Consider the following 141,839-nt stretch of genomic DNA (forward strand, 5'->3'; position numbering starts at 1 on the left):
CCTGGCTCCAGCTTTTTTTAAATTTTCAAACAGGGTCTCACTACTTAGTGAGGCTCTCAGCAACTTAGTAAGACACTATTTCCAATAAAGTTAAAGTAGGTCTGGGAGTATAGCTCAGAGGTAGAAAAGCCCCTGGGTCCGACCCCCAGTACCACACACAAAAAACAAAAAACCTCTCCCCAGGCTAAACCAGGCTTTGTGCAGCCATGGGAACCTTCACTCCGGCTGCTTACCTCCAGGAATCAGTGCAGCTCAGACTACGGGGCAGGTTAGTGTAAGCCTTTCTGAGCAATTCCTGACCCTCTCCTTTATTCCAGCAGCCACAAGATGTACACCAAGGACAGCTGCTGCAGGGAGCCGCCTCTGCACACCTCAGTCCTCTTCTGCCACGAAGAGGGAAGCCAAGTGGATCGAGGCCCTGAGTGAGCAGAGGTTGCCTTGCGGGTCCCAGCTGCCAGGATGTTTGCTTTGGGTGCAGGAGACCCAGCTCCCTACTCAGAGCTCCCAGGATGGGAGGTGAATGAGGAGGCTGGGCACAGCTGCTCCCAGGGAGGCCCCGGGGCCCCACCCATGACACCCCCCTCCCTGCTGCTGTGCCCCAAGGCAGGGGGAAGGAAGCAAAGGCCAGAGAGATCTCTTTGGACTCTTTATTTTACATTTCATATATTATCCAGTTTCACATTCTCACAGGATCAGCAATTACAACAGCCACCCAGTCTCCCACATCTGAAATGGCAAGACAGTCACAGCTGTGACCAACGGTACAGCACTGATATGCTCACAAAACAAAATAAAATTGCACAATTTTCCTTCATTCCACTTTTAAACCAGTGCCTGACACAAAGGCTCACTGCCGAAGAACGGAAACTCTTCTTCATGCCTCAAACTAAATTCTAAACTTATCTGACAGGGCGAACAAGGTCTCTTTAATAATTAACGGCACACACATGAAAAACCCTTTATGATGCATAAATATTTTCTTACACAGGGTACAAAAATACTTTTCACGTTTTGGTTGGTTCTGAGGTTTGGAACGAATGGGAGTGAGGGAGGTGTGCGCTGCGTGGAGGACGGTGGGCGTGAGGCCCCCTGGTCTGAGGGAGGCCGCGTGCGCACCTGGGTTGGGTGGCTGAGCCCGGCAGGCGCCAGCAGGAGAGGTGGCGGAGGGCGGGTGGGGGCAGGCTCCATGGGGATGTGATGAGTGCTGGGCCTGCTGCCGTGGGGACGGTGAGAACGAACCGCACACTCACATACACGAGTGAAGTGTCATAATCCACGCCAGAGGACATGCAAAATTAAACGCCTTGTTTCCTGGGGGTGAGGTACAGAAGCTGGCTAGGGTGGGAGTCCGGCCTCGCTGGTCCCAGTGAGGCCTCAGGCAGGCAGGGCGGGGCGGGGCAGGGAGCAGCCCGCTGAGCAGGCGGAGATTCACAGTCTGGAGGAGCAGCACTCTGCAGCTGGCGGGGCTTGGAGGCTCAGGGCCCCACTCTGGTCCCAGCAGTCACAGAACCAACTTTCTGACAACAAGACCTGGGGGGGTAGAGGCCATGAGCAGGAGTGGGGACCGAGCCGGCCAGGCCTCCCTGGGTCATGGCTGCGAGAGGAAAAGCCAGCCAGCCGCCCGCCCGCCCACAGCAGCAAGCTCTGGGCTCAGGCAGGGGGAGCCCCTAGGACACTGGCCGCTGGGCAGCGCTTACCGAGGAACTAACAGAACTGGCGATACTTCCATCCTTGCTGGGTGGTATCAGAGGAGGGGTACCAGCGCACCTGCGAGAGAAGTCAATGTCAGGAGTGCCCCACAGCCCCTTCCCTCAGCAGAGGGCCCAGAGGACTTGGCCGGCAGCCTCTGGCAGCTCCGCTCCTCTCACTGGCCGGAGGGCAGAGGCTGGGCGGATACTCACCTCTCACCTTTATTAATTTATGGTGTGTGTGTGTGTGTGTGTGTGTGTGTGTGTGTGTGTGTGTGTGTTTCCTGGGACTTGAACCCAGGGGTATTCTACCTCTGAGCTACACCCCCAGCCCTATTTTATATTTATGTATTTATTTATTTATCTATTTTTTGCGGGTCTGGGGATGGAACCCAGGGGCATTTGACCTCTGAGCTATACCCCCTGCCCTGTTTTTCTTTATTTTGAAACCAGGTCTCACTGAGTTGCAGAGGGCCTAAGTAGCTGAGGCTGTCCACGAACCATGATCCTCTGGTCTCAGCCTTCCAAATGCTGGGATTACAAGCGTGCGCCACCACGCCCGGCATATTTATTTATTTATTTATTTATTTATTTATTTATTTATTTATTTATATTTATTTTTGTGTGTGTGTGGTACTGGGTGTAGAACCCAGGGGCTTTTCTACCTCTGGGCTATACTCTCAGACCTATTTTATATTTTATTTGGAAACAGAGTCTCACTAAGTTGCTGAGAGCCTCACTAAGTAGCACAGGCTTCGAACCTGTGCGATCCTCCTGTCCCAGCCTCCCAAGTGCTAGGATTACAAGCCTGCGCCACCATGCCTGGCTACTTTTATTTTTAAACAGTCTCACTAGGTTGCTGAGTCTCAGTTGCTGAGGCTGTCCTCAATCCTGTGACTGTCTCAGCCTCCCAAATCCTAGGATTACAGGCTTTAAGCAGGGAAGCTCCGCCTGCCCAGCCTCCCCTGCAGGACAGAGCTCCGTGGGAGAAGGTCGTGCACTTGTTTAGACCCACTGGGCCCGATCCACGTGCCAGGCCGTACCTGCCAGGGGTCCCAGCCGTCGGGGCACTGGTGCCAACGATCTGCCCTCCCACCTTTACTGGGAGAGCAAGAATCCCTGACACTAGTAGGAGGTGAACCTGGTACATTTCTGTTTTCCTTTCTTTGGGCCTCAGTATCCTCATCCAGCGATAGAGCAGAGATGGTTGCGATTAAGGTGCGTCAAAACGAAGTCGTGTGTCAGCCGGGCGTGGCGCCGCACGCCTGCAACCCAGCACTTGGGAGGCTGAGACAGGAGAATGGGGTTCACGGAGAGCCTCAGGTCCTTAGTGAGGCCTTTTGGAACTTGGTGAGACCTTGTTTCTTTTTTCTTTTTCGGTACTGGGGATGGTACCCAGGGGCATTGTACCTTTGAGCTAGACCCCCAACCCTATTTTTTAGTCTTTTTTAAGTTTTGAAACAAGGTCTCACTGAGTTGCAAAGGGCCTAAGTAGCTGAGGTTGTCCTCGAACCACTATGCTCCAGTCTCAGTCTCTCGAATACTGAGATTACAAGCATGTACCACCATACCACCACTCCCTTTCCCTCGTTTCAAATTAAAGAATAAAAAATAGGTCTAGGGGTGTAGCTTGGAGATGGAATGCCCTTGGGTTCCATTCCCAGCATTGCAAATAAATAAACAAACAAAACCCAGTTGTGTGGTCTCCAAAGCAGCAGCCAAGAATAGGACACCCAGCTGACTCCACACACACACACCCGTGCCCTCATGGATCTACACTTGCACCCTCAGCTCATCCTACCAGGGCTTGGCAGCTACCTAATACTGTCAGAGCAATGGCCCCCAAACTGGATCCACAAAGTCTGGTAAAAGAAAAAATGACATGGGCTGGGTGTGGTGGTGCACGCCTGTAATCCTAATACTTGGGAGGCTGAAACAGGATTGTAGGTTCAGAGCCAGCCTCGGTGATTTAGTGAGGCGCTCAGCAACCTAATGAGAGTCTGTTCCAAATTAAGAAATCGGGCTGGGGGTGTAGCTTGGAGGTAGAATCCCACTGGGTTCAACTTCCTGTACCAAAAAAAAAAAAAAAAAAAAAAAAAAGACATGGCTGTCCCCTGTGGGCTAGATGTCTGGAAGGAGAGCTGAACTGGCCGCTAGGCCTTGGTGCGGGGCAGGCGCCTGTTCTAGTTCGCCCCAGCCTGACCCATAGCTGCTTGGGAGAGGGTGGAGCAGTGCGTCATCAATGAGGTCGGGGGTGAGTGCAGAGGACAGCCCAGGTTCCCCTTGGGAAAGGAACCCGAGGCAGAGCGGGTGGACCCTGTTACCCACTTGGCTGCGGCAGTCCCTGCCTCTCGGGCAGGCAGGGAGGGCATCCAGCACCGCCAGGCCCTCTGGGAGCCGAGAATTTGGTCCTGTGCTCCTCCCAATCCGAGGTGCTGTTTTATACAGCCTGGAATTTTTTTTTTCCCCCCCATACTGGGGATGGAACCCAGGGGCATCTACCTCTGAGCTACACCCCCTGACCTATTTTTATTCGTTAATTTGAAACAGAGTCTCACTGAGTCTGTCCTCAAACTGTGATCCTCTTGTCTCAGCCTCCCCAAATGCTGAGATTACAAGTGTGTACCACCATGCCTGGCTTAGAGCCTGGAATTCTGGCCATCGCACCCACCTAGGACCACAGCAGGGGGCCAGGGCCTGGCCACCCTAGTACCTGCATACCCGGTACACAGCAGGACAAGTCCTGAGCCTGGGCTCTGAGGATGTGGCATTGCTGTCACCAGAATAAAGCTGAGCTGCGCCTCAATAACTTTCTGAATTGAGCCCTGCACCGCACAGCTCTCATCAGAGAGCTGCCCCACCCCAGAAGCTGTGCTGACTCTGCTAAACATCTGGAAGCAGATCCTTCTCCCCATGACAGCTGTGTGGGAGGGTGCTTCTCTTGGCCCCGCTGGCCAGGGAACGCCCTCGCAGGGCACGCTCGAGGGACACTTGAGGAGTCGGCAGTGCAGCCCCAGAGAAACCTGTGGCTTGGTCCAGCTCAGGGCCTTCCGTGGAGGCTGCCCAGGGCTGTGCCCAGCAAGGAGGGCCTGCCTGGCTGGGGACCTGCAGGGCTGGACGGAGGGAGGGCACTGGGTAAGAGAAGACACTTGGGAAGCCTCTAACTTGCCTCCCCTTGATGATACTGGGGCATTTGACCTCCAAGCTATACCCCTGGCCCTATTTTATTTTGAAACAGGGTCTCACTAAGTTGTTGAGATTGGCCGTGAACCTGTGATCATCCTGTCTTGGTCTCCCAAAGAATTGGGGATTACAAGCATGTGCTACTTTGCCTGGCTCTTAATTTTTATTTTGAAAAAGAGTCTCACTAAGTTGATGGGAGTCTCACTACTTGCTAAGGTTGTCCTCAAACTTGCAATCCTGTCAGCCTCCCAAATGCTGGGATTATAAGCATGCGCCACCAAGCGCAGCTTCGGCTTCCTAGAGCTTTTCTTCCCGCCTTAGCTTAGAATTGGAGACGCTCAGGCCCAGGGGCAGGACCAGCATGTCAAGGGTCTTGACTGGAGTCAGGCATCCAGTTGCCTGTGCTGTGGTGGGGGCTCCTGAGAGCCACCCACAGGCCACAAAGACTACTTCAAAACAAGGAGGAGCCTGGCGCACGCTTGTAATCCCAGCACTTAGGAGGCTGAGACAGCAGGATTTACAGGTTCGAAGCCAGCCCTCAGCTACTTAGTGAGGCTCTCAGCAACTTAGTGAGACCTTGTTCCAAATAATATATAAAAGGCCCCTGAATTTCATCCCCAGCACCATACAAAAAATAAACAAAACCAAGGTAGAATGCGTTGAGGTTCAATCCCTAGTACCAAGTATCAAAATAATTTATAGTGATTATAGTAACTGTTTTGTGTATGTGGTACTGGGGACAGAACCCAGGGGCATTCTACTTCCAAGCTACACCCTCAGCCCAATTTTTTTTTTTTTTTTTTTTTGGTGGTACTGGGGATGGAACCCAGGGGTCTTCTACCTCTGGGCTACATTCCCAGACCTATTTTATATTTTATTTGGAAACAGGGTCTCTTAAACCAGCTGAGGCTGGCTTCGAACCTGCGGCGATCCTCCTGTCTCAGCTTCCCAAGCGCAGGGATTACAAGTGTGCGCCACCATGTCCGGCTTCCCCAGCCCTATTTTTTATTCTTTATTTTTTTGGTGGTACTGGGGTTCCTGGAAGCCCTTCTACCTCTGGGCTACACTCTCAGACCTATTTTTACATTTTTATTTGGAAACAGGGTCTCCTAAGCCAGCACGCGCGGCTGGCTTCAAACCTGCGTGATCCTCCTGTCTCTGCCTCCCAAGTGCGGGGATTACAAGTGTGCGCCACCACGCCCGGCTTTATTCTTTATTTTGAAACAGGGTCTCACTAAGTTGCGGAGGGCCTCCCTAAGTATCTGGGGCTGGCTTAGAACCCACACGACCCTCCAGTCTCAGCCTCCCAAGTACTGGGATTTTAAGTGTGGACCACCACATCTGGCTGTAATTATAGTAATTTGTATAAAAGACTCATCTATGGATTTGCTTACATACTCATTCCCAACTCCCTTTCTAATTGAAGGACTAAAAGTGGTGGTTTTCTTTTTTTTTTTTTTTTTGGTGGTACTGGGGTTCCTGGAAGCCCTTCTACCTCGGGGCTACACTCCCAGACCTATTTTTACATTTTCATTTTGGAAACAGGGTCTCCTAAGCCAGCGGCGCGGCTGGCTTCGAACCTGCGCGATCCTCCTGTCTCCGCCTCCCAAGCGCGGGGATTACAAGCGTGCGCCACCACGCCCGGCAAAAGTGGTGGTTTTCTTGGGAGCAGAATAAGCCAAGGTGGGGGCGGCTCAAGAGCCTGTTTTGCCTCAGATGCAGACCCATGGCGCTGACACTCGTAGGCGCTTGCCACGCAACACCGCGTGCTGTCTGCTGTTCTTTTTTTTTTTTGCGGGTCTGGGGACAGAACCAGGGGCATTCTACCTCCCAGCTACACTCCCTGCCCTATTTTTTATTCTTTATTTTGAAACAGGGTCACACTGAGTTGCAGAGGGCCTCACTAAGTAGCTGAGGCTGTCTGCGAACCATGATCCTCTTGTCTCAGCCTCCTGAAATCTGGGATTACAAGTGTGCGCCACCACGCCCGGCTTCTGAGTTTTGTACACACAAAAAAAATTTTTTTAAGAACTAGGGATTGAACCCAGGGTAATTTTATCTCCATGTGAACCCCCAGCTCTTTTTATTTTGAAACAGGGTCTTGCTAAGTTACTGAGGGTCTCGTTAAATTGCTGAGGCTGTCCTCAAACCTGGGATCTTCCCATCTCAGCCTCTGAAGTACTGGAATTACAGGCGTGCGCCACCACACCCGGCTACAAACTTCATTACTCCTTACAAAAACCCTGTCAGGTTATGCTGAGTCACCTGTTATACAGATGGAAACAGAGGCAAGGGGCTTTGTGTAGACCTGAGGTCACCGTCAGCTGCTGAACCAGTTAAGGGAAAGAGCTGCAGGTGCGACGCCCTCTCCTCAGAGTGAAGTGGAAAATGAAATGCCACTTAGCAAACTGGGCCACCAGAGGCGACGGGCCTCTTTTAGGCCACCATCTTTTATGCCAAACCCCACTGTGCCTCTGCCATACACACCAGCGTTCACAGCACACCTCTTAACGCAGCAGCGTGGGGGCACACGCTGTGATCCCAAGTACTCTGGAGGCTGAGATAGGAGGATTGCAGGGTTGAGGGCAGCCTCAGCAGGTAGTGAGACTCTCATTAACATGGCAAAACTTGGTTTTAAAATAAAAACAGGGCTGGAGGTGCAGCTCAGAGGTAGAATGTCCCTGGGTTCAATCTCCAGTGCCACACACACACAAAAGTGCATTCCCAGGCCGGGCATGGTGGCGCACGCTTGTGCTTGTAATCTTAGCATTCGGGAGGTGGAGATCACGGTTCGCGGACAGCCTCAGCTATTTAACAAAGCCCTTTGCAATTCAGTAAGACCCTGTTTAAAAAAATAAAAAGACTAAAAAAAATAATAATAAAGGGTTGGGGTGTTGCTCAGAGGTACAATGCCCTGGGTTCCATCCCTGGTACTGCAAAAAAAAAAAAAAAAAAAAAAAAAAAAAAGTGGATTCTCTTAGGATTAGAAGGCGTCAGGGATGGTGGCACATAGCTATGATCCCAGTACTTAGGAGACTGAGACAGGAGGATCATAAGTTTGAGGCCAGTGTGGGCAACTCAGCAAGACCCTGTTTTATTTTTGTGGTACTGGGGATGGAGCCCGGGGCATTCTACCTGTGAGCTACACCTCCAACCTATTTTCTTCTTTTTATTTTGAAACAGGCTCATGCGTTGCTGAGGCTGCCCTTGAGCAGGGCCTCCCGTCTCAGCCTCCCGCGTACTGGGGTTACAGGCTGCACCACTGCACCGGTCTGCCTGAGGTTTCCCTCTGGCACTCTTGGATCAGCACAGCCTGCTCAGGATCAGCAGTGCCCACACCTTTGTTTAATGCTGCAGTCTCCATCTCAGGGGTAGTGCTGTTAAGGGGCTCTCAGAAGGAAAAAAAGACAGTCTCACTAGGTGGAAAATGCTTCATGTAAGCCGGGCGTGGTGGCGCACGCTTGTAGTCCCAGCATTCGAGAGGCTGAGACCGGAGGGCCGCGGTTCGCGGACAGCCTCAGCGACTTAGTGAGACCCTGTTTCAAAATAAAGAATAAAAAATAGGGCAGGGGGTGTAGCTTGGAGGTAGAATTCCCCTGGGTTCCATCTCCAGACCTGCAAAAAAAAAAGCTTCATGTCTGTTATTGTATTCAGACCTTGCAGTCCTTTTTTTCTTTTCTTTTTTTTTTGCGGGTCTGGGGATGGAATGCAGGGGGGCATTCTACCTCCGAGCTACACCCCCTGTCTAATTTTTTTTTTTTTGGTGGTACTGGGGTTTCTGGAAACCCTTCTACCTCTGAGCTACACTTGCAGACCTATTTTTATATATTTTATTTGGAAACAGGGTCTCTTAAGCCAGTGAGGCTGGCTTCAAACCTGCACGATCCTCCTGTCTCCGCCTCCCAAGCACAGAGATTACAAACGTGTGCCACCACGCCCGGCTATTTTTTATTCTTTATTTTGAAACAGGGTCTCACTAAGTTGCAGAGGGCCTCGTTAAGTAGCTGAGGCTGTCCGTGAACTGCGATCCTCCAGTTTCAGCCTCCAACCCCGGCTTTGCAGACCCTTTTACTGCTGACAAGGACGGCTGGCTACTGACCCCGTGCTCTCATCTCTGGTGGTGAGCCCTTTGCAAACTGCTACTATGCTTTGGGGTGGCCCCCTTCCCCTCCCGGGGAGGCCAGCTGAAGCACAGAACTCAGGTAGGCCCAGAGAGACTCAGACAGTCACAATATACTAAGCAACACTCATAAACTCCACACCTCTGCGGCATGTCCTCTATGCTAACATGCTAGCGATATCCCACCAGGTCACCACTTCACAGAGAAACAGAGACAAGAACCTGCCCACAGTCACACAGGTGTCAGGGATGCGGGCTGGGGCTGGAGGGCAGGGTGCGGTCCTGCCTGGTGCAGGGATGGGCGGCAGCGCTGCCCTCGCAGCCCAGGCAGAGGTGCCTCCCACTTCATGTGACCGGCTTGCTCCCTGGCTCCCAGCCTGGCCTGGAGTCTCAGAATGGGCAGAACCACCCCACCTGATCTGGTCCAAACCTCCTCTTTTACAGGCCCAGCGGCTGAAGGCTGGTGCCTGCCCACACCAGACACACAGAATACTTCCCGCTCCCTTGCCACCACAGAACCTGGCTTGTGGCAAACACCCAAGCCCTTCCAAGGGGAAGCTCTGGGCTCCGTTTCCATCTGTCTGTGGTGCTCCGTTGAACAGCGCCAGGTTTAACCACACTGTGCCCTCAGTACACTCAAACGCTCCGTGGCAGGGAGAATGCCCTGCTGGCCCCCGAGTATGAACTTTCCACCTCAGAACTGGGTGAACCTCGAAGTCACTGAGCATGCCAAAGGGCCTGGAGATGCACAGATCACAGCTCTCCCCGCAGCTCCTGCCTGGGCTCGCAAGCCCTCCCCCCTTGTCTCCTCCTACTGCCCAGACCAGGTCCAAGCAGCCCCCTTTACAGCAGTGCCATGGATTGAACCCAGGGAGTTCTACCTCTGAGCTACACCCCAGCTCTATTTTACTTTTTATCTGGAAACAGGGTCTCGCTAAGTTGCTGAGTCTGGTTTCGAATCTCAGTCCTCCTGTCTCAGCCTCCCAGTACTAGGATCACAGGCACGTGACAACATCCTGGCTTCCCCAGGACTTCTAAATTTTTTATTTTTATTTATTTATTTATTTATTTTGGTGGTACTGGGGGTGGAACCCAGAGGCTTTCTACCTCTGGGCTATACTCCCAGACCTTTTTTATATTTTATTTGGAAACAGGGTCTCACTAGGTTGCTGAGAGCCTCACTAAGTAGCTGAGGCTGGCTTCGAACCTGTGTGATCCTCCTGTCTCAGCCTCCCAAGCGTGGTGATTACAAGCGTGTGCCACCACGCCCGGCTTAAATTTTTTTATTTTTAATTTATTTATTTTTGGTGGTACTGGGGGTGGAACCCAGAGGCTTTCTACCTCCAGGCATACTCCCAGACCTATTTTATACTTTATTTGGAAACAGGATCTCACTAAGTTGCTGAGAGCCTCACTAAGTAGCTGAGGCTGGCTTCAAACCTGTGCCATCCTCCTTTCTCAGCCTCCTAAGCGCTGGGATTACAAGCATGCGCCACCACACCTGGCTAATTTATTTTGAAACAAGGTTTAAATAAATTGCTGAGGCTAGCCTTGAGCCTGCAGTCCTCCTGCCTCAGCCTCTCAGGTATTGAGATTACAGGCATGTCCATCTCCCCAGCCTATGTGCTTCCTGACAGCACCACATACCCACCCTGGCCAGGAGCTCCTCCGAGGCGCCTCAAGACTGTCCCTAAGCCGGGGGTGGTGGTGCACGCTTGTAATCTCAGTACTTGGGGGGCCGAGACAGGAGGATCGCAGGTTTGAAGCCAGCCTCGGCAACTTAGCAGGACCTTGTTTCCAAATAAAATAGGTCTGGGGATACAGCCTGGAGGTAGAAGGCCCTTAAGTTCCTCCTGCCCTTCAGTGCCCCTCCTGTGGCTACCTGGCAACAATGCCATTCTGAAGCCACCCCCCATACACACAGTGGCACGGAACCTTCCCTGGAGCATTCCAGGGCCTGAACCATGGCAAAGTGAGACAAGAGCAAAGGCCTATGTGGCCAGCGGTCAGGATCTGACACATCCCTGGACACAGATCCCGCGTGGCCTCGTCACCCGCCCAGTCTCCCCCAGAGAGCCTGGCCTAAGATGGTGGACAACGTCCAGGCTTCATAAACACAGGAGCAGACACTCAAATGAGCTCTCGGAACATCCGGGCACAGTTCTAGCACTTCACTGTATTAACATCCACCTCTCAACAACCCGGGGAAAGGGCATTATTCCCTGTATTTTCTAGGTGAGTAAAAACCGAGGCACTGCCATCTTCAAAAGCTTGATGACGTTCATAGAGAATTCATACCTGCCAGGCAGAGGCAGAGGCAGAGGCAGAGGCAGGTGGCTGGCTCCAGACCACAGCTGGACTGGAGTTGTGGTCCTCTCCCCAGGAGCAGGGCAAGCCCTGAGCGGCACATGAACCCACCATTCACATTCTCCCTCCCTCAGATCCCAAACTCAAGAGTTGGAACATGTGCATCCTTGGGGCCTTGGCCTCAAGTCATCTTAGAAGACAGGTTCTACTGCAGCCGTGGGGACAGGAGTGGCCCTGTAACCGGGGAGGCACGAGGTCTGGCCAACTTAGAGCCCTCCGCGCCTCCTCCACCCAGAGGCTTACCTGGGTGTGCAGGGCAGCGGCGGCAGCGGTGGCAGCAGGGTAGGTGAAGGCGGCATGTGAGATGGCTGGGGTCAGCTCTGTGGTGTACAGAGGGTAGGGGGCCCAGGCCTCTGGGGATGCAGGGATCAGAGCAGCCCCCATCAGGTCATCTATAACAGGAGACAACAGCCTCCATCGTCAGAACACTCCCCTCCCCTCCCACCACCCCCTTTCAAACAGAGAAGGGGACCTGCACCATGGTTAAGCCATAAGACCCCCCTGGGGCCAGACCTCCTCCACCCCACCAAGGACAGGAAGGAAGTCACGTGAACTTGGCCTGGGATGGCGAGCACCCTCTTTGTCCCAAGAAACACAGACAGGCCTGAGCCCATCTCATAAGAGAAAAGAGAGGGGGCTTCAAGGAAGCCGGGCAACCCTGAAAGCTCAGAAGCTCAGTCCCACTAATGTCTAGCAAAGACCCAGTGGAGGAAGGAAGCCCAGTATTCTCAGGGGTGGTCTGTGGATGTAAGAAGCCCCTGGGAAAGGGGAGATCAGGCAGGACTGACTCCTTCAACAAGATTTTTTTTTGGTACTGGGGATTTTGGGTACAGGAGTATTCTAGCTTTGAGCTACACTCCCAGCCCTTTTTATTTTTAAACAAGGTCTAAGTTGCAGAAGCTGTCCTTGAACCCGTGATCCTCCTTGGAGGAGTGGGATTACCAGTGCACCAACATGCCCAGCTTCTCGACAAGAATCTGACTGTCTGCTCTGCATGCAAGTCCACAAGGGCCTGCCAGCTCCGGCCCAGAAGCAGAGCAACAGAAGGCAGCTGGAGCGCCACTCACAGGGGTCCCGTGCGATGAAATGTGCTCCTAGGGTAGGGTGAACGCTGGTGGGATTTGGTGTTGCCATTAGCTTGCTCTTGGCCATCTTGGTGTTGGCTTTGGCAAACTCTAGCCTCAGGGTCTGTGGGTTCTCAGGATCAAAGCGGATACCCTGCACAGAAAGCAAACAGCAGACTTACTGCACGTAGGACCCAGTGCCAGCTGCGTGGACTCAGGGCTCCCAAGGGAAGCTGGCCAGACTCGTGCACAGGGGCCACGGCAGAGTGACGCTGCTGGGACCCTGTACGTAAGGACATTTCTCACAACCAGCACCACCAGGGACTCTGCCCCAAGACGGCTAGGAAACCACGTCCACCCGTTTTCTTGGCATGGAATGAAGGAAGGTTTCAAGAGAATGGAATTGGGACACTCGTTGTCTATGAGATCTCAGGCCAGAGACAGGCCTGTCCTCTATCTACTCACGTTCAACGCGTTCTTGGCTGCTTCTGCTCCTGCCCGGCTGTCAAAGATCACAAAACCAACGGGCTGGTGGGAAAAAACCAGAGAGAACACCTTTGCATCACTCCCTGCATTCCACCTACCCCCTCCAAAATAAAAGGAGGATCACTGGGCTGGGGTAGGTAGAGCGTAGTGGTAGAACACCTGCACCAGAGCCCGGAGACTCTTCTGAGGCTGGCTGCAAAACCTGTGATCCTCCTACCTCAGGCCCCCCCCCCCCCCAGTTCTGGGATAACACACGCCACCAAGCCCAGCTCCACAGACCCTCAAATTGGTGATACCATTCCGTACCCTGAGAGGGAGGTAGTGGCTGGCTGAAGCGATTATGGGGGCAGTAGTAGCCTCAGGTGCGATTGGGCACACTGACTAAAAATAGCCCGGGCGTGGTGGCGCACACTTGCAATCCCCGCACTTGGAGACAGGAGGATCGCGCAGGTTCAAAGCCAGCCTCACTGGCTTAAGAGACCCTGTTTCCAAATTTAAAAAAAAGTATAAATAAGGTCTGGGAATGTAGCCCGGAGGTAGAAGGGCTTCCAGGAACCCCAGTACCACAAAAAAAAAAAAAAAAAAGAGGCTAGCTGGGCATTTTGGCACACACCTACAATTCCAGTACTTAGGAGTCTGAGACAGGAGGATCACAGGTTCGAGGCCAGTCTCAGCAACTTAGCGAGACAAAACAAAAAAGTGCTGGGTGTAGCTCAAAGGTTAAGACATTCCTGTGTTCAATCTCCAGTATCAGAAAAAAAAAGGAGACGGAGGAGTAGGAAGTGGCGACAGTGGCAGCTTTGAAGTGTACATGGGGTTGGGGGGGAGCTCTGTAAATTTTTTTACTAAAAATGGATTAGGTTAAGCCGGGTGTGGTGGCGCACACTTGTAATCCCCCCGTGCTTGGGAGGCTGAGACAGGAGGATCACACAGGTTCAAAGCCAGCCTCAGCTACTTAGTGAGACTCTCAGCAACCTAGTGAGACCCTGTTTCCATAAAATATAAAAAAGGTCTGGGAGTATAGCCCGGAGGTAAAAAGCCTCTGGTTTCCACCCCCAGTACCCAGTACCACCAAAAAAAAAAAAAAGAAAGAAAAGAAAAAGAAAAAGGATTAGGTTTAGGAACTTATGTCCTAGGCCTTAGGTTTGATCCTCAGCATTGAAAAAAAAAAAAAAAAACAGAAACACACACATACACAAAAACAAAAGTCAAGATTCCTCCCTATACCAAACCGTGGGAAACGATGCCAACAGAGCTTTATTCCCCAGCACTAAACACTGCCCTTTCAGTAAGTCTTGTTAAATGCATGCAGATAATGTTAATAACTTTTCCAGCTTCATTTTGCAGAGATCAGTGCAGAGCCTGGCCTCTTGCATTAGGACAGGAGCATCATTTCGACTGTCCTCTGCCATAAGCCCAGGGACCAGGCAGTGGCTTCCCAAACCCCAGAGCTCGTCAGAGAGGACAGGAGTGACCGGGCCCACTGTCAGGGGAGGGGAGGGACCTCGCAGCTGCCCTTCTGCCAGCCCAGGACGCATACGGACAGCAGAAACATTTCTCTGCTGTCAGATGCTTTAATGTCAGGGAAACGGCCCTAGTTCTGAGCTCAGCGGTCAGCATGGGCTGGGAGGAAGAAACCCAGGAGAGAAATTACCTGTCTTGAGGTGAGCTTGATCAGGGATCCTTCATACCCCTGCGGAGAGAGGTGGCCATTACTAGGAAAGGTCAGGAGCCTCTGAGGTGCTGACCCAGCACTGCCCCAGTGTTCCCTTGAAGCATGCTCGTGCCCTTCCCCCAAGAGGAGACCGGCTGGAGACCGGCTGGAGTCCCTCCGCCCGTGTGGGGGCTCGCAGGGCCGCGGGGCGGCATGCTGAGGCGACACTTATCACTTTATGCGTAAACTGCCGTGTGTGCCACTAACTTGTAATCCCAAAGCATTAAGTTTTCTCATCTGCACATGGAAAAGGTTATAATGAATCTCAAAGATTCCTTATACCCAAAGTCTTTTACGACTTTTTTTTAATGTGTGGGTTGAAGAGAGGGGCACTGTACCTCTGAGCTATACCCCCAGCCCTATTTTACTGCTTTTTTTTTTTTTTTTCAGTACTGGGGGTGAAACCCAGGAGTATGACTCCAAGCTACACCCCTACCCCTATTTTTTTAATTTATTTATTTTTTGGTGGTATTGGGAGTGGAACCCAGGGGCTTTTCTACCTCTGGGCTACACTCCCAGACCTATTTTATATTTTATTTGTAAACAGGGTTCCTTAAGCCAGTGCAGCTGGCTTCGAACCTGCATGATCCTCCTGTCTCTGCCTCCCAAGCACGGGGATTACAAGCTGCGCCACCACGCCCGGCTCGGCATTTACTTCTTATTTCAGTCTCACTAAGTTGCTGAGAGCCTCGCTAAGTAGCTGAGGCTGGCTTTGAACCCGTGTGATTCTCCTGTCTCAGCCTCCCAAGTACTAGGATTACAAGCATGCACCACCACGGCTGGCCTGATGTCTCCCCTTTACAGATGGCCAAGAGCAATGGCTGAAGCCCAGTGAGTTAGCAGGACCAGACGGGCCGGCCTGACCACCAGCTTCACTTCCCGCGTCCCATTCCACATCATCCGTTCTTTTGCTTCTCCCTGGTCCTGGGCTCCGCCTCGGGAGTGGATGGCCTGACTCGCCTTAAATGGCCGGAACAGCAGGTAGAGCTCTCTGGGCTTAATGTCCACGGGTAGGCCACTGACGAACAATGTCCGCACCTGGAGAGAGATACACCGGGGTCAAGGGCTGGACAGGGAGGACAGAACACAGCTCTTCCTTCAGGCAAGGAACTAGAATCCTTTTAGACTTAAGGAGAAATTCAGCATTTCCTGGGTCTCTCTTTGAATACTGGAACATTTTATTTTTTTGTGTGTAGTACTGAGGACTGGACCCAGGGGTGTTAAAACTTCAAGTTACACACCCCCAGACTATTTATTTATTTATTTATTTATTTATTTATTTATTTATCTATTGTGGTACTGGGGGTGGAACCCAGGGGATTTTCTAACTCTGGGCTACACTCCCAGACCTATTTTTATACTTTATTTGGAAACAGGGTCTCACTAAGTTGCTGAGAGCCTCACTAAGTAGCTGAGGCTGGCTTCAAACCTGTGCGATACTCCTGTCTTAGATTCCCCAAGTACTATAGGATTACAAGTGTGTGCCACCACACCTGACTCAAATCCTTTTATAAATTATTGTTATTAAGCCGGGCGTGGTGGCGCACGCTTGTAATCCCTACACTTGGGAGGCGGAGACAGGAGGATCACACAGGTTCGAAGCCAGCTGGCTTAAGAGACCCTGTTTCCAAATAAAAAGTATAAAATAGGTCTGGGAGTGTAGCCCAGAGGTAGAAGGGCTTCCAGGAACCCCAGTACCACCACCAAAAAAACAAAAAAAAATCTTTTATTATTATTATTATTATTATTATTATTATTATTAGCAGTACTGGGGATGGAACCCAGGGCCATTCTACTTCCGAGCTCCACCCCCAGCCCTATTTTTTATTCTTCATTTTGAAACTGGGTCTCACTGAGTTGCAAAGGGCCTAGGTAGCGAACCACAATCCTCCAGTCTCAGCCTCCCAAATGCTGGGATTACAAGCATGCGCCACCACGCCCGGCTTCAAACCCATTTTAGATGAAGGGATTCACTGCTCTGAGATTTTGCAGAAAGCTATAGTGCCCAATACCTCAAAAAGCCAGGTGTGGTGAGACCTTGTTTCAAAACAAAACATAAACTAGGTCTGATAGTATAGCCCGGAGGTGGAAGGCGTGGAGTCCCACCTCCAGCATCACCTCCCCCCAAAAAAAGCACACAGAAATCATGCATGGTGTCTCATGCCTGTAACCCTAGGAACTTAGGAGGCCTGCAAGTTCAAGCTGGGTGAAACTGCCCAGTCCTAGGCCACGCTAGCCTTACAACAGTTTTTTTTTTTTTTTTTTTTTGGTGGTACTGGGGATGGAACTCAGGTGCATTCTACCTCTGAGCTACACCCCCAGTTCCATTTATTTATTTATTTATTTATTTATTTATTTATTTATTTATTTATTTTTGTGGTACTGGGGATGGAACCCAGGGACAGTCTACCTCTGAGCTACACCCCCAGCCCAATTTTTTTCTTTTTTTTTGTGGTGGTGCTGGGGATGGAACCCTTCTACCTCCAGGCTACATTCCCAGACCTATTTTTTAATATTTTATTTGGAAACAGGGTCTCTTAAGCCAACTGAGGCTGGCTTCGAACCAGCGTGATCCTCTGGTCTCAGCCTCCTAAAATCGGGGATTAGGCATGCACCACCACGCCCAGCGCCCAGCCCGGCTTTTTTTTTTTTTGTGGTGGTACTGGGGGTGGAATCCAGAGGCTTTCTACCTCCAGGCTATACTCCCAGACCCATTTTATAATTTATTTGGAAACAGGGTCTCATTAAGTTGCTGAGAGCCTCACTAAGTAGCTGAGGCTGGCTTCGAACCTGTGCGGTCCTCCTGTCTCAGCCTCTAAAGCGTGGGGATTACAAGCATGCGCCACCACGCCCAGCTTATTTTTTATTCTTTATTTTGAAACGGGGTTTCACCAAGTTGCAGAGGGCCCAAGTAGCTGAGCTGTCCTCGAATCGCAATCCTCCGGTCTCAGCCTCCCGAGTACTGGGATCACAAGTGTGCGCCACCACACCGGGCTTTTATGTTGGGTTTTAAAGAATGAATAATATCTTGCCAGCCTCAAGTGAGGCAAATGATGCTGCAAATTGAGTCTTTTCCTCCTCAAGGTTACAAATTGGTGGCAAAGCCTGGTCTAAACAGCAGGTGTCCACCTTGTGGCTCCAACCATCCTGACCTCCCGATTGCAGGGAAGTCCTTGTGGGCTGCCAGAACCATCATCTAAATCACAGCTACAAGCTGGGTGTGGTGGTGCACGCTTGTAATCCCAGCATTCTCCTTTAATCCCAGCATTCTCCTGTAATCCCAGCATTCCGGAGGGTGAGATGGGAGGATTGCGGTTCATGGACAGCCTCAGCTACTTAGTGAGGCCCTCCACAACTTAGTGAGACCCTATTTCAAAATAAGGAATAAAAAATAGAGCAGGGGGTATAGCTCAGAGGTAGAATGCCCCTGGCTTCCATTCTCAGGCCTGCAAAACAAACAAAAAATAAATAATAGCTACAATCTAAATGTTGCCTGCACCTGATATTAAACTAGTAAACCCAGATCAGCCAGTATTGTGATCGGGAAGGAGAGACTTTACAGTTTGTTAAAAACATGTCTTGAAGCCAGCGTGGTGGCGCACGCCTGTAATCCCAGCATTTGGGAGGCTGAGACTGGAGGATCGCGGTTCGTGGACAGTCTCAGCTACTAAGTGAGGCCCTGCGCAACTCAGTAAGACCCTGTTTCAAAATAAAGAATAAAAAACAGGGCAGGGGGTGGGTGTAGCTGGGAGGTCAAATATCCCTGGTTCCATCCCCAGACCTACAATACATAAGTAAATAAATAAATAAATAAATACATGTCTTGAAGACAGGCATGGTGGTACAGTCTGTAATCCCAGTACTTGGAGGCTGAGACAGGAGGACTGCAAGTTCAAGGACAGCCTCAGCCAAGTAGCAAGACTCTGAGGTAGAATGCCCTGGGTTCAATCCCCAGCACCACAGAAAACAAAAACATCTTAAACCTGGCACAGTTGCACTCATATAATCCCAGCTACTCGCCTCTAATTCCAGTGATTTGGGAGGCTAAGGCAGAAAGAAAACAGCTTCAAGGCCAGCCTGGGCAATTTAGTGTATTCCTGTTCCAAAATAAAGCCAGGCGTGGTGGCACACACTTGTAGTCCCAGCATTTGGGAGGCTGAGACAGGGGGATCATGATTCACAGCGGGAGGCTGAGACAGGGGGATCATGATTCACAGCCAGCCTCAGCTGTGTGAGGCCTTTTGCAATGCAGTGAGACCTTATTTCAAAATAAAGACTAAAATATAGGGCTGGAGGTGTAATTTGGAGGTAAAATCCTGGGTCCAATCTCCAATACTGCAAAAAATAAAAAAATAAAAATAAAGATAAAAAGGGCCCTGGGGTACAGAGCACCACGGAGTTCAATCCCCAGCATCACAGAACAAAAACAGAAATCTTGAAATTGTGGCCTCCTGCCAGGGGTGGTGGTACTGCTGGCTACTGTGCCACCACCCTAAACACCTGAGTGAATCCCAGTCCTAGTAAGGACAAACGTCTTCCATCAAGTTAGCTGTGGGCAAGCAGGCCGGGCAGAGTGTACCGCACCTCCCACATGCACTGCGCCATTCTCTGCTCCCCACTGGGCCAAGGCTCTTCTCATTTGCAGCCTATCGCACAGGCAGCGCCTGGGGCAACAAGATAGAGAGGCTCCAGGGTAGGAACCCAGCTCCTGGATTCAAGGCACATCTGCACCCACATCTGCACCCAAGCACATCCAGGACCTCTGCCATCTAAGGTCAGGGCTTGAATGTGCAGGTAAATCCCCAGGCAAGTGACCGACTCACACAAAGTCACAGATCTTGTGTTTGTGTGGCACTGGGGATTGAATCCAGCCAGGGGCATTCTACCTCCAAGCAACACCTCTAGCCCTAGTTTATTTTTGTTTGGAAACAGGCTCTCTAGCCGGGCGTGGTGGCGCACGCTTGTAATCCCCGCGCTTGGGAGGCTGAGACAGGAGGATCACACAGGTTCGAAGCCAGCCTCAGCTACTGAGTGAGGCTCTCAGCAACTTAGTGAGACCCTGTTTCCAAATAAAGTATAAAATAGGTCTGGGAGTATAGCCTGGAAGTAGAAAGCCTCTGGGTTCCACCCCCAGTATCACAAAAAAAAAAAAAAAAAAGTGGAAACAGGCTCTCGCTAAGTTAGTGAGAGCCTCACTAACTTGCTGAGACTGTCCTCAAACCTGTGATCCTTGGTCTCAGCCTCCCAAATGCTGGGATTACAAGGGTGTGCCACCACACCCGGCTCAGATTGTTCTTTAAAGGCAACAGATCAAGGACACAAAAGGTCTATTTCCCCTGAAGTCCTACAGGGTCCCTCAGGGTCCCTCAGCACTCCTGTCTTAGATTGTTCCCACTGGCCCGAGCTTTACCCCTTCACCCCAACTACATGAAGCCCTAAGAGATAGCCTGGGAAAGATGGATGCCAGGAAAGGATGAGGGGCCCGAGCACCTGGCCGTAGGGTAGGTGGCTCTGCATGTACCTAGCGATGGACTGACGCTGCAGGTGCCTTGCAGAGTCGATCTGATTGGCCTTCCTCCTCCCTTCCTTCTTCCTCCAGGACAGTGGGTGTGGCAGCCAAGGACCCAGAGCCCAGGCAGCCCCACAGAAACCTCTGCCTCAGTTCTCCCCAGGGGCCACCATTTCACCCCAGCTAATTTTAAACCCTCCCTCAAATGGCTCCTTTCTGGCCAGGCCTCCCTAGAGGGCCCATAAATAGCAAATTCTCAGCACAAAGTTTCCTGCTTGGGGAAGGGGTGGAGGATGACCATGGAGGATCTTTTTCTCATTTCCAGCTCAGATTCTTATTTCCAGCCCTTCCTCTGGGCCCTGTGGTTCTCATGTCTTAGGTTTTAATGTACCCTAGACGGTACACTAGAGCTTCTGTTCTGTCCCTAGATACCTCTCAGCAAACAAAGCAGTTATGGATGAGGTGATGGGTGCCTGTCTGCCAGGTTGGAGAGCTTTTGCACGGAGCCGAACCTGGGAGGCTAAGTCACAGGAGGCCTCACCTGAATACTCTCCTTGGTTCTTACTTGACTCCATCTGCCCAGCCAACAACATTGTTCTGTCCAGACAGGGGAACTGAGGCCCAGAAAGGCTGCGTACCTTGTCAAGGGGATGCAGCTTAATTCTCTGAGGAGCAGTGCTAGACAAGACCGAGGTATCCTGACTGTTGTCTGCCACCAACAATCCCCCTGGGTGGCATAATGAGAACCATGGCCAGGTAAAGAATGACCACACCCCACACAGTGGCCAGCCCCTCCCACGCTTATGCTCTGACCATAGCTCTGCCAGCCCCAAACCCACCTGACAATCCACGTCACTAACAAACACCCACACCATCACTGTGCCATCTCAGCCCAGCCCTTCACTAAAGGGCATTCACAAGCTGGGCGTGGTGGCGCACCTGTGATCCTGGTACAGGATGATCATAGGTTTGAAGACAGCCTCAGCGAGGACTGAGACTAGTGACCTAGTGGGACTCTATTTAAAAATAAAAGTAAAATAGGGCTGGAGGTGTAGCTCAGAGGTGTAATTCCCCTGGGTTCAGTCCCCAGTGCTGCGCAAACCCCCAAAAAGGCACTCGCCCTTTGGGTCCTTTGATCTCACTCCAGTCTCCTTCCCCTGCAGCCCACTGATGCACTCAGCGCCCCACCTTATATGGTTCCCACTGGTCTGAGCTTACCCCTTTAACCTGACTGCATAAAAAAGCCCTGGAGATAGAAGAGTCTCCTATCTTGCATATGCTTAGGTGTTTGAGACCTGGCCTCCTTTCTCTACACACAAGTCAGTCTCAGTGTGTGTGTGTGTGTCTGTCTGTCTGTCTCTCTCCCTTCCTCCCTCCCTCCCCCTTCTCTCTCTGGATTAAACCCAGAGGCATTCCACCTTGGAACTACACTCCCAGATCTTTTTTTTTTTTTTTTTTTTGGTGGTACTGGGGTGCCTGGAAGCCCTTCTACCTCCGGGCTACACTCCCAGACCTCTATCTGGGCCTCTGGAGTACTGGGATTACAGATATGCACCACCATACCTGGTTGTATACAAACTAGTCTTTCCACAGAAGAAACTGAGCCAGAGATCAGATGGGGCCCAACATGGCGCATCAGCTCTATAAATGAGAGCATTTAGTCAGATCAGCGTTTGCATCCAGCTTACACTTGGCCTGGGGAGGCCGCTTCATCCTTCTAAACCTGTTTATGTACAACCTGGGCACCACCTCCAAGACCGAGACGCTCACCTTACTCTATGCCCCGCAGGCACACAAGGTTCAACCAAAATACTTGTTTCATTTAGAGTTCCTAATCATGTAAGTGCACGAGGCCCTCACTTATCAGTGCGTCAGCTGCTTGTTTATGAAGGCGTCTAGAGGCCGAATGGGGTGAGAACCTTAGGTGGTCACCACACTCTTCATTTCCCCTTCCCCAGGGGAGGTAAGGGCCTAGATTAAAGGCATTTTGGCGATCATCCAATCCAAACTCATCATTTTACAGATGAAGGGAAACTGAGGCTCAGAATGGGGTGACGACAGTCAGGATCACTTGGCACAAGCACTTACCTCTCCAAGGCCGGACTGTGTGTGTGTCTGGTACAAGGTACTGAACTCAGAGGAGTTCTGCCTCTGAGCTATACCCCCAGCCCTATTTTTTTATTCTTTATTTTATTTTTTTATTTTATTTATTTATTTTTTTGTGGTACTGGGGTTCCTGGAAGCCCTTCTACCTCCGGGCTACACTCCCAGACCTATTTTTACATTTTTATTTGGAAACAGGGTCTCCTAAGCCAGCGTGCGCGGCTGGCTTCGAACCTGCGCCATCCTCCTGTCTCTGCCTCCCAAGTGCGGGGATTACAAGCGTGCGCCACCACGCCCGGCTTATTCTTTATTTTGAACAGGGCCGCACTGAGTTGCAAAGGGCCTAAGTAGCTGAGGCTGTCCTTGAACCAAGATCCTCCTGTCTCAGATTCCCAAATGCTGGGATTACAAGTGTGCGTCACCACACACAGCTTTTTATTCTTTATTTTGAAACAATAAAAAGCCACCACCATGCCCAGCCTTATTCTTATTTTGAAACAGGGTCTCACTAAGTTGCGGGCCTCAGTAAGTAGCTGAGGCTGTCTGCAAACTGCAATCTTCCTTCCTGTCTCAGCCTCCCTACTCCTGGGATTACAAATGTGTACCACCACACCTGGCTTGCCTTATTTTATTTTGAAACAGGGTTTCTAACCAGGCATAGTGGCACATGCCTGCAATCCCAGTATTTGGGAGGATGAGACAGAAGGGATAGCAGATTCAAAGCCAGCCTCAGCAACATAGCAAGACTCAGCAACTTAGTGAGATCCTGTTTCATAAAAAATAAAACAGGCTGGGGTATAGCTTGGAGGTAGAATGTCCCAGGTTCAATCCCCAGTAACACACACACACACACACACACACACACACACACACAAACTCTTGCTAAATTGCCGAGGGCTTTGAAGTTGTGATCAGCCTCCCCAAACTGGTATTACACCACCATGCTGGCCTGACCCTGTATTTTAGGCCTGTATCAGGACCCAGGCCTGCCACTGAGGAGGAAGGCTGGATGCAGACAAGGATTCATGCACCAACAGCCATGACAGAAAGATCAAACGAGAACCATGTCTTGCCTATCCCATAGTTTATTACAAGAATCTTAGGCAGGGCTGGGGGTTAGCTCAGTTACAGAACACTTGCCCACTGTCCATGAGGCCCTGGATTAGATCCTCAGCTCCCCAGCACCACAAGAAGGAGGGAGGAAGAGGGAGGAGGAGGAGGAGGAGGAGGAGGAAGCATTCAACACAAAAAATATCTTAAGGTTTTTTTGTTTTGTGTGTGTGTGTGTGTGTGTGTGTGTGTGTGTGTTTGTGTGTGTGTGTGTTTTTTACTGGGATTGAACCCAGGGGCATTCTACCTCTGAGCTATACCCCCAGCCCTGTTTATTTTTAAATAGGTCTCACTAGGTTGGTAAGAGTATTCACTACTTGCTGAGGCTGTCCAGAACCTGGGATCTTCCTGTCTCAGCCTCTCAAGAACTTGGATTTCAGGCATGTGCCACCACACCCAGCTTTTCAAGTATCTGAAGATATCATAAAGGGGTGGTTCACACAGTCCCCAGGCAGAGAGAAGTTACCAAACTTGTTTTCTAAGGCCCCTCAACACTCACCCCTTCTGCAGAAGCATGGGCACAATCCAGGGACTGTGTCCTTCCCGCCCTGAAGGGCAACCCCAACCCCTTGAGAATGGTCACCTTCAAGGCCAGAAGGGCAGATGGCCCCACGTCCTGTCCTCAGCACAGCTGGGGAGCAGGTCTGTAGTCAGTGGAGCGGATCCTGGGGAAATGGATGGCGAATCCTGAGAACTCACTCCATGATCTGTGCCGAGGAGCTGCTCTGGGAGAACCTGAACCAAACTTGACACAGACAAGGGCCCGGCCCGGGTTGTGTCCCCAGAGAGAACACTGCAGGAGCAGACCAGCCGGCTCCAGGCCTGCCCAGGAAAGCTGCCCGGCTTGTGCCACAGGCAGGTGGGGGCTGCCTTCCTCCAGCCAGTCCCTGGGAGCAGGTGTGGAGAGGCCCAGCCCCACCTGCTCTCCTGGTCGCCCAGGTCTTTGTGTCCGTGGGGGAGAAGGCCTGCGTGTGCTCCTGCGCTCATTCCTCTCCCCACCTCCTCCAGGAGGCCGCTCAGTCTCACTCCAGGGCAGGTGTCCCTGAGAGCCAGGCAGAGGGCCGCACCAGTGGCGCAGGCAGTAGCAGTCTCTTATCTTCAGCCCTTTGTTTTGTTTTTTTTTTTTGTTTTTTTTTTGGTGGTACTGGGGTTCCTGGAAGCCCTTCTACCTCCGGGCTACACTCCCAGACCTATTTTTACATTTTTATTTGGAAACAGGGTCTTCTAAACCAGCGCACGTGGCTGGCTTCGAACCTGTGCAATCCTCCTGTCTGCCTCCCAAGCGCGGGGATTACAAGCCAGCGCCACCATGCCTGGCATCTTCAGCCCTTTGTTTGAAGGCCCTAGGGTGGGGAACTGCACCCTTTTGGTAAGAATAAGTTTATTTACTTGTTTATTTTTGGTGTTAGGAATCAAACCCAAAGCCTCATGCTCATACTCTACCACTAAGCTACACTCACAACCCCAAGAGCAGGTTTAAAGGAGCTTCTTCACCTCACTGTCTAATCCTGGGGTGGGGGGCTCCCCACCTTTTCCTTCAGGAAGTTGTTGGCTGCAGGCCAACACCCAGGTTTCCCCTCTTCCTCCACAGCCCCTCTAGTCCAGAGCTAAGGGCTCACTTTCTAGAGGGAGAAGTACCAAGGGGCTCTGTCAGTGAAGTTCTTCCTTCAGAAATAGTAAAACGAGCTTTCAAAAGCTAGGCATGGTCGTGCGTAGTGGTGCATGCTTCTAATCTCAGTACTTGGGAGGCTCAGACAGGAGGATCGCAGGTTCATGGCTAGCCTCAGAACACTAGGCCCTCTACAACTTAGTGAGATCTTGTTTCAAAATAAAAAATAGGGCTGAGGGAGTAGCTTAGGAGGTAGAATGCCCGAGTTCAATCTCCAGTACCCACCCCAACAAAAGTGGCGCAAACCTATCTATAACTCTAGTACTTGGAAGGCCAAGACAGGAAGAACAGTTTTGAGGCTAGCCTCAGCAACTTAACAAGACCCTCAGAGATTTAGTGAGGCCCTATTTCAAATTTAACTCAGAGACAGAATGTCCCCAGGTTCAATTCCCAGTACCAAAAATAAATACAAAGGCCAGGCAGTGTGGCACATGCTTGTAAGCATGGTACTTGGTAGGCTAAAACAGGATTTCAAGTTCAAGGACAGCCTCAGCAAATAGTGAGACTCTCATCAACCTAGTGAGACCCTGTTTCCAAATAAGAAAGTTGGGCTGGGGTATAGCTTGAAGGTAGAATGCCCCTGGGTTCAATCCCCAGTATAAAAAAAAAAAAAAAAGCCAGACATGTGGTGCACGCTTGTAATCTCAGCATTTGGAAGGCTGAGACAGGATCATGGTTCACCGACAGCCTCAGCTACTTAGTGAGGCCTTCTGCAATTTAGTAAGACCCTGTTTCAAAATAAAGAATAAAAAAAAAAAAAAATAGGGCAGAGCCGGGCGTGGTGGCGCATGCTTGTAATCCCCGTGCTTGGGAGGCTGAGGCAGGAGGATCGCACAGGTTCGAAGCCAATAAAATATAAAAAAGGTCTGGGAGTATAGCCCGGAGGTAGAAAGCCTCTGGGTTCCACCCCCAGTACCACAAAAAAAAAAAAAAAAAAAAAAAAAGGACAGGGGTTGTAGAGGTCAAATGCCCCTGGGTTCCATCCCCAATACAAGAGAGAGGGAGGGAGGGAGGGAGGGAGGGAGGGAGAGATCCCCAAGAAGGCAGCCTAATAACACAAATTCAGTATTATCTGAAACTGGATTCAACACAAGATTTAGCGTTTTTTTTAATTTTTTTTTTTTTTTTTTTTGGTGGTACTGGGGGTGGAACCCAGAGGCTTTCTACCTCCAGGCTATACTCCCAGACCTTTCTTTTTATATATATATATTTTATTTGGAAACAGGGTCTCGCTAAGTTGCTGAGAGCCTCACTAAGTAGCTGAGGCTGGCTTCGAACCCGTGCGATCCTCCTGTCTAAGCATCCCAAGTGTGAGGATTACAAGCGTGTGCCACCACACCCGGCGTTTTTTAAAATTTTTCAGGTCTGGGGATGGAACCCAGGGGCATTTGGTCTCTGAGCTACACCCTCTGCCCTATTTTTTTATTCTTTATTTTGAAACAGGGCCTCACTACGTAGCTGAAGTTGTCAGCGAACCACAATCCTCCCATCTCAGCCTCTCGAATGCTGGGATTACAAGCATGCGCCACCACGCCTGGCTAAGACTTAGTGTTTTCTATCAGCCCAGCCCAGGTAGACACCTTTCTTGGCCCTGCATGTCGCTGGGAGGAGACTTGTCTTTCAGCTGCCCCCAAGTAAGTCCAGTGTCCTGCAGGGACAGGGAGGTGAAGGGGTGGGCGTACTCCCCAGAGGATCAGGATGTGAGGTCAGCTGTGGGCCATCTCCTCTGCCCCTGTCCAGTGAAGCGGACCCAGCTGCCCACTAGGCCCATGTCCTTCCCTGCAAGAAAGGGAGAGCCCAACGCTGAGGACGCCATCGCTCCCCCATCTTCCACCCCTAGAAGACCTCCTTCATACGGAGTATTAAACACTCAGCTTTTATGTTATTGTGGCTAAGAGGATGGGCTCCATGAATGCCAGCTTTTTATTAGCGATAGAAAGTGCAACAGCACCATGCCATTAAACTTGTACCCTTTAACTCTGAAGGACAACTATCACTTTGTGTGTGTCTGTGTGTGCGTGTCCATGTGTGAGGGTGTTCCAGTGAGCTAGCTATACCTCAAGCCCTATTTTTTGTTTCGAAAGATTCACTAAGTTATAAACACTGGCCTTAGAACCTGTGTTTTCCATCTCCACCTCTCAAAGTGTGCACTGCCAGGCCTGGCTTACAAATGATTGTGTGTGTGTGTGTGTGTGTGTGTGTGTGTGTGTGTGTAACTGGGGATGGAACCAACCCAGGGGCATTCTACCTCCAAGCTACACCCCCAGCCACATATATATATATATATATATAATTTTTTTTTTTTTTTTTGCGGATGGAACCCAGGGGCATATGACCTCTGAGCTTTATCGCCTGTCCTATTTTTAATTGTTTATTGAAACAGGGTCTCACTGAGTTGCGGAAACGTGATCCCCCTGTCTCAGCCTCCCAAACACTGGGATTAAAGTATGTGAGCCACAGCCGGGCGTGGTGGCCCACGCTTGTAATCCCCACGCTTGTAATCCCCGCGCTTGGGAGGCGGAGACAGGAGGATCGCGCAGGTTCGAAGCCAGCCGCGCTGGCGTAAGAGACCCTGTTTCAAAAATATAAAATAGGTCTGGGAGCGTAGCCCGGAGGTAGAAGGGCTTCCAGGAACCCCAGTACCACCAAAAAAAAAAAAAAGTATGTGAGCCACACCCAGCTCAAATGATTTTTGAATATTGATTCTTGGTAACAATTGTTTAGCATTTCCTTTAGTGTGTATTACGGATTGAACCAAGAGGCATTCTACCTTTGAGCTACACCCCAGCGCAGTTGTATTTATTTGGAAACAGGGTCTTGTTGGGTTGATGAGTGTCACTTTTTTATTTTGTGGTACTGGAGATGGAACCCAGGGGCCTTCTACCTTGGGGCTGCATTTCCAGACCTATTTTATATTTTGTTTGGGAACAGGGTCTCACTAAGTTGCTGAGAGCCTCACTAAGCGGCTGAGGCTGGCTTCAAACCTGCGTGGTCCTGTCTCAGCCTCCCAAAACTGGGATTATAAACCTGTGCCACCATGCCCGGCTGAGTCTCACTTCTTGCTGAGGCTGCCAAGGCTGTCTCTGAAGCTTAGATCCTACCTCTCAGCCTCCCAAGCACAGGGATTACAGGGCGTGCCACCACATCCAGCTATCTTTTAGCATTTCTAAAAGCTGGAATTCAATCTGAAAAGGAAGAACTGCTTCAACAGCCCATCTATCAAAAGCTCAAGTAACATCCCGGCTCCAGTCCCCTCCTGGCGGGTGCTGGGAGAGAGCCCTGCTGCTGTCATCTGGATGGAAAACACTACTTAGGAAAGGGGGTGGGGAGGAGGGAAATCCAAACAGGGAAAAACAAGCCTCTCATAAGCCCCTCCCACATCCTTCCCCAGCTCCCAGCTCTCAGCAGCAACCCAAATACAGAACATCTGAGCTGGAAGCAGCTTTATTTTTAGATGAGGAAACCAGGGCCCTGGGGTCCAGCGAGCGGCTCGTGGTCACGGCATGTATCAGAAGCAGCCCCTGCTCCCTGCGAGCCTCCCTCTCATGCCAATCTGTGCAGCCCCCAGTGGGATAACCTCGAGGCACCCAGGAATAGGTTCCTTCACAGAACCTTGCAAAAGGACGGGGTGGCACGGGCAGGGCCCACCGGATGATGCCGTGGTTAGTCCTAAACAAAGCTGGTTATAAGGAGGTGAAAGCAAAGACTCCCAGCGAGACCAACAACTCCCAACAACTGAGCCTGAGCAGCCTGGTGCCCCAGGGACAGGGCAGTGGGCTGGGTGCTGGGGCGGGGCCCAGGCCAGCCCAGATCACAGGGCTTGACAGCTGCAGCACATCAGTGGGAAGTTTATTGCTTTCCTGATATGAAGATGCTGAACATTATCCCCCCTCCTGTTTTGTGGTACTGGGGATTGAGCCCAGGGGTATTCTATCTCCAAGCTATACCCTCCAGTCCCCTTTTATTTTTTGTGGTACTGGGGAGGGAACCCAGGGGCATTGTACATCTGAACTACACCCCCAGCCCTAGATTTTAGTCTTTTTATTTTTGAAACAGAGTCTCACTAAGTTGCAAAGGGCCTTGCTAAGTATCTGAGGCTGTCCACGAATGGCAATCCTCCAATCTCAGCCTCCCAAATGCTGGGATTAAAGCGTGCACCACCACGCATGACTATTTTTATTTTGAAACAGGGTCTCACTAGGTTGATGAGTCTCACTACTTACTGAGGCTGTCCTAGAAGCTGTGATCCTTTTCTCCCAAATACTGAGATTACAGTTGTGTGCCACCACACTCAGCTCCTTTTAATCTTTTTTTTTCCCCTCTCAGTGCTGAGAAATTAACTCAGGGCCTCGTGCATGCTGGGCAAGTGCTCTACCACTGAGCTATGTCCCAGTCCAAACATCTTTTTTGGTGTGTATGTGTGTATGAATGTATGTAACTGGGGATTGAATCTAGGGGCATTCATTCTACCTCCAACCTACACCCCAACCCTTTTTTTGTTTCGAAATAGGGTCTCACTAGGTGGCTGAAAGTCTGTGTTGCTGAGGCTCGCCTCAAATAAGCCATCATCCTATCTCAACCTCACAAGTACTGGGATTACAGGCACATGCCACCAGCCTGGCTCTGAACAAGTCACCATCACACCTCGCTCTGATCAGGCTCCAAGAAAAAGACACCCCACTGTCATTGTAAGACATTTTTTTTTTAAAGGGAGGTAGAAGAAGCTGATTTAAGTTTTGGAGTAAGATTCAGTGTCCTCTTCTGCTCAGAGGCAGTGCTTCCTTCTGCCCAAGAAAGCAAAAGTAGTGGAGAGAAGAGATAAGTAGACAGGGAGGGAACAAGAGGCAGAAGCCAGGGCCTGGGCCCGGCCTAGGGCTACTGGTGTCTGGGGGTGCCTCTGCTTTTCCGTGTGATGGGGGGTGGGATTCTGCCTTGGTCCTATGCTTAGGCTTGGCACAGAAGGTTGCTCTCAGCCCTCCAGGGGGAGGGCAGCCCTGAGTGGGGCCACTTGACGCGAGGTGGATGGAATGTGGCGACATGGCCAGCAGACCCAGGACTTATAAGGCACTGAACAAGGACACAGGGAAAAAGAGCAGGCAGAGAGAGAGAGAGAGAGAGAGAGAGAGAGAGAGAGAGAGAGGGAGAGAGAGGGGGAGGGAGGGAGGGAGGGAGGGAGGGAGGGAGGAAGAGAGAATGAAAATGAATAAAAAGCCTGGACACATGCTCCCAAGCCCATGCTTCCTACAAGGGGCTCTGGAGGCCTCCAGCTGGCTCCCAGGATGCCCCTCCCAGCGATGCCTGGCCCCAGCTCACCAGGGCATCTCTACCTGACTGGTGCGAAGCCCAGGCTCAGGGTCCATCCCAGGATTTTGCTGTTGATTCCAGCCCCTCAACACTTGCCATCAAGAGCTCTGCTTTCGAGCTCCAGTCCTATTTTATTTAATGTGGTGCTGGGGATTGAATCTGGGGGCATTTTATCTCCGAGCTACACCCCTAGCTCTAATTTACTTTTATTTTGAAACAGGGTCTCACTAAGGTGATGAGACTCTCACTACTCACCCAGGATGTTCTCAAACCTGCAATACTCCTGTCTCACCCTCCCACTACTGTGATTGCCGGCATGTGGCACTGGGGACAGAGGGAACTCTACCTCTGAGCTATACTCCCAGTCCTCTTTTATTCTAAACTTTGAAACAGGGTCTCAGTTATGGAGGGTCTCATTAAATTGCTAGGCTAGCTTCAAACCTGCCATCTTCCTGTCTCAGCCTTCCAAGTAGCTGGGATTACAGAAGTGCACCACAACACCCAGCCCTGACAGTACTTTTGATGTAATAGGTAGAGCAGGTACAGGACCCCATTTTACAGGTGAAGAAACTAGCTCAGGGATTAGACACCTGGCTGGTCAGTGAGAGAGCTGGGGTCAAGTCGAAGATGCCTGAAAAGTTCTAAGTTAGCCAGGCATGGTGGGACACGTTTGCCATCCCAGTACTTGGGAGGCTGAGACAGGAGGATCACAGGTTCACAGTCAGCCTCAGCTACTTAGTGAGACCCTGTTTCAAAATAAATATAAGTATGTATGTATGTATGTATGTACGTATGTATGTATGTATTTGTGGGTATGCGGATGGAACCCAGGAGCATTTGACCTGGTCCAAGCTACACCCCAAGTCCTATTCTTTATTTTGAAACAGGGTCTCACTGAGTTGCGGAGGGCCTCACTGAGTAGCGAGGCTGTCAGCAAACCCCGATCCTCCGGTCTCAGCCTCCCAAATGCTGGGATTACAAGCTTGCGCCACCACGCCCAGCTCCTATTTAAAAAATAGGGCTGGGCACATAGCGAGGAAGTAGGAAGTAGATGCCCCTGGGTTCAATCCCCAGTAGTACTACAAAAAAAAAAAAAGGTTGAGGTTCTTTGCCTATACTCTGGCAACACATCCTAGAGTTCTGACTTTGTTTTGGGGAAACAGACTGGAGGAGCCAAGCTGGGTGATAAGAAGTTCTGTAAGGGAAGGGTCAGGGCTGGACATATAGGACATATATAAAGTACTAAATAAGAGGCCATCATCAGCTTGCTGTGTGGCACACACTTGTAATCCCAGGACCTGGGTGACTGAGGCAGGAGGATCGCGGTTCGCAGACAGCCTCAGCTACTTAGTGAGACCCTCTGCAATTTAGTGAGACCTTGTTTCAAAATAAACAATAAAAAATAGGGCTGGGAGTAGAATGCTCCTGGGTTCCATCCTCAGTATTGGGAAAAAAAAAAAAAAGGTATCAGCAGAGACTGGTGGTGCAGGCTCAGGAACAGCCTCAGCAAGTAGTGAGACCCTGTTTAAAAATGTTTAAAACAAAAAAAACTGAACTTGGTAGCCCACACTTGTAATCCCAGGACTTGGAAGGCCAAGAGAGGAGGATCACAGGTTCATAACCAGCATCAGCTACTTAAGCCCTCAGCAACTTAGTGAGACTGTTTCAAAATTAAGAATAAAAGCCGGCAGGGCGTGGTGGCTCAGGCTTGTAATCCCCGTGCTTGGGAGGCAGAGACAGGAGGATCATGCTGGTTCAAAGCCAGCCTTGCTGGCTTAAGATATCCTGTTTCCAAATAAAAATATAAAATGGTTCTGAGAGTGTAGCCCGGAGTTAGAAAGGTTACAAGGAACCCCACTACCACAATAAAAAAAAAAAAAAAAAAGAATAAAAGCCGGGCGTGGTGGTGCACACTTGTAATCCCCATGCTTGGGAGGCTGAGACAAGAGGATTGCACAGGTTTGAAGCCAGCCTCAGCTACTTAGTGAGGCTCTCAGCAACTTACTGAGATGTTTCCAAATAAAATATAAAACAGGTCTGGGAGTACACCACAGATGTAGAAAGCCCCTGGGTTCCACTCCTAATACCACCAAAAAATAAAATAAAATAAAAATAATAATAATAAAAAATAAGAATAAAGCTGGGCTTGGAGGTGCACGCTTGTAATCCCAGAACTAGGGAGACTTAAACAGGAAGATCAAAGCCAACCCCAGCTATTTAGTGTGGCCCTCTGCAATTTAGTGAGACCCTGTTTCAAAAATAAAGAATTAAAAAAAAAAAAGGTCACTTGGAGGTAGAATGCCCCTGGGTTCAATCCCAGGACCACAAAAAAAAAAAAAAAAAAAAGCCAGGAGTGGTAGAGCAGTTTGCAATCCCAGTACCTGGAAGGCTGAGACAAAAGGATCCCAGGTTCATGGCCAGCCTCAGCTACTTAGCGAGGCCCTCTACAACTTAGACCCTGTTTCAAAATAAAGAAAAAAATAGGGCTGGGGGTATATAACTTGGATTAGAATGTCCCTGGGTTCAATCTCCAGTAACACACACACACACACACACACACACACACACACACACACACACACGCGCGCGCGCACATACACACACGCACGGAGTGTAGTTTGGAGGTAGAATGCCCCTGAGTTCAATACCACCTACCAAAAAAAGTACTTGAGACATCATTCTCTAAGCTATTCCCAGGCCCAGGACAGAAGGCTCCACATCCTGGCAGCGCTCTAGGGTGAAGCCTGTCATGTGCACTGACCTATACCTGTCAGAGAACAGGAGCAAACAGCAAGAGCCACACTGCACACTGGGTGCCACAGCAGGCTGGCTGGGCCGGCCAGGACTCAGAAGTGAGGTGCCCCAGTCCATCCATCACCCCATCCCTCTGGTGCTGTGAGGTCAGCGAACAGATTCACCACCTGCCTGTGTGCCTGGTGAGAGCTGCAGCCGCCACCACTGCCATACAGCATCCTAGAGAAGGAACAAGCGTCAAGGCCGCGGGCTGGGGGATCCTGCGTCCCCCAGACCCATGCTCCAATCAATATCGTGAACCCTTAAACCACGTGATGTCACGCCAGGATGAACACACAGCAGCCAGCCCACCACCCCTACCCCCTGCTCGACTGAGGCTGATGAAATCTGACAAGAGCTATGCTCCCTAACCACGCTTTTGTTGGGAGGTTTCTGCTCAGATACAGCTGCTTCTGGGAAGCGTGTTTTGGTTAGGAGGTCCCTGTCACAAGCAAAATAGGACCACTCTATTCCAAGCTGTGCCTGGATAAGAACACAACTGGGTAACAAAATGTCAGAGCCGGTGTGGTGGCATGCCTATAATCCCAGTATGGGGAAGTTGAGATGAAGGATACCTGGTTTAGGACGAGTCTCAGAAACTAGAAAGACCCTGTTTCAAATAGAAAGTAGACAGGAGTCGGGTTTGATGACATATACCTGTAATTCCAGTACTTGGGAGGCGGAGTCAAGATTCACCGCCAGACTCGGCAATTTAGTGAGACTCTCAGCAACCTAGCAAGACTGTTTCAAAAAACAAAAAGTAAAAAGGGCTGGGGTGAACCAAGCATGATGGCGCAAGCATGTAATCCCAGCATTTGAGAGGCTGAGAGGAGGATGGTGGTTCACGGACAGCCTCATCTACTACTACTGTTTCTGGAAGGGCCTGGAAGTAGAATGCCCTGTGTTCAATCCCCAGTACACCCTTTCCCAAAAAAGGCCAAGCATAGTGCACACCTATAATCCCAGACAGTACTTGGGTATAGCTCAGAGGCAGAATGTTCCTGGGTTCAATCCCAGTACCGACAACCACACACTCTAGGCAGAAGGTAGAGAACATGCAAAGCTTTCATTAGCAACAAAGGATGTAAAAATAGTCTCAGGTCTCCAGGTACAGTGGTCCAAACCTGTAATCTCCACTACTCAGGAGGCTCAGGCAGGAGGATCCCAAGTTTAAGGCCAGCTTCAGCAACTTAGCAAGGCTCTCAAAATAAAATTTAAAAAGGGCTGGGAGGCTTGGAGCGGATGATCCTGGTTTGCCGACAGCCTCAGCTACTTAGTAAGGGCCTCTGCAACCTAGTGAGACCTTGGTTCAAAATAAAGAATAAATATAGGCTGGGGGTGTACCTCTGAGGTAGAATGCCCATGGGTTCCATCCCTAGTACCACAAAAAATGAAAAATAAAAAAACAATAAGGGCTGGATGGGGGAGGGAGCTCAGTGATTAAAACACCCCTGGGTTTAATCCCCAGTATCACCAAAAAAAAAAAAAAAAAAAAAAAGTCTCAGGTCCTCCTCAGTGTCCTTTGTTTCTCTTCCTCCCCACACTCTCAAGGCCCATATTTGGGGGTGAAGGGGAGGTCAGCCAACCACAACAAGGGTCTAAGGACTCCTGACACTTTGACCATAACCTGGTCCAGGTCAGGCCCTGTCCCTTCTCCCTGGGGTGGGGGGGGGATGCCTTAATGGCTTGTGACAGTCAAGAACCTCTAGCTGGGCATGGTGGCAAGGCTTGTAATCCTAGTACTTGGGAGGCTCAGAGTGCAGGCTCATGGCCAGTTATAGCAACTTAGTGAGACCTTTTCAAAATAAAAAATAGGGCTGGGGGTGTAGCTTGGAGGTAGAGTGCCCCTGCATTTAATTCCCAGCTGTGAGTGGCTGTGGCTGGTGGCCTTGGCAGGTAGACCTACTAGGGCCATTCTCCCACCTCCCAGCCCCTGCCGCACTCCAGAGGCCTCTGGCATGGCTGGACACGCCAGTGGACTCCTGTCCAGCCTCAGCACATCTCAGAAGTAACCTTATGGGAAGAAGCTGAAAGCAAGGAGGCCACCCTGGAAGGCGGTGGGCAGCGTCTGGCACATGAGAGCTACCCAGGAGGTCCAGCATGGCTTCCGTGTAGGTGACAGGCCGTGCCCCACTCTCATGGCTTTGCAGGGGTATGAGGCCCCTCTGGGGGAGCTGCCACAGCACTCAATGTGGCTGCTGCCCATATCCCACAGCAGAGCGGAGGATAGGCACAACCAAGTACTCTGAGCCCTGAGTGACCAGAAGCGGGCTAGACCTTGGACTAGCTCGGCCCTCAGGGCACACGGGATAGATTCCTCTACCTCGAGTTGGCTGAGGCTCAGCAGGATAAATGGCTTGAAAGCTGAAGAGCAAAGCAAAGGCTGGCAAACATCTCACCCTCCTTACTCTGCAGAGAAAGCCCACACAAACACTGAATGGAGCAAACCAACCAGACTGCCCATGTGGGCAAGGGAGTGAGACCAGCAGAAAGACAGGAAGTCACTTGAGAGCAAGTAATACTTCAGTTAAGATGTCCAAAGTAAGCCAGGTATGGTGGCGCACGCTTGCAATCCCAGTACTACAGAGGCCGAGACAAGAGTATCACAGGTTCAAAGTGAGGCTCTCAGCAACCTTGTGAGACCCTGTTCCCAAATACGTAAAATTGGGGTAAGGGAGTTGGAGGTCAAATGCCTCTGGGTTCAATCCCCACTACCAAAAATATTAAAAAAAAAAAAAAAAAAAAAAAGATGCTCAAAGCAACCCATGACAGCAAGGTGCAAAAGTAGTCAGTCCTAGCTATAGGCAACAAGGGGGTGTGCCATCTGTAGAGAATTTAAAATAAAATGGACTCAGCCAGGCATAGCAGTGCATGCCTGTAATCCCAGTGCTTGGGAGATTGAGGGAGAAGGATCAGAAGTTTGAGGACAGCCTCAGCAACTTAGCTAGACTCTCAGCAACCTAGAGAAATCCTGTTTCAAAGTTAAAAAAATAAAAGATATCTGAGAGTAAAGCTCAGAGGTAGAATGCCCTTAAGTTCAATCTCCAGTACCAAATAAATAAATAAATAAATAAATAAATAAATAAAAAAAATGGACTTGGTCTGGTTTTTATTATCCCCATGGGATATTTTATTCTAAATATCTATGAAAAATACTCTTCCTGGCAGGAAGCCTGGGATGCTATCAGCCCAAAGGAACAGCCTGGAGTCAGTTTCTGAGCTTCTACACAGGAAGTAGGTATTATCCAGAACTCGGCCCTCAAAAACTTTAGATACAAGCCGGGCACAGTGGAGCATGCTTATAATTCCAGTACTTGGGAGGTGGAGACAAGAGGATTGCAGGTTCAAAGCCAGCCTCAGAAACTTAGTAAGACCCTGTTTCAAAATTTAAAAAACAAGAGCTGGGCGTGGTGGTGCACACTTGTAATCCCCATACTTGGGAGGCGGAGACAGGAGGATTGTGCAGGCTTGAAGCCAGCCGCGCTGGCTTAAGAGACCCTGTTTCAAAAAAAAGTATAAAATAGGTCTGGGAGTATAGCCCAGAGGTAGAAGAGCTTCCAGGAACCCCAGTACCACCAAAAAAAAAAAAAAAAAAAAGCCAGGCGTCTTGGCCAGTGCTTGTAATGCCAAGTACTTAGGAGACTGAGACAGGTGGAACACAGGTTTGTGGCAGCCTCAGCTACTCAGTAAGGCCCTCTGCAACTAGTGAGCCACTGTTTCAAAATAATAGAAAATAGGACTGAGGGTATAGCTCGGGGTAGAATGCCCCTGGGTTCGATCCTTTGTACTGCCAAAACAAACAAAACAGGGCTGAGACTTTATTAACAAAACTTATCAGTGAATCCACTGTAAAATTTTATAATACTCTATGTCAAGCCTAACTGTGAATTTTGTTCTGTATCTTAAGTTTATGATAATGTTCTCAAGCTATTAACCAAACATATGTACTTTTATGAGCTATAAATTTTCTAAGTTTACACGCTATCACTTTATTTTTACATAAATAATACGCTGTTTAAACTACCAAATATCGCTGGTCATGGTGGCTCACACTTGTAATCCCAGCATTCGGGAGGCTGAGACCAGAGGATCGTGGTTTGCCGATAGCCTCAGCTACTTAGTGAGGCCCTCTGCAACTCAGTAAGACCCAGTTTCAAAATAAAGAATAAAAAATAGGGCAGGGGGTGTAGCTCGGAGGTCAAATGCCCCTGGGTTCCATCTCCAGACCCACAATAAATAAATAAATAAACTACCAAATGTCAGTATTTTACTACAACTTTATTATAAAATGTACATTATCACTAAATGAACTTTGATTTAAAAAATCAAATTAGAGCTGGGCATGGTGGCACATACTTGTAATACCAGCATTTGGGAGGCTGAGACCGGAGGATCACAGTTCGCAGATAGCCTCAGCTACTTAGTGAGGCCCTTTGAGACTTAGTGAGACCCCATTTAAAAAAAAAAAAAAATAATAATAATAATCTCAGTTCTTGGGAGGCTGAGACAGGAGGATTGCAGGTTCTCTGCCAGCCTCAGTTACTTAGTGAGACTTTTCAAAATAAAGGGGAAAAAAAAAAAGATAGGGCTGAGGGTGGAACTCAGAGGCAGAATGTCCCTGGGTTCAATCCCTAGTAAGGCAAAAAATAAAAAATAAACTCAGGGGTAACTTCTACAACCATCCCAAGGAGAACCTGACTTCCTACCAGAATCTTCCTGGATCTACCTGCCTGGGGGGCCCTGCTTCCCAATATGAACCCAAAAGCCTCCCTTTCTTCATGCTAAAAGACTGAAAACGGGACACAGTGGCACAAGCCTATAATTCCAGTACTTGGGAGGCTGAGACAGGAGGATGTCATATTTGAGGCCAGCAAACAGTAACTTCTCAGCAAGACCTTATTTCCCTATTTCAAAATAAAAAGGATAGCAGGGCGTGGTGGTGCATGCTTGTAATCCCAGCATTTGGGAGGCTGAGACAGGAGGACTGCAGTTCACGGACAGCCCATGCAACTCAGTGAGACCCTATTTCTTTTTTTTTTTAATTTATTTTTATTGGTGCATTGTAATCATACATCACATTGGAATATAAGACTTAAGAGGATATACAAGCACACATCATCCAATTAGCCCTCATCCAGTCCCCATCCCATTCCCTCCCCCTCCCTCGATCCCATGCTTGTTTGGTGATTAACTTTGATACATATGTTTATGTACCTCCTGCTTTTAAAAGAGGCTCCATCCTCCCCTATTCCATACCCTCTGATTGGTCACCTTAATTGCTTCACTATAGGGCCCTTTCTATAGCTCGACCACTTCCTGTTGCCCCTTTCCTCCTAGTTATTGCTGACTAGGGGAAGCATCTGGTTTTAATTTTCTGCGATATTTCTCTGTGCATGCTGCGTTGAAAATACCGATCCCACTCTTGACAGCCCCAGTTGTGGCCTGGCTACCGGGTGGACTGATCCAGACCTCGCTGGCTCAAGCAGCAGCCTTGCCTCATGGGAGGCCACGGTTCTGGCCTCGCTGGCCCCGACACTGGCCTAACCCCTCAGCTGGCTCCGTTCCCGGCCTCGGAGGCCCCAGTACCGGCCTTTCTCATGGCAGGCTCCGATCCCAGCCTCGGAGGCCCCAGCACCAGCTTTGCCTCACGGCAGGCTCCAATCCCGGCCTCGCTGGCCCCAGAACCGGCCTAACCCCTCAGCAGGATCCGATCCCGGCCTCAGAGAGACCCTATTTCAAAATAAAGAATTAAAAAAATAAAATAGGGCTGGTTGTGATGGCACATGCTTGTTCCCAGCATTTGGGAGGCTGAGACAGGATTGTGATTCATGGATAGCCTCAGCTACTACTTGGGCACTGTGCCTACTGGTGAGGCCCTCTGCAACTCAGTGAGACCTTGTTTCAAAATAAAGAATAAAAAATAGGACTAGGGGGTGTAGCTCGGAGGTAGAATACCCCTGGGTTCCATCCCCAGCACCCCCCCCCACACATCACACACAAAATAGGGTTGGGAGTGTAGCTCAGAAGTAGAATGCCCCTGGGTTCCCCAGTACTGCAAAAAATAAAGATAAATAAAAATAAAAAGGGATAAGGGTCTAGCTCAGTGGTAGAGAGGCTCTTGCTTAGCATTTCTAAGTCCCAGCACCCTAGGATCAATTCCCAGCACCTCAAAACCAACACAAAACAATAAAATTCTCCCAAACCACTGTCACCAAATCTCTAACTTCAACAATCAAATACAATAGATATATACAGCTTTTTGTATTGTCAGTCATACATCAGTAGAGGTTTGATTATTTGTTTTTCATGGTACTAGGTATTGAACTCAAGGCCTTTCACATGCTAGGCAAACAAACACTCTAGCACTGAGGGGAGCTGACTGCGTTACCCAGTCCTGATAATAATTTTTGTTTTAGGTGCCAGGATAAATTCAGGGTCTATCCTTCCCCTCTCCTCTCAATAAAGAAGTGTGAGAGAGTGAGTGAGTGAGTGTGTGTAAGAGAGAGAGAGAGAGAGAGAGAGAGAGAGAGAGAGAGGAGAGGAGATGATAGACAGATATGCTGGGGAATGAACCCATGATGGTGAGGGCACAGTGCCTACAAGCTATATCCCCAACCCAATTTTACTTTTATTTGGAAACAGGTTATTGCTAAATTGCCTGCTTGGCCCAAGAAGGGTTCAAGTTCTGTGTTAGCTCCCCTGGCACTCCAGCTCCAGCAAGACCTACCTGGGGCACACTGAGCTCCTCCTCTGAGTTTCCTACAGTTCTCTTTATCTTCCAAAGGTACCAAAGCTTTTTTTTTTTTTTTTTTTGAACCACGACTCTCCTGTCTCAGCCTCCCAAATGCTGGGATTACAAGTATGTGCCACCACACCTGGTTGTTTATTTATTTATTTTTTTGGTACTGGGGATTGAACCCAGGGGCATTTTACCTCCAAGCTACACCACAAGCCCTATTTTTATTTAAACAGGGTCTTGATAGGTTGCCGATTGTCTCATTACTTGCTGAGCCTGTCCTTAAACCTGTGATCACATCTAGTCCCAGCCTCCCAAATCCTCAGATTACAAGTGCATGCCACCATGCTTGGCTATAACAACTTTTTTGTGTGTACGTGATACTGGGATTGAACCCAGGGACGTACTACCTCTGAGCTACACCCCCAGCCTGATTTTTTATTCTATATTTTTAAACAGGGTCTCACTAAGTTGCAGAGGCTCTCATAAATGGCTGAGGCTGACTGCAAACCTACAATCCTGCTTCAGCCTCCCAGGTATTGAGATGACAAGCGGGCACTAGCACATCTGGCATTATATCAAAGCTTTTTTTTTTTAGGTGCTATAACAGATCTCCTTCCCAAGTGGCCAGAAAAATGCCAATTTCCACCTAACCCTACAAGTTATTGGACTCTTCATAATATGGCCCTCATTATTGCTACAATGTAGGAAACTACAGTTACCCCCAAAAAAGTCATGAGGTTCCACAACCCGTTCCCCACCCCCAAAACTTTATAGGTGCCAAGCTCACTTCCTGGAATGCCCTTCCCATCCCCGCTGGTCTAACCACCTCCCACTCACCATATCTCGGTGAGGGCTGACCCCTCACCTCTCAGGGGAACCACGGTACCATGCACGGACATCCTTTATTTTATCTACTGTTGCAGTTAACATACTGCCGTTTCCTAGTGAGTCCTCACCTCCCGGCCTGCAATATTTCACCTGTACTCCTACCCCTGGTCAGAGAAAGATTATAATGCTTATGATACGGATGAAGCCCCATGGGTAGAATGGCAAGCAGGAAAAGCCAAAACTATATAAAGTAGCTTAAGACAGACAAGGAGCCCCAAGGATGCCTCCCAGAACCATGAAAACACACCAGTTTTCTCCAGTGACTTAGAACCTTTAGGAAGTGAGGTCTTAAGGTAAGCAGTAGAGCCAGGCGTGGTGGCACATGCTTGTAATCCCAGTACTTGGGAGGCTGAGTAGCAAGGTTTCTTGGTTTTCTACATTTACTCTAATTTCCAATAGGTGATTGGGAAGAGCCAGGCTATGTCTGCTGCTGCCACTGCTAACAAAGGTTTTCTGCATAAAGACTCTTGGGGATTGCAGACCTGACAGCTAAGGAGGCATCTAAACTAAAGGGGAGGAGATCCGTTCCAGTCCAAATAGCCAAAATAAGAAGGAGCCCCCAGCAGAGCTATTGGCTCTCAATGTTCAGAAGGCTGGTGAGAACTGATTTTTTTTGGTGGTACTGGGGGTGGAACCCATAGGCTCTCTACCTCCGGGCTATACTCCCAGACCTTTTTTTTTTTTAATATATATTTTATTTGGAAACAGGGTCTCACTAAGTTGCTGAGAGCCTCACTAAGTAGCTGAGGCTGGCTTCGAACCCGTGCGATCCTCCTGTCTCAGCCTCCCAAGTGCGGGGATTACAAGCGTGCGCCACCCCGCCCAGCAAGAACTGATTCTTGATCTTAACCAGATCAGAGCAGAAACATACTGGGCCCTCAGGAGATCCCAGAGACCTTTAGTTTTGGACTTCTGCTAAATATAAGTTCATGCCCCTCCAAAAGTACCACTCACGTGGACTCTGATCTGCCTCAGGGCTGCCACCCACCTTAGCCCCTAAGGAGCAACGTAGGGACTCTACTTTTTAAGGGTCCTGCCCTCTCTCCCTGAAAGCCAATTGGAGATAAGCGGCCAAGACCTCAAATGCTTTTTTCAAGACTTTAGCCTGGCCATACGGTTTACTCTTCCCACCAAGAGCTATGGGTCTGAGGGCTGGGTCAGCCCAGGCCCAGCCTTTGGAGCAGGGTGAAGTCCCTGCTGCAGTCAGCACTCCAGAGGTGGTGGGGTTCAGGGTCCTTGCCCAGATTCACAGGAGACACTGCCTTTCAAATTTCAGCACACTGGGTGGGAAGGCAAGCAGGGACCCCAAACAAACACTTCAGCAACCCTGCTGCTCTCCCCCAAACCTGAACAACAATGTATGCAGGATGGGGTGAAGGTGCCTAAAGCCAAGCCTGGTGGACATCAATGTCCAAGGACAACAAAGCCCACAGGAGTCAAAATATCCCACCACACCAGAGCCACTAGTGGTCAGATGTCAGGCCCTCCCTCTCCACTACTTTCTTTTTGGTGATACTGGGGATAGTATCCAGGAGCATTCTACCTCTGAGTTACCCCCAGCCCTATTATTATTATTATTATTATTATTATTATTATTATTATTGTGGTACTGGGGGTGGAACCCAGTCCCAGACCTATTTTACACTTTATTTGGAAACAGGGTCTCACTAAATTGCTGAGAGCCTCACTAAGTAGCTGAGGCTGGCTTCGAACCTGGGTAATCCTCCTGTTTCAGCCTCCCAAGCGCTGGGATTACAAGCCCAGCGTGTGCCACCACGCCCGGTTTATTATTTTGAAACAGGGTCTCATTAAGTTTCGGAGGGCCTCATTAAATTGCAGAGACCGGTCTCAAACCTGTGATCCTCCTGTCTCAGCCTCCCAAGTACTGGGATTACGAGTGCGCGCCACCGCACCGGGTTTCCTCTCCACTTTCAGAGGAGTTGTGTATTCTTCCCTTTCACCTGCCCCCAAAAGCAGAAGTCCAGACCTCGGTTCTCATGTCATGCCATGGGTGCACAGGGGCTGGCAGCAGGCCTCTGAGCTGCTAAACCTGAGAGCTGGCAGTGCTGAGCCCAGACAGCAAGGGGTCTCCAGGCCATCCGGCACCACTAGTATAACCCAGCGGGAGTGGGCCACCCCCACCCCCACCCCCCTCTCCGTGGTTTCTCCCTCGACCGAGGGGAAGGGGGCTCAGGATTGATAACCGGCCTTCGGTTTCCTGGGCAAGAGCACAGCAGGGCCAGGCAGGAAGGGTCTCAGCCCCGGAGTGACACAGCAGAGGCCCTCGGCGGGGGCCCCTCCACACCAGTTCACGCCTCCGCTGGCTCGGCTCCCTCGCGGGTAGCTTTAGGTCTGTGCCCACCACCCCCTCGCCATCCCTGTAACCGACAAGCTGCAGGCGAGAGCGCGAAGCCGTCCCACAAACACCTTCCCTGAGCCCATTCGAGTGGACAGACCCGGCGCCTCTCCTCGCAGAGCCCCCTAGGCCGGCCGGGGGCGCCGGCTGGGCTGCCAGGGGAGACCGAGGCGGCCGCGGGGCGCTTTCTCCCCAGTCCTGGTCCGCGGCCGGCTCGGGGCGGCGGGGGAGCCGCGCCCAGGCCCCCGGGCCGTGAGGAAGCCGCGCCCGGGACCCCCGCGCCCGCCCGCCGAGCCAGGTGCGGCCGGCCGCCTCCAAGGTCACGGCGAGGGTCGGGGCGGAGGGCAGGGGCCGCGGGCCGGGAGGTGTGGCTGGGCGGGGGTCTCGGGGCGCTCGGCCGGCGAGCCCCGGGGAGACCACGCGGCGGGCGCGGCGCCGTCCGGGGCGAAGGGCGGCCGGACCCCCCCGCCGCCGACCCACCTCGTCCTCCAGGGCGCCGCCGGGGCCCGCGCCGGGGCCGGGGCCGAGCTCGCCGTCCGGCTTCGGGCTGCTCATGGCGCGGAGCGGCGGGCGCGGGGCATCCAGCCGCGGGACGCTCGGCGGGGCCGGCCGCCGCCTTTTCTCCGCGGGCGGGGGCGGGGGCGGGCGCCGGAACCGGGCTCAGCTGCGCGCCCCCCCCGCGGCGCAGCCAATCCCCGCCGCCGCCGCCGCCCGCGCCCTCGGCCCGCGCCGCCCGGCCCCGCTCGCGTCGCGGCGGCGAGTTTTAAACTCCGGTGAACTGGCCCCGAGAACTTTCTTAAAGGGGCCGCGCGCCGCCCGCCGCGCCCCGAGCCGCGCCCGGCCCCTCCGCGGCCCGCCCCGAGGTCCTGGGGGGCTCGGCCGGCCCGCGCCGCGCCCGCGTCCCGAGCTGCGGGACCCGGCCTGGAGTGGGGGGCGGGGCGGAGGGCGGACACCTGGGCTCTGGTCCTGGGGGCTGTTTCGCCGAGTGACCTTGGGGAAATCGCTCCCCCTCCCGGCCCCCGGGCTCCCGGCCCCGAGGGTGGGCCTCGGGATGCCAACTCTCTTTCCGCCCCCAGTGTCTTAAAGGGCTGGGGGAGGAGACCGCCCGAGACCCCGCTGGACCCCGGGCGGCCCAGGCCTCCAGACACACAGGTGGCCGGGGCTCCCGCTGCACCCTTCCCGCCGCTTCGCCCGGGCGGCCGCGGGCGGGGCTCGGCCGCGCTCGGAAACACGTGCGGCCGGCCGCTGGGGGCGCGCGGGGCGGCGCCCACCCCGCGTGGAGAGCCCCGCCGCGGTCGGCCAGCCTGCAGCCTCTGACCTGACTTAATCCGTCGAGCTAAATTTTACCTTCTAGGTTAGGAGCGGGAGCGAGGACTTGGGAGACCTGCGTCTGCGCCTGAGCCAATTAGCACCGCAGACTTCGGACAAGACTTAGCCCCTGAGAACCTCTGCCAGCCTGGTACACAGGACTAGCACCACCATACTGGAGTGCTGTGCTGCGACTCAGTCTCCCCAATATTTACAAGCTCTATCCTAACCTGCCACCTCACAGATAAGTCAACTGAGACCCACATAGGGGCGCTATTCATTTGGTAATTGCTAAGAACCTTCCGCAGCCAGGGGACCACTCAGCTGCCCTGGCAAAAGGCCAGGAGCCCTGGAGGAATTTGGCACTGCCAACCCGCGCTGCCCTCTTCGCCTCACCCGGACTTCAAGGAATTTCAGCCTCCAGCAGCACCTCCAGATGGAACCAGTCTTGTGAGCTCTCAGGCACCCCACCATCCTTAACAGACCTCAGCCCCTCTCTAGGACAGATCTTCCCATCAGGCATGTCCCATATTTGGCCCAGGGATATTCATTACTATTGGCTTAATTGACTGACCCCCCCCCCCCAGTCAACCTAAGCCCTCCCTTTTTTCTTTCTTTCTTTCTCTCTCTCTCTCTCTCTCTCTCTCTCTTTTTTTTTTAATGGTACTGGGAGGTGGAACCCAGAGGCTTTCTACCGCCAGGCTGTACTCCCAGACCTATTTTATAGTTTTTTGTTTGGCAACAGGGTCTCACTAAGTAGCTGAGGCTGGCTTCGAACCTGTGCGATCCTCCCATCTCAGCCTCCCAAACGTGGGGATTACAAGTGTGCACCACCAAGCCCAGCTTTTTTTTTTGGGGGGGGGGGTGTTGGGGATTGAACCCCCACCCCCAGGCATTCTACCCCCAAGCTACATCTCCAGCCATTTCTTATTATTATTTTGTTTTGAAACAGGAACAGGGTGTTGCTAGGTTGCTGAGAATCTCACTTGTTGCTGAGGCTGACCTTGAACCTATGATCATCCTGTATTACAGGTATGATCCACCTCATCCTGCCCTGCTTTTTCAAGGAAGAAGATCCTGGCCAGTTTTCCAAACTCAGGTAACCCCATATGATCACCGAATCTATATATTTATTCTAATGCTGAAGATTGAACGTAGGGCCTGATGCATGCTATGCAAGTGTTTTACCACTGAGCTTACACCCCCAACCCTAATTTTTACCTGAAATTTCCAAAGATAAAGGGGTATTCATCTTGTGGTTCTTTTTTCCATTTTATATATTAGATAGCAGAGGCCCAAAGAGGTTGGGGGTGTGTAGATCGGAGGTAGAATGCCCCTGGGTTCCATCACCAGTACCACACACACACACACAAAAAAAGCAAGATTACCAGTATTTCTTGTATGCATATTTAAGAAACTCAAATTACAGCCAGGTGTAATCTCAGGACTTGGGAGGCTGAGATTGGAGGATCACAAGTTCAAGTCCAGCCTCAGCAACTTGGTGAGTCCCTGTTTCAAATAGGGCTGAGAGTGTACCTTTAGAAGTAGATGACCTGGGTTCAATCCCCAGCACATGCACAAACACACACACACACACACACACACACACACACACACACACGGGGTGGGAATTGGGTAAGGGCTAATTGGGTGATGTGTGCATGTATGTCTCTACCATTTTGTATTCCATTAAGATGTATGACTATGAGAGACTGAGACAGGAGGATCCTAGTTCGTAGATAGCCTCAGCTACTTAGTAAGGCCTTCTGCAACTTGGTGAAACCCTGCTTCAAAATAAAGAATAAAAAATCAGGCTGGAGCCGGGCACGGTGGCGCATGCGTGTAATCCCAGTATTCGGGAGGCTAAAACTGGAGGATCGTGGTTCACCGACAGCCTCAGCTACTTAGTGAGGCCCTGTTTCAAAATAAAGAATAAAACAATAGGGCAGGGGGTGTAGCTTGGAGGTCAAATGCCCCGGGTTCCATCCCCAGACCCACAAAAAATAAAATAAAATAAAAAATCAGGCTGGAGGTGTAGCTCAGAGGTAGAATGCTACTGGGTTCCATCCCAGTACCATAAAAAAAAATAAATAAATAAAAGTATGACTACAATGCACTGATAAAAAATTTTAAAAATCCTAAAACTAAATGTAGAATAGATTGTGTGTGTGTGTGTGTGTGTGTGTGTGTGCGTGCGTGTATGTGTGTGTGTATATATATATGTATGTATGGTTCTGAGGATTGAACTCAGGGGCATTCTACCGCTGAGCTATGTCTCCAGCAGTATTTTATTTTTTATTTGAAAACAGGGTCTCCCTAAGTTGCTGAGGTTGCTTCAAACCTGTGATCCTCCATTCTCAACCTCCCAAGTACTGGGATTATAGGCATGCACCACTATGCCTGGCTTTAATCTTATAGTTTAGATATGTTTTTTTCTTACTGTAAGCATTTCTTTTTTTTTTTGGTACTAGGGATTGAACTCAGGGATATTCTACTCCAGAGCTATGCTCTATACCCGCAACTTTTTTTTTTTTTCTGGTACTAAGGATTAAACCCAGGGGCAGTCTACCTCTGAGCTACATTCCCAGCCCTATGTTTTATTCTTTATTTTGAAACAGGGTCTCACTAAATTGCAAAAGGCCTCACTAAGTAGCTGAGGCTGACCACAAACCTGCATTCCTCCTGTCTCAGCTTCCCAAGTACTGGGATTACAAGCATGTGCTACCACGCCTGACTCATTATTAATTTTTGTTTGTTTATTTTTTTATTTTTTATTTTTTTGTGCTGGGGATGGAACTGAGGGGCATTCGAGCTCCGAGCTATTCCCCTGCCCTATTCTTGTTTTCTTTCTTTCTTTCTTTCTTGTGTGTGGGGGGGTACTTGGGGTGGAACCCAGAGGCTTTCTACCTCCAGGCTATACTCCCAGACCTATTTTCTATTTTATTTGGAAACAGGGTCTCACTAGGTTGCTGAGAGCCTCACTAAGTAGCTGAGGCTGGCTTCGAACCTGCGTGATCCTCCTGTCTCAGCCTCCCAAGCATGGGGATTACAAGCGTGCGCCACCACGCCCAGCTGTATTCTTTATTTTGAAACTGGGTCTTACTGAGTTGCAGAGGGCCTCACTAAGTAGCTGAGGCTGTCAGCGAACCGTGATCCTCTGGTCTCAGCCTCCCGAATGCTGGGATTACAAACTTGCAACACCACGCCCGGTTGGCTTTTTTAATTTTTAAACAGGGTCTTGCTAGATTGAGGAAACTCATTACTTTCTGAGGCTGTCCTCAAACCTACAATACTCTAATCCCAGCCTTCCAAATACTGGGATTACAGTGTACATGCCCTGTTTGTTTGTTTGTTTGGTCGTACTGGGGTTCCTGGAAGCCCTTCTACCTCCGGGCTATACTCACAGACCTATTTTTATACTTTTTAAATTTTGGAAACAGGGTCTCTTAAGCCAGCGCGGCTGGCTTTGAACCTGTAGGATCCTCCTGTCTCCACCTCCCAAGTGCAGGGATTACAAGCGTGTGCCACCATGCCCGACATTATTATTTTTTCTTTTCTTTCTTTTTTTTTATTTTGTGGTACTGGGGGTAGAACCCAGGGGCTTTCCTACGTCTGCGCTACACTCCCAGACCTATTTTTATACTTTATTTGGAAACAGGGTCTCACTAAGCTGCTGAGAGCCTTAGTATCTGAGGCTGGCTTCCAACCTGTATGATCCTCCTGTCCCAGCCTCCCAAGCGCTGGGATTGTTTTTTAATCGCCACCATTCCTGGCTTTTATTTTTTATTTTAAAACAGGGTCTCACTAAGTTGTAGAGTACCTCATAAGGTGTGGGAGGCTGACCTCAAACCTGCAATCCTCCTGTCTCAACCTTCCAAATACTCTCAGGTATGTGCCACAGTGCCCACATCTTTTTTCATCTTTGAAATGTGTGTGTGTGTGTGTACTGGGAATTGAACCCAGAGGCATTATACCTCCAAGTTACGCCCCCAGCACCTCCAGATGATTTTATTTCTTATTTGGAAACACGGTCTCATTAGGTTGCGGAGAATCTCGCTGTGTTGTTGAGGTTGTCGAGGACGGCTTTGAACGTGCAATCCTCCTGTCTCAGCCTCCCAAGTACTAGGATTACAAGTACGCACCACCATGCCCGGTTCTTTTTTTTTTTTTTTTTTTTTTGCAGTACCGGGGATGGAACCCAGGGGCATTCTACCTTTAAGCGACACCCTCAGCCCTAATTTTTTTTTTCTTTTTCTTTTTCTTCTTGGTACTGGGGGTGGAACCCAGGGGCACTGTACCTTTGAGCGACATCTCCAGCCCTATTTTTTTTTTTTTTTTTGGTGGTACTGATGTTCCTGGAAACCCTTCTACCTCCGGGCTATACTCCCAGACCTATTTTATATATTTTTTATTTGGAAACAGTCTCTTAAGCCAGCAAGGCTGGCTTCAAACCTGCGCGATCCTCCTGTCTCTGCCTCCCAAGCGCGGGGATTACAAGCGTGCGCCACCATGCCTGGCTCCAGCCTATATTTTATGCTTTATTTTGAAACAGTCTCACTGAATTGCAAAGGACCTCACTAAGTAGCTGAGGCTGGCTTCTAACCTGTGTGATCCTCCTTGTCTCAGCCTCCCAAATGCTGGGATTACAAGTGTGCGCCACCATGCCCAGCAAATTTTTTATTCTTTATTCTTTTTTTGTGTGTGTGTGGTACTGGGGATAGAACCCAGGGGCATTCTACCTCCTAGCTAAACCCCTGGTCCTATTTTTTAGTCTTTTTATTTTTGAAACAGGGTCTCACTGAGTTGCAAAGGGCTTCACTAAGTAGCCGAGGCGTCCGCACTCTGTCTCCGCCTTCCGAATGCTGGGATTACAAGTGTGCGCCACCATGCCCGGCTCCTGTTCATCTTTGAATCCATCATACCTAGCCCTGGTCCTGGCAGAGAAAGTTCAGGGATGAATATTGAGTGTTTGAAAGGCTAGAGTTCTGATGACAAAATTCTCAAAATACTTTTTTTTTTTTTTTTTTTGGTACTAGCGATTGAACCCAGGAATGTTCTACCTTTAAGCAGGGACATTCTATCTGCTTGCTAAGCTGCTGAGGCAGTCCTCGAACCTGCTGTCCTCCTAAATGTCCCAAGTACAGAGGTTATAGGTATGTGCCACCACACCTAGCTTGAGAGATATTGTTTACGCCAACATGTCCCCTCTCCCAAGACAGGAGAAAGTGGAATAACAGGAACCTGAATGGGAAAAGTACAGAGGATTAAGAAACAAAGAAGAGCAAACCCAAAAGAGGTGTCTGAGTAGGCCAAAGGTTTTTGGCCTGGACTCTGGGCTTCCTACTCACACATCCCTCTCAACAGCCAACCCCTGCCTGCTTCCCCTGCCCGGCCTTCCCTACCACTGGCCCTGGGGTTCCTAAACAGCCAGCGGGCCAGTGGCCTTTGCAGATGTGGAAACTGAGGCTTGGTGGCTGAGATCAACTCATCAGCCTACAGGGCAAGGTACTGAGTGCCTTTCACGCTTTCTGTTTCATTTGAGAAGCAGGCAGGATAGCCAGGCACACACTAGGTTGTTAAGAGTACCCGTGTTGCTGAGTCTGGCCTCAAACTTGTAATCTTTCTGCCTCAGCCTCCCAAGTACTGGGATTATAGGCATGCGCCACCATGCCCAGCTGTGCAAGACTCTTTTTTTTTTTTCTTCTTCTTCTTTTGGTGGTACTGGAAACCCTTCTACCTCCGGGCTACACTCCCAGACCTACTATGTGTGTGTGTGTGTGTGTGTGTGTGTGTGTGTGTGTGTGTGTGTGTGTGTATGTATATATATATATATATATATATATATATATATATATATATATATATATATTGTGTGTGTGTGTGTGGTACTGGGGGTGGAACCCAGAGGCTTTTTACCTTCAGGCTATACTCCCAGACCTATTTTATATTTTGTTTGGAAAAAGGGTCTCACTAAATTGCCGAGAGTCTCACTAAATAGCTGAGGCTGGCTTTGAACCTGTGTCATCCTCCTGTCTCAGCCTCCCAAGCGCAGGGATTACAAGCGTGCGCCACCATGCCCGGCTTTATATATATATATTTGGAAGCCGGGTCTCTTAAGCCAGCGAGGTTGGCTTCGAACCAGCACGATCCTCCTGTCTCTGCCTCCCAAGCGCAGGGATTACAAGCGTGTGCCACCACGCCCGGCAAGACTCTGTTTCTTTTTTTTCTTTTTTTTTTTTTTTAGGATCTGTGGGTCTGTGGATTGAACCTAAGGGCATTCTACCTCTACCTCCGAGCTACACCCCCTTCCATATATATATATATATATATATATATATATATATATATATTTTTTTTTTTTTTTTTTTTTATTCTTTATTTTGAAACAGGGTCTCACTAAGTTGCAGAGGCCCTCACTAAGGAGCTGAGGCTGTCTGAAAACCACATTCCTCTGGTCTCAGCCTCCCAAATGCTGAAATTGCAAGTGTGTGCCACCACACCTGGTTAAGACTCTGTTTCAAAATAACAAATGAAGCCAAACCACTAAGCCAAGCATGGGAGGGAATGGGTGGGAATTGAGTAGGGGCTAAATGGGCGATGTGTACATGTATGTCCACACAAGTTTTTTACCCCAATATGATGTATGAATACAGTGCACCAATAAAAAAATGAAAAATAAATAGAGCTGGCCGTGGTGGCGCACGCTTGTAATCCGAGCATTTGGGAGGCTGAGACCAGAGGATCGCAGTTCAAGGACAGCCTCAGCTACTTAGTGAGATCCTTTGCAACTCAGACCCTGTTTCAAAATGAAGAATAAAAAACTGGGCAGGGGGTGTAGCTCGGAGGTCAAATGCCTCTGGGTTCCATCCCCAGACCTGCAAAATAAATACATAAATAAATAAAGCCATGCCGGGCATGGTGGTGCGTACTTGTAATCCCAGCATTCGAGAGGCTGAGACTCAGTGAGGCTCTCCGCAACTTAGTGAGACCCTGTTTCAAAAAAAAAAAAAATTAGGGCAGGGGATATAGCTCCAAGGTTGAATGCCCCTGGGTTTCATCCTAGACCCGCAAAAAATAATAAATAAGCCAGCCCGGCATGGTGGAGCACAGTTGTAATTCCAATACATGGGAAGCTAAGAAAAGATCGCAGGTTCAGTGATAGCTTTGTTGGCAACTTAGGACCTCAGCAACCTTGTGACACCCTGTTTCCAAATGAGAGATAAAATTGGGCTGGGGTGTAGCTTGAAGGTAGAATGCCTTTGTTTTTGTTTTTGCGGTACTGGGGATGGAACCCAGGGGCATTCTACCTCTGAGCTACACCCCCAGCCCTGTATTTTATTTATTTTTGAAACAGGGTCTCACTGAGTTGCAAAGGGCCTCACTAAGAAGCTGAGGCTGGCCGCGAACCGCAGCCTCCCGAATGCTGGGATTACACACGTGCGCCACCACGCCTGGCTGGTAGAAAAAGGATCATTCAGATTCGAAGCTAGCCTCAGCTACTTAGTGAGGCTCAGCAATTTATTGTGCCCCCATTTCAAAATAAAAAATATATAAGCCAGGCGTGGTGGTACATGCTCTTGGCAACTTAGTGAGACCCCATTTCCAAATAAAAAAAAATATATATATATAACGTAGATCTGGGAGTATAGCCCGGAAGTAGAAAGCCTCTGGGTTTCACCCCCAGTACCACCAAAAAATAAATAATAAAAAATATAAAATAGGTCGGAGGTGTAGCCTGGAGGTAGAAGGCCCCTGGGTTCCATCCCCAGTACCACCAAAAAAAATAAAAATAAATAAAAAATAATGAGGACTGGAGATGTAGCTCAGACGTATAATGCCCTGGGTTCAATCTCCAATACAAAAAAAAAAAAAAAAAAAAACAGCCAGGTGTGGAGGTGTGGTGGTACATGCTTGTAATCCCAGCATTTGGGAGGCTGAGACAGGGGGATCCAGGTTCACAGACAATCTCAGCTATTTAGACAACTCAGTGAGATCCTGTTTTAAGCCGGGCATGGTGGCACATACTTTTAATCCCTGTGCTTAGGAGGCTGAGACAGGAGGATGACACAGGTTCGAAGCCAGTCTCAGCTACTTAGAGAGGCTCTCAACCACTTAGTGAGACCCTGTTGTTTCTGAATAAAATATAAAATAGGTCTGGGAGTATAGCCCAGAGGTAGCAAAGCCTCTGGGTTTCACCCCCAGTACCACCCCAAAGAATAAAAAATAGGGTTGGGAGTGTAGCTCAGAGGTAGAATGTCCCTGGGTTCCATCCATAGTACTGCACGCACACGTGCACGCGCACACACATACACACACACTCCAGAAGCAGATGGTAATTTGGTTTAAAAGTCCCCCAGGAATTCATGTGTTGGAACCTTGGAATCTTTTTTTTTTTTTTTTTTTTTTTTTTTTGGTGGTACTGGGGGTGGAAACCAGAGGCTTTCTCCCTCCGGGCTATACTCCCAGACCTATTTTTTTATATTTTATTTGGAAACAGGGTCTCACTATGTTGCTGAGAGCCTTACTAAGTAGTTGAAGCTGCCTTTGAAACTGTGCGATCCTCCTGTCTCAGCCTCCCAAGCTCGGGGATTACAAGCGTGCACCACCATGCCAGGAGAACCTTGGAATCTTAATCTCCAGATTTGTGTGTGAATGGTTTTGTAGGTGGTGCTGCTAGAAGGCCCTATCTGGACCTTACACAGGGCTGACACCAGGGTCTGGCGCTTCCCAGCCCCAGAGCCATGAGCTAAGCAAACATTCATTTTGTGAGTGTGTGTGGCTGAGGATTGAACGCAGGGCACCCTACCACTGAGCCTCACCCCAGCCCTTTTTATATTTATTTATTTATTTATTTATTTATTTATTTTTGTGGGTCTGGGGGATGGAACCTAGGGGCATTTGATATCCGAGCTACACCTCCTTTTTTTTTTTTTTTTTTTTTGGTACTGGGGATGGAACCCAGGGACTTTGTACCTTTGTACCTTTGGGCTACAGTCCCAGACCTATTTTTTAAATATTTTATTTGGAAACAGGATCTCACTAAGTTGCTGAGAGCCTCACTAAGTAGCTGAGACTGGCTTCGAACCTGCAAGATCCTCCCATCTCAGCCTACCAAGTACTGAGATTACAAGTGTGTGTCACTACCACGCCCGGCTTCCCTATTTTTCTTTCCTTTCTTCCTTGCTTTCTTTTGCAGTACTGAAGATGGAACCCAGGGGCTTTCTACCTCCGAGCTACACCTCCAGCCCTATTTTTTTTCTTTATTTTGACACAAGGTCTTACTGAGTTGCAAAGGGCCTCACTATGTAGCTGAGGCTGTCCTCAAACCATGATCCTTCTGTCTTAGCCTCCCAAATGCTAGGGTTACAAGTGTGAGCCACCACAATAGGCTTTATTTATTTATTTTTTCATATATTTTGTGGTACAGGGGATTAAACTCAGACATTTATCTCTGAGCTATACCTTCAGCCCTATTTTATTTTATTTTTTATTTTTTATTTTTATTTATTTATTTGTGCGGGTTTGGGGATGGAACCCAGGGACATTCAAACTCCGAGCTACACCCCCTGCCCTATTTTTTATTCTTTATTTTGAAACCGGGTCTCACTGAGTTCCAGAGGGCCTCACTAAGTAGCTGAGGCTGCCCACAAACTGCGATCCTCCAGTCTCAGCCTCCCGAATGCTGGGATTACAAGCTTGTGCTACCACGCCTGGCTTTTTTTTTTTTTTTTTTTTGAAACAAGGTCTCAGTCATTTGTAGAGGGCCTCACTTAGTTGCTGAGGCTGGCCTTGAACCTGCCATTCTACTGTCTCAGCCTTATGAGTACTGGTATTGCAGGTGTGGGTCACCATGCTCAGTTACCCCTAATTGTATGTATGTATGTATGTATGTATGTATGTATGTATGTATTTATTGGTGGTACTGGGGTTCCTAGAAACCCTTCTACCTCTGGGCTACACTCCCAGACTTTTTTTTTTTTTTATGGTACTGGGGTGGAACCTAGAGGCTTTCTACCTCCGGGGTATACTCCCAGACCTATTTTATACTTTATTTGGAAATAGGGTCTCACTAAGTTGCTGAGAGCCTCACTCAGTATTTGAGGCTGGCTTCGAACCCATGTGATCCTCCTATCTCAGCCTCCCAAGCGCAGGGATTACAAGTGTGCGCCACCACGCCCGGCTCCCAGACCTATTTTTATATTTTTATTTGGAAACAGGGTCTCTTAAGCTAGCGCGGCTGGCTTCGAACCTGTGCGATCCTCCTGTCTCCGCCTCCCAAGCGCAGGGATTACAAGTGTGAACCACCACGCCCGGCTCCTTTTTATTTTTTGACATAGAGGCTTGCTAAATTGCTAAGGTTGGCCTTAAACTTGGGATCCTCCTGCTTCAGCCTCCTGACTCACTAGGATTACAGGTGTGTATGTTGCTATGCCAAACAGCAACTGGCACTTTAGGGGCACTTGATAAGTATTCCTGGAAGAAAGGTTGAACACCCAGGATGGGCGGTAGTCTCCTTTATCACAGTGTGGTAAAATGACTACTGGGGATACAGTCGCTTTTGTACTGCCTCAATATCCTTCCCCCTCTCCCCAATTCTGAGTGGGTCGCCAGGCCCTTGTACTCCTGGCTCAGCCTCCCAAGTACTGGGATTACAGGTGTGCGCCACTGTGTTAAGCAAACAAACCAGCCTCAATTTTTTTTTGTGTGTGTGTGGTACTGGAGATTTAACCCAGGAGCATTCTACCTCTGAGTTACACCGCCAGCCATATTGATTGATTGATTGGTTGGTTGATTGCAGTACTGGATTTTAACCCAAGGGGATTCTCCTTCCAAACTACACCCCCAGCCCTATTTTTTTTTTTTTTTTGGTGGTACTAGGGGTGGAACCCAGAGGCTTTCTACCTCCGGGCTATACTCCCAGACCTTTTTATATTTTATTTGGAAACAGGGTCTCACTAAGTTGCTGAGAGCCTCACTAAGCTGAGGCTGGCTTCGAACCTGCGCGATCCTCCTGTCTCAGCCTCCCAAGCGCGGGGATTATAAGCGTGCGCCATCACGCCCGGCTCGCCCTATTTTTTATTCTTTATTTGAAACAGGATCTCACTGAGTTGCAGAGGGCCTCACTAAGTAGTTGAGGCTGGTTGCAAATGGCTATCCCCCCCCCCACCCCGTGTCAACCTCCAGAATGCTGGGATTACAAACGTGTGCCACCACCCCCAGCTCATTCTTTATTTTGAAACAGGGCCTCACTAAGTAGCTGAGGGTGGCCACAAACCTGTGATCCTCCTGTCTCAACCTCCCAAGTACTGGCATTGCAAGTGTGGGCAACCATGGCCAGCTCCTTTTTATTTTATTTTTTGTGTGTGGTACTGGGGGTGGAAACCAGGGGCTTTTCTACCTCTGGGATATACTCCCAGACTTTTATTTTATTTGGAAACAGGGTCTCACTAAGTTGCTGAGAGCCTCATAAGTAGCTGAGGCTGGCTTCAGACCTGCATGATCCTCCTGTCTCAGCCTCCCAAGTGCTGGGATTAAAAGTGTGCATGACCATGCCTGGCATTTATTTTTATTTTTTTGTGGTACTCAGGATTGAACCCCGGGGCATTCTACCTCCAAGCTACACCCCAGACCTATTTTTATATTTTATTTTGAAACAGGGCCTCACTAAGTCACAGAGGGCCTCACGAAGTTGCTGAGGCTGTAGGAACCTTTGATCCTCCTGTCTCAGCCTCCCCAGTACTGGGATTTCAAGTGTGTGCCATCCTACCTGGATTTTAAAAAATTTAATTTATGGTACAGGAGGTAGAACACAGGAGTCATGTACTTCAAGGCTATACCCCAGCCGAATTTTATTTTTTATTTGGAAATAGGGTCCCACTAGCTGGATATGGTGGTACACACAATTCCAGCATTTGGGAGGCTGAGACAGGAGGATGGAGGTTCTGGGCCAACCTCAGCTACTTAGTGAGGCCCTTTACAACTCAGTGAGACTCTGTTTCAAAATAAAAAATAAAAGCCAGTCGTGGTGGCGGACGCTTGTAATACCAGCGCTTGGGAGGCTGAGACAGGAGGATCACACAGGTTCAAAGCCAGCCTCAGCTACTTAGTGAGGCTCTCGGCAACTTAGTGAGACCCTGTTTCCAAATAAAGTATAAAATAGGTCTGGGAGTGTAGCCCAGAGGTACCCTGGGTTCCACCCTCAGTACCACAAAACATTTTAAAAATAATAAATATAAAAATAAAGAATAAGCCAAGCATGGTACCACACACTTGTAATCCCAGCATTTGGGAGGCTTAGACTGGAGGATCACAGTTCACAGACAGCCTCAGCTACTTATGCCCTCTGCAACTCAGTGAGACCCAGTTTCAAAATAAAGAATTTAAAAAAAACTAGGGCAGGGGGTATAGCTCAGAGGTCAAATGCCCCTGGGTTCCATCCCTAGACCCACACACAAAAATAAATAAATAAATAAATAAATAAATAAATAAATAAATAAAATAATAGGGTTGAGGGTGTAACTCGGAGGTATAATGTCCCTAAGTTCCATCCCTAGTACCACAAAAATAAATAAATATACATATAAAATATGAATAAAATTCCTGATCTTAGATATTTTGTTATAGTAACCAAAAGTGGACTGAGAAGGTGACTTGGACAGAAGGACTATGGGAACTTGGACATTTTCTTCCTTTTTTTTTGTGGAACTGGAGATTGAAACCAGGGGTATTTTACCTTTTTTTTTTTTTTTTTGTGGTACTGGGGTTCCTGGAAACCCTGATACCTCTGGGCTACACTCCCAGACCTTATTTTATACTTTTTTATTTGGAAACAGGGTCTCTTAAGCCAGAGAGGCTGGCTTCGAACCTGTGCAATCCTCCTGTCTCCAGCTCCCAAGCGCAGGGATTACAAGCGTGGGCCAGCCACCACGCAGGGCGTATTTTACCTTTTTATTTTTGCTTTTGAAACAGGGTCTGGCTAGGTTGTTGAGAGTCTTGCTACAGTTGCTAAAGTTGTAACTGCAATTCTGTGAACCTGGAATTCTGTCTCTGCCTCCCAAGTACTAGGATTACCGGCATAAACTAGCACATCTGGTTGGACTTTTTTTTTTTTTTTTTTTTTTTTTTTTTATGGGTCTGGGGATGGAACCCAGGGGCATTCGACCTCTGAGCTATATCCCCTGCCCTGTTTTTTATTCTTTATTTTGAAACCGGGTCTCACTGAGTTCCAGAGGGACTCACTAAGTAGCTGAGGCTGTCCGCGAACCGCAATCCTCCAGGTCTCAGCCTCCCAAATGCTGGGGATTACAAGCGTGCACCACCACGCCCAGCTCTGGACCTTTTCTTTTTAAGGAAAGCCCTCAGTGAGGCCAGGCATGGTTACACCTGTCATCCCAGTACTTGAGAGTTAAGAGTACAAGCAAATTGCAGACTCAAGACTGGCCTCAGGCCAGGTGTGGCCACGCATGCTTGTAATCCCAGTGCTTGGGAGGCTGAGACAGCAGGTTTGAAGCCAGCCTCAGCTACTTAGTGAGGCTCTCAACAACTTAGTGAGACCTATTTCCAAATAAAATATAAAATAGGTCTGGGAGTGTAGCCTGGAGGTAGAAAGCCCCTGGTTCCATCCAGTACCAAAAACAAAAAAGACTGGCCTCAGCAATTTAGTGGACTCTCAGCAATTTAGGAAGACCCTGTTAAAAAATAAACATTTAAACCAGCCGTGGTGTTGGTGGCTCAAGCTTGTAATCACAGCATTCGGGAGGCTGCCCCAGACCTAAAAAAAAAAAAAGAAGGAAAAGAAACATTTAAAAAGGGCTGGGATTGTAGCTCAGAGTTTGTAAAATGCCCTGGGTTCAGTCTCTAGTATCACAAAAAAGAAAAGCCCTCAATGGTCTCTTATCACCCAGAAAGTCTGTGTATTATTGTTGTTGCATTTCACATGGGTTTTAAAATCTGGCATTGATTAAATAACACTTGCTAAACTTTTACGGGTTTTGAGTCCTTCCCAGGGAACCAAAGGTCACTGGCACTGCCTCTCTGGCCTGCTTCCCTGCCTGAGTCTCTGGCCTCCCAGAGCCTGGGTAAGGGGCCTCTAGGCCAGACAAACTGCAGGATTGCCCAGAGTATCTGAGAGGCTGGCCCACCTAGACAGTTTCTAAGAAAGACCATGGGACTTTTTATATTTATTTATTTATTGAGGTACTGGGGATGGAACCCAGGGGCATTCTACTTCTGAGCTACACCTCTAGCCCTTTTTTTTTTTCTTCTGTAGTAGGGATGAAACCCATTCCACTTCTGAGTGACACCCCAGCCTTATTTTTTTATTCTTTATTTTGGAACAGGGTCTCACTGAGTTGCAAAGGGCCTTACTAGCTAGGTGAGGCTATCTTTAAATCCTGATCCTCCTGTCTCAGCCTCCCAAATGCTGGGATTACACGCATGCGCCACCACGCTGGCTTCCAGCCCTATTTTTATCCTTTATTTCGAAACAGGATTTCACTGAGCTGTAAAGGGCCTCACTAAGTAGTAGCTGAGACTGTTCGCGAACTGGGATCCTCCTGTGTCAGCATCCCAAATGCTGGGATTATAAGCGTGGCCACCACACCTGGCTCTGATTTTTTTTTTATTTTTTTTTATTTTTTGAGGGTCTAGAGATGGAACCCAGAGGCATTTGACCTCTGAGCTATACCCCCTGCCCTGTTTTTTATTCTTTATTTTGAAACAGGGCCTCACTAAGTTGTGGAAGGCCTAAGTAGTTGAGGCTGTCCGCGAACCGCGATCCTCTGGTCTCAAACCCCCAAGCGCGGGATTACAAGCATGCGCCACCATGCCCGGTTTTGATTTTATTTCTTATTTGGAAATGGTCTCACTAAATTACTGAGGCTGGTTTTGAACCTGCGATCCTCCAGTCTCAGCCTCCCAAGTACTGGGATTACAAGCATTTGCTGCCATGCCTGGCTCAGCCATGGGAGCCAGGAGCAGCTGTGCTCAGCAAGTAACTGGGGTTGAGGAGAGGAGAGAAGGGGAGGCAGCGCTACCCTCCCCACTGCGGGACAGCGCGTCTCCACCCCATGCCCTCCATCTTGGTTGCATGCTTTGCTTTCCGGAAGATCCTGTCGCCAGCGAGGGGAAGGAAGCAGGTGTACTCATTCTCTCTAAGGGCCTTTAACCAGGTAGCTGGGGGAGGGGCAGAAAGCTAACCCAAATGCTTCTGCAGCTGCGAGAGTTAGGACCTGGCAGATCACTGAATGTTTCTTCAAAGGGGCACCACCACGCCTGGATCCTACACTTTTTTTTTTTTTTTTGCGGGTCTGGGGATGGAACCCAGGGGCATTCGACCTCCAAGCTACACTCCCTGCCCTATTTTTATTCTTTATTTTGAGACAGGGTCTCACTAGGTTGCAGAGGGCCTCCCTAAGTAGCTGAGGCTGTCCGTGAACCGCAATCCTCTGGTCTCAACCTCCTGAATGCTGGGACTACAAGTGGGTACCACCACGCCCGGCTCCTATGCTTTTTTATTGTTTTTATTTTCCTGTACTGGGATTAAACCCAGTGGCATAGCCGGGCCTGGTGGCGCATGCTTGTAATCCCAGCATTTGGGAGGCTGACGTAGGAGGATCGCAGTTCGTGGTCAGCCTCAGCTACTTAGGCCCTTTGCAACTCAGTGAGACTCTGTTTCAAAATAAGGAATAAAAACAGGGGCCAGGTGTGGTGGCGCATGCTTGTAATCCCCGCACTTGGGAGGCGGAGACAGGAGGATCGGGCAGGTTCGACACCAGCCGTTCTGGTTTAAGAGACCCTGTTTCCAAATTTAAAAAAGTATAAAATAGGTCTGGGAGTATAGCCCAGAGGTAGAAGGGTTTCCAGGAACCCCAGTACCACCAAAATAAATAAATAAATAAATAAATAAATAAATAAATAAAAATAGGGTTGGGGTTGTCACTCTGAGGTAGAATGCCCCTGGGTTCAATCTCCAGTACCACAAAAACAAACAAATAAATAAATAAATAAATAAATAAATAAACCCAGTGGCATGCCGGGCATGGTGGCTCCTGCCTGTCATCCCAGTACTTGGGAGGCTGAGACAGGAGAGTCACAGGTTCCTGGCCAGCCTCAGCAACTTTGTGAGGCCCTCTGCAACTTAGTGGGACCCTGTTTCCAAATAAAGAATAAAAAAGAGGGCTGGGGCTGTAACTTGGAGGTAGAATGCCCTTGGGTTTCACCCCCAGCACCATAAAAATAAATAAGATCCCAGCATTTGGGAGGCTGAGACAGGAGGATTACAGTTCGAGGACAGCCTCAGCTAGTATTTAGTGAGGTCCTTTGCAACTCAGTAAGATCCTGTTTCAAAATAAAGAATTAAAAATAAGGCTGGGGGTGTAACTTAGAGGTAGAATGCCCCTGGGTTCCATCCCCAGTACTGCAAAAACAAATAAGAGTCGGGCATGGTGGCACAGGTTTGTAATCCCAGCATTTGGGAGGCTGAGACCAGAGAATCCCAGTTCAAGGACAGCCTCAGCTACTTAGGACCTTTGCAACTCAATGAGACCCTGTTTCAAAATAAAGAATAAAAATAGGGACTGCCGAGATCGCGTCCACCCCGCGAGCACAGTCCCCTCGCCGCTCCGCTGCCGCCGGTCCACGCCCGCCACCCAGCTCACCATGGATGACGATATCGCTGCGCTCATCGTGGACAACGGCTCTGGCATTTGCAAGGCCGGCTTCGCCGGTGACGATGCCCCCCGGGCCGTCTTCCCGTCCATCGTGGGGCGCCCACGGCACTAGGGCGTGATGGTGGGCATGGGCCAGAAGGACTCCTATGTGGGTGACGAGGCCCAGAGCAAGAGAGGCATCCTGACACTCAAGTACCCCATCGAGCATGGCATTGTCATCAACTGGGACGACATGGAGAAGATCCGGCATCACACCTTCTACAACGAGCTGCGTGTGGCCCCTGAGGAGCACCCGGTGCTGCTGACTGAGGCTCCCCTGAACCCCAAGGCCAACCGTGAAAAGATGACCCAGGTCATGTTCGAGACCCTTAACACTCCAGCCATGTATGTGGCCATCCAGGCTGTGCTGTCCCTGTACGCCTCTGGCCGTACCACTGGCATTGTGATGGACTCCGGTGACGGGGTCACCCACACCGTGCCCATCTACGAGGGGTACGCCCTTCCCCATGCCATCCCGCGTCTGGACCTGGCTGGCCGGGACCTGACAGACTACCTCATGAAGATTCTGACTGAGCGTGGCTACAGCTTCACCACCACAGCGGAGAGGGAAATTGTACGTGACATCAAGGAGAAGCTGTGCTATGTTGCCCTGGACTTCGAGCAGGAGATGGCCACCGCAGCCTCCAGCTCCTCCCTGGAGAAGAGCTGCGAGCTGCCTGACGGCCAGGTGATCACCATTGGCAATGAGCGATTCCGCTGCCCCAAAGCACTCTTCCAGCCTTCTTTCCTGGGCATGGAATCCTGTGGCATCCATGAGACTACCTTCAATTCCATCGTGAAGTGTGACGTTGACATCCGCAAGGACCTCTGTGCCAACACAGTGCTGTCTGGCGGCACCACCATGTACCCAGGTATGGCCGACCGGATGCAGAAGGAGATCACAGCCCTGGCCCCCAGCACGATGAAGATCAAGATCATCGCTCCCCCTGAGCGCAAGTACTCCGTGTGGATCGGCGGCTCCATCCTGGCCTCGCTGTCCACCTTCCAGCAGATGTGGATCAGCAAGCAAGAGTACGACAAATCCGGCCCCTCCATCGTCCACCGCAAATGCTTCTAGGCGGACTGTTACTTAGCTGCGTTACACCCTTTCTTGACAAAACCTAATGCGCAGAAAAAACGAGATCAGATTGGCATGGCTTTATTTGTTTCCTTTTTTGTTTTGTTTTTTTGTTTTGGCGCTTTTGACTCAGGATTTAAAAACTGGAACGGTGAAGGTGACAGCAGTCGGTTGGAGCGAGCATCCCCAAAGTTCAACAATGTGGCCCCCTAGGACTTTGATTGTACATTGTTCTTTTTTTTAATAGTCATTCCAAATAATAGTGAGATGCACTGTTACAGGAAGTCCCTCGCCCTCCCAAAAGCCGCCCCACTCCTCTTCAAGGAGGATGGCCCAGTCCTCGCCTGAGTCCACACAGGGGAGGTGACAGCATTGCTTTTGTGTAAATTATGTAATGCAAATTTTTTTAATCTTCGCCTTAATACTTTTTTATTTTGTTTTGTTTTGAATGGTCAGCCATCAAGGCCCCCCAACTTTTTGTCCCACAACTTGAGATGTATGAAGGCTTTTGGTCTCCCTGGGAGTGGGCTGAGGTGTGGAGGCAGCCAGGGCTTACCTGTTACACTGATTTGAGACCAGTTCAATAAAGTGCACACCTTAAAAAAAAAATAGGACTGGGGGTGTAGTTTGAAGGTAGAATGCCCCTAAGTTCCATCCCCAGTACAGAAAAAAAAATGGGGTGCCAGGTTCGGGGGCGCACATCTGTAATCCCAGTACTTGGGAGGCTGAGACAGGAGAATTGCAGGTTCACGGTCAGCCTCAGAAACCTTGCGAGGCCCTCTGGAATTTATTGAGACTGTTTAAAAACAAAAAATAGAGCCGGGCCTGGTGGCGCACGCTTGTAATCCCTGCACTTGGGAGGTGGAGACAGGAGGATCACACAGGTTCAAAGCCAGCCTCTCTGGTTTAAGAGACCCTGTTTCCAAATAAAAATATAAAATAGGTCTGGGGTGTAGCCCAGAGATATAAGGCCCCTGGGTTCCATCCCCAGTGCTACAGAATAAATAAATAAATAGAAGTAAAATAGGAAATTCAGGTGGTGGTACACACTTATAACCCCAGTACTGGGGAGGCTGAAACCCTCTGCAATTTAGACCGTTTCAAAATTAAGTAATAGGGCTGTGATATAGCTTGAAGGTAGAATGCCCCTGGGTTCAATTTTTAATACTGAAAAAAAAAAAAAAAAAAGAATAGGGCTGTGGGTATAGCTCCAAAGGTAGAATTCTCCTGAGTTCAACCTCCAGGACCAATACATAAGCTCCACCACTGAATTATATCCATGGCTGTCACCTTTTTTTAATTTTTTTTTTCAGTACTGGGGATGGAACCCAGGGGCATTCTACCTCCAAGCTACACTCCAGTCCTATTTTTTTTTGTGTGTGTGTGTGTGGTACTAGGGGTGGAACCCAGAGGCTTTCTACCTCCGGGCTATACTCCCAGACCTATTTTATACTTTATTTGGAAACAGGGTCTCACTAAGCTGCTGAGAGCCTCACTAAGCAGCTGAGGCTGGCTTCCAACCTGTATGATCCTCCTGTCTCAGCCTCCCAAGTGCAGGGATTACAAGCGTGCGCCACCACACCCGGCCCCCAGTCCTATTTTTTTTTTCTTTTTTTTTTTTTTTTGAAACAGGGTCTCTTACGCCAGCACGGCTGGCTTCGAACCTGCGCGATCCTCCTGTCTCCACCTCCCAAGCGCGGGGATTACAAGCGTGCGCCACCACGCCCGGCCAGTCCTATTTTTTAATCTTTATTTTGAAACAGGGTCTCACTGAGTTGCAGAGGGCCTCACTAAGTAGTTGAAGCTTGCCACACGAACAAGCAATCCTCCAATCTCAGCCTCCCAAATGCTGGGATTACAAGCGTGTGCCACCACACCCAGCTTTATTTTTTTTAATTTTGAAATATGTTCTATTCAACCAGGCGTGGTGGCCCACACTTGTAATCCTTGTACTTGGAAGGCTGAGAAAGGAGGATCGCACAGGTTCGAAGTAAGCCTCAGCTACTTAGTGAGGCTCTCAGCAACCTAGTGAGACCGTTTCCAAATAAAATATAAAATAGGTCTGGGAGAGTATAACCAGGAGGTAGAAAGCCCCTGAGTTCCACTCCCAGTACCACCAAAAAAAAAAAAAAGAAAAAAGAAAAAAGAAAAGAAATAGGTTCTACCTAAATTGCTGAGGGACCTTGCTAAATTTCTGAGGCTGGCCTTGAATTTGCAATCCTCCTGTTTTGACCTCCCAAGTACTGGGATTACAGGTATGCACCATGACTTGGGATGCTTTTTTTTTTTTTTTTTTTTTTTTTTTTGCGGTACTGGGGATGGAACCCAGGAGCATTCTACCTCCGAGCTACACTCTCAGCCCTATTTTTTATTCTGTTTTGAAACAGGGTCTCACTGAATTGCAAAGGGTCTTATTAAGTGGTTGAGACTGGCCTTAAACCCAGATCCTCCTGTCTCAGCCTCCCAAATGCTGGAATTGCATGGGGTGCCTTTTTTGTGTGGTCCTGGGGATTGAATTCAGGAGCATTCTGCACTCCCAGTTTTTTTGTTTTTTTGTTTTTTGTTTCTTGTTTTTTTTTTTACACCGGGGATTGAACTCAGGGGCTTTCTACCTCCAAGCTACACCTCCAGCTCTATTTTTTAATTTTTTATCTTGAAGTAGGGTCTCACTTCTTTGCAGAGGGCCTCACTAAGTAGCTGAGGCTGGCCAGGAACTTGCAAACCTTTTGTCTCAGCCTCTCAAGTACTGGGATTACAAGCGTGCACCACCTCGCCTGGCTGCCTGTTTATTTTTTACTTTGAAACAACTTGATAAGTTGCCGGGGGTCTCCCTAAATTACTGGGGCTGAGTCTGAACCTGAGGTCCTCCTGTCTCCACTTCCCAAGTATGAGATTATAGGCTCATGCCACCTCACTCGCCTTTATGCAAAAATTTGGTCAGGTTTCCTGGAGTCAGCGCAGGGCCAGGCACAGTGAACATATTTGCTATGTATTGAATGAATGAATGAATGAATGAATGAATGAATGAGGTCTTTGCATACATCCCTGCTTCCCAGTGCTCTGCTGATAGGAACACCGCTGACCCCCGGGTTCCAGCAGGGGTGGGATATCGGGCTTCTGGGCTGTGGCCAGGCTAGTTCACACTCTGCCACACCTTAATTCATGGTAAGAACAGGTCTCTGCTGCCAGCCAGGGAGGACTGACAGGCGGGACTGCCGAGCTCCAGACCCAGACCTGGGAGGGACCACACAGACCGACAGCCCGATGCTGGGCAGAAGCCAGAGCCAGGCTTCCACGGCCCCTGCCTTCGCTGTGCCCCCTTCGCGCCTCCATGGGCCTTGAGGCCCAGCCCTCTCCAAACTCTCAGGCACTGGGCTCTCACTGAAGATGGAGCCTCCTGCTTGGTTCTCAGCCCAGATTTAGTTGCGTGACCATTGACGAATGTTAGAAGACTTGAGGCCCTGGGTTGGATCCCCAGCACCACAAAACAAAACAACTCACCGAACTCAATAAAGATTGGCTTTATAAAGTGAAAAGTACGGTATAAACTTAAAACATCCTACGAACTGGCATGGTGGCACATTCCTATACTACCAGCTACTTAGAAGGCTCAGGCAGGAAGATTGCAAGTTCAAGGCCAGCCTGGGAAACTTAGGGAGACCGCTCTCAAAATAAAATTTTATTGGCCAGGCATGGTGGCTCACACTTGTAATCCCAGCATTTGGGAGGCTGAGACCGTAGGATTGCGGTTCATGGACAGCCTCAACTACTGAGTGAGGCTCTTTACAACTCAGTGAGACCCTGTTTCAAAATAAATAGCCTGGCGTGGTGGCACATGCTTGTAATCCCAGCATTCGAGAGGCTGAGACAAGAGGATCGCGGTTTGCCGACAGCCTCTGCTACTTAGTGAGACCCTGTCTCAATGAATAAAAAAGAGGGCAGGGTGTGTAGCTTGGAGGTCTAATGCCCCTGGGTTCAATCCCTAACAACACACACACACACACACACACACACACACACACACACACACACACACAAAATAGGGCTGAGGGTATAGCTCAGGTAGAATGCTCCTGGGTTCAATGCCCAGTGCCAAAAAAAAAAAAAAACATAAAAAAGGGTTGGGGTATGGCCTGGAGATAGAATCCCCTGAGTTCAACACCTAGTACCACAAAACAAAGGACTGAGGATACTGTTTGCACAGTGACTACTGGACCCTTGGGTTCAACCCCCAGTAACACACAAACACACACACACTTGAAGCTACTTTTTTTTTTTTTTGTACTGGCAATTGAACCCAGTGGCATTCTACCTCCAAGCTTTACTCCCAACCCTATTTTCTAATCTTTATTTTAAAAGAGGGTCTCACTAAGTTGCTGAGGACCTTACCAACTAGCTGGGGCTGGCTGTGAACCTGTAATCCTCCTTTCTCAGCCTCCCAAGTACTGGGGTTACAAGCTTGCACCATCATACCCAGTGTCTGTCTGTCTTTTTTTCTCTCTCTATCTCTTTGTAGTACTGGAGATTGAACTCAGAAGCATTTTACCTCTGACCTATACCCCAGCCCAATTTTTTTTTCTTATTTGTAAACAAGGTCCTGCTAGATTGCTGAGCACTTCACTAAATTGCAAAGGCTGGCTTTGAACCTGTGATCCTCCTGTCTCAGCCTCCCAAGTACTGAATTACAGGCCTGTACCACCACACCCAATAATTATTTTCTTTTTGTGGGTACTGGTGATGGAACCCAAAGGCATTCTACCTCTGAAACAGGGTCTAAGTTAATGAGGGTCTTGTTAAGTTTGCTAGGTTATTGGCTATAAACCTTTGATTCTGAGCCGGGTGGGGTGGCACACTCTTGTAAGCCCAGCATTTGGGAGGCTGAGACAGGAGGATTTCAGTTCAAAGCCAGCCTCAGCTACTTAGTGAGGCCCTTTGCAACTCAGTGAGACCCTGTTTCAAAATAAAGAATAAAAAAATTGGGCTGGGGTGTAGCTCGGTAGAATACCCCAGGGTTCCATTCCCAGTACCGCAAAAATAAATAAATAAATAAATAAATAAATAAATAAATAAATAAAATAAACCTTTGATTCTACCATCTCAGCCTCCCAAGTATTGGGATTACAGGCATGTGCCACCATGCCTGTTCCCAAAATTTTGAGATGGGGTCTTACTCTACTGCCCAGGCTAGTTTCAAGCTCCTCAGCTCAAACAACTCTCCTGCTTCGGCCTCTCAAGTTTCTAGGACTCTAAGCAGGGCAACCATGCCCCTCGTTACCATTTTTTGTGTCTACATTAATGATGTGCAGGATTTGAGGTAAGCACTTTGTATATATCATTAATTCTTACATTATAGGATGAAACAGGCATTATTATTATTATTATTATTTTGGTGGTATTGGGGGTGGAATCCAGAGGGTTTCTACCTCCGGGCTATACTCCCAGACCTTTTTTTTTTAATATATTTTATTTGGAAACAGGGTCTCACTAAGTTGCTGAGAGCCTCACTAAGTAGCTGAGGCTGGCTTCGAACCCGTGTGATCCTCCTGTCTCAGCCTCCCAAGCGCGGGGATTACAAGCGTGCGCCACCACGCCCGGCTTGAAACAGGAACTATTATCCCCACTCACTGATGAAGAAACTGAGGCTTGAAGACAGGTGATCTACAGGTCCTATAAGTGGCCGAAGAAGCAGTGTTCAGACCCCAAAGTAGAAAGTCTCTAGACTTGCTTCTTTTCTCTTAGCATTCTCTTTCTTTTCTTCGTGTGTGTGTGTGTTACTGAGGATTGAACTTTCTCTTTTGTGTGTGGTACTGGGGATGGAACCCAGGGGGATTTTACCTCGGAGCTACACCCCAAGCCCTATTTTTATTCTTTTTTTTTTTTTTTTTTTTTTTTTTTGGTGGTACTGGGGATGGAGCCCAGGGGCCTTCTACCTCTGGGTTACACTCCCAGACCTATTTTAGGTTTTACTTGGAAACAGGGTCTCTTAAGCCAGCTGAGGCTGGCTTTGAACCTGTCTGATCCGATCCTCCTGTCTCAGCCTCCCAAGCTCGGGGATTACAAACTTGGGCCACCATGCTCGGCCCTATATTTATTCTTTATTTTATTTATTTATTTATTTATTTATTTATTTATTTATTTATTTATTTTTGGTGGTACTGGGGTTCCTGGAAGCCCTTGAACCTCTGGGCTACACTCCCAGTCCTATTTTATATTTTTATTTGGAAACAGGGTCTCCTAAACCAGCGTGGCTGGCTTCGAACCTAAGCGATCCTCCTGTCTCTGCCTCCCAAGCGCGGGGATTACAAGCGTGCACCACCACGCCCGGCTTTTATTCTTTATTTTGAAACAGAGTCTCACTGCTTGCAGAGGGCCTCACTAAGTAACTGAGGCTGTCCGCGAACCACAATCCTCCTGTCTCAGCCTCCCAAGTGCTGGGATTACAAGCGCCACCACCGCCAATCTTAGCGGTCTCTTCTAATAGCTTCTATTTCTTGCCAGCTACTCCTTCCTGGGTACTTAGGCCATGCATTTTAGAGTTCATCTAGTCACTTACTGAAACAGGGCAAGATAGGGTGGAAAATTTCCAGCCACAAGTCTGTCCTGAGGTCTGACTCTTTTAGAGCCGGCAGTGAGGATGCTTCTGGAGGTAAAGATAATCCCATGTGAAGACCACAGCCCTGGGAGAAGGAAGGGAAGCAGGGAGGCATCCATACAGCCAGCCGCTCCCTCTGTCTGTCCTGCTGGCAGGTTCTCCAGAAACCCTCAATTCTTTGTTCCCACTGTGAGTGTAGCCCAGAGGTAGAATGGTTTCCAGGAACCCCAGTACCACCAAAAAAAAAAAAAAAAAAAAGAATTGGAGCCTGGCATGGTGGCACATGCTTGTAATCCCAGCATTTGGAAGGCTGAGACAGGAGGATCACAGTTTCACAGACAGCCTCAGCTACTTAGTGAGGCCCTTTGCAACTCGGGGAGACCCTGTTTCAATATAAAAAAGAAAGTTGGGCCTGTGGCACACACTTGTAATCCCAGAATTTGGGAGGCTGAGATAGGAGGATTGTGGTTCAAGGACAGCCTCAGCAGTATACTACTTAGGCCCTTTGCAGCTCAGCGAGACCCTGTTTCAAAATAAAGAATAAAAAGTAGGGCTGGGTGTGTAGCTCAGAGGTAGAATGGCCCTGGGTTCCATCTCCAGTACCACACACACACACACACAAAAAAAAAAAGGGCTTGGGGTATAGCTTGAAGGTAGAATGCCCTTGGGTTTACTCCCCAATGGGATGGGGGGAGAAGGTGAGTCACCCTCTGTAGTTCTGGGAGAGCTGACTTCCTACAGAACTGGACTTCTCTGGCCTGCTACACCCCCAGCCCAATTTTTTATTCTTTTTTTTTTTTTTTTTGGTGGTACTGGGGTTCCTGGAAGCCCTTCTACCTCTGGGCTACACTCCCAGACCTATTTTTTACATTTTCATTTTGGAAACGGTCTCCTAAGCCAGCGCGCGCGGCTGGCTTCGAACCTGCGCGATCCTCCTGTCTCTGCCTCCCAAACGCGGGGATTACAAGCGTGCGCCACCACGCCCGGCCTAATTTTTTATTCTTTATTTTGAAACAGGGTCTCACTGAGTTGCAAAGGGCCTTGTGAACCAGGATCCTCCTGTCAGCCTCCCGAATGTTGGGATTACAAATGTGCACCACCATGCCCGGCTCCTATTTTATTTTTTTATCTTGAAACAGGGTCTCACTAAGTTGTCTCTGCCTCCCACGTACTAGGTCTCAACTACATAGTGAGTCCCTTTGCAACTCAGTGAGACCCTGTTGCAGAATAAAGAATAAAAAAATAGGGCTGGGAGTATTGCTCAGAGGAAGAATGTCCCTGGTTTCCAGCCCCAGTATCACACCACATATCAATAAATAACAAATAAGTAAATGAATGAATAAAATAAATAAATAAAAATAGGCTTGGGTGTATAGCATAGAGGTAGAACGCCCTGGGTTTAATCCTCAATAACACACACACACACACACACACACACACACACACACACACACACAACCTTTCCAACCCACCCATTTTTTTGTTGTTGTTTGAGATACTGGGGATAAAACCCAGGGTCATTCTACCGCCAACCTACACCCCCTGCCCTATTTTTTATTCCTTATTTTGAAACAGGTTCCCACTGAGTTGTAGAGGGCTTCAGTAAGTAGCTAAGGCTGTCCATGAACCGGATCCTCCTGTCTCAGCCTCCCAAATGCTGGGATTACAAGCATGCGCCACCATGCCCAGCTCCATATATATATATATATATATATATATATATATATATATATATATATATATATATATATATATATATATCCCCCCCCCCCCCGGCTCTGGGAATGGAACCCAAGGGCATTCGACCTCCGAGCTATACCCCCTGTCCTATTTTTTATTCTTTATTTTGAAACAAGGTCTCACTAAGTTGCGGAGGGCCTCACTAAATAGCTGAGGGTGTCTGAGAACTGCGATCCTCCAGTTTCAGCCTTCAAAATGCTGGGATTACAAGTGTGCCACAACGCACAGTCCCAGTTATATTTTTTATTCTTTATTTTGAAACAGGGTCTCACTAGGTTGCGGAGGGCTTCACTAAATACCTGAGGCTGGCTGTGAACGTTCCATCCTCTTTTCTTAGCTTCCAAAGTACACCCATTTAAACAAGTTAAAAGACGGAAAGCGGCTTGCCCAAGGGCACACAGAGATTAATGGTAGAGCCGAGTTAGAAAGACCCTGAGTAGCCGCGCGTGGTGGCGCAGGCGTGTAATCCCAGTGCTTGGGAGGCTGAGACCGGAGGATAGTGGTTCACACACATCCTCAGCTACTAAGTGAGGCTCTCAGCAACTTAGTGAGACTCTGTTTCAAAATAAAGAATAAGCCGGGCGTGGTGGCGCACGCTTGTAATCCCTGCGCTTGGGAGGCGGAGACAGGAGGATCGCGCAGGTTCGAAGCCAGCCGTGCTGGCATAAGAGACCCTGTTTCAAAAATATAAAATAGGTCTGGGAGTGTAGCCCGGAGGAAGAAGGGCTTCCAGGAACCCCAGTACCACCAAAAAATTAAATAAATAAATAAAAAAAAAGAAAGAATAAAAAAATAGGGCAGGGGGTGTAGCTCAGAGATCGAATGCCCTTGGATTCCATCCCCAGACCCGCAAAAAACAAAACAAAACAAAAACCTGAGAAATTCAAAGAGACTCCAGTTAAACAGAGTTCATCCGGAGGCGTCCCCTGCACTGCCACCCAACAGAGGCACTGGATCCAACCCCACCTGGAAGCCGGGCGTGGTGGCTCACACTTGTAATCCCTGCGCTTGGGAGGCTGAGACAGGAGGATCACACAGGTTCAAAGCCAGCCTCAGCTACTTAGTGAGGCTCTCAGCAACTTAGTGAGACCCTGTTTCCAAATAAAATAGAAAATAGGTCTGGGAGTATAGCCCAGAGGTAGAAAAGCCCCTGGTTCCACCCCCAGTACCACCAAAAAAAAAAAAAAAAAAAACCACCTGGGATTATCCAGGGTCCTAGTGGGACCAGCTTTGCGTCTGTCTCACCATAGGACCTCCAGGCCCTGGGACACAATTTGTGTATTGGTGATATAGGCTGTTGGGTCACCATGGCTCTTAGCTGCAAGAGGGCAGGGAAGGCCAGGCGAGGGTGCGGCCTGATGCAATGCCTGAGTTTGAGAGCCCTGTTTGAGGAGGCAACCAGATCTGTAAAGAATCCCCGTGGTCTCCTTTAGAACCCTGCAGAGGGCTAGGCAGCCATGTGAGGACCATGGGATATGGCAACTCCAGCCAGTGCGGTGCAGAGCTGAAGGTGGGGTGGGAGGGGCTACCGCGAAGGGGCAGGGGGGCAGGCCTGAGCCAGGGGTAGTGGGAGGAGCAGGCAGGCTCTCATCTACAGAAGAGAGGACAGTGGCCGAAGAGAGGGGCAGACCGAGGAAGACCGGGTGAGGGGGACCTTAGTGATGTCTAGCCCCTGATCTGAGTCACTGACATGTGTCATATTCTGCCTGGCAAGCGAAGGGAGAGAGCATTGCATTTGGAGATTTCAGGATTTGGATTTCAGGCCCTTCCACTGGCTAGCTGTGTTGCCCTGGGCAGGTCTCTTGTCCTCACTGAGCCTCCAGGTTCTGGAACCCAGAGCAGCTGTTCCATCCTTCACACTGGGCTGCTGTGAGCTCGGGGATCATCCCACCCTGGGTGGACTCGCCTAGGGTCCCCTCACCCAAGCATGGTCCCTCCCATAGGACTGTCACTCCCTCTCCCCAACCCCTGTGCGTCGTTCTGGGGGTGCGCGGATGCAGGGGCTGTGCAGAAGGACCAACTGGCAGACTGAGGGTGCAGCAAGACCTTTCCCAAGGCTCCCTGGAGGGAAGTTCACATCTGCCACCTCTATGCTACTCTTCCTACACCACCAGCTGAGGGGGCACTTGGGGCTCCCCTCCCCGCTTCCTGAGCCAGGCCAGCTTGCCTTCTCCACAACAAGGAGCGGAGCTATTTACAAGGAGATCAGGAGATTCACCTTAAATAGGCATGGAGCGTGGTGGGCCCTGGGGTGGAGGCTCTGGGTGGGAGAGAGGGAGGGCTGGGTGGAGTGAGAACCGGCTCCCTGGGCGGTCTCCCTTTGCAATTTACCAAGATGCCACAGTCTTTCAGCCACTGTCCCAGGCGCCCAGAGTAGGGCCCCGTGGCACCTGCCCCGCCACCAGTTCCCATGCCTATGCTCCTGCCCCCGGGCTCCTCCGCTGTCATCCGGGCCCCAGCTGGTAACTGAAGCCCTCCTCACTCCGCACCTTCCCAGGTGAGCTGGGGCTCTGCTCACTGAACCCAACACCTACGGGGGAGGAAAGGCACGGGGCCTGGGGAGGCTGCCTCCGGGTGGAGTGGAAGAGGTAACTGGAGCCCTGGGAAAGAGGGTCACACCCGCTGGCCCAGGTCGGGTTGGCTTCCCAGCCGCCAGGACTCTGCCGGCTCTATCTGTCTCACCAGGTGAGTGTGTGTGTGTGTGTGTGTGTGTGTGTGTGTGTGTGTGTGTGTGTGTTCTGGGAATAGAACCCAGAGGCATTCTACCTCTGAGCTACACCTCCAGACCATTTATTTATTTATTTTTATTTTTTACTAATTCATTTGTTGATTATGGAGATTGAATCCAAGGGCATTCTACTTCTGAGCTACACCCTCTGACCCAATTTTAGTTTATTTATTTGTTTGTTTATTTATTTATTTTGTGGAACTGGGGGTGAAACCCAGGGGCTTTCTACCTCCGGGCTATACTCCCAGACCTATTTTATACTTTATTTGGAAACAGGGTCTCACTAAGTTGCCTAGAGCCTCACTAAGTAGCCGAGGCTGGCTTCGAACCTGTGTGGTCCTCCTGTCTCAGGCTCCCAAGCGCAGGGATTACAAGCGTGCGCCACCATGCCCGGCATATTTAATTTTTTTTTTTTTTTTTTTGCGGTACTAGGGGTGGATCCTAGGGGCATTCTACCTCTGAGCTACACCCCCAGCCCTATTTTTTTATTCTTTTTTTGTGTGTATATGTGGTACTGACAGTAGATCCTAGGGGCTTTCTACCTCTGGGCTATACTTCCAGACCTATTACAGGGTCTCACTAAGTTGCTGAGAGCATCATCAAGTAGCTGAGGCTGGCTTCGAACCTGTGCAATACTCCTGTCTCAGCCTCCCAAGGGCTTATTCTTTATTTTGAAACAGGGTCTCATTGAGTTGCAAAGAGCTTCACTGAGTAGTAGCTGAGACTGTCCTTGAACTGTGATCCTCCTGTCTCAGCCTTGCTAATGCTGGGATTATAAGTGTGCACCACCATGCTTTATTTATTTATTTATTTATTTATTGAAGATTTAAAGAAGTTTATTAAAAGATAGAAATACAGAGATAGTTACAGCCCTGTGCCGGAACGTGGCCCAGGGGGGCAATTCGAATGAAAATACCACAGAACTCCAGTTTACTAAGTGTTTTTATCCCAACCAAGTCCGCGGCAGTCTCTGCTGTCTCCAGGCGGATTTGCCCCGGAAGGGGGAGGCAGCCCCATCTCCGAACACCTTTTTTATTTATTTTTTTGCAGGTCTGGGGATAGAACCCAGGGGCATTCAACCTCTGAGCTATACCCCCTGCCTATTTTTTTTCTCTTTATTTTGAAACAGGGTTTCACTAAGTTGTGGAGGGCCTCACTAAGTAGCTGAGGCTGTCCGAGAACTGAGATCCTCTAATCTCAGCCTCTCAAATGCTGGGATTTTGTGTGCACCACCACTCCTGGTTTAGTTTTTGTCTTGAAATAAGGTCTCACTAGGTTGTTAAGAGTCTCCATACATTACTGAGGCTGGCCTTCAACCATGATTGGAGGTGGCTTATGCCTGTAATCCCAGTACTTGGGAGGCTAACAGGAGGATCACAGGCTCAAAACCAGCTTCAGCAATTTAGCGAGACCGTGTTTCAAAGTAAGAATTAAAAGCTGGTTGTGGTGGCACACACTTGTAATTCCAGCACTTGGGAGGCTGAGACAGAAAGAACGCAGGTTCATAGCCAGCCTTGGCTACTTAGTGAGGCCCTCCACAACTTAGTGAGAACCCGTTTCAAAATAAAGAGTAATGCTGGGCGTGGTGGCGCACGCTTGTAATCCCCGTGCTTGGGAGGCGGAGACAGGAGGATCGCGCAGGTTTGTAGCCAGCCACGCTGGTTTGAGACCCTGTTTCCAAATAAAAAAGTATGAAAATAGGTCTGGGAGTGTAGCCCAGAGGTAGAAGGGCTTCCAGGAACCCCAGTACCACCACCAAAAAAAAAAAAACCAAAAAAAAAACCAAAAAACAAAAACAAAATAAAGAGTAATAAAAAATAGGGCTGGGGATGTAACCCTGAGGTAGAGTGTCTCTCGGTTCAATACTCAGTACTAGAAAATAAATAAATTTTTTATTTTTATTTTTTATTTTTGGTGGTACTGGGGTTCCTGGAAGCCCTTCTACCTCCGGACTACACTCCCAGACCTATTTTTATATTTTTTATTTGGAAACAGGGTCTCCTAAGCCAGTGTGCACGGCTGGCTTCGAACCTGCACGATCCTCCTATCTCTGCCTCCCAAGCGTGCGCTACCACGCGCCTGGCTAAATTTTTTATTTTAAAGCAAAATCTCATTAAATTGCTGAGGCTGTCCTCAAACCTGCGATCCACCCTGTCTCAGCCTCCCCAGTACTGAGATTACAGGTGTGAGCCACCACACCAGTCCTGGTGGAGGCTTCACAGTGTCAGCAACACAGCAAAAGTCTCAGTAATTTCTGGAGACCCTAATTCCAAACAAAAAATAAGGCTGAGGGTGTGTCTGGGAGGCAGAATGCCTCTGGGTTCAACCTCCAGTATCACAAAACAATAAAGGAACCTCCCCAGTCAGCACTGGCTCAGCCTCCAGCTCTGGAGGTGGGGGTGAGCCCCCCTCTGGGGTAGAGACTCGGGCTGGGGCTGGGAGGAAACAGGACCTGCTGGGTTTCCAGAGGCTGGATGGCTCGTTAGCGCCACCTAGTGGTGAGGTGCTTGGGGAGCGGGAAAGCCTGGCGTGACCACTTGCGCAGTAGGGATGGAGAAAATACTAGAGGAACTCAGAACATGATAGGCCAGCCGGGGTGATGGCACTCGCTTGTAACCCCAGCATTTGGGGGGCTGACACAGGAGGATGACGGTTCTCAGACAGCCTCAGCTACTTAGTGAGGTTCTTTGCAACTCAGTGAGACCCTGTTTCAAAATAAAGAATAAAAAATAGGGCTGGGGTGTAGTTCAGGGGTAGAATGCCCCTGGGTTCCACTCCCAGTACCGAAAAACAGAAAAACAAAACAAAAAGTAAGAGAGAGAGAGAGAGAACGTGAGAGGAGGCCAGCATCATAGCTAGCTGGCCATCCCCTGAAGGAACAGGAGGAGGCACTGCCCAGCACCCCGGCCTGCCTAGTCCTTCTGGTCTTGGCTCCAATGTTCCTCTTCAGAGTCCCTTTCTCTGACCACTGTATGAGTGAGCTCTCCTTATTACATTGTTTCGTCTGATGATGAAGCATTTTTCACAGATAATTCACATTTTGTGGGATACTAGAGGTTAAACCCAGAGGCATTCTACCTATGAGCTACCTTTCCATCCCCAGCCCTATTTTTTTTTTTTTTTTGGCGGGTCTGGGAATGGAACCCAGGGACATTTAACCTCCGAGCTATACCCCTTGCTATTTTTTTTTGGTGGTACTGGGTACTGGGGATGGAACCCAGGGGCCTTCTACCTCCAGGCTACACCCCCAGACCTATTTTATATTTTATTTGGAAACAGGGTCTCTTACGTTAGCTGAGGCTGGCTTCGAACCTGTGTGATCCTCCTGTCTCAGCTTCCCAAGTGCGGGGATTACAAGCGTGCGCCACCACGCCCGGCCCTAGTTTTTATTCTTTATTTTGAAACAAGGTCTCACTTCATTGTGAAGGGCCTAAGTAGCTGAGGCTGTCGGTAAATGGTGATCCTGTCTCAGCTTCTCAAATGCTGGGATTAAAAGTGTGTGCCACCACACCCAGCCCTAGTTTTTATTTTGAAACAGGTTTTTTTTTTTCAAATTGTTGAGGTACTTTGCTAAGTTGTTGAGGTTAGCCTCAAGCCTGTGATCCTGCCTCAGCCTCCCAGTACTGGGGTTGAAGTTGTGCATCACCATGCCCAGCCTCACATTATCCTATTTGTTCACATCTGACCAACCTCCCTCCAGCTTACTGGATGGATTTCCAGTGCCAAGCCCAGTGCCTGGGATTTTGTTTTTGTTTATGATGTGAGGGATTGAGCTCAAGAACGTTATCCCATTGAGCTACAGCCCCAGCCTTTCTTAGTGTTTATTCTTATTTTATTTTGTGGTACTGGAGATGGAACCCAGGGCATTCTACCTCTGAGCTACATCCCACCCCTTTTTTATTCTTTGTTTTGAAACAGGGTCTCACTGAGTTGCAAAGGGCCTAAGTAGCCTGAGGCTGTCCGCGAATGGTGATCCTCTGTCTCAGCCTTTCAAATGCTGGGATTACAAGTGTCCGCCACCACGCCCGGCTTCCAGCGTGTCTCTTGATGAGCTGAAGTGAGTTTGCGGATGTCCCCTCTGCATCAGAACGTGACGCTGGGCCTGGGCCATGCTGACGCGGGCTCTAGTGCGGCCTTGTCTGCCGACTGGGCAGTAGTGGTTCCCTTTGCTGTTTCATTGTTACTCAGTCACCAGCCTCAAAGAACTCCGCTTTCTAAACGACCAGCGACACTAATGCTTCCTCACCTTGGCCGCTGTGATCCCAGCCCTCTGGTGTGTGGATAAACACCCGAGTGCGTGTGCACAACGAGGCAGGGGGCACAGTGCTTGCACAATCATGCATTTATTTGTCCTAAATAAATACAACATGGTAACATCCGCTTCAGTGTTCCAGAACATTATTTTTCCCCTGAGAAAAAGCAGCTTAAAATTTGGAGGTACATTTGCAACTCACGCTCAGAAGGGTATTTGCTCTAGCCTATGCTAGGCTGAGCCGAGGTGTGGCAGTTACCCAAGTTCTGTTCTCTGTTTTGGGCCTGTACTTGGCCCGAGCCCCTCTAGGTCCCTGCTATGGTTTGTCCCCTACAGGTTTCCGTGGTACTGGGGATAGAACCCAGGGGTATTCCACCTCTGCGCTACACCCCAACCCCATTTTTCTTATTGTTTTGAAAGAGAGTCTCTCCAGGTTGCTGAAAGGTTAAGTAGCGAGGCTGGTCTTGACCCTGCAATCCTCTTTGTCTTAGCCTCCCAAGTACTGGAATTAACAGGCATGTGCCACTACACCGGCTCCCCCGCCCGCCCTCCCTTCTTTCCTTCCTTTTTGCAGAACTGGGGATTGAACCCAAGGGCATTCTACCTCCAACCTACATCCCCCAGCCCTATTTTCAATTATTTTGAAACAGGGTCTCACTAAGTTGCAGAGGGCCTCACTAAGTTGCTGCGAGCCTCACTAAGTAGCTGAGGCTGGTCTTGAACCTGCATGATCCTCCTGTCTCAGCCTCCCAAGTACTGGGATTACAATTGTGCACCACCACACCTGGCTCTTTTTTATTTTTTAATTTAATTTTTGGTTTTTTTTTTGCGGTACTGGGGATGTAACCCAGGGGCATTCTACCTCCGAGCAACACCTCCAGCCCTATGAATTTACTCAATCCTCCTGTCTCAGTCTCCCAAATGCTGGGACTACAAGCATGCGCCACCATGCCTGGCTCTTTATTTTTTGAAATAGGTTCACACTAAGTTGCTGAGGCTAGCCTTGAAACTGTGGTCCTCCAGTTTCAGTCTCCCGAGGACTTTTTATTTTTTGTGGTACTGATGGATGGAACCCAGAGGCCTTCTATCTCTGGGCTACACTCGCAGACCTATTTTATATAGTTGCTGAGTGCCTCACTAAGTAGCTGAGGCTGACTTAGAACCTGTGCTATCCTCTTATCTCAGCCTGCTAAGTACTGGGATTACAGCATGAGACACCATGCCTGGCTTCTTTTTTTTTAGTACTGGAAGTTGAACCCAGAGGCATTCTACCCTCCAGCCTTATTTTACTTTTTTTTTTTGGTGGTACTGGGGTGGAAGCCAGAGGCTTTCTACCTCCGGGCTATACTCCCAGACCTATATTTTATATTTTATTTGGAAACAGGGTCTCACTAAGTTGCAGAGAGCCTAAGTAGCTGAGGCTGGTTTCGAACCTGTGCAAGCCTCCTGTCTCAGCCTCCCAAGTGCGGGGATTACAAGCATGCGCCACCATGCCTGGCTTCCTACTTTACTTTTTATTTGGATACAGGGTCTCAGTAGGTTACTGAGAGCCTCACTAAGTTGTTGAGCCTGAGCGTGATACTGCCATCCTCCTGTAATCCACATCCTGGGACTGCAGGATGCACCACTGCACCCTCACCGGTAGATTAATGCTGTCTCACAGGAGCAGAGTCGGCTCTGTATGAGCGATTCATTCCGTCCAGACCGGTCGTTAGGAAACGTTTGAGCCCGTACCCTCTCTCTTGTCTCACATGTCAAGTGATCACGCTCACGGGTACCCCTGCCATGAGGCCCCACCAGAGCTGAGCAGGTGCCAGCTTCGTGTTCTTGAACCTCAGAACTGGGAGCTAAATAAACCTCTTTTTAAACAAAGTAATCTGCCTTTAGGTATTCTGTTATAGCAACACAAAATGGACCAAGACAGTACTCTGCTAACGAGGCTTGGTGCAGCACCCTGGAGCACCTGTCTGCCGCCTCTCCCCTCTGCAGCCCAGAGGGAGGGGTGCTTAGGACTCTAGCTCTGTACCAGCCCTCATGGACAGCCCTGTCCTCTGACACCAGGTACCACTGCAGGGCCATTCCCAACTGGCACAGAAAGGGTAACTGCTGACTCTGGAAGCAGCTCACCCAGGAGAAAGGTGAGAAACAGGCACAGCTGGAAGCACTCTCTTGCCGGGAGGCGGAGGGCCTCCCTGCTTACTCCCTGGGGCCTGCCCCGTTAGGAGGAGGAAAGCTGTCGAGACCGCCCTTTGTCCTTTCTTTGCAGCTGATGCTCAGGGGCTGGGGTCCATGTTCTCCTGGTCTGAGGCTGCTTCTTCATTATCTGGGGACTCCTACATCAGAACCAGAAAGCCCAGTCACATCTTGTGCAGCTCCGCAGGGCCCCAGCCTGCCCCTGCTGCAAAGGAGCCAGCAGAGGGCTCTGCTGTCCCAGGCTTGCGGGCCTTCCCTCCGTCCCTGCCACAGGGCCTGCCACTAGGTGACTCTCTCCCTCTCTCTGCTACAACCCCAGCCCTTTTGCTTTTTATTTTTTTGTGGTACTGCAGATGGAACCCAGGGGCATTCTACCTCCGAGCTACACCCCCAGCCCTGTTTTTAATCCTTTATTTTGAAACAGGGTTTCAGTGAGTTGCAAAGAACTTCACTAAGTAGTAGCTGAGGCTGTCAGTGAACTGCGATCCTCCTGTCTCAGCCTCCCAAGTGCTGGGAATACAAGCGTGTGCCACCACACTTGGCTTTGCTTTTTATTTGAAACAGGGTCTCACTAAATTGCTAAGGGTCTCACCGTGTTTCTGAGGCTGACCTTAAACCTCCAATCCTTCAGCAGCAGACTCCCAAGCACTGGGATTACAGGCATGTGCACCATGCCTGGCTAACTCCCAACCCTTCTTAAAAAAAATTTGAGCCAGGCGTGATGACGCATGCTTGTAATCCCCATGCTTGGGAGGTGGAGGCAGGAGGATCGCGCAGGTTTGAAGCCAGCCTCGCTGGCTTAAGAGACCCTGTTTCCAAATAAAAATATAAAATAGGTCTGGGAGTGTAGCCTGGAGGTAGAGGGTTTCCAAGAACCCTAGTACCAAAAAAAAAAAAAAAAAAAAAAATTTGAGACAGAGTCTGAATGTTGCTCAGCCTGGCCTCCAGCATACGATTCCCCTGCCTCGACCTCCCTCTTACCAGACCAAGTCCCTTGCTCCGTCGCAGGGTGGCATAGTAGTGCAGCGCTCGGGGATCACAGCGAACCACCGTGGGGTCGAAGTCCAGCACGCGCAGGCCCTGTAGGCTTCGTGCCCGGGAAAGGGCCACATAGGCTTGGCCGCTGGCAAACACGCGGGCCAGAGAGATCTCCACACAATCCAGAGACATGCCCTGGGAGAGAAGGCAGGGACAGAGCCAGCTTGGCCTGCAGTCCCTCGCACCCAAGAGCTTGATCCTGTACCAGCCAGCTAGCCCCGGATCTCCTCCCCCAGCCTGGAGTCTGCGGCAGAGGGACAGTGGACAGCACATGGGGCTGAATAGAGGGGCTTGTGGGACCGTGATGAGAGCGAGTGATGGCGTGGATGGTGGGGGCACAGGTGTGGGGCTGGAGCCTGCTCTGCCACTCACTAGCTGTATGACCTTGGGCAAGTTCCTCAGCCCCACGGTTTTCTTCTCTGTAAAAACTGAATGATTATTAATTACATCTATACTTTATACAGTTGCTGTAGGGATCAATGTATCTGGTACTGGCTGGCAAAGAATATCCAGAAAGGGAGAAGAGGAGATAGAGGCTGGGAAATTCGCTGACAAAAGATTTCTTCTTCTTTCCTCCTCCTCCTCCTCTTCTTTTGTGGTACTGGCGGTGGAACCAGGGGCTTTCTATCTCTGAGCGACACTCCCAGCCTATTTTAATTTTGAAACAAGGGCTTGCTAGGGTGATAAGGGTTCACTACTTGCCGGGACTGTCCTCAAACCTAAGATCCTCCTGTCTCAGCCTCCCAAGTACTGGGATGATAGGTGTGTGCCACCATGCCTGGCTCTAAGATTTAGTCTACTCCTGATTTGGAACTTTCCATCCAGGGTAAGTTCAGCTCTCAAGAGGCCTTTAAGGCACGGAAACCCCAACATGCCCCAGGCATAAGCTGCCTACTCTGCCCTGCCCTGCGCTGGGCAGTCACCTGGCTTTTGTGGATGGATATGGCCCAGGCCAGCTGGAGGGGCAGCTGCTGGCGGCTGAGGAGCTGGCCCCCGACACCTTGCACCGTCCAGCGGTCAGCGCGGATGACCTCAGTGACTCCACACAGGAAGCGCACCAGGGGCAGCCCTGAGGGAGACACGGAGGCGGTTCATCTCTCAGCCCTGCTACAAGGCTGAGGGCAGGAGCGCCTTCAGCCCGTCTCTCCCCATTGCCCCCGGGCCCTGCTGCAAACCCTCCCCATCACTTACCTCTCCCTTCCGTCTCAAACCCCACTACCACCCCCCGGGCGCCGTTCACCAGGCCCCGAGACACTGCCAAGTTCTTCACCAGCATCACCTGCCAGGAAGGAAAACTGGAGTCAAGGGGCTGTCCCTCGCCCGGCTCATCTCCGGCGGTCGCTGTTCAGGGCCGAGGGAGGGCACCACGTCCCAGCCTGGACCCTGACTCTGAGCTCCGAGGCCCGCTGCCTCATTTTCCTGGGTCTCAGCTTCCCCGCGTGTTGAAGGGGTGACACTTGCTCATTCTGCTTCAGAAGGAGGCGTGAGAGCCAGTGAGGTCACATCTGTTATGGGGCCACAATTTTTATTTTTTATTTTTTGGTACTAGGGATTAAACCTATGGGGCAATCTACCTCTGGGCTACATTCCTAGCACTTTTTATTTTTTATGTTGAAACAGGGTCTCACTAAGTTGCTGAGGTTGGCCTTGAACCTGAGATCCTGCTGTCTCAGCCTCCCGAGTATTGGGATTACATATATGTGCCACCAAGCCCAGCTGGGGCTTCAAATCTTGAGGGGTGGTGCCTAGGTCCTGCCCCCCCCCCACCAGCCACACTGTGCTGTCTTCCCCTTGGGTACCCTCCGGGCCTGAGGCAAGTCTCTCACTCTGCCTACCCCGTTGTAAGAGGGACCAGGGCCCATCCATCTGAAAGTACACTACTGAAGATGGCCATCAGGGAGGTATTTCACTCCCTGTTTTGGAGATGAGGGACCTGAGCTTCAGACAGGACAGGGACTTGCCCAAAGCCACACTGCTTAGAGGAGCTCCAGGTGCAGGAGGGGGCAGAAAACTGAGCAGGAAGGTGGGCAGAAAGAGCAGGGAGGCTTCAGTGGGGTCACAGCTGGGCGCAGTGGCCGTGGAGTGGCCTGGACAGAGGGACGAGGGTCAGGGAGGCCCACAGACAGCCCAGGCTCCTGGGGTGTAGGCCTTCTTCCCACTCACCTGGGCCCCTAGCTTTAGCTGCAGAAGCTGGCTGACAGGACACTGGGCATCCAGGGTGTGGGCTAGCTCAGGGTTGCTGTCCATAGCCTCAAAGCTGTGCACCTTGCCTGGAAAAATAGTTGGGAAAACATATTATGAGTCACCGACTGTGGCTTAGCTTCCAAAGACTCATACTAGACCAGGGAACAGGAGAGCGGTGGGGGTGCAGGTAGAGTAGGGGTAGCGCTAACCCCATACCTTGCCTCACTTACATTTGCAAACGTCAGGGCCTTTACGGCCACAGAGGCTGAGCGCCTAGATATTTAAATGGCCCCATGGGTCCCAGCTTGCCTGGGGGCCACACCTGCCTGATGGCTTCTCGGGGCTGGCCGTGCCCAGCCCTGGCTCCCTGCTTACCTGGCAGCTCCTGCAGCCGCCTGTCGTTGGTGAGGGCCACGTCATCCTGGTGGGTGCAGAGCCTGGTGGCCACAATTCCGTCTCGCCCCACCTTGTGGGCCGCCGTGGCCCTGAGCTGGCGGGTCACCTCGTCTGAGCACCTGTGGGGGCTGGGCTGTCAGGGCAGAGCGGCAGGCCACAGGCCAGGCCTTGGCCCTGGAAACAGGTGCGGGGCCGGGTCAGCCGGCCCTCTTGTCCCTTCCCCACTCGCACCCAAGACGTGGAGAAGGGGCGTGGGTGGGGTGCTGCGCTGTGATCACAGGTGAGCACCCTTCCCGTGTCTGCCCTGGTGGGAGCTGGCCCCCTCCCACCCCACAGTGCTGCTGAGGAAGCTGGGATGAGTGAGCACTGGCGGGTCTGCAGGCCTGAGGCAAGGCGCTGACGTTGATCCCTGTAATCCCGGCCACCCTGTCATTACAGGGCCGCGGGTACCATCCTCCAGCCGCTTGCCGCTGTCTTGGATGAACCGTCTAGCCTGGCCTTCTGCTTTCCCTAAGGAGGCCTTGGGGCAAGAGCAACCGAGCGGGAAGAGGGAGCAGCCTGGGACCATCTCAGCCTTCCTCAGGCGTGTGTGCTGCGCCCTTCTCACCTGCCTCAGGGCCTGGACGGGGCTCCCCGGGCACAGCCTCCCCACCTCACTGCCATCCTCATCGAACCTGACTTTCCAGACCCAGCTCTGCCTGCCTTCCACCTTCTGCACCTCCTTTCCGCACCCAGAGTAAGGTGCCACAGGACTTCAACCTCTGTGTGTGTGTGTGTGTCTGTGTCTGTCTGTCTGTCTGTCAGTCAATGGGCATCGAACCCAGGGGCACCCTACCTCTGAGCTACACCTCCAGCCCTATTTTATTTTGAAACAGGGTCTTGGTAGGTTGCTGAGAATCTTAGTACTTGCTCAGGCTGTCCTTGAACCTGAGATCCTCCTGTCTCAGCCTCCAAAGTACTGGGATGAATTACCAGCATGCGCCACCACACCTGGTGGCTTCAACCTTTTGACTTTAGCAGGGAGAGGTCATGTTCACAACCTTCCCTTCCCCACCAAGTGCCCTATAGGCTCCAAGAGTAGAAGACTTTAAGTTTTTCTTTTTCTCTGCATTGAGAATCGAACCCTGGGGGTATTCCAACTCAGAGTTACACTCTTAGCCCTTTTTAATTTTTTTTTTAAATTATGAGACAGGGTCTCACTAAATTGCTAAAACTGGCCTCAAATCTGCTGTCCTCTTGTCTCAGCCTCCTAAGTACTGAGGTTACAAATGTCCGTCATCACACCTGGCTGTCATAAAGCTTCTTTTTTGGTACTGGGGGTAGAACCCAGGGGCCTTCTATGTAGCTTCAGCTATACCCTGAGCCCTATTTTTTTTTTTTTTTTCTAATTTGGAAACAGGGTCTTGCTGAGTTGCTGAGGCTGTCCTCGAGCCTGCGATCCTCCTGTCTCAGCCTCCCAGGTACTGGGATTGCAAGTGTGCACCACTATGCCCAGCTGCCATGAAGCTTCTACTATTTGTCCTGAGTTGCCCAGTGCCCTGTCCAAGGCTCCACTTCCTGTACAGACAGCTTGCTCCTAAGAGGAAGCACCTCTCCCCATTTCCTGCATCCCTGTGCTCTGCGCAGACCCATGCTTGGCTGCCCATCCCACGACCCCTCGCCAGCCACCAGCACCCACCTGCCCAGCCTCACGGCCTGCAACAGAGAGATGAAGGTCTGGTCGGCCTGCCTCCACACCTCCGTCAGCTCCAGAGTTACTGGCACACACCTCCTCCAACTCTTGGCCTGTTAGGGCAGAGTGGGGTAGGGCCAGGGAGCAGAGCAGCCCCCAGCAGAGGCAGGGCCCCCGGGCGAATGGTACCTGGAAGCAGAACCGAGGGGCTTGCGAACCCTTGGTCACTGGAGGCAGCTGCAGGAAGTCCCCACAGATGATGAGCTGGATCCCTCCGAATGGCTTGTTCTGCTGCCGGACAGCCCTGGGGGGAGCAGGGCATGCTTCAGAGGGTAGAGGCAGACCGGGTCCACTTGGGGGTCAACCAGTCTGGCCTCAATTACTGCCCTCGCTGTATATACTGACCTGGCCACGGCCTCCAGCTTGTCAAACAAGTCTGCCTCCACCATGGAGATCTCGTCAATGACCAGCCTCTGACAGTTCAGCCAGCCCTGCCGCACGCCGGGCCGCTGGGCCAGAGCCACACACTGCGTCAAGGGGGCCTGGCCAGAGCCGATACCTGTGAAGGATGCCACTCAGCCTGGACCGAGACCCAGTCTCCTTTCACTCCTGCCCCAGGCCTGGCTTGCCCTCGGCTCAAGCCCAGAGGCTCCCACTTACCTGCAAAGGCATGGAGGGTGGTGCCCCCGATGTGACAGGCTGCCACCCCAGTGCTAGCGGTGGCCACAGTGCCTGTCGGAGGCAGTGAGCCCAGGATACGCTTCAGCAGGTATGACTTCCCTGTGCCTGGACAGAGTCAGAGTCAGGGTCACAGCGCCTCCCTCCCACCCGCCTCCGTTCCCTAGCCCCTCCCGGCCCCTGCTACCTGCACTGCCGGTGAAGAAAACACTCTGGCCTTTCAGGACGGCCCTCAGCACAGCAGCCTGCTCCTCAGAGAGCCGGGGCTTGGTGGGGGGCAAGCTCAGCCTCTTCACGGGCAGGGGCCACCTTGGCACTTCCTGGGGGGACAGGGCTGTCTCAGCGCCCTCGTCCTTTCTGGTAGCCAGTTCTGTCTGTGTTGGCTTCAGTCTTAGAACTCTTGAGAGTCCGGCAGCAACGGTTAGGGCCAGGTCTCTCCTAGTGTACTGAAGACCCCCGTGTGTGGGTGTGGCCCCCTTCATCTTCCTCCCCTGGGCCCTGTCACCCAACTTACCTTCTCACTTTTCCTATCACAAACCTCTCACCTCAAGGCGGCGCTGCCTCACCAGGCCACCTGTTGATCCACCCCTAACCTGCCATCTCAGGCCAGATGCTGACAGCGCCGTCGCCATGGGGGGCTCCACTCTCCCCAGGCTCCCCTCTCTCCCCTTTCCTTCTGGGCTCCCCCTCCGGGCCTCCTCCCCTGCCAGGCCTCCCAGTGTGGCCTAGACCCCATTTGCCGCTCCTGCTCACGCAGCCTCAGGGCTTACACGAGGAAAAGCTCTGCTTTCCCACCGCCACGTCTGCTCAGGGGCGCGAAGGGCACCCCCGAGACCCCCAGAGGCCCCTCAGTACCGCGCGGGCTCCCCTCCCCTCCCCTCGGGCTCCCTGGGTCTCCTTCGTCTCCCATCGTGGGCGCCCACTCCCAGAGGCGAGCACGCTCCGGTTCTCACCGCGGCGGGCTCGGCGTCCGCCCGGGCTTCGCCGGGCCGCTGGGCGGGCGCGGCGTCGGGGGCCCGCGAGGGGGCGGCGCGCCGCAGCTCCTCGGGCTGCACGGGGCTGATGGCGACGAAGTCGCGGGGCCGCGGGCCGAGCAGCTGCGCGCAGGCGGAGGCGGGCGGGGGCCCGGGGGCGGCGGCCAGCTTGAGGCGCAGCGTGCGCAGGAAGCGGCGCAGGCGGTCGGGCGGGCAGTCGGAGAGCAGCAGCTGCACGGCGCCGGCCGGCGGGGCGCCGGGGCCCGGGAGCCGCAGCGCGCTGCGCCCGGCCGCCGCGAAGCGCGTGTGCAGGCGCGCCGCCCGCAGGGGGAAGCAGCGCGGCGCGCCGGGGCCCGGGCCGCGCAGCCGCAGCGTCAGCTCGCGCCGCTCGTTGCGCCCCAGCCGCAGCTCGGCGCGGCGCGGCGCCTGGCGCCTCCGCGGCTGCCCGCCCGGGCTCAGCTCCTCCACCGCCACGCGGCACCGCAGCTCCGCGTCCTCGGCGCCCGGGGGCATCGCGCGCCGCCGCTGCGGGGCCAGCCGCGGGTCACGGGGCTGCGGCCGCGCCGGGGCGCGGGGGGCGTGCCGCCAGGCGCCGGGGGTCCTGGGCTGTGGCTGGCACCCCAGGCGGCAAAGGGCCCGCTCTAGAAATGACCGCCACCGCACAATTCCCGCGGTGGAGAATGGGCAGCGTCAAGTGAACCCAGGATCCGGGAGCCTCGGGTGCCCTGCGGGGTGGGGAAGGGGTCCCAGAAAAGAAGCCTACTTCAAGAAACCCAGAGCCAGCAGGGTCGTCAGGGTCCTCTCCCCAGGAAGCAGGGGAATGGCAGGTGGGGAGATGGGGCAGGGACTGACACGTTAGAATAAGCGCTCTCTGCCTCCCAGCATCCCGGGTTTACTCGGAGCCCGACAGGTCTCAGCGTTACAGAAGTGGGCACCGGCGGGGAGAGGCAAATTCATTTGCCCTTTGTAAGCCACACGGCTAGTAGGTGTCAGGGCCGGTGTGATTCCGGTCGCCTGGCGCTTCCCACCTCCAAAGTGGGGATAGGGTGGAAACTGGTTGACTAGGGGAGTCAGCGGGGAAATCTGGGGCCAAGAAACCCTTTCTCCCTGCGTCCGACCCACTTGTCTGTACCCTCCAGGCGGAGACCCCAGAAGAATCAAGTTCTCTACCTCCCACCCCAGGGAGCGAGCAGGCACTCACTGGTACTGGAACTCGGATGAATAGGTGATCAGGGCCAGCCGGCCGGAGAAACTGCAAAACTAGGAACTTTCAAATGCTAGGGTTAGAAAATCGCCCTATCACCGGCCGGATCTTTAAATGCTGCAGCCAATCAGAGTCGGGGGCGTGCCCGTGGGCGTGCCTTTCATTGGCTTCCAACTCTAGCGGCGGCTGGGCGGAGCCTGGTGTGGAGTCCCACGCTGCGCTCAGAGGCTGTTTAAAAGCCCATTCTTCCCACACAGTCGCTCTCCCTTCTATCCGGTACTGAGCGGCTGTACTTGGCATTGGGGGAGGTCTGCAGCTAGTTCTTCACACCGCCCCCCCCCCGCCGCCTTTTTCCACGCGTCTCTGCCCTCCTAAGAGTCACCGTATGCATTTGTCTTTCTCACCCTGCTGACACCAGTGGGTGAGAAACCCTGAGACCTGTGCCAGGTGTCCCGAGGTTACAAGAGAAGCCAGTGAGTCCATCTTCAGGGAATTCTTATCCCTCTTGTTGCATTGGCTACTCAGATATTTTATTGATTGATTGATTGCAGTACTGGGGATGGAACCCAGGGACATTCTACCTTCGAGCTGCACCCCCAGCCCTGTTTTTTAGTCTTTTATTTTTATGTATTTATATTTATTTATGTATGGTGGTACTGGAGGTGGAACGCAAGGGCATTCTACTTTTGAGCTACACCTCCAGCCCTATTTTTTAATATTTATTTTGAAACATCTGCAAAGGGCCTCGCTAAGTAGCTGAGACGTGTCTGCGAACTGCGATCCTCCTCCTGTCTCAGCCTCCGGAATGCTGGGATTACAAGCGTGCGCTGCCGTGCTCGGCTAGTGCATTTCATTTCTTATATGTCATTCATAGCATAGAGTTTACGCTTACATTTTCCCCCTTGAGGTACTAATGATTCAACCTAAGGCCTTCAGCATGTTAGGCAAGTGCTCCCCCACTGAGCTACATCCCCAACTGTTTTAAATTTTATTCTTGTGAGTGTGAGTGTGAGTGTGTGTGTGTGTGTGTGTGTGTGTGTGTGTGTGTTACTGAGGATTGAACCTAGGGGCATTTTACCTCGGAGCTACACCTCCAGTCCCATTGTTTTTTTTTTTTTTTTCTTTTTCTTTTTTTTCTCTCGGTACCAGGGATGGAACCCAGGGCACAGGGTTATTCTACATCTCAGCTACACTTCCAGCCCTAATTTTTATTCTTTATTTTGAAACAGGGTCTCACTGAGTTGCAAAGGGCCTCACTAATTAGTAGCTAAGGCTGTCCACAAACTGCAATCCTCCTGTCTCAGCCTTCCAAATCCTGAGATTACAAGTGTACTCCACCATGCCCAGCTCAGTCCTATTTTATTTATATTTTATTTTTTACTTATTTGTGGAATTGGGGGTGGAACCCAGGGGTGTTCTACCTCTGAGCTACATCCCCAGCCCTAATTTTTTATTCTTTATTTTGAAACAGGGTCTCACTGAGTTGCAGAGGACCTCACTAAGTAGCTGAGGCTGTGTTCAAACCACCATCCTCCTGTCTCAGCCTCCTGAATGCTGGGATTATAAGCATGTACCACCACGCCTGGCCCCAGCCCTATTTTTTATTCTTTATTTTGAAACAGGGTCTCACTGAGTTGCAAAGGACCTAAGTAGCTGATACTGACTGCCAACTGCAATCCTCCCGTCTCAGCCTCCCAAATGCTGGGATTACAAACTGGTGCCACCACTCCCAGCTTATTTTTATTTTGAAACAGGGTCTCACTAGGTTGATGAGAGTTTCACTACTTCATGAGGCTGTCTTCAAACCTGCAATCCTCCTATCTCAGCCTCCCAAATACTAGGATTACAGTTGTGCCCCACCAGGACTAGCTATTAGAGGAGTTTTGACAAAGTCGTATATCTGTAGAGCATAAAACTCCTGCCAGATATAGAATTGTTTTGTCAAACTCAGCAGCAATGAGCCACATGTGGTTAATAAATTTGTTTATTTATTTATTTATTTATTTATTTATTTATTTATTTGGTGGTCTGGGGATGGAATCCCTGGCATTCGACCTCTGAGCTACATTCCCTGCCCTATTTTTTATTCTTTTTTTTTAATTAAAAAAAATTTTTTTGGTGGTACTGGGGGTGGAACCCAGAGGCTTTCTACCTCCGGGCTATACTCCCAGACCTTTTTATATTTTATTTGGAAACAGGGTCTCACTAAGTTGCTGAAAGCCTCACTAAGTAGCTGAAAGCCTCACTAAGTAGCTGAGGCTGGCTTCGAACCTGTGTGATCCTCCTGTCTCAGCCTCCCAAGCGCGGGGATTACAAGCGTGCGCCACCAAGCCCGGCTAAAATTTTTTTATTTTGAAACAGGGTCTTGCTAAATTTCTGAATGCCTTGCTAAACTGCTCAGACTGTCCTGGGATCTTCTGGATTATAGGTGAGAGCCATCATGTCTAAGCTAGTTTTAAATTTAAGTAACAAAATTAAATTCAAGTTCAGTGCTTGATAGCCACGTGTGGCTAGTGGTCACTGCATTGGACAATACAGACATAAACTATTTTATTGCACAAAGTTCTAAGAACATTATCATCACCTGGAAAGCTTTCCTTGTGCCTCTTCCCAGGCAATCCTCACCCTAAATCCTCAGAGAACCTCTGTTCGGGAGGCTCCCCTCCTCTTAGTTTAGCTTGTTCTAGGACTTCTAAATGGGATTATGGATTATTTTATTCTTTGAAATAAGTCATTCATTTTGAGATTTAGCCATGTTGTAGGGTAGATCAGTAGCTGGTTTCTTTTTGTAGAGTAAGGGTTATCCGTTTTCCTGTTGAAAGATATCTGGGTTTTCTGTGGGTTTAGGGTTTAATATCATTTGAATAAATACTTTAGGTCAGAAATTCTGGGTCATGGAGTAGGTGTAATTTTAGTTTCATGTGAACCTGCCAGATCTTCTTCCAACGTGAGAAGATTTGAGCTCTGACAGGGAGTCCTTGCAGGGAAAGGAGCCCGAGCCGAGGCCGAGTAACGGTCCTCGGCCCCGCCCCTCCCGCTCGCGCCCCGCCCCTAAACATCTCGTCCCTGATTGGCCGGCGGGAGAGGGGCGGAGCCAGAGGGAGTGTCAAGTCCGGGGCAGAACTAACTTCCTTGGGGTTGGGATGTTCTCCGCCCGCTGCTCTGCGCGCCGCTGCCGCTGTGAGGTCAGTTTCGAGGGAGGCGCCACCCTGCTCCCTGGTCTCCTCGCCTAACTCAAAGCCTGGTTTGTAGGCAAGCCCTGCGCGGGAAAGGGTTCTTTTCGTTATCTACTTCCCTCCCCGAGAATTCCATTGAAACGTTTAATCTATTTGGTTTCACTGGAAGGTCTCGGTCCAATCCCTGGCCTATTAGAACAGCAACAGTGGCATTAGCAAAAGGCTGAGACAGGAGAATAGCAGGTTCAAGGACAGCCTCAGCAACGTAGGGAGACCCTGTTTCAAAACAACAACAAAAAAAAGCCTGGAGTTGGCTTGGGCGTGGTGCCGCGTCTTGTAATCCCAGTACTTGGGAGCCTGAGACAGGAGGATCACAGGTTCACTGCAAGCCTCAGCAATATAGTGAGGCCCTCTGCAACTTAGTGAGACCCTGTTTCCAAATAAAAAGTAAAATAGGGCTGAAAGTGCAGCTCAGATGTAAAATGCACCTGGCTTCAATCCCCAGCCCATTAAAAAAAAAAAAAAAAAAGTAGCTCAAAACTAGAATGCTCCTGGGTTCAATCTTTGGTCACACACACACACACACACACACACACACACACACACACACACACAAAGTAGTTTGAAGCCAGGCATCGTGTTGCACACCTGGAATCCCAGTACTTGGGAAACTGAGACAGAATCACAGGTTAGAAACCAGCCTCAGCAATTTAGCTAGAGCAAAAGCAACGTCGTGAGACTTTGTTTCAAAATAAAAAATAAAACCGGGCATGGTGACACAAGCCTGTAATACCAGTACTTGGGAGGCTGAGACAGGAGGATCACAGGTTTAAGGACACCCTCAGCAAATCGTTAGACTTATCAACCTAGCCAGATTCTGTTTTTTGGTTTTTTTTTTTTTTGACATTGTATACTATACACATTTTTGGGGGGGGGTGGTACTGGGGTTCCTGGAAACCCTTCTACCTCCGGGCTACACTCCCAGACACCTGTTTTTTATAATTTTATTTGGAAACAGGGTCTCTTAAGCCAGCGAGGCTGGTTTCCAACCTGTGCGATCCTCCTGTCTCCGCCTCCCACCTCCCAAGCGTGGGGATTACAAGCGTGCACCACCATGCCTGGCCAGATTCTGTTTTAAAATAAATAATAAAATTGGGTTGGGGATGTATCTTGAAGGTAGAATGCCTCTGACTTCAATCCCCAGTATCACAACTTTAAATAAAAAATAAAAAGCGCTGGAGGTAATGACTTAGAGGTAGAATGCCCTTGGGTTCAATCCCAGCACCAAAACAAAACAAAACAAAAACCTATTTGCTTCCTTCCATCCCCACCCTATAAGCTAGCTGCCTGTCCCCTTTCCCCTGAATTTCAATGGTAGACTCCTAATCTTCACTGCATTCCTGGCTTCCACTCCACCCAGATTTTGCTGCTGCTCTAGTTAAAAGCTCTAGGTGTCTTCCTAGGGTATTGCTCTTTGGAAAAATCAGCCTTCCTTTCCGTAGCCTGAAGTGGATTCCTCCCCTTCCTTACATTGCAACCTTGAGCCTACCCCTCTCCTTTGACCATGTTGTGTTTGGGAACACCCAGGGTCCTTTCCCAGCAGGGCACGGTGGCTCCGTGCCTCTCATCTCTATAGCGTCTCTACTGAGGGACTGAAGAGGACCCCTTGAGCCCAGCAGTTCTAGACCGGCACAGGCAACATAGGAAGACCCTGTCTCAAAAACGAAGCCAACTTCTTTTCTGAGCCAGGGTCTTTGCACTTGCTCTTTCTGAGGTGGCCTCCCCTCTGCTTCCCCTCTATTGATGTGGCTGTCTTTTTTCTCATTTTTCAGGTCTTAGCTGAAATATCCACTCTTCAGAAAAGTTTTCCCTAGCTGGGCATGGTGGCCCATATTTATAATCCCAGTACTTGGAAGGCTGAGACAGGAGGAGTGTAGGTTCGTGGCCAGCCTTGGCAATTTGTGAGGCCCTCCGCAATATAGTGAGACTCTGTTTCAAAATAAAGACTAAAATAGGGTTGGGGATGTGTCTCAGAGGTAGAATGTCCCTGGGATCTATCCCCAGTACTGAAAAACAAACAAACAACAAAAAAACAACAACAACAAAAACCGAGCTGGGTGTGGTGGTGCACACTTGTAATCCCCGCATTTAGAGGATTACAGTTTGTGGACAGCCTCGGCTACTTAGTGAGGCTCTTTGCAACTTAGTGAGAACCTGTTTCAAAATAAAGAATAAAAAATAAGAATGGGGGTGTAGTTCAGAGATAGAATGCCTCTGGGTTCCATCCGTAGTACAGCCCCCCCAAAAAAAAGGAAAAAGAAAAAGAAAAAGAAAAGAAAATGGTCTCACTTGATTGCAGAGAGCCTCATGAGGTAGCTGAGGCTGGGCTCCAAGTACTGGGATTACAAGTGTGCACCACCACACCAGCCTAACATTTATTTGTGGTACTGGGGATTGAACCCAGGGGCATTCTACCTCTGAACTGCACCCTCAACCCTACTTTTTATTCTTTATTTTGAAACAGGGTCTCACTAAGTTGCAGAGGCCTCACTCAGTAGCTGAGTCTGGCTGTAAACCTGTGATCCTCCTGGCTTAGCCTCCCAAATACCGAGATTGCAAATGTGTGCCACCACGCACAAATATTTATTGAATGGATCAATCAATGAAACCATTTTCTCCAAGTCCTGATCCTTTTAACTCAACTCTTCGCGCGCTCTCTCTCTCTCTCTCTCTCCCTCCCTCCCTCCCTCCCTCCCTCCTATATTTAGAATTGAACACAGATCTTTTTCACACATGCTAGGCAAGGGCTTTACCGGAGCTACATTCCCAAATTTTTTTTTATTACTTATTTTTATTTTGAGACAGGGTCTCACTAAGTTGTCCAGAATGGGCTTAAACCCACAATCCTCCTGCCTCAGCGTCCTAGTCTCTGGGACTACGGGCATGTGCCATCACACTTAGCTCTTTACTGTTTCTTGAATCTGCCCCAGTCATTCTCATAACCAATACCTTGGTTCGGACTCCATTACTTCCAGCCTGAATTTCTGGAACAATTTCTCACCCAGTAGACCTTACCGTCTCTTTTGCCCTGGGCCTCCATTCTCCATACAGCAGTTGTGAAAAAAAGCCTATAAAATGAAAATGAGATTGTGTCACACTGTGCTTCAAGATTTAGTTGTGCCTCCTGCCACTTGCAGGAAGAATTCAAATTCCCTGCCAGGCATGGTGGTGCACGCTTGTAATCCCAGCATTTGGGAGGCTGAGACAGGAGGATTGTACAGGTTTGAAGCGAGCCTCAGCTACTTAGTGAGGCTCTCAGCAACTTAGTGAGACCCTGTTTCCAAATAAAATATAAAATAGGTCTGGGAGTATAGCCCGGAGGTAGAAAGCCTCTGGGTTCCACCCCCAGTACCACCAAAAACAACAACAACAAAAAAACAATTTATCTTAGGTCAGCATTCAAGGCCCTTAGAGCTCTGGATCCTGTTTTTGTGGTGGCATCTTTAGAACTTACCCTCTACCCCCCCCCCGCCCCCAGCATGCTATGACCACACGAAAACCACCTACAGTTCCCCTAACAAGTCAGGTGTCCTATAAGTTCTCACTTTTGTGAGATGTTCCCTTTTCTCAGACTCCCCCAGTTCCGTCCCTATTAGAATACTCTTAGAATACAACTCTGTGCTCTGGGAGCTGACTGGCACCACACGCTCTGTACTCCCTTCTCAGGTCTTGTCTACCATCCCACTGGTTCACCAGCTCTCCAAGGCAGGGCCTTAAATTTTTAAAATTTATTTTTGTGATGCTTGGGATTGAACTCAGGGACATTCTATCTCCATTTCTTGTGTTTATTCAACACAAATATTTCATTTGCCTGATTGTCCATCAAGCCCTACACTTCTGGGAAATCTGGCAGGGCTTGGGGTCCCTGTCCTCTATGAAGAGAGAGAGCCCTGTAAACAGGGAATACCACATGCTAAACGAGAAGGTAAACACATAGAGAAGGGCATCAAAACCAGGACAGGCGGTCCAGGCAGAGGGGCAGGAGCAAAGGCCCTGCCTGTAACCCCAGCGCTTGGGAGAAAGAGGAGGAGCACAGGTTTGAGGACAGCTTTGGCAATGGAGCAAGACCGTCAGCAATCTAGCACTCCATTTCAAAACAAAAAAGGGCGAGGGGTATAGGTAGGAGGTAGAATGCCCTGGGGTTCAACCCCCAGCAACACACACACACACACACACACACACACACACACACACACACACACACGGAGGCATGAAACAATGAAACAGAATGGCATGAATGTGTGTGCCTCGGGAGCCAGCCTGGAGTAGCAGCCAGAGTTCCATGTAGAAGGAAGGCGTAGTTATGTTGAGGGACCGTATGTCAACTACAGCAATGGGACAACATTGGAGGTTTTATGTTGTGTAAGTTGACTGAGTCTCTTTCAAATGGGCACCATTTAATCAATTAATGAAGTTTACAGAGTGCTTCTAAGTAGTAGTGCTTTCCAGTAGGGAGGGGGAAAGTAGGCACCTATCCATGAAGTAGACAAAAACTGCTGCCTTCATTTTACAGAACAAGAGCCCAGAACTTGGGCTGGGGCGATCGCTCAGAGCTCAGTGGAATGCTTGTACTAGATCTTAGGTTCAATCTTCAGCACTGAAAAAAAAAAAAAAATCCAAAGCTCAAAATGCTTACATGACCTGGTTAAGGTCACTAGACTGGATTCAAATCCTGCCTGACTCCAGAGTCTGCTTCCTACTAAATGACCTGTGTCAGCAGCTCTGTGTGACCAAACCACACAAGATCAGGGCCCCTAAACTGGATATGGTGGCACATGCCTGAAATCGTAGTACTTGGGAGGCTGAGACAGAAGGACAGCAGGTTGAGGCCAACCTAAGCAATTTAGAGAAACTCTCAGCAACTTAGTGAGACCCTGCTTCGTGTGTGTGTGTGTGTGTGTGTGTGTGTGTGTGTGTGTGTGTGTTACTGGGGATTGAGCCCAGGGACATTCTACTTCCTAGCTACACCCTCAGCCCTTTTTATTTTGAAACAGGATCTTGCTAGGTTGCTGAGGCTGGTCTCAGATCTGTGACCCTCCTATCTCTGGGATTACAGGTGTGCACCACCATGCTGGGCTGAGACTTTGTTTCAAAATAAAAAAATAGAGCCAGACATAGTGGTATGCACTTGTAATTCCAGTACTTGGGAGGAGACTGAGACAGGAGGATAGAAGGTTTGAAGCTTGTCTCAGCAACTTAGTGAGGCTCTGAGCAACTTACTTAGAACCTGTTTTCAAATAAAATAGGGCTGGGGGTATAGCCCAGAGGTAGAAGGCCCCTGGGTTCCATCCCCGATGCCAAACACACACACATACAAAAAAATAAATAAAAGAAAAATATAAATAAATAAATAAATAACAAGCATGGAGTTAAAATGCTACTGGGTTCAATCCCTAGTACCAAAATAAAATCCATATTATGGTTGCAAGAGGTTGCCACATAATGACTTTCTCAGAACCTTTGACTCTATTTTCTTCGTGTGTGTGTGTGTGTGTATGTGTGTGTGTGTGTGTGTGTGTGTTGCTGGAGATTGAACCCAGGGGCATTACTACCTCCGAGCTACACTCTCAGACCAAATTTTTATTTTTATTTTGAAACAGGGTCTTAATAGTTTGATGAGAATCTATTTGCTGAGGCTGTCCTGAAACCTGCGGTCCTCCTGCCTCAGCCTCCCAAGTACTGGGATTACAGGTTTACGCGTCCCCCCTCCTCCCTTGTTCTCCCTTTAGACAGAGGAACCCCGGTGTAGTCTGAGGGGAAAGCGGGCCCCTTCCTCCTTTGGTCCTGGGACCTAGGTGCTCTCTTCCAGGCAGGGCTGGAATGGCCCCCAGCAGAAGGGAGTGAAAGGGAACTTGGCCAACTGGCGTTGCCGCTGCTATGGCAGCCAGAGCCAAAGGAGGTCATCATCGATCCCACATGCACTTAATTCTCAGTGCTGTGGCTTGGGGCAGGGCTGACCGGGAACGCAGAGGTGGTGCTGGAGGCTGGGGCGCAGCCAGTTATTTTCTCTGTCTGGGCCTTGTTTCTCCGCTGTAAAATGAGGGCATACTGTGTAACCGGAGCCCGTCTCTGCTGGTCTCTACATCCCACTCCTCAGCAGTGTTGTCGGGGCTGCAAGATCACCGCTGGACGGAGCAGGGTGGGGTCGGCTCTCAGATGCGGAAACCCGAGAGAGGGCGAACGGCTTCCGCGGAGGACAGGAGGGCACTGCGCTTGGGAACCCGGAGTCGGGGAAACTCCTGCCCCCTGACGAAGTAGCCTGGAGTCTAGACTCCCAGCTCCCTGTCTTCCTGTTACATGACTCTCTAAACAGACCCGGAGCTCCGGCCCGGCTCCGCCCAGAGGCTCCAGCGAGGAGAGGATGTGACTAGCCACGGCCCCAGCTTAGGGGAAGAAAGAGCAGCGCCTTTGTGAACTCCTTTCTGGGCCGACCGGGGCAGCGGGACCCAATCCCGCAACCCCAGCCCACCCAGTCAGGAGACCGCAAAGGCTCCAGCCCCCAGCCACTCGACCCGTCCAGGGCGCGCTACCCGGCCCCGCCCTCGGCCCCCGGCACCCCCCGCAGCCCGCCCCGCTCGCAGTCCCCGTCTCCGCCCAGGCCCGCCCTCCTCCTCCTCCTCCTCTGGCCAAGCAGGCCCCGCCCCGCCCACCAGACCACGCCCCAAGCAGACCCGCCCCGCCCACCAGACCACGCCCCAAGCAGGCCCCGCCCCGCCCGGAAACCTCTCCCCGCCCCGGCCCCGCCCCCCGAAGTTTCTTGGGCCCCGGGCGGCGGGCGGGACAGAGCGTAGAGAGCCACCGCCCGGCCCGCGTAGATGGGGCTGGCCGAGCCCGCGGGGCGCGGGCAGTGAGCGGCGAGCGGCCGGACCCCGCAGACTCGCCATGGAGGAGGAGGTGAGGGCGGGCTGGGAGGGGTCTGGGCTGGGGTCTTGGAGCCCCTCACGGGGTCGGGGTCCCGCTCAGGCCCTCGTTCTTGCCTGCCCCACTCGGGGTCCGGGGGCCGCTTCCCCCACCCGCAGATGGGGCAGGGGCGGGAGCGGGCGGGAGCGGGTCGCTCTCGGAGACCGCATCCTCCTTCGTGATGTCTTTTCCTTTCTCATTAACTGCGGGGAAACCGGGGTTGTTATTGTTCCCATTGGGTTGACGAGGAGACTGAGGCTCGGCGGATTTGATGTCCTGCTCGAGGTGGCCCGAGTTGCTAGAAAGTGTTCGAACCCTGCTATTCTTATGCTATTTCACGTGCGGGCTAGGTCCGATCCTGAGGGGACAGACTGTGTGTGCGTGTGTGTGTTTGTGTGTGTGTGTGTGCGCGCGCGTGTGTGTGCATGCGTGTGTGCCCGTCCCTGGACCCCGTTTCGAGGAATGCGAGGCTATGACCGTGCCCGGTGACTAGAAGACTGAAGAAGCCGCGTTTTCTCTCTGTGTGAGTCTCGGGGCATCCCCTTTCCTTCCCTCTCCCCGGCCCACATCCCTCTGAGGGGTCTCATCCAGCTAAGGAGCCTGGCTCTGCCTTCCTCACATCTCTGGAAAGGCCAACTGCTTGAGGAGCTGAGGGCTGGACCAGCAGTACCCCTTGAGCCTCCCTCTACCCGTTCAGGACACTTTTGGTCTGGGGTGGGGCAAGGTTCTCTTATGACCTCTGCCCTTTGCATGCACACTTAGTTCTCCCAGCCCCTTGGTCATCCTCGGGTTTAGCACCCAGCAAGCACTTAATATGCCTGTGGAATGACTATGGAGGTGACTTTGTTTCTTATCCCTTGAAATGTCCCAGCTTCTGCTCCTCCCAATCCAGGAGAAGGCGATGTGTTTTTGCCTGGAAGGATGCTGAGGGAAGATAAGGCTTTCCCTTTGGGGGCATCCGTGGCCAGCTGAGGAGTCCTGAGTGGACCGGGCTGCCTGTCTGCGTCCCTGTTTGTGACCACCTCCCTGCTTCCCGAGGCCATTACTCAGACACAGCTTGACTGCCTGTTCCTCCAGGCCAGGCCCTGCATTTCTGTCGGATGGTAGATAAGTCACTTCCCCTCTCAGCTGCATTTCCTCTTCTGTGAAATACAGGGCCTAGTCTGCTCCCCTAAGCCTGACCGTAAGATCATGGCCCCTCTTCCCCAAGTGAGTTGGGGAGGGGGCAATACCAGGCCTCTGTGATTTGCTGTGGTTTCTTTCTTGCTGTCACGGGTGGGGCTGGCAGCTGCCCTGGGCTGCTGCTGCGAGGGCTTGGCTCTCATGTTGGGGCCCCTCCCCTGTTCCCAGAGGATGTGGGTCAGGATTACTCCATCTCCTGATCTGCTCTGGCCCCCAATTAAAGGAAGTTCTCCTGGGGCCTCCTGAGCTCACACCAGTTCTGCGCTCCCTCTGGTTCTTAGTCGCTAATGTTGCCACTTTCTGATTCCCAGATACAAAAGCTTTCAGAATGCCTGGGCCATCTAAGGTCTTGCCCACCTCACCTTCTTTGCCCACCCCTGACCCACGCACACAGCCAGGGGCTCGTTCCCTATTCCCTCTCCACCTTTGGGCGTCCCTGACTCTTCTTTCCTCCCGCTTCTCCCGGTAGTCCCCTTGTTTGTGTAGGCCATTTGGCCATCTTTGCTTCTGCTAAACACCTCTTAGAGCATAGTCACCTGCTCTGCCCATGGCCCAGGCTGTCTCTTCTCCTCACTCGCATGGCTCCTTTCAGACCTCTGCCAGCTCTGAACTTCTTCCTGTTCCCCAGCCCCCTTGGGGCCGAGCCCCTCAACCTCAGTGACCTCCTCTGGGCAATGGGCTTGTAAATCCTGTCAAGCTGAGGCTTGGTACAGAAGTGCTGGTCTGGGCACTGAGTGTGTGCCTGTCTGTGTTCTCCGGGCCTCAGTTTCCCCATTTGTAAAATGAGAATGGCATGCCGGGCGTGGTGGCACACGCTTGTAATCCCCACGCTTGGGAGGCGGAGACAGGAGGATGGCGTAGGTTCGAAGCCAGCTGGCTTATGACACCCTGTTTAAAAAAAAAAGTATAAAAATAGGTCTGGGAGTGTAGCCCGGAGATAAAAGGGTTTCCAGGAACCCCAGTACAACCGAAAAAAAAAAAAGAGAGAGAGAATGGCAAGTGATGTAGAAAAGTGATGATGTATGTGCAAAAGCGTTGGAAACTGCAAATGTTGCCAGGTGTGATGGTGCAGTCCTACAATCCCAGTACTTGGGTGGCTGAGACAGGAGGCTTGAAGGCTGGAGACCAGCCTTACCAATTTAGCAAGACTGTAAACAACCTAGTGAGACTCTTTAAAAAAAAAGGGCTGGGAGCCATATGTGGTAGCCCACACTTGTAATCCCAGTACTTGGGAGGCTGAGACAGGAGGATTCGGGTTGCTACTTAGTGAGGTACTCTGCAATTTAGTGAGACTCTGTTTCAAAATAAAGAATAAAAAATAGAGCTAGGGGTGTAGCTCGGAGGTAGAATGCCCCTGGGTCCAACCCCCAGTACAGGGGAAAAAAAAAAAAGAAGAGGAGGAGGAGGAGGAGGAGGAGGAGGAGGAGGAGGAGGAGATATGCACTCAGGCTCCAGACTGGAGATTCCACTTATGCAGGGTCTGCTGTTGTGGTGCTCCATCAGACTGGGCAGTCTCCTAGGGCAGAGCCTGTCCTTCCTCTCTGGCTGCTCCATTATGGGATTCTGGCATGATTTTTAGAAGGGTTTGGTCAGAGCATCATTGGGTTTAGCCTGAGGTCAAAGGTCATCATGAGCCTGGGGTGTGAGGCTCCAACAAGCTTTCTTCTGCTGGTCTCTGTCTCTGTCATAACCTTGCTGTAGACTGCCAACTGTCCTATACATAGAGTCAGGGTGACCTGGCTTCTTATTTTTATTTTTATGTTTTTCAATGAATGACCGGTGCCCAGGGCTGCCTTGGGAGCTGCTCACAGGAGGCAGGAGGAGGCCTGGGTGAAGATGGGTGGGAAGGAAGGAAGAGGGCGAAACAGGAACAATGGTCAGCTGGTCGACAAGAGGAGAGGAGAGGAGGCTGAGAAACTGGGCTGAGCTGGACAAAACCTCCCCTGTGAACCCTGCCAAGGGGAGGGGCCCCTTGTTAAAACTCGCTGGTCGTGGCCAGGCCCTCTGGTGGGAGGCGGTCTGGGGGGGCTGGAGGAGGGTGGAGGCAAAGGACCGTGGCCTCCAGCCAGACCTCCTGTAGGGTGGCCGGGCTCCCATTCACATCATCTGCAGCCCTCTGTAGTCCTCTCCCCTGCCCTAAAGTGCCCTCCTGCCGGTCGCATCCTGGTCCTACTCATCTCCAGGCCTTGAACTTGATTCTGTGGCCAGTCTAGTCATGGGATTCGGGGCACTGTCGTGCTACACCACAGCAGAGGTGTCATCAAGGGGCAAGGTCCCGGCCTTGACCCCCAGAGCTTGCAGCTGGTAGGAGATTTTCATGCAGTGGGTGAGGCTGTCAAGGAAGGTCATTGTGGAGTGAGTTTATGTTTTTGTGGTACTGGGGATAGAACCCAGGGACATTCTACCTTCCAGCTATACCCCCAGCCACCCCCCCCCTTTTTTTTTTTTGCAGTACTGGGGATGGAACCCAGGGGCACTCGACCTCAGAGCTATACCCTCAGTCCTATGTTTTATTCTTTATTTTGAAACAGGGTCTCTCACTGAGTTGCAGAGAGCTGCACTAAGTAGCTGAGGCTGTCCGCAAACCGCAATCCTCCTGTCTCAGCCTCTCGAATGCTGGAATTACAAGCGTGCGCCACCGTGCACGGCTGGTGGAGTGAGTTTACAGAGGGGTGTGAGATGCTGTGGAGTGATGGCAAGCCCCTGAAAAGCTCAGAATTCAGAGGTGAGGTCTGGGCAATAGCTTCACACTCCAGAGTCCCTGCCGCCCCAGCGACTCTTTGTGGGAGGCTGAGGCTGGAGATCATAAGTTCAAGGCCGGCCTGGACAACTTAGTGAAACCCTGACCCCAAATAAAAAATAATAAAGAAAAGGGGGGCGGGAAAGCCAGGCGTGGTGGCTTATGCCAGTAATCCCAGTACCTGAAGGCTGAGATAGGAGGATCACAGGTTCATAGCCGTAGCCGTGAGAGTCAGTGAGCGATTTAGAGGGAGGCCCTCCACAATTTAGTAAGACCCTGTTTCAAAATAAAGAATAAAAAATAGGGCTAGAAGCCAGACGTGGTGGCACACGCTTGTAATCCCAGCATTTAGGAGGCTGAGACAGGAGGATCGCGGTTTGCAGACAGCCTCAGCTACTGAGTGAAGCCCTTTGTAACTCAGACCCTCTTTCAAAATAAAGAATAAAAATAGGGCTGGGGATGTAGCTCAGATGTAGAATGCCCCTGGGTTTCATCCCCAGTACGGAAAAAAAAAAAAAAAAAAAAAAGGCTAGGGGTATAGCTCAGAGGTAGTATACCCCTCAGTTCAATCCCCAGTATCCCACAGACACACCAAAAAAAAAAAGGGGGGGTGGTCAGAGGCCCAGGCATGGTGGCACACACCAGTAATCCCAGTGTTTGGGAGGATTAAACTGAGGATTGCAGGTTCAAGGCCAGTGTGCAGTAATTTAGCAAGTCTCTCAGCAACCTAGCAAGATCCTTTGAAAACAAAAAACAAAAAGATCTGAGAGTAACCAGGCGTGGTGGCGCATGCTTATAATAATTTGGGAGGCTGAGACAGGAGGATCGCAGGTTCGGAGACAGCCTCAGTTACTTAGTGAGGCCCTTTGCAATTCAGTGAGACCCTGTTTCAAAATAAAGAATAAAGCTGGGTGTGGTGGTACACACTTGTAATCCCTGCACTTGGGAGGCTGAGACAGGAGGATTGCACAGGTTCGTAGCCACCCTCAGCAATTTAGTGAGACCCTGTTTCCAAATAAAATATAAAAATAGGTCTGGGAATATAGACTGGAGGTAGAAAGCCTCTGGGTTCCACCCCCAGTACCACTACCACCACCACCACTAAAAAAAATAATAATAATAAAAAAAAAAGAGCTGGGTGTGGTGGCGCATGCTTGTAATCCCAGCATTCGGGAGGCTGAGACCTGGAGGATCACGGTTCGCGGACAGCCTCAGCTACTTAGTGAGGCCCTCTGCAACTCAGTGAGACCCGGTTTCAAAATAAAGAATAAAAAAATAGGGCAGGGGCTGTAGCTCAGAGGTGGAATGCCCCTGGGTTCCATCCCCAGACCCGCAAAAAAAAAAAAAATAAAAAAAATAAATAAATAAATAAAAATTAAAAAAAAAAGAGGGCAGGGGGTGTAGCTTGGAGGTCAAATGCCCCTGGGTTCCATCCCTAGACCCGCAAAAAAAAAAAAAAAAAAAAAGAAAAAAAGAAAAAAAAAAGGGGGCTGGAGGCACTGGGTGTGGTGGTGCACCCTTGTAATCCCAGCACTTGGGAGGCTGAGACAGGATTGCACACGTTCAAAGCCAGCCTCAGCTACTTAGTGAGGCTTTCAGCAACTTAGTGAGACCCTCTTTCCAAATAAAATATAATCTAGGTCTGAAAGTATAGCCTGGAGGTAGAAAAGCCCCTGGGTTCTATCCCCAGTACCACACACACACAAAAATAAATAAATAAATAAATAAATAGGGCTGGAGGTGTAACTCAGAGGTAGAATGCCCCCTGGGTTCCATCCCCAGTACCTCAAAAGTAATAAAAAATAAAATATTTAAAAATATCAGAGAGTCATGCCGGGCGTGGTGGCGCACGCTTGTAATCCCTGCGCTTGGGAGGCTGAGACAGGAGGATCACACAGGTTCAAAGCCAGCCTCAGCTACTTAGTGAGGCTCTCAGCAACTTAGTGAGACCCTGTTTCCAAAATAAAGTATAAAATAGGTCTGGGAGTATAGCCTGGAGGTAGAAAGCCTCTGGGTTCCACCCCAGTACCACAAAAAAAAAAAAAAAAAAAAAAAAATCTGAGAGTGTAGTTTAGAGGTAGACTATCCCTGAGTTCAATCCTCAGTACCACACACACACAGGTTGGGGCTGGGATTTGTACTTACCTGATTGGCCTCTAAAAGTTGATGTTTTTGAACTTTGGTTAGTGTCACTTTGAACTTCTTTTTTTTAAAAATATTTTATTTGGAAACAGGGTCTCTTAAGCCAGCGCGGCTGGCTTCAAACCTGTGTGATCCTCCTGTCTCCACCTTCCAAGCACAGGGATTACAAGTGTGTGCCACCATGCCTGGCCTGAACTTCTTTTTATTTTATTTATTTATTTGATGGTACTGGGGGGCGGGTGGAACTCAGAGGCTTTCTACCTCTGGGCTATGCTCCCAGACCTATTTTATATTTTATTTGGAAACAGGGTCTCACTAAGTTGCTGAGAGCCTCACTAAATAGCTGAGGCTGGCTTTGAACCTGCGCGATCCTCCTGTCTCAGCCTCCCAAGCACGGGCATTACAAGCATGCTGAGCTGAACTTCTTTTTAAATGCAAATGAAAAACTAAAATAGGATCTTTTTTCCCACTAAAAAAGGGGGTGATGTTTGGAGTGTAGTGGTAAAGTGCTCCTAGATTTAATCTCTAGTACTATAGTAACACACACACACACACACACACACACACACACACACACAGGAAGAGAGCAGGAGTGGCCGTGTGTGCTTGAGTAGTGGTGTGTGCGTGAGTAGGGGTGGCCAGCAGTGCTGTGGTTGCTGATAGGAGGGTATGAGTGTGGGGGCGGCTCCCGTGCCCTAGTTCTTCCCTTCCAGCTCTGGGCCCTAGGACACCTGCCAGGGTTATTGAGGGGCATCTGATGTTCTATTGCTCCTTAGGGCTGAACATGTATCAGTAGTGTCATCAGTAGTAGGCTCCCCATGGGGAGGGGAAGTTGGATGAATGATAGTGTGGGAGAGCCCTCCTCTTCTTGTCAAAAGACCCCAGAGTCCCCTCTTCCCTGGGACAGGGCAGTCTCCCACTTCTTCATTTCCGCCTCCGGAAATACCATTTGAGACCATCCACGTCTCCATTTCTCTTGCCATCTCTAAGAGAGGTCCCCTTTCAAGACCCTCAGGGGCTCCCCATATTCCTGGAGCTTCTGGAGATTGAGACCAGCACTTTTAGTCCAGAAAAGCCTCTTCCAGAATTGGGAACCAGGCCCATGGCGAGGTCCCTGAGAGCCAGAGGTAATGACAGCAACAGTAACGTCACCCACAGCTGCCGCCTGCTGAGCCTTGGGCCTCCGAGGAGCTGTGTCTGTGCCTGTGCTTATTTAGTAACAATATTGAGCACCTACCGTGTGCCAGCCCGTCTAAGAACGGAGGACAGAAGTAAAACAAAAATCCCTGCTCTCATGGGGATTTTAATATCCATTTCACAGATGAACAAATCAAGGCTTACTGAGGCTTCCAGTCTGCACGATGTGGCTACAAAGCCCAGACGCCCGATCGCGAGCGCGTGCAGTTCCAGGATTTGGACGAGGCCACGGGAAAACCAGGCTGGGGCTCCTTTGATAGATCCGAGAAGCCAGGCCCAGCCCAGTCCTGACAGCTCACCACACTTGAATCTGCTTGGGCTTGTCCTTCCTAAGACAGCTGTGGCCCCAGGGTATCTCCGGGGAGAGGCGTGTCTCCTTTAAGTAGGGCCCCTATTTTTTGAGTTTTATGTAAATTACAATGTAGTCAAAATTAGTCTGTACTGATTTTCTTCTAGCACCTTCTAGTTTTGATGCTTTTTCAATCCCGTTCCTCCACACCCCCTTCACATTCATTATGCTGGGTACCAGTCAGTGAAGCAAAGTGGTTAGCAAGTTGGGTGTTTTTTATTTTCTTTCTACAGTTATTTCTTTTTTTCTTTTTCTTTTTTGCAGTACTGGGGGTGGAACCCAGGGACATTCTACCTCCAAGCTATATCCCCATCCCAATTTTTTTTTTTTCTCCGTACTGGGAATGGAACCCAGGGGCCTTCTACCTCCGAGTGACACCCCCAGCCCTATTTTTTATTCTTTATTTTGAAACAGGGTCTCACTGAGTTGCATAGGGTCTCATGAAGTTGCTGAAGCTGTCTGAATTGTGATCCTCCTGTCTCAGCCTCCCAAATGCTGGGATTACAGGCATGTGCCACCACACCCGGCACCTGATTTTTTATTCTTTATTTTGAAACAGGGTCTCACTGAGTTGCGGAGGGCCTCACTAAGTAGCTGAGGCTGTCCGCGAACCGCGATCCTCTGGTCTCAGCCTCCCAAATGCTGGGATTACAAGAGTGAGCCACCAGGCCTGGCTCTCTACAGTTATTTCTTGAGCCTCCATTATGTGTAAAGAACAGGGATGAAGCCAGGCGTGGTGGGGAGGTAGAAGGGTTTCTAGGAACCCCAGTACCACTAAAAGAAAAGAGAGAGAGAGAGAGAGAAGAGAAGAGAAGAGAAGAGAGAGAGAGAGAGAGAGAGAGAGAGAGAGAGAGAACAGGGCCGAGTGCTGGGATGCAGAAGTGAATCTGACCACTTGTGGTAGGCACGACCCTGGTCATCTAAGCAGGTAATAGATGGGCACAGATGCCAGCAGCATGCCCCGAGACTGCAGAGTGGCTCCCTGTCCAGGCTTGAATTTGACTCCTGCCTGGCTTGTGGTGGAAGGGGTTTTTGGAATCCTCACCAGGTGGGGCTGCTGCCCTGCAGTCCTGGCCTGGGTGAAGGCAGGGGAGCTGGCCGCTGTGGGCTGCAGATGGCTTTCTAGGAGGGCCGGGGAAGGCAGAAGAGACCGCCACTCAGCCTGCCCGCCCCCCCCCCCCATTCTTCCAAGCTCTCTCTTCTGGGAGCCCTTTCTGGGCTCCGCAGCCTGGACCAGGTGCCCACTGTCCTCTCGCTGGCCCATTTGCATGCTTTGTAGTGATTCACGCTGGTTAATGTGTTTGTGCCAGCTGTTTATTTGTTCCGCTCTTTCTTCACCCGCTGCGCTCTCTGTGAGCAGAGACCGTGTTGCTCTGGTTCTTCCGTGACGACGTCAGCATGTGGTGTAATGTTGGTTGGCTGGTTGAGAGACACATGGAGGCAGAAGGGCAGAGCGGGAGACACATGGATGCCAGAGGACCTGCTTCAGCTTCCGGCTCTGTCCTTTGAGCCATGGGACTGACAAGGCATCTCTTCTCTGTAAGCTTCAGTTATAGAGAAGAGATGGCCACGACTCTTGGGTAATGGCACTACCACCTTGGAGGGTATTTTGAAAGTTAAAGGAGGCTGGGCGTGGTGGTGCACACTTGTAATCCCTGACTTGGAGGCTGAGACAGAAGGATCATGCAGGTTCGAAGCCAGCCTCAGCTACTTAGTGAGGCTTTCAGCAACTTAGGGAGACCCTTTTTCCAAATAAAATCTAAAATAGGTGTGGGAGTGTAGCCCAGAGGTAGAAGGCCCCTGGGTTTCACCCCCAGTACCAAAATAAAAAAAAAAATTGAAAAAAAAGTTAGAGGAGGTTGTATGTGTGAAGTGCAGCACTGTGGTTCAGTGTAAGGTGGCTCTTCCATTTTTCTTTTCTTTTTTTTTTTTTTTTGTGGTACTGGGATTGAACCCAGGGGGATTCTACCTCTGAGTTACATCCCTAGCCCTGTTTTATTTTTTACTTAGGGATAGAGTCTAAGTTGCCACACATTGGCCTTGAACCTGTAATCCTCCTGTCTCAGCCTCCTAAGTACTGGAATTATAGGAGTCCACCACGGTGCCCAGTTTACTCTTTATTTCTGACCTTGGTCTTCGGGTGCCTGCCTTGAGGGCTGTGGAGAACCTCACGTAGGATGTTGGCTTTAGGTGCCTCGCACAGACACATCTCTCTGTGACCATGCAGCCCTGTGGTAGCAACCCTCCCAGCGTTTCCTGATGTCTTACAGGGCGTGAAGGAGGCGGGCGAGAGGCCTCGGGGAGCGCGGGCAGCAGACAAGGCTGGCTGGATCAAGAAGAGCAGTGGGGGCCTCCTGGGTCTCTGGAAAGACCGCTACCTGCTTCTCTGCCAGGCACAGCTGCTGGTCTACGAAAATGAGGTGAGGACCCGTTGGCCTTGACTTTGGGTGTTCTGGGGCAGGAGGCAGAGGAAGGCAGCCCAGGCCAGCAAGACCTGTCTGCTTTGACTTGCTGTGTCGCCGTGCCTGATCTCCTCTGCGTCTCTGCAGTAATGTGGACATGGTACCTCTGTAGGCAATGAAGGCTTCCTGGATGGGAGCCCTTTGAACCACATGTGCATCTAGTGTGGGAGTGGAACTTCCTATCCCTGGGCAAGGTTGATACAAGTGAATGATTCAGAAAACTGAAGCCTTCTCCATTCAGTGGTGGTGATAGAAATAATAAGTAACGCTCCATCCTTGTCTGGAACTCTTACATACCTCTTATAGCATTCACAATGGTCCCAGGAGAGTGGTTATCCTGTTATACAGAAGAGGATACTGAAATTCAGGATGGCAAAAATGACAGTGAATTCAGCACCTGACGGTGAGTGGAGGAGTCCAGTCTAGAACCATATACGATGCTCTCCCACCGAGAGACACCAGCAAGGAAACTCCAAAACTAACTTATTTATTTCTTTACTTACTTATCTATTTATTTATGGTGCTGGGAATGGAACCCAGGGGCATTCGACCTCCTAGCTACACCCCCTGCCCTATTTTTTATTCTTTATTTTGAAGCAGGGTCTCACTAAGTTGCCGAGGGCCTCACTAAGTAGCTGAGGCTGGCCGCAAACCGCGATCCTCTGGTCTCAAACCTCCCAAATACTGGGATTACAGGCATGCGCCACCATGCCTGGCTTCAAAACTTATTTTCGGTGGGCTTTCTCTAGAATATGTTAAATATTCTCTGTTCTCCAACAGAAGGTGCTGGCCTGGACTGACTCTGCCAGAGCCACGTCTCTTCCCCACTGGCCGGCTATATTCTTACTGTACTTCTCCGTCAGCGCGAAGCTGCTGCCGCCACTTCTGCAGTCAGATTCTTGGGCCTCTCCTAGTTTCAGCTTGGGATTTGGATAAACAAGGATGCTAAAGCATATCTTCCTGTGAGCTGCACCCCCAGCCTGATTTTATTTATATTTTATTTTACTTTTGTAGTAATGGGGATGGAACCCAGGGGCCGCCTTCACTCCCAGACCTATTTTATATCTTATTTGGAAACAGGGTCTTACTAAGTTGCTGAGAGCCTCATGAAGTTGCTGAGGCTGGCTTGGAACCTGTGATCCTCCTGTCTCAGCCTCCCTACTGCTGGGATTACACGCAGGCGTGGGCCATGGTGCCTGGCTCTTGCTGTATGCCTTTGACAACTGCAACACGTGAGGGCATAGGGGAGACTGTCTGTCTTCATTATCATTCTCTCTCAGCCTCCCTCAGCATATCCTGATAAATTCATAATTGTCTCAGGCCCATAAGGACTGGACAGCTTGGATCAAGGTGTTTAAAGGAGCTGCCTTTGGTATGTGTGTCATTTTTATTTTGGTTTTGGTACTGGGGATTGAACCCATAGGCAGTCTACCTCTGAGCTATATCCCCAGCCCAATTTTATTTCTTATTTGGAAATAGGGTCTCACCAGGTTGCCGATAGGTTCACTAAGTTGCCAAGGCTGGCTTTGAACCTCTGATCCTCCTGTCTCAGCTTCCCAAGTACTGGGATTGCAAGCATGTGCCAACACACCCTGGCACCTTTGGTGTTGGTTTGTTTTTGTTTTGTGGTAGTGTTGGAAGTTGAACCCAGGATCTCATGCATGCTGGGCAGGCACTCTCCCACCGAGCTGCATCCCCAGCCCAGGGAGCTGCCCTTGAGGAGCACCTGCCTGCCCGGCCTGAGTCCCCAGGCTCTCGGAGTTAGGGTGTCAGGGAAGCAGTGAGAGGAGGGCAAGGGGTACGGGTATGCAGACAGATCCCCAGATGTTCTATACTGCCACTCTCACCAAATTAGGATGTGCCACGGCTGGGAATGTGGCAGCAGAGGGATATTTTTATAAACAGGGAGAGCTGTCACATCTCCCTCCAGGGCCAGCGGCTACAGGAGCTGAGTGACAGTCTGTCAGCTGTCAGCCCGTCAGCCAGCCAGACTTGTTGGGGACCGCCTTTCCACATCTGGTCACGACTGGGAAGCAGGAAGGCTTTCACGTCCCCAAACATGAAAAACCCAAATCACGCTTACTTTTTAAAAAAAGATCATTACTGAAAACTCAAATGCAATTTCAAGAACTTAGCACTCCGGGGTGGAGAAGCTTGGCCCAAGAGTAGGAACTGAGAAATGCTTATTAGCTCAATTCCTCTTTCTGATGTAAGGAGCGAGGCGAATGCCGATGGCTCTTGGCTGTTTCTCTGCTGTCAGAAGCTGATGTTTCAAAGATGCTGCCCCCGCCCAGGGCCCGCCCAGGGCCTGCCGCTCTGCCCACTCTTCTGAGCTGTAGAAGGTGGAGATGATTCAGTGTTTCAGGTGGGGAGGAGATCCAGGCCGGGCAGCTGTGGGGACCAAGTTGGCAGAGGCACAGATGTTTTGTTCCCAGGCAGAGGAAGGTGCATTTGGGCCTGTGGCTGCCCAGCTGGGGAACCTGTGGACTTGGATGTGAGCTGCTCTCATGGGGCCTTCTGTCCTGGGCACCCAGAGAGGAGGGGGCTTCTTGGCATCTCACTTGGGGGCAGGCGCGCGTTCCAGTGTACTCATCCTGTGTAGGCCCTCCTGAGGGCTGGCTCTTACAGGGCACCACAGGAGGAAGAGAAAGGAGGCAGGCACCTGGAGAAGAGCGGAGCCAGCCAGCTACGCATGGAGTTAGTTAGCCTGTGCTCCCCAGGGCAGGCGGGTGCCTGCACCTCACAGGTGCTTAATGGATGTTTGCATGCCCCCAGCGGCAAGATGGTAGACCTCAGAGGAATGAAAGTGCCAAGGAGCTGGCTGTAGCGGCGCACGCTTGTAATCCCAGTACTTGGGCAGCTGAGACAGGAGGATCTCCGTTCCTGGCCAGCTTTAGCTACTTAGCTCTTTGCAACTTAGTGAGACCTTATTTCAAAATAAAGAATAACAATAGGGCTGGGGGTGTAGCTTGGAGTTAGAAGACCCCTGGTTTTTATCCCCAGTACTGCAAAAAGAAAAAAGAAAAAGAAAAGAAAAGAAAAGAAAGAAAGAAAGAAAGAAAGAAAGAAAGAAAGAAAGAAAGAAAGGAAGAAAGAAAGAAAGAAAGTGCCAAGGCTTGGGGGAACATGGCGGGCACAGGGGAGCTTCCCAGGTGGGAGGGGGTCTGCCCCTGGTGTTTCTGTGGGGAAACTTGGAAGATATTGGCTAGTACAGGTTGGAATGAGACATAAGGAAGCAAAACAGAAAAATTGAACTTGGATAGAAAGATTAGGCCACGGCCTCTTACTCCCTGTCCCTGCGAGGCTGAAGAGAAAGTGGAACAGAGCGTAGCCGTCTTAGCCGCACAGTCATCTGCTTCATTTATTTACTTTGCTGCTGGGGGCTTAACACAGGGCATGCTACCTCTACATTACATCCCTGGCCCTATTTTATTATTTTTTTATATTGAAACAGGGTCTCACTAAGTTGCAGAGGGCCTCAGTAAGTAGCTAGGGATGGTGACAATCCTGAGATCCTCCTGTCTCAGCCTCCCAAGTACTTGGATTACAAGCGTGCGCCACCACACCCGGCTTCAATCAATCATCTCCTTCAGAAAGTACTAAAATCTGGGCCCCCCTCCCCAAAGTTCTGGTATCATGGGTCTGAAATGATGTTTGAGTCTTTTCTTTCTCTCTTTCTCTCTTTCTTTCTTTCTTTCTTCCTTTCTTTCTTCCTTTCTTTCCTTCATTTTCTTGTATTTGTGTGTGCAGTACTGAGGATTGAACTCAGAGGCATTCTACTTTTAAGCCCCAGTCCTATTTTATTTTGAAACAGGATCCCGCTGAGTTGCTGAGGGCCTCACTAAGTCATGAGACTGGCTCAAACCTACGATCCTTCTGTTTCAGCCTCTCAAGTACTAGGATTACAGGCGTGTGCCACTGTGCCCAGCTGAATGTTGAGGTTTTGGAAAGCTTCTAGTCTGCCAAGATTGAGAGCAATCTAGTGTAGAACAATTTTTTTTTTTTTTTTTTTGTGTGTGTGGATTTAGGGATGAAACCCAGGGGCATTTGACCTCCGAGCTACAGCCCCTCGCTTATTTTTTATTCTTTATTTTGAAACAGGGTCTCACTGAGTTGCAGAGGGCCTCACTAAGTAGCTGAGGCTGTCCGAGAACCGTGATCCGCCAGTCTCAGCCTCCCGAATGCTGGGATTACAAGTGTGCGCCACTACGCCCAGCTCCTTAGAACAATTTTTAGTACATACATCAGTATCATTTGGAGGGCTAGTTAGAACTCAGATTGCCAGGCCTGTGCCCCTAAGCTTGTGATCTGGTAGAGACGGAGCTCGAGAGATTTGCACTTTTAGCAGTTTCTCGGTGGGGTAGCTGCTGCTGACATGGGTGGCAGCCTGGAGGTCACTGGTGTGGAGCAGACTATGGAGAAGGCACCAGTCATACCTGTGACTGGGTTGGGAGGAGTGCCGTGGTCCTGGACAGGCCCTGGCCTGGGGGTGGAGGACATGGGCTTGAGGGGGGGCCTGTCCCACATGTTTGGGTGTATGAGCCTAAGCCATTTTGCTTGCTCATCAGGACCCACTGTCGCCACCTGTCAAATGAGGCAGAAGAGGAGGCTCTGGGCTTTCAGGAGAAGCAGGGATGCAGGAGTCCTCGCCAGGTCTCTGCTGTTGGACATCAGTAGGGGTTTCCGTCACTTCCTGGACAGTCTCCAGGGCAGTGTCTCCCCTCTTCTCCCAAGGGCCTCTTCCTGCTTCCCAGGGAGCTGTCCAGCTGGGTGTCCCCTAGAAGAGGATCCAGTGGCCACCTCTGAGGAGGAGCATGGCCCAGGATGCTTGCTGGGGAGGCACTGCAGGGGAGCTTGTGGAGAACACCCTCCCTGCGGGCAGGAGGCAGCCTGGCAGCCGCAGAAGCCAAGCACCGTCCCGGCCACTGGCCCGCCTAGGCCCGAACCTCTGGGTGGCAGGCTGGGGCAGGGTAGGGTGCTTTCAAAGGAGCCCTCGCGGTCTCTGTTGTTCATGGCCTGCAGCCCGGGATGGGGACCACTCTCCCCAGCCAAGTGGGGAAGCCAGCTCAGGATCACACTGAGGGCCGGCCATGGGGCCTCGAGTGTGCCTCCTTCACGCTTCCCCGGCCTCTTCTTGGAAAGTCTCTTTTCTCCCCAGTTACTTCCTCACAACCTCTGCCTGGTGTCTGGGCTGCACAGACCCGGGCACCTCTCCTAAGCCTTTTCAGCTCCCGCTTGCCTTTCCTCCTCCGGCCTAGGCACACGAGCCTCATTCCTTGGGCACGTCCCCCCCGCCCCAGGCCTGTGTGCCCCATTTCATATCTGGATGGTGAGCTTTGCGGACATCCCTCTGGCCAGTACATGCGGGGCACTGTCTGTAGGGTCTGAGAACCACATCTGGGTCGTGTGATGTCCTTCTGAGTGGTCTGGCAGGTGAGGACCTTGGAGGGTCTGGCTCTCACAGCTCATGTCCCCTCTGTCTCTCTCCCCAGGACGAGCAGAAGTGTGTGGAGACAGTGGAGCTGGGAAGCTATGAGAAATGCCAGGACCTTCGCGCCCTCCTCAAGCGGAAACACCGCTTTATCCTGCTGCGCTCCCCAGGGAACAAGGTAGGGGATGCCTGCCGTTGCCTGCCTCCCTCCAGGCCAGTCTGCTGGGGAAGACCACCCCGGGGCTCAAGGCAGGCTGGGCCCCTTGAGCAGCCTGTAAGTCTCCCGTGGAATGGGCTGAGGCCCATACCCAGTAGCCACCATACGCCAGACCGTTTTGTTTTGTCTTGGTGGCTCCTCAGCCCTGGTTGATGGGAGATACAGTGAGGACTCTGCTGAGAGCCTTCCTCCTCTCCCCCAGTTTCAGGCTCCAAGGTCTCCATCCTAGGCTGGAAGTAGCCACTGGGAGGTAGGCCCTTGGCCCTCTTCTGCGCTCTGGACACTGGAGGCCCAGGGCGGAGGCAAGAGAGCTGTGGATGAGGCCTGCACCCCACCGGGCCTGCAACACCCTGGCAGAGTCTGGGGAAGGGGAGGGTGTGGCCTCAACCTCCTCCCAGGCCTTCCTGGGTGGGTCCCCTCCAGCCCCAATACTGGGCCCCCAGCCGAGAGGCCTGTACCCCGGTTTCCCCCTTTTCCTTTCTTGTCTCAGATATAGTTAGGGGAGTTCTCGTGCCTGGGGAATTCTGTCCCTCAGCCTTGCAGCATGTGCAGATGAAATACGCAGTTTACCCACTCTTTGACCACTCTGGTGTTGCTGCGGTGTTGGTGGGCGTTGACACCTCGTGTAGTTCCACAGATGTCAGGAGGAGTTTGGATTTGAGGCTGGCGTGTATGGCCCCTCTTGCCAGCCCCACGATGCCTGGTCCCTGCACGCCTGTGGAGCCTTGCGGAGTGGCTGTCACGGAGGCGGGGGCTGGGTCAGGTTGGGCAGCCCTGCTGGGGGCCTTGTCTAGGGCCAGGAGCCCCTGGCCTCTGTAGCCCCTGGGCCTTGGACTCTGGAGGAGACCTTAATCCCTTGTCCTCCGCTGCAGGTGGTGGGGGCAAGGCAGCTACTGAGGAGGCAGTGGAGGGTTGGAGGATGTGCCCCAGGGCCTGGGCAGGTTTATGCTGTCCTGCGGGTCCATGGGTCTGGGCCCAGGTTCTCTTACCATCTGCTGTTGAGAGTTCTTTGAGGACAAGAGAGTCAGATCTTGATCTTCCAGGCCCTGAGCCCCTACCCCTACCCAGTCCTGCAGCTCCACCGTCTCTCCTGTGGTGCCGTGTGTGTGTGTGTGTGTGTGTGTGTGTGTGTGTGCCCATGCGTGTGTATGTCCTTACGTGGGTGTGGAGTGGAGGGGGCCTTGCCCTCTGTCCTCTGCCCAGTCTTATGTGGGTATCTCCTTTCTCCACCTCTCAGGCCAGTGGGTGGTGGGCTAGGCTGGCTGGCCCAGCTGGTGGGGGAACATCACCCCAGAGAGGCCTGTTTACGCAGCTGCATTCTCAGCTTCTGGCCAGTACTCCCCTCCCACCCGCAGCCCTGCCAAGGGCTCAGGTTGACTCTATGCGACTCTGGGAACTGGACAGTCAGATGGAGGCGGGCCCTGGAGCAGCCATGATAGCGCAGTGGGTAAAGGCTCGACCTGTCCCAGTTCAAGGGCCCTGACCCTCACCACCCGCTCAGAGTGGGGCTCCTGGAGCTCAGCTGTCTGAGCTGGCCCAGAGCACCATGCCCCCACACCCCATTTCCTGCCTTTCCCACCGCCCTGGGTGTTCCCCGTCCTTAGCTCAGCCTCCAGCCGCCTGGAAGGTCATGTGACCCTGGCTGTCTGGTCCTGAGGCCGCCTTTTTTCCCCTCTAATCAAATAAACAAAGACTCCAGTGTCTTGCACGTCCCTCTCCCCCTGCCTTCCCAGCCCCACGCCCCTGCCATGAGGTCACAAGTGGCCGCTGCCAGGAAGCAGGGTGGCCACTGCTGGGCCTGGCTGCCCTGCTGGGCTTGGCCAGCTTGGCCCTTTCCTCCTTCCTGCCTCCTCTCTTCCCCTCCCCCTTTCCCAGGCCGATGGGCCTGTTCCACGGCCAGTCTTAGGAGCACCTAAGCTCCTAGCAGGCCCTCTGTCCCTGGGGCTTCTCAGGACTTGTTTCAGCCTGTGGCCCTTCAGGTCACAACTTCTTGGTATTCATTTTAATTGTCCCCATCCAGGTCATCCTTGTGGAATGCCTGGCTCAGTGAGCCAGGTTTACAGGGTGCCCTAGGGTAGAACTAGGTCCCCTGGGGAGCCAGCACCTTTGCACCACCTACTCTGAGTGGGCTGGGCCAGTTCTTGTCTTTGGAGGCCCAGGGTAGTAGAGAGAGTAGGACCTGGCCACGTGACTTCCCTGCCCCACTCTGTTGCCTCCTCTGCATTTCTTAGGGTGTTAAGTCCTGCACCAGCCAGGGGCCCCACCAGCTCGGAGCCCCTGAGGCAGGGCAGCAGCTGCGGTCAGAGGCGATGGCCCAGGCTCTTTCCCATCACAGGCGCAGGAGGCCTGTGAGTCCCTCCCTGAGCCCGGCAGCTCTGATGGCTGGGCTGAGAGGCAGTTGCCAAGGTGCCCTGGGGTTTCTGACTTAACTGCAGATCTGCTGCCAGGATCGAATTTACCCTGGTCATGCAAATGAGCATTTGGCTGTGCCTGGCCTGTGGGGGACCCAGGCCCTGTGTGAGCAGGAGGCCTGTGGCCAGGAGGAAGTTATATAATGAGGATGCTGGGGGGCCAGGCCTGTGATGTGGTGTTACATAACTGGGAGGGTGGCAGGAGGGCAGGCCATCTAACACCAGCACGGGGGAAGGGCAGGCTGCGACCGCCAACAAAGAACTAGGGCATCTTGAGGTCAGAGAGGAGGCAGCCGCCCAAAAACAGGCCAGGGAAGGAACCAGTTCATTCATTCGTTGGCTCGCCCATTCAGTAGCTGTTTACCAAGTACCTACTATGCACCAGGCCCTGTCTCAGCCTTGCTTTGTGGTAGGATGTGTTGCCCCATTTGACAGATGAGGATACAAGACTGTTCATCCTGGAGGAAGGCAATGCCATTAACTCCTACTACTAAGGAATTATTCTGCACTGCTGTGCTCCGGATACAGCACTTTAGATAATCCTTTCCCCCCCTTTCTTCTTGGTATTGGGGTTTGAACTCAGAGGCATTCTACCTCCGGGCTACACCTCCAACTTTTTTTGTGTGGATCTGAGGATGGGACCCAGGGGTATTTGACCTCCGAGCTAAACCCCTGCCCTATTTTTTATTCTTTAATTTGAAACAGGGTCTTACTAAGTTGTAGAGGGCCTCACTAAGTAGCTGAGGCTGTCCATGAACCACGATCCTCCAGTCTCAGCCTTCCGAATGCTGAGATTACAAGTGTGCGCCACCACGCCCTAACCCCAACTTTTTTTTTTTTTTTTGCGGGTCTGGGGATGGAACCCAGAGGCATTTGACCTCCGAGCTACACCCCCTGCCCAGTTTTTTTTCTTTGTTTTGAAACAGGGTCTCACTGAGTTGCAGAGGGCCTCACTAAGTAGCTGAGGCTGTCTGCTAACCGCAATCCTCTGGTCTCAGCTTCCCAAATGCTGGGATTACAAGCGTGCACCACCATTTCCGGCTGAACCCCAACCTTTTATTTTACTTTATTTTTAAATTTTCAAGCAGGGTCTCTCTAAGTCACTGAGACTGGCCTTCAACCTGTGATCCTTCTGTCTCAGCCTCCCCAAGTACTCGATTACAGGCTAATGCCCTTCTCTTTACCGTCTTACTCAAGGTCAGGAAGGATGCGCTGGGGCTTTAGAAGTTGGGGTATATTTTTCAGTGGGGGCCAGAGCAGGATCTGGAGCTCGCTGTGGAGGTCAGGGTGGCCCTGGCTCCAGTGAGACTCCGTTCATGGGTATTCCTTACACCTGCCAACTCTGTTATCCTCAGTCTGAGTGTAGCCTGGGACTGTTTCTACTTTGCAGAATGAACTAAAGACCAGAGATCAATCAGCTGGCCTGGGGGCGCCCGTGGAGCAGGACCAGATTTGAGCCCTTTCCGCGGAGCAAGGCTGATTCCAGTCTGAGCCTCCAGCGGCCTGGGCCGGAGGAGAGCCCTTCTTTCCTGGGTCTTTCCCACCCTTGCCCTTGGGCCCCAGCGTCAGACCTGTTGTGAGGTCATTCTGATTTTGAGACCTGGTGTGTGAACCTGAATGTGAGCTCTATTACTATCTACCGTCCCGCGCCCCCTTGCAGGTCAGCGACATCAAGTTCCAGGCGCCCAGCGGCGAGGAGAAGGAGTCCTGGATCAGAGCTCTCAATGAGGGGATCAGCCGGGGCAAGAACAAGGCCTTCGATGAGGTGCGAGGCCGCCCGCTGCCATGCCCAGACACCGGGGCTCTGCGCACGCTCCCCTCGCCTCATGGCACCCTGCAGAGTGGGGCCGTGACCTCACTTTACAGATGAACCTGAGGCATAAGGAAGTTAATCTGGTTTAAGTTAAAAAGCACATAAGCAGTTGGCATTGGTGGCGCACACTGGAAATCCCAGAACTTGGGAGGCTGAGACAGGATCGTGGGTTCAAGGCCAGCCTCAGCAACTTAGTGAGACTCTGTTTCAAAAAAAAGGGCTGGGGTGTAGCTCAGAGGTAGAATGTCCTGGGTTTAGTTCTTAGTATACACACACACACACACACACACACACACACACACACACACCAAAAAAAAAAAAGAAAAGAAAAGAAAAGAAAAATAAGTAAGTGGCGGGTAGAATTTAATTGGTTGCAGCCCTGCATCTTTTCCAGCCTAGCCTCATCTGGAAACAGCAGGCTGCCCAGGCAAGAGGGGCAGCGAGCGCGTCAGACCTCTCTCTCCAGCTGGCCCATGACGCCCGGGCAGCCCTGGGTCACTGTCTGCGATGACCTCAGCCCTGTGTTGTAGTGATGATTATGGCAACATCTGTCATGACCAGGCGCAGGGAGGCAGGATGCCGCATGAGGCCAGGATCTCCGAGGGAGGATTTTTCTTTGACCTTAGCTCTTTGGCTGAAATGAACTCAAGGACCAATCTTGTGTGACACCTTGGACTGCAGAAGATGAGACCAGAGGGGAACAGACCTTCCCAAGAAAGTTCTTCCTGCCACCCCCACCCCAACTCCCAGCCTATGGTACCCGCTCTCTCTTAGCATGTTACTGTGTCACCGTCAGCCCTCCACTACCTGGGGAAAGTGTTCCCAGGAGGGCTGATGGCTGACTGTGGGTACTGAGGAAAACTCCAGGAGCTTTGGCTGGGCCTTAGCCCAAGGGCTTGACAGAACAGGGTCTGTGGCTTCTCCATGGAGAAACAAGACTGTTGGCGCCCAGGAGGCCTAAGTCCCACTCCCTCATAGGAACAGGCCACTCTAGGATTCAGAGTCAGATTTGCCATATGAATATGAATCTTACTCTGGCTTTCCAACTACTCCTCACCCTCTTTTCTTTTCTTTCTTTCTTTTTTTTTTGTGGGTCTGGGGATGGAACCCAGGGGCATTCGACCTCTGAGCTACACCTCCTGCCCTATCTTTTATTCTTTATTTTGAAACGGGGTCTCACTAAGTTGCAAAGGGCATTACTAAATAGCTGAGGCGGTCCACGAACAGTGATCCTCCAGTATCAGCCTCTAGAATGCTGGGATTACAAGCACACGCCACCACGCCCGGCTTTTTCTGACCCTCTTTTCTGACCCTTAGAGAGATGCTGTCCCCCAGACAAGAGGTGTATCCCTTCTCTTTTCCGAGCTGTCCCCCAGGGTCTGGTAAAGTGGCAGAGGTCAGGACAGGCCTCTTTGGGAAGCCAGGCACCAGGGTTATGGTCTGGCTTCTCCCCACTCCCCAACTAAGCCTCACACCTGCTCAGGGTGTTTAGATCTTTAGGAAAGACTGAAGGCTAAGGGCTAAGAGGCATATCTGGGAAGAAAGACAGGCAGAGGGGACAGTTGCAGAGAGCAGGAGACCTCAGGCTTGGCAGAGGGCCCACCAGTGTAAGAGCAGAGGGGGCGGGGCAGGGCCCTGGCCAGCGAGGGTGCAGACCCTGCCTCTGAGTCAGCCCGTGGGTGTTTCCCGCTCTCCCCAAGGCCTGCAGGGACTGACCTGCTTCCCTGTTCTTCCCAGGTGAAGGTGGACAAGAGTTGTGTGTTGGAGCACGTGACACGGGACCGCGTGCGGGGGGGCCGGCAGCGCCGGCCCCCGACCAGGGTCCACCTGAAGGAGGTAAGGCAGGAGGCCAGCTGACCTGGGACCCGGCCCCTTAGGGTGGCAGCCAGGCCCCTCACTGCCTCTCTCCTGGAGTCAGGCCTGCTGAGTGGTGCACAGGAAGGGCAGTGGAGGCACTGAGTCTACATGCTGGGGAGATATTCCTGAGCGCACAGCCCTCTCCATTTGTGGTCCACACAGGGGCCTTAGCCAGAACTGGCCTGAAGGAATCGGGCCCCTGAGGGCACAGCATTCCAAGCAGAGCCACGTCTGACCTGGCTCTGGGAGGCCGGGCCAGAGGGACCACGGAGGAGGCACTGGCATTTGCATTTTAGTTGGCAGACTTGGAATGAGGGGGTCTCAGGACAAGCCAGGTCAAAATGTGCCAGGTGAGAAGCCAGGCGTGGTGACACACGCTTGTAATTCCAGCATTTGGGAGGCTGAGACAGGAGGATCAGGGTTCGCAGACAGCCTCAGCTACTTAGTGGGATCCTTTGCAACTCAGTGAGACCCTGTTTCAAAATAAAGAATAAAGAATAAAAAATGGGGCTGGGGGTGTAGCTCAGAAGTAGAATGCCCCTGGATTCCATCCCTAGTACTGTGGAAAAACATAAAAGTGAGCCAGGTGGCTTGTTTGCTTGGGAGGCTGGTGTGGGAAGGTGGGTTCGGGGCCTCGAGTGCAGGAGTTGGAGACAGAATGGAAGGCCTGTGCCACACATGAGGGTGAAGTCCTGGGGGAGCGGGTTGGACTGAGGGTGGGGAAGGAGGGGGAAGGGCCTGCCAGGCTGGGGGGTGGGAAGGGAGGGGCTGATGGGGGACCCCAGGGAGCAGGAACTGCCTGGGCTCGCTTGACTGCCAGGACTGGACGGAGCAGGAAGATGACATGAGGCTCCAGCCCTGGACTCTGGGCCCAGGGAGGTGCACGGGAATGAGGAAGAAGTCCTGGCAAGGGAAAGCGCTTTTCAGACCAGTAGAGCTGACGAGGGGTCAGACTTGGGAGGCCAGGAAAGAACGTCAGCAGGTGTGACGTTTGGGGGCGGAAGCGAACAGCCAGTGGCAGCCGAGAATGAAGAAAGCAGCGAGGCCGCGCACTCCGAGATGGTCAGGCCCGGGCCCTGGGGCCACCGGCCAGGTTGCCATCCTCAAATGAATGAGAAGCTAGGTGGTGACATTTGCCTCACGTTTTCTAAGAGAATTGGTCGACTTTGAGCTGCGTGGGGGTGTATCTGTGGGAGTCCCAGGGGGAAGAGACCAGAGGAGGGAGGCATCAAGGTTGTTGGAGGTTGTTCTTGTTCTTGTCTGTCAACTGGGGGACTGGAGCCTGTAGGGGAGGACCTGAAGGCCTAGAGAGAACAAGAGCACCCGATGAGGTTGACCCAGAAGTAGGCGTCGGCCAGGAGCATCGGCGCAATAGAGAATACTGACCCAGGCATAGTTATCGACCTGTAGGAAATATTGACCCAGGAACAGGGGTCGGCCAGTAGAGATAGTAGGCTGGCGACTCCCCCACGTTAGAATTAAAAATTCTTTATCCTCACGCCTCTCTTCAGAACCTGTACTTTTGCCGTCTGGCTCCGGCAAATAAAGGGAAGACCTGGGGGCTCTAGGAGGAGCTGGGGCTAGCGTGTGTGTTGGGGGACAGCTCTGTGGTGATCCCAAGTGACTCGGTAGGTGTTGGCCAGATCACGTGGTGCGTGTAACCGGGTGGAAGGGTCCCAGGCAGCACCGCTCCTATCTCAGGGGCCTTGGGAGAGGCCTCTTGCTCTGGTCTGCCCAGGGCCTCTCAGGCTCCCTGGGAAGGTCCCTTGACTACTAGGGGTCCCCAGAGTCAGGTAGGGAGGCAGCCGCCTGCTTGGCGCACCTTCACCCCGGGCTCAGCTGGGCAGGCACGGGCTGCGGAGGGGCTGGCAGACGGGACGAGTCTCCAGGAAGGGCAGGCAGGAGTGAGTGAGCTGGAGAGCATTTGGGGAAGACTGCTTGACCAAGTCAGCCAAGGTGATGCTGGATGCCATGCCCCACCAGGTAGCCAGCGCAGCCTCTGATGGGCTTCTGCGCCTGGACCTCGATGTTCCAGACAGTGGGCCACCAGTGTTTGCCCCCAGCGATGAGGACGGCACTGCATCCCAGCCCCGGGAGGCTCTTCGGCCCCCCATGCCTCCTGCCAAGCCTTCCCCAGCACCTGAGCCAGCCAGCCTTGGTGACAGGGTGATGCCCCCTTCGGTGGAAAGAGCCCCAACCCCTGTGTCAGTCAGCTCTGAAGACCACCCTGAGAGCCGCGAGGACTCGGAGACCCCGCTGGGGGAGGACAGTATTGCTGTGCAGCCCCCCGACAGCATCTTGTCTGACAAACTGAAGGTGAACCTGGAGAACCCCAGCCCCGAGGAGCCCCCTGCACTGGAGACCACAGAGGCCCAGGCGCCCCATCCTGAGACCATAGAGGCTGCTCCCAGGGAGGGCGGGAAGCCACCTGTACCCCCGCCCAAGATCTTATCAGAGAAAATGAAAGCCTGCTTGGGTGGAATGGAGGCTCCTGGGCCCTCTGCCCCCCGCCCAGAGCAGGTCTCAGTGAATGGCGTGGATGACAGCTCTGAGCCTGCCAAGCCACCCGATGCCTCAGACACCCCAGGAACTAGCCCAGAGGAAGCAACAGTGTCCGCAGCACTGCCGCCCTGGGACCAGCCACCCCAGTTCCATCCCCGCTGCTCCTCCCTTGGGGACCTGCTCAGGGAAGGCGCCCGGCATCCACGGCCACCCAAGGAACGGCTGTATCGGGCCCAGCTGGAGGTGAAGGTGGCCTCAGAACAGACAGAGAAACTCTTGAGCAAGGTGCTGGGCAGCGAGCCGCCCCCCGTGAGCGCCGAGACCTTGCTCAGCCAGGCTGTGGAGCAGCTGCGGCAGGCCACCCAGGTCCTGCAGGAGATGAAGGATTTGGGGGAGCTGAGCCAGGAAGTGCAGGGGCTAAAGGAGAAGCGGAAGGAGCTGGTGACCCTGTACAGGAGAAGCGCACCCTAGGCCTGGCCCCCCGGCAGTCCCAGCCCAGCCCTGCTGAGAAATGTGTATGTGCCCTGCAGGCCCTGGGGGCTGCGGAAGAGGCTCCTGCTGTCCTTCATCCCGGCCCTGGCCAGTGATGCCAGGTGCCACCCAGGGCCACTGTCTGACCTCTTCTCGGGGCGCAGGGCCGGGAGCGCACTCTGGCTCTGTGCTGAGTGCTGTCTCCTGGGCTCTGGCCCCATGTGTGGGTGGCATCGTCTCTCCTCCCACCCCTGGTAGTTTACATGTCTGACTTCCCAATAGAGCACAGCTGAGCCCCCGATGCAGCCCCATCTCCAGATGTTCCCAGGCAGACAGCCTCTCAGCCAGCCCCTCCCACCTTTCCTGAGTACCTACAATGGCCTCGGGTCCAAACAATAGCATCATCCCTCAGCGGGGCCTCCATGCAGGTGGGAACTGTGAGGGAGCCTTTAGCTGTGCAGCCCCCTCTGGGCCCCTTTCCACAAAGGGAGGGCATTTTCTAGGGCCCCTTCCCCTGAGCTGTCGGAGGATTCTGGGGTAGAAGGGGACCCCGCAGGTCTTCTAGTTGAGCCTCTGCTCCTGGGCCAGCTGTGTCCAGCCCTGCACATTCCAGAGGAGGTGAACCCTGGAGCCACCCAGGTCAGCCCCTGAAACACAAATCGACCTTCAGAATCTCCTGCCAACCTCCATGCCTCCCCAGATGGAACTCCTCGGGGTCTCTGTGGTCCCTCCTCAGCCCAAGCAAGCCCACGGCCCCATCACTTCTTCACGCGCTGCTGGGGGCGCTGGGGTCTGACACCAGCCCCTCTTCCTCCCGCCCTTGGCTCAGCCCCTGGTGGGCTGCCCCTCCCTAGCTTCCCAGTGGGAGGAGCCTTTCCGCTCTCTTTACTGGCCCCTTCCCCTCCCGGTACCCACTGTTGCCCCACTGGGCTGCTCTCTGGAGCACTTCAGTCTCATCCCGCCCCAGCTGGACTGAGGCGGAGCCCAGTCCCGCCCAGGAGGCTTCTCAGCGCACCTTGTTTACTAGATTGGGTTTGGGGGCTCAGCCGCAGTCCTGGCCCCCTGCCCATTTCCATAGGCAGCCGCCGGCCACGCCCTCTGAGGCTTCAGGACTGTGGCTTTGTGCTGCGGAGAGGGCAGGATGAGGAGGGGCAGGTGTGCCCCGTGGTGGCAGAGCTGAGCTGCAAGCCCTGGCACGGCCCCGGCCCCGTCAGCCTCCCGCGCTGCAGCCCTTGGCCCCTATGCCGCAGTCTGCCTTTTATGTCTCCCTGTATAAGAGCAAGATGTTATCAGGTGCCCAGCCATGACCCCTGCCATCTTCCCATAGGAAGTGGCCTTCCCCTACTAGCAGCCAGGGCTGGCGAGGACTTCTGCCAGGAACTGGAGCCTCAGTTTCTTCCTCTGGACAAGTAGCTCTGGGGCCACAACAGTGACCAAGTGCCCCTGGTCTTCGTGCTTTGGGCACCAAGGAGGTAGCCAGCTTCTGGGGTGGAGGGGAACATATGGGGCTGCCTCCAGTGTGCAGCGGCTTCTGCTTCTGAAGCGCGTTTCTTGACGTTTGGCAATAAATCCCTTTTTCCGGAACTTCTCTGTCCAGAGCCTGTTTGTTGGTGTGGGAGCCAGGTGCAGACTGGCCTGGGGAGGCAGAGGGCAGGAGCTGTCTGCCCCTTCCATAGACTGGGCTGGGCCCGCCTCTCCCAGGCCCTGGCAAGCTCAGCCTCCCCCAGCACTTCTCCCAGCCAGGTGCCAAGTGTCATTTAAGGAGCAGTGCCAGCAGGGTGTAGGTAGTGGCAGGCACATGGAATACCAGTATTTGGGAGGCTTAAACAAGAGAACTGAAGGTTCAACGCTAGCCTCAGCAACTCACTGAGGCCTTCAGCACCTTAGTGAAGCCCTTTTTAAAAATAAAATGTAATGCCAGGCGTGGTGGCACACGCTTGTAATCCCTGCGCTTGGGAGGCTGAGACAGGAGGATCGCACAGGTTCGAAGCCAGCCTCAGCTGGCTTAAGAGACCCTGTTTCCAAATTAAATATAAAATAGGTCTGGGAGTGTATCCCGGAGGTAGAAGGCCCCTGGGTTCCATCCCCAGTACCACCCCCAATAAATAAATAAACAAAATAAAATAAAATGTAGGGCTGGGTATAGCTCAGGTAGACTGACCCTGAGTTCAATCCCCAGTTCCACACACACATATACACACAGTGTTTCCTCGCTTAAAATAACATTTTATTTGGAAATAAACTAAATAGAAAAGTTGTAAGAATAAGAAAAATACAAAGAACACCCACGCACTCAGCCCAGTGTGACCCATTGTTTTACCTCTCTGTACTTTCTTCAACATGTACACATTTTTTTTTAATCATTAGAGAGTTAGTTGTCATGGTTTCTTATCCCTAAGTACTTTAGTATGTATTTTCTAAAGTAATTATATTCTCTCATGTAACTAATACAGTTATCAATGTTAATAAGTTTAACATCAATACAATAGTTTACTGGTTATATTCCAAGGTTGTCTTTTGACCCAATAATAGCCTTGATTGTATTTTGTTCCAATTAGGGTCAAGTATTACACAATCATTAACTCTCTTTAGTCTCTTTTGACCTAAAACATTTATTTCCACAGTCTGTGTGTGTGTGTGTGTGTGTGTGTGTGTGTGTGTGTGTAGTACTGAGGGTTGAACCCAGGAGCATTTTACCTCTAAGCTACACAACCAGCCCTATTTTATTTTTATTTTTTGGAACAAGGTCTCATGAGGTTGATGAGAATCTCACTACTTTCTGAAGCTGACCTCAGACCTGTGATCTTCCTCTCAGCCTCCCAAGTACTGGAATAACAGGCATGTGCAACTATCTGCTTTGATATTGACATTTTTTTTTAATGTGTGTAGTGCTGGGGATTGAACCCAACGGCATTCTACCTCCAAGCGACACCCCCACCTGATTTTTTATTCTTTTTTTTTTTTTTTTCCAGGTCTGGGGATGGGACCCAGGGGCATTCGACCTCCAAGCTACACCCTCCTGCCCTATTTTTATTCTTTATTTTGAAACAGGATCTCACTAAGTTGCAGAGGGCCTCACTAAATAGCTGAGGCTGGCTTCGAACATGTGTGATCCTCCTCTCTCAGCCTCCCAAATGTTGGGATTACAAGCCTGCACCACCATGCCCTGATTTTTTATTATTTTGAAACAGTGTCTCAGTAAATTGTGAAAGGCCTCACTAAGTAGCTGAGGTTGGCTGCGAACCCAGATCCTCATGTCTCAGCCTCCCAAGTACTGGGATTACAAGCATGTGCCACCCTGCCTGGCTATTGCCACCTTTTTTTTTTTTTTTTTTTTTTTTCAGTACTAGAGATGGAACCCAGGGGCATTCTACCTCCGAGCTACATCCCCAGCCCTATTTCTTTTTTTATTCTTTATTTTAGTGGTACTGGGGTTCCTGGAACCCCTTCTTCCTCCGGGCTACACTCCCAGACCTTTTTTTTTTTTTTAAACAGGGTCTCTTAAGCCAGCACATCTGGCTTCGAACCTACAAGATCCTCCTGTTTCTGCCTCCTAAGTGCGGGGATTATAAGAGTGTGCCACCATGCCCGGCTTTTTTAATTCTTTATTTTGAAACAGAGTCTCACTGAGTTGCAAATGGCCTCACTAAGTAGTAGCTGAGGCTGTCCTCGAACCACGATCCTCCTGCCTCCGCCTTCCAAATGCTGGGATAACAAGCGTGCGCCGCCACACCCGGCTCTATTGCCATGTCTTCTAATAGGCCATTCCTCACTTGGGGTTTGCAGAAGTTTCCTCCTGATCAAATTTGAGGTTATAGAACTGGGCGTGGTGGCTCACCCTTGTAATCTCAGTACTTGGGAGGCTGAGACAGGCAGATCACAGATTCACAGGCAGCCTCAACAAACTCCTGAGCCCCTCTGCAACTTAGTGAGACCCTGTGTCAAAACAAAAACAAACAAACAAAAAAACCCAGCCGGGTGTGGTGGTGCACGCTTGTAATGGTGGACAGCTTCAGCTACTTAGTGAGGCCCTTTGCAACTCAGTGAGACCCTGTTTCAAAAAACTAGAGACTAAAAAATAGGGCTAGTGGTGTTGCTAGGAGATAGAATGTTGCTAGGTTCCATCCTCAGTATTGCAAAAAAGAAGTGGGGGGGTCTGGGTATAGCTCAGCAGTACAATGCCACTGGGTTCCATCCCAGTACCAATAAAATAAAACAATAAAAAAATTGGAAGTAATAGATTCTTGGCCAGAAAACTGCATGGGGGGAATTTGGTGATCTTTTTTTCTGTACTAGGGATGGAACCCAGGGGCATTCTACCTCTCATCTATACCCGCAGCTCTATTTTATTCTTTATTTTGATACAGGGTCTCACTGGGTTGCGGAGGGCCTCCCTCAGTATCTGAGGCTGGCTGCAAACATGTGATCCTCCTGTCTCATCCTCCCAAGTACTGGGATTACAAGCGTGCGCCACCACGGCCGGCCTGTGGGAAGCCTCTGAAGACCGTGCAGGAATCCTTCGCACCTCACCACCCTTCCCACCATTCCGTATCCGTTGGCGATTTTAGGAACAGGTGTTTTCTATCATGGTTTCAAAATGGAGAATCCAGCTGTTGTGCTGTCTTGCCCTGCATGCGTGACCCTGGTTGGGGACAAGCTGGGCTCTGTTTATGCCAAAGGTCTCCTGACACATATCAGCACGTCAAGTGTGCCCAGGGAAGTACTGGGTCAGTGCACGGGGCTCCAGGTCGGGCCGCCAAGTTTCAAACCCCACTCAGAGACCTGCAGTGAGTCTCGGGGGGCTCAGCTCCTCACCCATGGAGAGGGCTTTAGTCCCTCCTGCTCCGCTGTGCTCCCTCCCTCCCCCGTGAGGCCACTGCACAGTCCCGTGGCCAACATAACAGGAAGCACCTGACCCTGGGCCTGTCAACTGCAGCTGTGACCCTTGTGTCCTTGTGAGTCCCCTGCCAGGCCTGGCGTGTGACAGCCATGCCACGAGTGTCCCGCTTCACATCACAGGCCGCTTCCTCCGGGAGGAGTCTTGACAGGAGTGTCCCTGCAGCCCTGACTCAGGAACGGGGTCCCCTCTGAAAGGCCACCCGACCTGAAAGGGAGCAGCTGCGGATGAATCACACGGGGGCGGCCAGCCGGGCCGAGGAAGGCTTTGCCAAGAGTGTTCTCTCTGGTGTGGGGAACTGGGGAAGGGGATGCTCATTTTGAGCACAGGCTGAGATACCGCAGTGGCCTGGCGTCCTGCAGGTAAGTTAGAGTGCAGGGTTTTGCAAAATACAAGGTAGCCGTCTGCAGAAAGGGCCCAGGAACAAAGGGGGCATGTCCCCGCTGCCCCCTCCGTGCCTCTACCCGAGCTGTGCGCTGGAAGCATCCTGTTCTCTGGAGCCACTGGTTCCGGGCCTTCTCCATGTCTCCTTTCCCTGCCTTGCCTAACCGTCTTCTCAGGTCCCAGACAACTGGGCTGGCAGAGAAGACCACAGAACGCAGTCAAAGGGAGGTTTCCGTGACAGGATGCCGAGTGAGGGAACTTGGCAGGTGGAGAGGTGACGGCAGAAACCCTTTCCTGGGAGAGGGATACACACGTGACGTGTGTGTGTGTGTGTGTGTGTGTGTGTGTGTGTGTGTGTGTGTTTGGTATTGGGGATTGAACCCAGGGAAATTCTACCTCCCAGTTATGTCCCTAGCCGTTATTTATTTATTCATTTTAATCTTATTTCTGGTAACTTATTTCTGGTAGAATCCAGGGGCATTCTACCTCTGAGCTACACTCCCAGCTCTATTTTATTTTTTACTTTAAAACAGAATCTCGCTAAGTTGCTGAGGCTGGCCTCAAACCTGCAATCCTTCTGTCTCCACCTCCAAAGTACTAGTATTATAAGCATGTACCACTACACCTGGCTGGCTCTAATCTTTTTTTTTTTTTTTTTTTGCAGGTCTGGGGATGGAATCCAGGGGCATTTTATCTCCAAGCTACATCCCCTGCCCTATTTTTTTTTTTTTTTTAATTCTTTATGTTGAAACAGAGTCTCACTAAGTTGCACAGGGCCTCACTAAGTAGCTGAGGCTGTCCGCGAACCGTGATCCTCTGGTCTCAGCCTCCCAAATGCTGGGATTACAAGCGTGTGCCACCATGCCCAGCGGCTGGTTCTAATCTCATTGAAAAGATAAAAGCAAAACTCGCTTAGTCCAGTGAGATGTTAGATGCCTGTAATTTCAGAACTTGGGAGACTGACACAGGCAGATTGAAGGTTCAAGAACAAGCAGAACAATTTAGCAAGACTTTGACTCAAAATAAAAAATAAAAAAAAGGGCTGGGGATGGAGCTCAGTGGTAGAACCCTCTTGAGTTCAATCCTCAATATGAAAAAGAGAAAGAAACAGTATGAAAAAGAAATATTCCTATAAGAAGCAGCAAGGGTGAGTAGAGAGAGAAAACGAAATTTTAGATTTGAAAGTAGGTACAAGGGGCCATGAAAGTAGGTACAAGTCCCATGAGTGGGACCGGGGTGTAGCTCCGTGGTCCAGCACTTGCCCAGCATTCCCAGGACCACAAAAACAAAAACAAAAAATAACAACAAAACCCAAAACTCCAAAAAAAAAAAAAAAAGTGACTTCAGGCTAACTCTACCTCCATCTTTCCCATCTGTAAAATGGACGGATTCTCTCGCCTTCACAAAATTGCTGCAGAACACTTAGCACATGGCCTGGGCTCTTGGACAACGCTCAGTGACCCCAGTGGCCTGGCCCACAGAGCACCTGTTGCTCATCAGGCCTGGTGGACTTGTCACCACGGTAGCTTCAGGAGGAAACTGAGGCATGAGCTGCTTGCCCAGGACACCAAAGTCAGGTCCTCTGGGGGCTCTGTGACTTCAGGTGGAGGCCCAGCCTGGAGACTTAGGCTCGGGGCACCCCCACTTCCCCACATCTAGAGCTCTCCACCAGCCTGCCTGGCCCCAGGGAGCGGCTCTGAAGACCTTCCCTTATAAGGACAACAACTTAGCTGTGATGAAATGTGGCGGGGGGAGGGAAATGACTGAGGTTCCAAGGGCTACAGCCGAGCCCGAGCCTCCACAGGAACTCCCACAGCTCCCTCTCCCCTTCCTGTGTCAGCAGCACAGAGCGGGGCTTTCCAAGAGGCCCCACTGCAGAAGTGGGGCGGCCCGCCCGAGGAAGGTGCAGAAACCAAGGCTGGGAGAGTGGGCAGAGCCCCCCTCTTTTTGTACTGAGGATTGAACCCAGGGGGCTCTGTCCCTGACCTATACCTCCAGTGTCTTTTTGCTTTTTATTTTGAAACAGGGTCTCACTAAGTTACCACACGCTAGCCTTGAACCCACGATCCTCCTGTCTCAGCCTCCCAAGTACTGAGATTACAGGTGTGGGCTACCACGCCCAGCTCACAGAACATTTCTTGAAACAGGAAGCGAGCAGTTCGGAACCCCAAGCTCTAGGCCTGTCTGGACCCAGCCTGCCCAGTGCTGGTGCTGGTCAGAGCCATCAGGGGGCTGGGAGGAAGCTCAAGGAGGCTCCTAGGCCATCTTCCCTTTAGCTTTTTGGACCTTCAAGGTCAAGTCAGAAAGCGGAGGGGCTGAGTGCTGGTCACTTGCAATATTCTCCTCCCATAGTTCGTGACCCTAGGGTGCTGCCCCCCACAAGTCACCAGCCCACTGTCCATAGGAGAAGTTAATCATGAAATCACAGAACTCTGGGCTGATAAAGACCTTTGATTAGGATCTCACCCTCCGTTTTTAAAGAAAAGGAAGTAGCAGTTGAGAAGGAGGACCTGAAATCATCTATTCGTTAAAAATTGTGTGTGTTTGTGTATCTTTTTCTTGCTTTCCTATTAAAAGTTCAATTTTAAGAAATCCCTATGGGCTGGGCGTGGTGGTGCACGCTTGTAATCCCCGCGCTTGGGAGATGGAGGCAGGGGGATCGCGCAGGTTCGAAGCCAGCAGTGCTGGCTTAAGAGACCCTGTTTCCAAATAAAAAAGTATAAAGTAGGTCTGGGAGTGTGGCCCGGAGATAGAAAGGTTTCCAGGAACCCCAGTACCACACACACACACACACAAAAAAAAAACAAAAACAAAAACAAAAAAAAAAACTATGAGCCGGGTATGGTAGTGCATGCTTGTAATCCCAGCATTCGGGAGGCTGAGACCGAAGGATTGTGGTTTGCGGATAGCCTCAGCTACTTAGTGAGGCCCTCTGCAACTCAGTGAGACCCGGTTTCAAAATAAAGAATAAAAAAAATTAGGGCAGGGGGTCAAATGCCCCTGGGTTCCATCCCCAGACCTGCAAAAAAAAAAAAAAAAAAAAAAAAAAAAGAAAGAAATCCCTTTTGATTGAGCTGGGGATGTGGCTCAGTGGCGGTGTGTTTGTCTGGTGTGCATGAGGCTGGGTTCAATCCTCAGCAGTGTAAAAAGAAAATATCCACTGTTAATTGACTAAAAGAACAAAGGACTTTTACCAGACCTGGTTAGTTCTAGGGGTCAACCTTCCCTGGAGCGCCGGCTAGCATTGGCAGGGGCTGCAGCCAGATCCCAGGGGATGTGGCAGAGAACTGTCCTCCAAGACTGCTGTCTGCCAGCTGGGTGGCCCAGAGCAGCTGCTCAGTCTCATCTCTCAGGGAAGATAATTATCCTGGCAGAAGGCTTTGAATATTAAGTGAGGTGACTTATTTTGCAGTGCTGGGACTCAAACTCGGAGCCTCATGCACGCTAGGCAAGCACTCACCCACTGAGCAACATCCCAGCCCCTCAAGTGAACTAGGCCTATCATATACTAAGGGCTTAGTAAAAGGGTAATGATATCATGTGTTGGGCACCTACTGTGTGCCAACATTACATCAGGTGCTGCAGATCCCAAGGACAACAGATGGGATACTTCCCATGTGGCTTGCTGCTGTTGTGGGATGTAGACACCCCCACTCAGGAGAAACAGGACAAGCTCTGTCCAATGGGCAAGTTCTATAGCAGCACGGAGCCGGTAGATGGGGCAGATGGGTAGGCTACTTTTTTTTTTTTTTGCGAGTCTGGAGCTGGAACCCAGGGCCATTCTACCTCCGAGCTACCCCCCCAGCCCTATTTTTTTTTTTTATTCTTTATTTTGAAACAGGGTCCTACTAAGTTTCAGAGGCCCTCATTAAGTAGCTGAGGCTGTCTGCGAACTGCGATCCACCTGTCTCAGCCTCCCAAATGCTGGGATTACAAGGGTGCACCTCCATGCCCGGCCGATAGGCTGCTTTTGCTGGGAGTCAGGCCTGGTCTCACGGAGGAGGTGACTTTTGCTTGGGTTTTGACAGATGAGTAAGAGTTTCCTGGGCCGGGTGTGATGGTACATGCTTGTAATGCCAGCATTCGGAAGGCTGACAGGAGGATCGTGGTTCATGGATAGCCTCAGCTACTTAGGCCCTTTGCAACTCAGTGAGACCCTGCTTCAAAATAAAGAATAAAAAATAGGGCTGGAGGTGTTACTTGGAGGTCAAATGCCTCTGGGTTCCCTCCCCAGTACCGCAAAAAAAAAAAAAAAAAAAAAAAAAGTTTACCAAGCAGAGTGGAGGAGGACATCTGAGACGAGGGAACAGAGAAGCAGTGTGTCACCATAGCTGTGGCAAATCCTTGTGGTGTCCCACCGCGGCGAGGTGTCCAGGGACAGTAGCAAAGGCAGGGTTGTGATCTCCACCCAGCAAGCTCAGCCTTGGTCCTAGAGATCAAGAAAGGAACAGGAGGGTTTGAGGGGGCAGCCCAGGTGGGGTGGAGACGGGGCAAGGAGACCTGTGAGGAGGTGGTCATGGGCAGCAAGGTGAGCTTTGGTGAGGGCCAGAGTTGGGGCAGTGACATTGGGGGTGAAAGAGTAGATTCTGTAGGAGGCAGAGGGGGGACTTGGGGCTCTGTGGGTGTGAGGGATAGAGCAAGAGGGGGGACATTAGAGACAACTCAGAGCTCTGAGAGGGTGGGGTGCTCTCTCCTGGGGCGGGAGCCCTGGGAAAGGGGCAGGATGAGGAGAGGGTGGGGACCTGGTGCCCTGTAGCCGTGTAGCCCGGGCTCATGCTGGTCCACCCCTCGCAGTGTGACCGAGTCAGGGCTCCCTTGCCTCCAGGCTGGGTGGTGGAGGTCTGGCCCTGAATCCTCAGCGGTGCTGAGGCAGCTGGGTGTGTTTGCCCCCCAGGGCCCTCCCTATGCTTCCAGCCCATCAGCGTGCCAGGGCCCTCCCTCCCTTTCCTTTCTGGCCTGTGGCCTTGGGTCTGAAGGGAAGCAGACCTCCCCCGCTGCGGCCAGTGCCAGGCCGTGCTGAGGCTGAGGCCTCTGGGTCCCCAGAGTCCCCAGGGTGCGGTGTAGCCTGGAATATGCCGGCTGTGGGCGGGGGTGTGTGGACTGCCCTGTCTCCAAGAGGGTGAGAGAAAGCAAAGTGCCAGACCATTCTGAACAGTCCAGAGTCCCTGCTGCAGGGAAGCAGAACTCTCCCTGAGGTAGGATAGAAAGAAAGAAAGAAAGGAAGAAAGAAAGAAAGAAAAAGAAAATATAAAATAAAGTAAGCTGGGCATGTTGGCACACACCTGTGATCCCAGTACTTGGGAAGCTGAAACAGGCAGATCACAGGTGTGAGGCCAGCCTCAGCAATTTTGTGAGACCCTGTTTCCTTGTGTATTTGTGGTACTAGGGATTAAACCCAAGGGCATTCTGCCTCTGAGCTACACCCCAACCCATTTATTTATTTATTTATTTATTTATTTATTTATTTATTTATTGCGGTATTGTGGATGGAACCCAGGGACATTCTACCTCTGAGCAACACCCCCAGCCCTATTTTAAAAATTCTTTTTAATTAAATTCTTTTTGGTGGTACTGGGGATGGAACCCAGGGGCCTTCTATCTCTGGGATACATTCCCAGACCTATTTTATATTTTGTTTTGGAAACAGGGTCTCACTAAGTTGCTGAGAGCCTCACTAAGTAGCTGAGGCTGGCTTCGAATCTGTGTGATCCTCTTGTCTCCGCCTCCCAAGTACTGGGATTACAAGCGTGCGCCACCATGCTCAGCTTTTTTTATTTGTATTTTTATTTTGAAACAGGGTCTCACTGAGTTGTAAAGGGCCTCACTAAGTAGCTGAGACTGGCCTCAAACCCAGATCCTGCAGTCTCAGCCTCCCAAGTGATGTGATTACAAGCATGTACCACCACACCTGTCTTATTTTTTTATTTTGAAACAAGGTCTCACTAAATTGTCCAGGGCCTTACAAAATTCCTGAGGCTGGCTGGAAAGCTGTGCTCCTCTTGTCTCAGCCTCCCAAGTACTATATTTACATGTAAGTACATGTGGGCTACCATGCTTGGCTGAGATGCTTTTGGGAGGCTGAGACAGGGGGATCGTGGTTCACAACAGCCTCAGCTACTTAGTGAGGCCCTTTGCAACTTAGTGAGACCCTGTTTCAAAATAAAGAATAAGAGCCGGGCGTGGTGGCACACACTTGTAATCCCAGTGCTTGGGAGGCGGAGACAGGAGGATTGCACAGGTTTGAAGCCAGCCTCAGCTACTTAGTGAGGCTCTCAGCAACTTAGTGAGACCCTGTTTCCAAATAAAGTATAAAATAGGTCTTGGAGTATAGCCCGGAGGTAGAATGCCCCTGAGTTCCACCCCAAGTACCACAATAAATAAATAAATAAATAGGGCTGGGGATGTGGGTCGGAGGTAGAATGCCCTGTGTTTAATCCCCGGCACACACACACACAAGAAGATGCGTGAGCACCCAAGGCCTGCCTCTCACTCCCTTGAATGTGTGTTTCTTTCCCAGATAAAACTGTGTGTCTCTGACTGGCTTGTGCTGAATTTTTTTTCCTTCACGTTTGCCATAGACCGGCTGATGCTGAGCTGAGTCGCTCTTCCCCTCGGTGGGGAGCTGAGGGCTCCACACCTAGCAGCCCCCTGCTCTTCTCAGGCTCTACAAAGCTCAGCTCAGGACCTCGTGGGGCCCTGCAGCGCCTCTGGGAGCCAGTGTCTCCAGGGGCTCGCAAAGGTTATGGGCTCACCTTCCCACCTATTTCTGGTGCCTAGAAAGACCCTGGAATTCTTTTTCTCTTTGATTTTGGCAGTTAAATCCAAGAGCATTCTACCTCTGAGCTATACCTCCATCCCTATTTTATTTTTATTTTTGGTGGTACTGGGATTCCTGGAAGCCCTTCTACCTCCGGGCTACACTCCCAGACCTATTTTTATATCTTTTATTATTTGGAAACAGGATCTCTTAAGCCAGCCCGGCTGACTTCGAACCTGGCTGATCCTCCTGTCTCTGCCTCCCAAGCGCAGGAATTACAAGCGTGCGCCACCACGCCCGGCTTAGTTTTATTTTTGAAATAGGTCTCACTACTTGCTGAGGTTGACCTTGAACCTGCGAGATCCTCTTGTCTCAGCCTCCCAAGTACTGGATTACAGGCGTGCACCACTGCATCCAGCTGATCCTGGAGTATTTTAGCATTTCCGAATATCCAGTTCTCCCACAAGACTAAGTAGCAGTTGGATCAAGGGTCAGGTCTTCCATCTCTGTGACCTTAGACAAGTTGCCTAACCTCTCTGATCCTCAGTTCGCTCTTCTGTTAAATGAGAATAATGTCCACCTGAGGGTTTTGAAGACGAGATAGGATCGTGCATGAGCTGTACCTAGACAGGGCCTGGACAGGGCCCCGGGAGGCCCAGGGAGCCGCGGCTGTCCTTCTTACCACCATAGTATCACATTGTCCCCCCGAGAGCTCGCCCTACTGTGTTCAGATAGTCCTGGGTCCTCTCCCTGTGATTCTTACCCTGTAAAATCTAAGAGGAGAGAGCCAGGTGTGGTGGCGCACGCTGTAATCCCAGCATTCGGGAGGCTGAGACAGGAGGATCGCAGTTCGTGGACAGCCTCAGCTACTTAGGCCCTCCACAATTTAGTAAGACCCTATTTCAAAATAAAGAATAAAAAATAGGGCTGAGGGTGTAGTTCAGAGGTAGAATGCCTCTGGGTTCCATCCCCAGTATTGAAAAAAAAAAATCTAAGAGGGGAGAAACTTCACTAATTTGTATTTTGCAGATGGGATTTGTATTTTTGCCCTTTATTTTTATTTTGAAATAGGGAAGGGACTTGCCCAAGGTCACACAGGGAGCCGGAATCCATTAGAAACATTCCTCTCTCCACCCTCTTCCCTTTCAGGAAACAGGTCCAGACCCTCGGTTGGTGCTGCTCTTGGAAAGAGCTGTAAACATCAGAAGGTCGTTTTCCTTCTGTCCAGCTCAGCACTGATGCCTGGAATCAGGAAACAGGGTGATGGGAAGTGTCCTATGATATTCCTGCTGCCAGGGGCAGGGACCCACAAGACGGGGCTTCCTGAGTACATCTGCGGAAGCAGCTACCCGATTTGGCAGGGTTTAGCATGAATATTTAGAGGATCTGTTGGAGACTGGGGATAAAGCTCAGTTGTAGGCTGCGGGCCTAACGGGCTAACGTGGTGAGGCCCTGGGTAATCCAGTCCTTGGGAGGCAGAGGCGGCAGGAGCGAGGTTCAAGGCCAGTTTCAGCAACTCGGCGGCGAGGCCCTGTTTCAAAATAAAAAAAATAAAAAGGAGCAGTGTGTGTAGGTCAGAGGTAGAAGGCCCCTGGGTTCTATCTCCAGTCCTAAAAAAAGGGGGGGGAGCTAGCAATATAGCTTAGTGGTAGAGTACTCCTGTGTTCAATACCTAGTTCCCCTCAAATAAAAATAAAAGAATTTGACAAATTTTGGGGGGCACTGGGCATTCTACCTCCTAGCTACACCCTAGCCCTATTTTTTTATTCATTATTTTGAATCAGGATCTTACTAAGTTAGAGAGGGCCTAAGTAGCTGAGGCTGGCCTCGAACCAGTGATCCTCCTGTCTCAGCCTTCCAAGTTCTGGGATTACAAGCATGCACCACCCCACCCGACATTTTATTTTATTTATTTTATTGTAGTACTGAGGATTGAACCCAGGGGCATCTACCTCTGAGTTATACCCTCAGCCTTATTTTTACCACCCCACCTGACATTTTATTTTATTTATTTTATTGTAGTACTGAGGATTGAACCCAGGGGCATCTACCTCTGAGTTATACCCTCAGCCTTATTTTTATTCTTTAATTTGAAACAGGGTCTCACTAAGATGGGGAGGGCCTTGATCCTGTGATCATCCTGTCTCAGTCTCCCAAATACTGGGATTACAGAGATGTGCCACCACACAGGCTTAATTATTTATTTGGTGAGATTGAACCTAGAGGCATTCTATCTCTGAGCTATACCCCCACCCCTATTTTTTATTTGTATGTATGTATGTATGTATGTATGTATGTATGTATTTTGTAGTACTGGGGATGGAACTCAGGGTCATTCTACTTCTGAGCTACACCCCAGCTCAAGAGTTTCACTGAGTTGCAAAGGGCCTCACTAAGTAGCTGAAGCTGTCCTCGAACCACGATCCTCTTGTCTCAGCCTCCCAAATGCTGGAATTACAAGTATGTGCCACCACGCTTGGCATATTTTTATTTTTTTAAATGTTGCTAGGGATTTAACCTGGAGGCATTCAAGCTCCATCTCCAGCCATATTTTATTTATTTTATTTTTATTTTTATTTTTTATTTTTGGTGGTACTGGGGGGTGGAACCCAGAGGCTTTCTACCTCTGGGCTATTCTCCCAGACCCATTTTATATTTTATTTGGAAACAGGGTCTTACTAGGTTGCTGAGAGCCTCACTAAGTAGCTGAAGCTGGCTTCGAACCTGCGCGATCCTCCTGTCTCAGCCTCCCAAGCACGGGGATTACAAGCGTGTGCTACCATGCCCGGCTGCCCTATTTTATTTTGAAACAGGGTCTCACTAAGTTGCAGAAGGCCTCAAGTTGCTGAGGCTGGCTTCAAACCTGTGATCCTTCTGCCTCCTCCTCCCAAGTAAGGGATTACAAACATGTGCCACCATTTCTGGCTTAAATGTCTAATTAACACACAATAATTGATATATACTAAGGGTGCAGTGTGATATTTTGACCCATGTATATAATATGCAGTGATCAAATCAGGACAATTAGCATTTCCATCTCCTTAAATATTTGTCATTCCTTTCTGTTGAAAACATTCAAAATCCTCTCTTAGTTATTTTGAAATATACAAGTTATTAACCTTAGTCACCCTACTGTGCTATGGAATCCGAGTAGCTGTGCCTGGCTTCGTTAATTTTTACAGATGGATAACATTCCAGTGTGTATATATTCTATGTTTTTTTATCCATTCAACTGCCAGTGGGCACATAAGGAACTTACCAATCTCTGACCTAACTGTATTTTTGCACCTGTTAACCAACATTCCTCTGCCTCCCTGTCCTCCCCGTCCTCCCCGCCTCTGGGACCCACGAGTCTACTCTGTACTGAAAGATCCCCTTCCTTAGCTTCCTCACATGAGTGAGAACACACTGTTTCTGTTCCTCTGCCTCTGGTTTATTTGACTTTCCATGCAGTCCCCAGGTCCATTCGTGTAGACACAAACGACAGGATTTCTTTCTTTCGTTTTTTCTTAGTATTGGGGATTGAATCCAGAGATGCTTTATACCCACTGAGCTACATCTCTAGCCCTTTTGATTTTGAGACAGACTCTCAGTAAGTTGCCTAGGCTGACCTTGAACATGGGATCCTTCTACCACAGCCTCCCACTGTACCTGGCTTGATTTATTTTTATGGCTGAATAACATTTTTTTGTGTTTTTTTTTGTGTGGGGGTCTGGGGATGGAACCCAGGGGTGTTCTACCTCTGGGCTACACCCCCAGTCCTATTTTTTTTTTTTATTCTTTATTTTGAAGAGTTGCAGAGGGCCTCACTAAGTCGCTGAGGCTGGCCATGAACCGCGATCCTCCTGTCTCAGCCTCCCGAATGCTGGGATCACAAGCGTGCGCCACCACGCCGGCTCTGAATAACATTTCATTGTACACATTCTACGTTCTTACCCATTCATCTGTCACTGAGCACACAAGTTGATTGCATATCTTGGCTATTATGAATAGCACTGCGATAAACACGGAACAGCAGTGTCTCTTCGACATCCTGATTTCCTTTCCATTGGATACACACGTAGGGGAATTGATGGATCATATGATGGCTCTATTTTTAGTTCTTTGAGGAACCGCCATATTGTTTTCCACAGTGACTGTATACATTTCCATTCCCACCAACAGTGTATGCAAGTTCCCCTTTTTCCACATCTCTGTCAGCATTAGTTATTTTTAGGGTTTTTTGTTTTGTTTTGTTTTTTGGTATTGAGGATTGTACCCAGGGGCACTCTACCACTAAGCTACCTCCACAGCTCTTTTTATATTTATTTTGAGACAGAGTGTCACTAAGTTGCCCGGGACCTCAAACTTGTGATCCTCCTGTCTCAGCCTCCCAAGTTCTGTGGTTTGGGGCATGCATCATTGTGACCAGCTTATTATTAATTATTAATCTGTGTGTGTGTGTGTGTGTGTATTGAACCCAGGGACATTCTACCTTCTAGCTATACCCCAGTCCAATTTTATTTCTCATTTGGAAACAGGGTCTCTTTAGGTTGCTGGGAGTCTCACTACTTGCTGAGGCTGTCCTCGAACTTGTGATCCTCCTGTTTCAGTCTCTCAAGGTCAGGGATTATAGGTGTGTGCCACCATACCTAGTTTTATTCTTTATTTTGAAATGGGGTCTTACCAAGTTGCAGAGGGCCTCACTAAACAGCGGAGGCTGGCTGAGAATCTATGATCCTCCTGTCTCAGCCTCCCAAGTACTGGATTACAAGCATGCACCACCACACCCAGTTTATTGTTTATCTTTTTTTTTTTTTTTTTTTTTGCAGTAGTGGGGATGGAACCCAGAGGCATTCTAATCTCTGACCGACATCCCCAGCCCTATTTTTTTATTCTTTATTTTGAAACAGGGTCTCACTGTGTTGCAAAGGACCTAAGTAGCTGAGGCTGTCTGCGAACCCTGATCCTCCTGTCTCAGTCTCCCAAATGCTGTGATTACAAGTGTGCGCCACCACACCTGGCATTGTTTGTCTTTTTGATGATGGCCATCCCATTGTGGTTAAATTTTTGTTGTTGTTGTTGTTTTTTTGGTGGTACTGGGGTTCCTGGAAACCCTTCTACCTCCGGGCTACACTCCCAGACCTATTTTATATTTTAATTTGGAAACAGGGTCTCTTAAGCCAGAGAAGCTGACTTCGAACCTGGGCAATTCTCCTGTCTCCGCCTCCCAAGCACGGGGATTACAAGCGTGAGCCACCATGCCCAGCAATTTTTTTTTTTTGAAAAGCCAGGCATGGTGGTACATGTTTGTAACCCCAGCATTCAGGAGGCAGAGACCAGCCCAAGCGCAGGGATTACAAGTGTGCGCCACCACACCCAGCAAAAATTTTTTTGGAAAAGCCAGGCATGGTGACACATGCTTGTAATCCCAGCATTCAGGAGGCAAAGACTGGAGGATTGCAGTCCGTGGACAGCCTCAGCTATTTAACGAGGTCCTTCACAACTCGGTGAGACTCTGTTTCAAAAATAAAAGACTAAAAAGTAGGGCTGGGGGTATATCTCAGAGGTAGGATGCCCCTGAGTTCCATCCCCGGTAATGCAAAAAAAAATTTTTTTTTCCTTTTGATCCTCTTGACAGTTATAAAATATAGGGCAGCAACTTCAATGTGTCCACAGAATAGACAAGATTATTAAAGGAGGCTAGAGAGGCCGGGAGAGGCAGAGGGGCCTTCCATGGCTCAACAGAGCCCACACTTGAATACAGGCCTTTGCTCTTCAAAAGTTGTTTGTAGCCAGGTGTGGTGGCACAGGCTTGTAATCCCAGTACTTGGGAAGCTGAGACAGGAGAATCACAGGTTAGAAGCCAGGCTCTGCAACTGAGACCCTGTTTCCAAATAAAATATAAAATAGGTCTGGGGGTATAGTCTAGAGGTAGAAGGCTCCCTGGGTTCCATCTCCAGTACCGTAAGTAAGTAAGTAAGTAAGTAAGTAAGTAAGTAAGTAAGTAAGTAAATAAATATTGTTTGGAAACTAGGTGTGGTGGTACATGCCTGTAATCTCAGTACTTGGAAGGCTGAGACAGGAGGACCACTCGTTGGAGACCAGGCTCAGCAACATAGTGAGCCCCTCAGAAACTTGGTGAGACTGTGTCTCAAAATAAAATAGGGCTGGGGGTATAGCTCAGAGGTAGATTGTTCCCAGGTTCAACCCCCAGTATCTTACACACATGCGTATGTGTGCACACGTGCACACACACACACACACACACACACACACACATTATTTGATCTGAGTGTGGTGGTGTATGCCTATAATTCTAGTATTCAGGAGGTTAAGACAGGAGGATCTCAGGTTTGGGGCCAGCCTCAGCAACTTAGCAAGACCCTGTTTTAAAATAAAAAATAAAAAGGGCTGGAGTATAGCTTGGAGGTAGAATGCCCCAAGAATGTCCCTGGGTTCGATCCCTAGTACCAAAAAGAAAAAAAAAAAATTGCTTGATGCTGGGCATGCGGACACATGCCTGTAATTCCTTGCTTGGGAAGCTGACAAAGGAAGATCACAGGTTGAGGTCAGCACGTAGAAACCCAGTAAGATTTTGTGCTCAAAATAAAAAAATATAAAGCGTTGGGGCATAACTCAGAGGTAGAATTCCCTGGGTTCAATTCCCAGTCTGTTTATACAAAAGATAAATAAAATAAAAACGATTTGATGACTACATTCTGATATAATTGGTTTTCTCTGCAAGCCTGTTACTATGGTTTGACTGTCCCTTGGAAACATAATGTTGAAATTTAATCGCACTGTGACTGTTGTAGAGGCGGGGCTGTAGGAAGTAAGTCCCGGCGCCGCCCTCAGGAACGGATCCAGGCTGTTCCACAGAATCCGCTTAGTTAGAAAAGCGGAGGCCAGCCCTCCCTCTGTTTCTGTCTCTCTCTCCGAGGCCCTCACCAGAGGCTGCCCTCTACCCTGGGTTTCCAGCCTCTAGAATTGGGAGGCAAATCGTTTGCCCAGTCTGTGGTATTCTGCTTTAGCCACACAAACCAGACTAAGACACCTACAATATTTTATTT

At 50.8% G+C, this 141,839-nt stretch overlaps 3 protein-coding genes and 1 pseudogene across 4 annotated transcripts; 2 read left to right on the forward strand and 2 right to left on the reverse strand.

Moving 5' to 3' along the window:
• Window positions 1-1,704: 1,704 nt before the first annotated feature.
• RBPMS2 (RNA binding protein, mRNA processing factor 2) lies at window positions 1,705-43,648 on the reverse strand (the record flags this gene model as incomplete). Its single annotated transcript, XM_080690468.1, has 7 exons — window positions 1,705-1,767; window positions 11,602-11,750; window positions 12,426-12,576; window positions 12,888-12,950; window positions 14,563-14,601; window positions 15,583-15,660; window positions 43,574-43,648. The coding sequence occupies 7 exons, from the start codon at window positions 43,646-43,648 to the stop codon at window positions 1,705-1,707; spliced, it is 618 nt and encodes a 205-aa protein (XP_080546594.1).
• Window positions 43,649-61,036: 17,388 nt separating this feature from the next.
• On the forward strand, window positions 61,037-62,188 carry LOC308259829 (actin, cytoplasmic 1-like; annotated as a pseudogene). Its single transcript has one exon. The product of its transcript is annotated as an actin, cytoplasmic 1-like (transcript).
• A 17,585-nt stretch (window positions 62,189-79,773) lies between these two features.
• PIF1 (PIF1 5'-to-3' DNA helicase) lies at window positions 79,774-99,300 on the reverse strand (the record flags this gene model as incomplete). The annotated part of the gene is made up of 17 exons (XM_080691632.1): window positions 79,774-79,833; window positions 80,675-80,866; window positions 81,655-81,800; window positions 81,923-82,010; window positions 82,895-83,001; window positions 83,291-83,430; window positions 84,990-85,096; window positions 85,173-85,287; window positions 85,389-85,542; window positions 85,644-85,769; window positions 85,849-85,981; window positions 86,615-87,247; window positions 87,939-88,036; window positions 97,125-97,186; window positions 98,019-98,178; window positions 99,022-99,117; window positions 99,249-99,300. 17 exons carry the CDS (start codon window positions 99,298-99,300, stop codon window positions 79,774-79,776), a joined length of 2,469 nt encoding a protein of 822 aa, XP_080547758.1.
• A 5,841-nt stretch (window positions 99,301-105,141) lies between these two features.
• PLEKHO2 (pleckstrin homology domain containing O2) lies at window positions 105,142-122,749 on the forward strand (the record flags this gene model as incomplete). Its single annotated transcript, XM_080691633.1, has 7 exons — window positions 105,142-105,166; window positions 106,946-106,977; window positions 107,856-108,005; window positions 113,540-113,656; window positions 117,767-117,871; window positions 119,657-119,755; window positions 121,760-122,749. The coding sequence occupies 7 exons, from the start codon at window positions 105,142-105,144 to the stop codon at window positions 122,747-122,749; spliced, it is 1,518 nt and encodes a 505-aa protein (XP_080547759.1).
• Between the last annotated feature and the right edge of the window lie 19,090 nt (window positions 122,750-141,839).

This window comes from Muscardinus avellanarius (genome assembly GCF_963383645.1).
Source record: "Muscardinus avellanarius genome assembly, chromosome: 3".
NCBI lineage: Eukaryota > Metazoa > Chordata > Mammalia > Rodentia > Gliridae > Muscardinus > Muscardinus avellanarius.